Consider the following 125,600-nt stretch of genomic DNA (forward strand, 5'->3'; position numbering starts at 1 on the left):
TGAATATATTATCAACGTAATTTATTGTGACGATTCATTTTCTAATATTTTGATGAAATCAGGCATCCCTGCAAGCAGCTGATCGATGTTGACAAACGAGGGAAAACCAACTAGTAGTAAAACTTGTACATAACACAAGGGGTGTACAGATAGTAAATAGTTCGCGCAGTGCAATATAGGTGGAACTAGTGCATCACGAAAAATTTTTTTTATATGAATTTACTCATACTGTCATGTCTGTTAGTCTGTGCTTCAACCACAGACTAACAGACATGACAGTATGAGTAAATTCTTATAAAAAAAATTTTTCGTTATGCACTAGCTCCACCTATATTGTACTGCGCGAACTATTTACTATTTGTACACCCCTTGTGTTATGTAAAAGTTTTTTTACTAGTTGGTTTCCCCTCGTTTGTCAACACCGATCAGCTGCTTGCAGTGATGCCTGATTTCATCAAAATATTTGAAAATGAATCGTTACAATAAATTACTGGATTACGTTGATAATATATTTAACTTTTTCGCGATGTTGGAAGGTAACCATTTATTTGACTCAACGTTGTTCATCTAGACTATTTTTTATTGTGTTGGTAGTTATCACCAGAAATTAAGTGGCGGCAGACCAGAAGCAAGTAAATATTGTAACAAAACGGGTTCGATTTTGTCTTGCGTTGGAGGATGAGAAGTAGGCACAATTATGTATATAGTTTTGGCAATATGTATTAAATCTGTATCCTGCATGAAATTCGCATGGAGGTATACAAATCAATACATTATAGGTAATTCTGTATGAATGGCAACTCTGTTGATAAATGAAAAAATAAACACAGTCTAGATGACAGACAGGATGTTTTTGATAGGGTAACGTGGCGCCATCATGACACATGTGAGTACTGTCCCAAATAAAGGAATATTCGAAATGACCGTTAAAATGATTGAAGAATCTAATTTGAGTGTCCTGCCTGTTAGTCTGTGCTTCAACTGCAGATTGTCGAAATTCCATTTACGACACCATTGTGGAAACAGAGAACCAACACTTTTACTTATATTCTCGACGTATAAGAGCTTTTAAGTTATCCACGGGTTGAGTCTGTATATCTGTTATTTGTGGGCTCCAGCTTGACGGATTTTCTCTTCGCGCGTCTTTAATTATATTTTTTTTTATTTCGAATCACTCTTCGGAGATTTTGTTTAGAGTGTATATTATGCTCAGCCGAAGGGATGTTTTCAAAAATTGAATAACTGTCAAAACCAAAATTAGTAACTGTTGTTTTCGTTACTTTATATCATTTATTTAGATTAGGTCGTGTGTTTAATGTAATGCAATTATGGATAAACCACTCAACCTTTCTGAGTACAGTAACTGGCTTCAGATGATCTGTGTGGAAAATGTCTCCGTCGATCGTTATGCACTGAAACTTACCGAGAGGGTGGAAAAAATCGTTTCCGTTAGAGGTAAGCATTCTGATTTTACACTTTTAAAGTAAATAATACTTCAAATTTGTGTTTCCAAATAACACTTTTGCTGAACAAGTAGACAATTTTATCAAGCTTTTTGAGATAGCATGCCTATAAACAGTGGTAAATTTTATAAGAACAGAATGACAGACAAATTTCATCTCGAACAGTTGTGATTTGGACCTTCAAGTTACTAACCGCTGATTTAACACATATTTTAGAAACTCTATCACATCGAGTGAACGAAAAACAACAAAAAGTAAAACGATTAGACGAAGAAATAGCCCAGTTATCACGAGACACTCAGTCTGTGCAGGATTGCTTGAAAGATGCGGAAAGCAAATATGTCAAACTTTTAGAAGAGAATCAATCTCTTAAAAAAGAACTGATCACGCAGGAGACTAATTTGCTTCAGTTTTCCAAGAAATTTCCTGACCTAGACGAAAAACGCAAGCTGTTGGAGTCCGAAAGGTGAATGGTCATATAGTAAATCTTATCTAAATAATTAGAAGTAACTCTGTAAATAGATCGAACATTGCCAAGATCAAAGGTTCCGTAGCTGAATCTTTGGATCGCAATAACGTGTGGGATGTTCTACCGATTCTACTGGCTGATCATGACAACCTATGTAAGCTGACGAGTACTAAATGGGATCAACTAATGCAAAACTGAACGAATGGTTATATCCATAAATGTTATTTGATATATACTGTATAAAAAAGTTTTTATCCACACTTTCCTTAACCATTTCTATTTCACATGAGTTGCATTAGCTTCATTTTTTTGTAATTCGACCTTCGTCGTGCCATCAATCAACTTTTCCTCTCCTTTGATGGGCATTCGATTTTCTATTTATTCCGCGTTATTTTCGATGCTAAATTTTCTTATAGATGGCAAATATGTAAAAATAGCTGAGTAGGTTATAAAATTAAAAAAAAGCGTATGATATCTTTAAGTCCAATATTTAGAATATGGTTATCAGTTCAAGGAGAAATATATTTATCAGATAAACAAAATTTTATTGTATCTCATATCATTTCATTGAAACAAATAAAATTGTCTTATAGTGCACCTAAATACTGGCTTTAATAGTAAATGATAAAAGACTATCTTTACGTTCCGGCATACCAGAGACTCGAACTATTTGCACTGACGAGATGCTTAAGCTCAACTCTGCTGGTAGAAGGTAAAAGTTAAGTTGTAGGAAATTTTCAGTTTGCTTAAATAGCTTTATAACGTCTCACCGTTCCGCTCTACATATTCACTGCTGGTGAATCTTTGCAAATAGAGTATGAGTTTTAACACCGGACGATAGAGAAAACTTCTTTTCTGATTGCTGTTACGAGGGCCGGGGATAGCGAATAAGAATAAACATTTTTAAGTAAAAATGGCTATTGTTTTTCAAAGTATTCTCCATGATGATCGACACACTTTTGCATACGTTCGAGCCAATCAGAAAAGTATTTTTGCCACTGTGAAGATGGTACCTCAAAAACATGGTTTTGGAATGTGGCAACAGCATCTTCTGGCACGGCCACGCAATTTTTTCTTGATATGCGTGAATAAAAAGAAATCATTGGGCGCCAAGTCAGGACTGTACCGTGGATGACACATCAATTCGACGTTTTGGGCGGTCAAAAAGGCGCTGGTTTGAGCTGATGTGTGAGAGCTCGCATTGTCATGATGGAGGATGATTCGTCTTCTCTTGTTCATTTTGCGATTTTCTCCAAAGATTTCATTTTTTTACATTTCCTTGCAGCAATCGACACGTTTTGAGTGATTGTCAAATTGCCCGGGATCCAACGGGAACAAACCTTTTTTACGACCAGATGTTCATGCAATATTGAATACACGCGTGTGGAACAACACAAATAGTGCTTGGACATTAAAACGTTCTGAGTAGGTTTATGTTGAAAAATGTCAAACTTTATTTTGGTGTTGCTAGATTTTAGTTATTGACATTAGTGTGGCCAGTTCCCGAAATATAAGTAGCGGCCTACGTACTTTCGGTAGTGTCGATCTTTGAATCACATCTTTCAAAGCAATATAGAACAAAATACTATCACCCTGCCGGAATCTTCTCCGAGGCTCGAGAACATTCCAGATACTCGGACGTAACACAGCTTCTATCCGTTGCTGCTCTTTGACCAGTTGCGTCAATTTATCTGAAAACACGTACTCGTGCAAAATCTGCCATAGCCAATCGATCGATTATGTTGTATGCTGCTTTGAGGTCTCTACACAGATCAGACTGTAGCATACGGTCTATACGTGACCAGTTCAGTTTCGTGTGTCATTTAAGCGGAACAGCTGTTCCATCGCGTCCTTTTTGGTGACAGTACTGTAGAATTCTTCTTCTCGACCAACAAAGCAGTCAACTTTACAATCCAAGTAGTCATTTCAGATTCGATGTCATTGTACCTAGTAGGGTCGCTGAAGTGATACTTATGGCGGACATTATATTCCTCCTACGATTTTCAAGATTCACATACCTTGGCGATCATGTGCTGTGCACTGTTGATAATCTTGAGCACACGCCTACCATCCTATACATTGGACTGTTGGTTCAATGAACGTCCAACGGATAGTCAATTTGAGACTTGTTTTGAATATTGTACCTGGACCATTGAATAACTTCGATCAACAAAGTTGACTGGTAGAGGTCCATTGTTGACCTAGATTTACATGAGGATTCCTAGATTTTCTCATCACGTTATTCAATCAAAACTACATGTCTGTAGAAAACTGGTACTTCGTTTAGAATAACAATGAGTGTCCTTTTAACTTGTTGCAAACACATAATTTTCACTTTAGCTTTACAGCGAACAACCAATAACAATATCTTCGAGTATTCAGCGGGTTTAACAAATACTCGTTGGTAAAGTAGAAACTGATGAATGGAGCATATGCATGAATCACGAGCTGTACTAGGTATACAAACATGCTGAATTTGAAATGCTGATATAGAACTACTAGGCAGATCAGATATCGTCCATAAACCACTGAACCACGTAGACTAAAATTAAGTTCTTTTAATTTATAAAATCAATTTGACCAAAAGTCAAACAAAATTGAAGCTAATTTAAAAACATATTGAAGGGTTCAAATATATTTCAGCAATAAGACATCAAGCCAAATACTTAACCTATTTTGAAAATTTTTGATTTTTTTTTGCATTTTTAATGATTTCTTGCATATAAACCAATTCGCATTTTGCTATAAACGCGTGAAGAGGCACCGTCGTTCTATTGACCAAATGTCGTCATAGACACACGGGGAGTCATAAGATAGGAACTTGTGAGCTTTTGATGACCTCACTACGTTTCCAGTCACAGTTAACTTAAAATGATTTTTGTTAATTTAATAATGAGTTATTAAATATTCATTCATGCGATTAAAAAATTTGGTCCAGTACAATTTCAACCAAATAACAAAATACACCCGAGCGCGCTCCGAAATAGTATCACTTTATATAGAAAATGTTCGATCAATCGTGAATACCGGAATACGGTCAGTCGAATTTACCGGAACAATTGGACGCGTAGAATGGATAATGTATAATTTTCCGAGGCATGGTAAGTTCTTAGCCAATGAGGTGTATTTGTTTGAAAATTCTTACATTCCATTTACAAACAATTGCATTTTTTCAATCTGTCCTTCATTGAGTGAAAGGACTGAACCTGATGACAACTTCACGTAAAAACTAAATAATGGAAAACAAATAAGCTGAAATTCGGGATTATTTTTCTAAAACTTCATAAATAGTTGGAAATCTACGTAGACTTTAGGCCCACCCCTCAGTGAGTCTATGTGGATTATTTATCGTTATTATGATTTATTTATCGAAAAATTGACAGACACAATGTGGTCCTAATGATAGTTCCTAATACTACGCATGATGATGAGTAAGAAACCTAGAAAAGGTTGTTTGCGGTACAATCAATCACAGGACTGACTTTCGATTAACAATTCGATAGTCCCACGACAAAAGGGCCTAACTGCAAATGAGAGCCTCTCTTTGTTTACTTTTTCTTTTGATTATTAAGGAGCCATTATTGCAAATTCTCTAAAGTTTCCAATATAAATCGAAAGCTTGTAGTTTTACTTGAAAGTTTTGCGAAGAATAAAGCGTCAAATACAAAATCAGTTCGGTAAATCGTAAAGTAAAAAGTAAACAAAGAGAAACTGTCATTTTCAGTTAGGCCCTTTTGTCGTATGACGGTCGAATTCTTGGAATACAAAAAATCGTGCGTACTAAATAAATGAAAATACATTCAACTTGTTAGTTAACACCTTTATTCGAGCATAACAAACTACTGAACGCATTTTTTCTTCCTATTTATATGAATTCAAACAGAGATTTGCTACTGTTTATTCAATTACGCTCTAACGGCTAGACTGATGATTCCAGTAAGAATCTACACGATCGCTTAGCTCTGAGGAATTAGCAGAAATTAGCATGGTTACCGATGATTGATTTCTAATTATCCCAAAACTAAGCTGTTACTAATAATGTACTATTTTTACCTAGCTACGCAAAAGTGACGTTGTACTCTTATCCTAGAGTTACGTAGAGCATAAAACGAGTGTATATTGAGTTCAACTGTTGTTCCGAATGGGATAATCGTCTGTTTTTACTTTGATGTCTTTACATACTGAGTTATTTTTCGCAACACATACACACACAAACGCCAACATAATTGATGTTTGACGGTTTACCTTCCTGGATGTCCATTACACACTATCTACTCAAAACTCCGGAGGGTTTAATCTATTACTACCTACATGTGTAAATAGTATGTTATCACATAATCGTAAACTAAGTTATCAAAAAAATGAAAACTAACATCAGCGAACACATAATGAGATACTTTCATCTCTCCTGACTTAGGACTTGAAATATTAACGTTGGGAACAAGTTTTCTAGAACGGTAATTTGCTTATAGTACGTTTTCCAACAGATATTTTCTATGGGCTAGATTTTGTTTCAAAGAAAGGTACGGTAGTATGGAATTTTGTGTGCACACAGAGATGGGCAAAACAGTTCATTTCAAAGAACCGTTCAGTGATGCAGAGTTCTGTTGAAAGAACTAGTTCTCCAGAGCCGTTCTTTCGTTCTATTCATAGTTGGTTTGTTTGTTCAATGACTTAACGAGAACTTACTTTTGTAAGCTTAGGCGAGGAAAAAAAGGTCCCTCGAAGTAGAACTAAGGTTTCGTGACAAAACTTTCTTATTAGTACCGTTCTTGAAACAACCAGCGAGCTCTAAAAACAAAAAAAAAGATCCCTCGACTTTGAACTGAGGAACTACCGTTCTCGAAAAAAGAACTATACCTCGTTCATTCTTTCAAAAGAACTAGTTCTTTTGAACCGTTCGCGAACGAATTGCCCATCTCTAGTGCACAGGAAAGAATGCTGATTTTTTTTTCAAAATAAAACAAACCTGTATTACAATAATTGTACAAAATACATTTGATAATGATAAAAAACGTATCTAGGCAACATAAAATGATCGTAACCATTAGTAAAATGTACTAAATAAATATGTACAAAAATTGAGAAGACACACGATGATTTACTCTAAACATAAGACTTCTGAAAATGATATAAACTCTAAAAGCGGATAGCTGAAGCCCCGTTGCAGTGGCAATTGAGACCAGAGTCAATTGTATGTCTTGCATCGCTTTTTCGGCGTTAGTCTTATTTCAGAGTAATAACAAACAAAAATCTAACTGGAAGTGGAATGAACACAACCAATGTATGGTACATGAGGTCTTGTTTACGAGATTCCATCTAGTGAACCTGAAGCTGATAGTGAGCCAACGTGGAAAAAAGGTTACGCTAAAAACCGCAATATGTGAACGACTGATCGACAACTGCTCTAGGCTTCGTGATTGCTATTGCTAGTGCTACTGTACGAGGAATGCTCCGTGCAGTTGCCTGCGGTTGCGCTGGAATTTTCCGGTGTCGTCGCTGCTATACTGGAAACGGTCGCACTGGGTGTCGTTCCCAGTGCGGTGGAAGTGGAAGCAACCGGTGTATCGGTACTGTTCGAATTTGTTGCCACATCTGTCACTGTTAAATTTGTCGTGGCAGTAGTAGAGGAAGATGAACTTGTCGCAGAACTGCTACTGCTTTCTCCGTTAATTGACCGCGATGCATCTACGGGCATGAGAATTATAGAACATATATATTAGAGCATCGCAACACAGTTCAAATTTTCCACTATACCTTTATTACTGTTTGTGCATTTGGTAGGTGATTCGATGGTTTTAGTCTTGGTTCGGCAAGTATTGTAAGCACCACATTTGGTGCATTTCAGTCCAACAACATGGAATTTTACGGTTGATTCCTGAAATAAGGTACAACTAATTATAGCGAGAAATCATAATCATCGAATTGAACCGACAACAGACCTGATGACAATCTTTGCAAAGAATATCCACGAAATAGTTCTCATATTCCTTTGGCATCGGTGTTGCGGCTACTTCCGAATCAAGATACTCCCATAACTGATTCATGTCCATCATGGAAGTCTGGCATGTTGGGCAAGCATAATGACCCGATGAAAGCTAAAAAACATACAAACAAAATTGTGCATTACTTGTTTGATCTAGATTAGGTCTGGTGGTTTTTACCAATTCTTCAAAACACGTTCGATGTAACAGATGACCACAGTCAGGAATATGGCAGGGAATACGCGAAGTGTGAATATCATCCAGGCAAACGGGGCAGTTGGATCGCGAAACATTCTCTACACACTGAAGTGAACAAAATAATTGGTAATACTTAAGTATATGGTGACTCAATCGAAATACTCACTCTGTGGCCTTCTACCTTCAATTGCACCGGTAGACACATGTTGCATACTTCGCAGTGGAAGAAACGCCCTCGTCCACCAACTCGACAGATTCCGCAGCCATCACAGTGATACTGGTTACGATCTTCATCGTCGAATAGATTGCACACCAGACAGGTGTACTGCAAAGAAAAGCAAACGACTCGCGAAAATAAACTCTTTCCTAACAAGTCCATTACTTACACGTCCAAATCTGACGCCGCACTGCTCACACTCCGCCTGGACCCGCTGTCGCGTATTGCATTCTGTGCAAATAAGCTCCGTCACCGTCTTACGGTTGAAGAAATGATTTTCATTCTCGTCGTGACAGTACCGGCACATGTAAAATTTATTGCAGCAAGGCGTCTAAAAACGAGAAGTATAAACATTACACATTTTCATTGGAAAGAAAAACAAAAAAAGTCAACAATGCGATGAGCTGTTTTTAAATTTGTTCAGCATAGAATTGAACATCACACGTATGTTCCATAATTATTTATTATTTTGGTTTGAGATGTGTGAGCATTGAACATACGATGAGATGATACCAATTTTACCGTTTGTCATATAATTATAACTTTGAAAAGAGGTTCTATAATTTTGATGTGGAACACATCTTTGTTTTTTATACAAATACAAATGTTATGTCGTTTTCGTCGTCGAAATTTGCAACTACCTCAAGGTAAATTTTGAGTACTTAAGATTAATTTCTAATGTATATAAGATGAACTCGATTAATAATGAGAAACAGTATATCGCTCTAACCGAAATCGCAGAATGGTAGTAATGGTAGAGAAACTTAACGCTTTAAAAATAACTGTGTACATACAAAACTTGAACACAAGCTTGGCGAAGAGAAGCTTTAAAAATATCGCAATAGTAGTATGTACAAAGATATTATTGCATACATTTGGGATTGTGACGTGTGACGATTGATTGAACTGTTTGATTGAAAATGTCGATCATTAGAAATTTTGGTTGCCTTGTGGCTCGAACAACCCCATGGGGCTGATTCTTGTGGTTTTTCCGAAAAAAAAATATTCTTTTTGTGCAAAATTAAAGCTACATATACCACGGGTGCCCTGAATAACATTCGAAGAACTTAAAAAAAAGGCGGGTGGGTAATATCAGAGACATAACTGGATGTCGTGAATACGAATTCCCCTTTTTCACATTTTTCGTAAAAACAAAGAAGGATTCATTAAATCTCGATTACTGTAAATTTCACACAGCGAAAAGTGCACAAATCTAATCAAACAGTTCTAGATTTGCACTAAACTGAGGATTTTGACCTTCGATTTGCGAAGAAGAAATCCTAATAGTTCTTTAAAAAACTTTTAGAGCCATTAGAACGGCTGAATTTGTGTGATGCTCTCCACCGTTGTCCTCTTTTCGTTGTTTTTTACCAATGCGAACGACTAGCAGCTGTCACGTAATCGCTCTTGTCGGAGGCGAAACTAGCTTTGCAAACCACACACAATACATCTGCTCGCAGTGGCGATAGAATCCAAACTGATCCAATTTTTGTAAAGAGGATTCTTTTTACGTGACTTCGTTTGTAGTTTTTTCACTAATGGGCGGTCCTAATGGCTATAAAAGTAGCAGCATATAGATATTTAATGTCGATTATCTCATTTCGGATTTTCATTACATTGAAAAAAAAAAAACTATCGGGATGCTGTACGGGATTCATTCCTGCCTTTCAGAAGGACCAAATTGTGGAACTCACTACGATATTAAGCACTGTTCGGAACATTTTTCTCGAACGATTTGTTGTGCAGCAGCAGATATTTTGTTCTTGTTCTGATTGGGTGGTGTTGACATGGGTCAAATGAAACAGGTTTTTCAATAGTGTACTATTGAAATACTTCAATGCTGTTGCTATACATGTTTGAGTTGAAAAATGTCGATTCTATTGGTAGTTAGATTATATAAATCCTTTCACAGATCACTGAGCTATGAGCTTTAAAAATACGAGAAAGGCAAACGCGCCTTATGAATTATCCTCTTTGATACTTGTTTATACCAAACATTTCAGAAAAGTTTAATTTTGAATTATTTGAGATTATGTCACACAACTGAAAATTTTATCATAAAATTGTGATCATATTTCCGATGGCATGTAGCAAAAATTATGTTGATTCGTTAGATACAACAAGAGATATTCACGATCCAAAACTTATCACTCTCTCAGAGGGTACATTTTGAAAAGGCGCCCCATAGTAAAGTAAGTCGTATTCACGACAAAATCGGATTTACGCAATATTTCAAAGTAAAAAGGATTTAGCCAAATTGGTCCCATACCCTGCTATTGAATTTCCTTCGAATCTGACTTCCGGTTCCGGAGTTACATTATAATATGTGAAAATTAGAGGAAAAGTGTGCATTCAATTTTCTCTGAAACAGCTCAACCGATTTTCACAAACTAAGATTCAAATCAAAGGTCTTATAGTTTCCTAAAAAATTATAGAGTATTTTATCCAGATCCGACTTCCGATTCCGGAACTGAAGCGTGATAAGTGAAAAATTACGGCCCTAATGGTCGCGTTTTTCCTATTCCGGAAGCACCGAAAGTGGTGCAGAAAAACATAAAAAATAGATCTCACTTCGATTTCTCTGCGATGCTTGAGCCGATTTTCACATGTCTTGATTTGAATTAAAGTTCATATTATATTTAAAGCTACTGTGAAATTTCATCCGGATCCGACTTCCGGTTCCACAGTTACAGGGTTATGAGTGTCAATGTTTTCAGATCGCCATACAGAATGACAATATGTACCACACCGAAAGAAGAAGAAAACACAAAACAATCGATGTGTGCTTATTCCATTTCGTAGACGCTATGGAGAAATCGAAACGGTTACTGATGTCTGCTACTAGTGTGTAATATCGGTAAAAGATGGATTTTCACAAACTTATAGGTTCAAAAGAAAAGTCTTACAGTTTCATACGGAATTCCTAAATTTGTTGTGGATACTACTTCCGGTTCCGGAAATACAGGGTAAACAGGATTTGTAGAGTTTGTTAGATTAAGTCCGAACAAACTTTCCGATGTCTATTCAATGAACAGTTGTTTTTGCGAATTCCACAGTAATATTTTTGATGTTATGAGTAATATGAGAAAGGCATCATTACACCACCAGGTGGATTAAAACAGGTTTTATTTATGAAGTTTTAGCAACAAAATTTTTGGAGTAGATCTTAAGGTTCAGGTTGGATGGACCAGAAATTCTCGATGGGACGCAACTGGGCGGCGTTGTGCGGGTTCTCTTCCAACGATGCCACAGCAGCTCCTTCTTGGGGAACTTGGTGTGTAAAATGAACATCTCCTCGGAGGAAGTAAAGTACGAAGTGCCCTGCCAATCGTTTCCATCTAGGGTCTCGTAGGGTAGCGATTCGTTGGGAAAATCGAGTTGACCATCACCGTGGTTTGATTAATAAGCCGCTGCCGCTGCGTCATTGCCTGCAGCTCCGAAACCAGTGGACGCGACTTCCGCTCCCTGACATGATCGTCAAGTTTGGCCGGTTGTGCTGCACGATGCCGTTTTTGACGCGCACACTTCTGAACGGACCTGCTTCACTGTTTTTTGCCATCACGGTTAGGGTGCTGTCGGAGTGGAAGCGTCACGCGAAGCGTCTGGACGCGCGTGTGAGGTAGTTACATTTGATCGAAGCAAACCTGTCAGAGTGAATGCGATGCAAAAACAGTACATTGCATTGAGCGTTCCGCGCTTACACTGACATCAATCTTAGAGTTCGTCTGATAAAGTTGTCAAATGTTGTCTTCTAACTCATGGCTTACTAGATTGATGCTGCATGGGTAGTTTCGTCAGTGCGGGTAAAGGAAAACCCATGAAAAATCGGCAATTTTTGTCTATATTTTAAATGCAAATGTAAGGTGCTTGTCAGTTAACAAAACAAGTAGATCATCCAGCGAGGGATTGACTAGATTGTAAAGTATATGCGTTTGCTCGATGAATAGTGTTGGTGCAATTTTCCGTCTGCTGCACACCGTGTTCGTTTGAGTATATTAAATATCAATTAGCTATTGAAGAATCGAATCAGCGTGGTCACCACGAGATAGCGTGATAGTAATTCTTTTGACATATCCCATATATTTAGCAAATTTTTGAAGTTTGAACGGAGTAGTAAAACCTTACTATACCTTACCTTAAAATGTGGATAAAAAAATGATTATTCATGTGTTGTCATCAAACGTATAATTTAACACTGTACTCGGATGAAATTTTGAGTACACATACAGATTTGGTTTAAGTGATAAAACATTTATCAATTAGTTTCTAACTTCAACCTCCGATTAAACACTAAGAATTTCCCAGATTTGAAAACAGTGCTTAACCTAACTTCTTCGAATTTGAACGTTTTTCTTACGATTTCTATACAAATAATCAAACGGAATGTGCGATCGCAAAAGAGTTAACTGGGTTCTTCAATAGGTTTTGATGTTACGGTGAATAACAGGTCAATTTAAAACTTCCGGCGATAGATTTTTTCGGACCTGATTCGGAGCGCTGATTATTTGATGAATTTACATCTAATTTTTTTCGAAAACGTTACTTCGATATTGTGCACTTAAAAATGGATTCATTCGACGACGGGGTCGTGTGCACACTGGAATCTTCATTTACAAGCGAAACGGTGGCTCGTGAATGGGTTCAGTCCAAGGTTATATTACAAAGGTAATCATATATACTTCTTTTTCATAAAATGTGACAAAACACAATTAACTATCTTTTAGCATTAGCCCAAGTAAAGCAAAGTCTTGGCATTACATTCCTTTCGTGGAATTTGGCCTTTCTGTTTCAAAAGACTTCGCAACCGATTCTTAGCGTACAGAATCATTGCATGGCTAGTACTATGGATCCTACTGACACTAAGAATCCTTCCAGGTCGGGGCTCGAACATACGACAGCTGGCTTGTAAGACCAGCGTCCTATGCATTGAACCGCCAACCCGGGACAAAGCATTAGCCCATAACTACTATTATTGAAGGAAACAATAATCATATAATTTATTTAAATGGTTAGAAACTGACATGGTCCGACCAAGCAAAATTTAAACTAAAAGTTAAACTCAAGATGAAGTGATCTGCGATTTTACATGTATCATTTGAACAGGACGCCTAGAAGAGTTCGGTCAGTGCCAGTTTCAATTCATTTATTATTTGTATCAAAACAACATGCGTCTGATCGCTACATGCGTTGCAACTATGTCAACATTCGTTCATGTATTAAAAACATCAAGTAAATTACAATAAGAACCGTTCATCATATGCGAAAGTTTAAAACCTTCGTATGTAATCAAATTTGTTTAAGTGTAATGTAGTTAATGTTTGTATGTTGAATATAACTTGTATCAGTTTCATGTAAAACATGTATAATTTGGATTATATATTATCTGTTGGTACTAAAAGATGAGTAGGTTTTGCGTCTTTTTGAGTAAGTACTAGTAGTTGACCAATTTAAGAGGGTTTTTCCTTGCTCCAATAAACAATAAGTAATACAAATAGAGATAACAAAATAATTTGTGCGATCTGTTTCACGTGTTTTCTTCCTTGTATTGTTACATTAGTATGTACCGACACTTTCCGATGATTATCGACGCTTTTTAGTAAAGGATCAATCAAACTACACTACTTTATAACAGACATTGATGAATCGAAACGAGACAATGACATCTAGGGAGCAGGAAGGAAATTTATGTTTTTTAGAAGTCCAGCTCCCTTGAAATTTTATATCCAAACAATTATTTCACTCAATAATTTTTTGCAAAATCTTTTTACAGAATTTTACAATTCTGTTTCAAAAAACTTCTGGCAGTCGATTTTTCTTATCCTACAGAATCCATTGCATAGCTAATGCTACGATCCAATTGGTACAACACACTTCAACTGGTTTATTCCTTATGATCCTTTCCACGACACTGCCGACTTTCACTATTTACTAGTAGAAGATCAAATTGTGTTTGTTTGTTCCAAGGATATAGGTGGAATATGATAAGAAGTTCATGTGACAACGATGTTAATCGTGATATGAAAATGCCTTTTGCAATGGCACATGTTGTTCTAAATTTTACGCAAGCTTGCAAGCACACATAAAACTTGTACCGCTCAGTTCATTGATACTTCTTGCTGCCCTGTAGGGTCTTTGAGCAATCAGATTATCAAAATGATGCACAGTTTCAGTGATTAGGCGTGGTTGATTTCGGTAACATAGTTGTATAGCGAGACGTGATTGCTTTTCATTATTAAAATTTCCAAAGGACAAGAAGACGAAAGACATTGATGTATGTCGTAAGACAGTATAAATTCAGTCTTTATTTTATGAGTTCATCAGATGCATATCTAGATTGTTTTTGCAAACACTAATAATCACACATCCTACAAGAGTATTGTAACTTCAACAACGTCAAGAATATTAAGAATGATGTTTTCAAACATAATTGATTACGAGCTTACCACGAATTTAGCTCGGCGCTTGTAGTGTGCACAGCCTACACGTTTTTCCTCCTTATCCGCCATTTGGATCGACTTTTACTGGTCCAGTACTGTAATTGCGATCCACGGATATGTCTCCTCACCACGTCGCCACTATTTTACACAATTCGTCACTGTTGGGGCATGACACAGGCAGCGTATAACACGGTTTAGAAACAAACGACAAAAAATCTCTTCTTCAGTCGACCGTCAAAACAGGTTTCTTTACACACCTCGGATTCTTAATACATTCTGGTTATCCGTTTGCATCGTCATCATCATATATTGGCACCAAAGGATTTCACTGATTTGCACAACGTTCCGTAATTCACTTCAACCTGTGGGTTTCACTTCTTTCTGAATGGTATCCCCTCAAATCCACTACTTTCACAAGTGGAAATTTTGTTATACGAGTCCTTAAAAACGTCTTGCACCAGCTATCATAAAGGGACCTGGTCTCAAGCCAGCACCATCACCGAACCCGGCACAAATACCCCGAAACTTCAAATAGTTCACGCAAGTGTGTCATAAAAAATAAAAGTTAAAAAATAGAAAGTGAAATTTTTGCTGCTGCTTCTGTTTTGTTGTCTCTCCTTCCTTTTTGTATTTCGCTATTTCAATCTTCTTTTGCGTTACTTTGCACTTTACTGCTTTACCATGCTATGTTTTCGGACTTTCAGCTGCTGCAATGACTGACGGTGAGCTTTGAGGAGAAAAATGTGTTTGCTGTCTAGCCACTATGCTGCTTCCGTTCGTAACACTACTCCAGACAAATATTTTCGAGCTTATGGAGAGCAGTGTAGACAGATTCATAAACTCAACATACTTTCGAAATTAAGGCTGAAAGATATAAAAATAGTAGATCAACTCTATTAGTTCAAGATAATTAAATCTATATTTTATATTGTATTAAAATAAAAAATATCAATTTATGTTAAATCTGATTCTAAGAAAAGTTCACACCCAAAAAATCAGTATAACCTCATAAATTCAATGTATGACAACACTGTTCAGAAAACTTTGCGCAATGGAAATGTCAATCCAACCAAGGTGGCCTGCTGAGGCAACGGTACGTACAGGAGGGTGCAGGTACGTTATAATGAACTAGTGCAATGGCAAGGTAGATAAACTGCATAATTTAAGCCAATGTACATATGCAACAATCAAAAAATAACAAAAGAATAAGCTACCAACGTATCTTCAACCGTAATTTATTGTCGAACACCAACTGATTAATGATCTTGATTACCGTCAAAATGCGTATACGAAACACATACTTCATCACACAATATTCATACACTAGCAAGAAGCATGAAAGTAAAATTTTCACTTTCGCCAAACGTTATTTTCAGAATTCAAGCTACATTGGGTGGTTTTTATACAATGCTACAGAGAATACTAAGTTATAATCATTGATTGGCAGGTATCTCGGCAATTGGCATAGGTAAATTATATTACCAAATGCAAGAAACTCGCACGGAACACAATACGACACGAACACGATCTTTCACAGACGGTCATCAATCAAAGCACGAATAGTGAACTTATAAGCAGAATGAAAATAATCGCCTCAGCCTCTCCAGTGCCCAGTGGAGAGTGATTGAGTTAAATTGAATGAAATATCACATCAGCGATGCCAGATTTTTTGTTTGAACACTCTTTAGCGGCCCTTACACGAGAATTATTTTTGTCATTTTTAATGATGACTAAGTAATGATGTATTTCAAATTTGCATAGAAAACTCGTCATTACTGCACCATACACGTTCATTAGCGGCCCTTACACGAGCATTAAAAATGTCATTTTAAATGATGACTAACTATGATGATGATGTAATTCAAATTTGTTAGAAATTTCGTCATTAGTGCACCACTACACGTTCATTAAAATGATATTTTTTTACTAATGACATTTTTAATGACTCGTGTAAGGGCCGCTATTAAAATGATATTAGTTTTTAGTAATGACATTTTTAATGACTCGTGTAAGGGCCGCTATAGAAAACTCGCCATTATCGCACCATACACGATCATTAAAATGATATTTTTTTAGTAATGACACTTCTAATGATCGTGTAAGGTCCGCTTGTCTTTAATTTCTTGCGGTTTTTTCTGATAATGATCAATAAGCGATCTGTCAACATTCACTTTGAATATGAGCCAGGTCTATATTCTTTATCCCTCATGGAGACTTCCGTGTATTAAAATTAAAAAACTGTTTTTCCCCTGAAAACCCCGATGTAAGCAAATTTTCAATTTGTGTTTATTATACAAATTATCAACTAATTGTATCAGGAAAATATCCCCCTCATTCTTGTTTTTGGCCGTATTCGATACGTTCGAAAGTATGTCAAATTCGTATTACCGATTACGTTCGAATCAGTCACACTTTATAACAAACAAGTTGTAATGAAAAATGTTCGATATCATTTGTTATTTGACTTGTTCTTCCGTTGATTTTGTATCTTCATGCTTGTTTACATCCGTATTGACTATTCGACGAGCACATACTTTTGAACGAATGCTCGCTAGAAGAAAAAAAACAAACATTTTACCATGCTTTCCTATGCTGTTAATTGAACTAATGAATTTAAACCACTGCATTTCGTCTATTCGTCTGTAAACGAGAACGGGACTTTTCATTTGTACGAGTGATATTCGAATACACGTATCGTGTGAAACTAAACTAGCATGCGGAAATGAATGCGCCAGAACAAATGAAAATGAAATAAAGAACTGAAATTAAAAATTTCGACATACAGCTACTCACAAAATTGATAGTACAATCGTATGATGCTACATTTTATTTCAGTTTCTTACTGTTGCTAGCTAGTTTTTAATTTATTTTGAAGTGATTTTGCAATGAAAATTGTTTTGAAACATAATTGAACGAAAACTTGGATTAAAATTATTTTGTTGTTAGAAATAATCGATTTATAAGGAAATGTATGCCTTTTTTAATCTCACAAAACTGATCGTACACCAATATCGACACAATTTACTATGAACTCGTTTTGTGTGTAATCTGTCAGTGTTAGAGTAAACAACATTAATATTTCGTTTTAGCTTTGGTTTGAGAGTTATAAATTGACTTCCGGTGAAACTCTCAACGGGTGAGCACGTTGCATCGTGTTAGTCCGGGGAAAATTCGAGTATTTCGCAAGAAAGAAAGGATTTTCAGCCGTACTTTGACGATTCGACGCAGCCACACAGCGAGATTTTCGCTTGTAGTCAAGTGAAAAGAAAGTCCACTGGACTATAAACGAAAATTAACTGGCAATATAGCCTTAGTTGCTGTGCCATCAATTCGGCGTCATCTCAAGTGAGGTGACGCCAACCAGAAAGGAAGAAGAAGAAGAAGAAGAAGAGTTATAAATTGAAATACAGAGAAAACCGTTATTTTTTTTGTAATGGAAGGCAAAAGAAAGCAAAAAGACATTTCTATAAGAAAATTGATCATTTTTTTGCGCTGTAAAGGAAAATCCGAAAACGCGAAATAGCAGAAATCGTTAGACGATCACATTCCACCGTACAGAATATCTGTTGAACTCAGTAACCTTTGATTATGTATGAAGTAAATTAAATTCATTCCAATATATTATACCGTTCTAACCAGACGTCTTTTCCATTCTATCAGGTTATGGGCCTGACGTGATGTCATAGAAACGGTTCAAACAGTTGAAGAAAAGTTTTTTTTTCCACCGAAGATTTTCAAATCATTGAAGATAAGTTTTCTCCAGGAGCTTTATGCCGATTGAGCGGTCTCCAGTGAGAAGAAGAGACGAAAGTATTTCAGAAGCGGTGCAAGGTTCGACTGTTTCCGGTATGGCGATTCCAAACGGAGAAGCGCAAGGAGCGACGAGTTCCCGGATGTCGTTGCCAGGCGGAAGTATTAATCTACCTTTGGCGGAGCGACTACGTGGTCAGGAGAACTATAGTTCCTGGGCTTTCGTGATCAAGATGATCATGATTCGGGAAGGTACGTGGACTGCTATTAAGGAAGAAACCCCGTCAGAAGAACTTTCGGAACGGGCGCTGGCTACCATATGTCTGAGCATTGATCCGATGAATTACAGTCTCGTCCAGAATGCGGCAACTGCCAGAGAAGCATGGGACAGTCTAAAGGCGGCATTTCAAGATAGTGGATACATCAGGGAGTTTGGTCTACTCAGACAGTTAACTGGAGTGAAACTAGTGGACTGTTCTTCAGTGGAGGAGTATGTGAACATGTTAATGTCTACGAGGCATAAACTGTCGCAAATTGGCTTTGAAGTGAACGATCGATGGATGTCAAGCATTTTGCTGATGGGACTACCAAAAATCTATGAGCCCATGATCATGGGTTTGGAAGCATCAGGAATACAGTTGCGAGCTGATACCATCAGGGCAAAAATTCTTCAAGATGTCAAGTGGCCGGACGATTCGATGGGAAGCGATTCTAGTAGGGCATTTTATGGGCAGTCGAAAATAAAGAATAAATCGTCTAAGCCGGATAAGACACACATCAAGTGCTACAAGTGCAAACAAGCTGGTCATTACGCATCTGAATGTCAAAAACCGGGAATCCATGTTTCACAAGATCAGAAGCGAACAGATAATCGGCTTTCAAAGAAGCTCGATAGGCACGCGGCGTTCATGGCACATCATAACAAGAGTTGTGCGGATGACTGGATTATTGATTCCGGAACGTCATGACATATGTGCAGAGAAGAACGGATCTTGAAAGATACACAGAAGGTGACTGACAGTGTCTTAGTTGCGAATAGCATGGAAACAGCGGTAGTTGCCAAAGGGAACGTAACAATCGAAGCAGCCGTTGGAAGTGTAACACAGTGTAGTGTTCACCAAAAATAGATGTGAAGTTTTCAATCCACGTGGCGCCTTGGTAGCTGTTGGAAAGCAGCAAGGTGGAATGTATCGACTTTGTCAGAAAAAGCAGAATATTACTTGTTTGACGAAACCAAAGGAAGATATCAAATTGTGGCATCGTCGGTTGGGGCATCTGAATGTGCAAAGTTTAAAGCAACTTAGGAATATGGTAACCGGTCTGCAATTCAGTGATGCAGAGATTCCGTCTTGTGTTTCTTGCTTGAAGGGCAAGCATCATCGTCAACCATTCAATAACAAAGGAACCAGAGCAACAGATGTGTTGGAGTTAGTACACAGTGATCTTTGCGGTCCAATGGAAACGAAATCTCTAGGCGGCAATACGTATTTTCTCACGTTCATCGATGATTATAGCAGAAAATGTTTCATCTACTTCATTCGGTCGAAGAGTGAGGTATTTGAGTGCTTCAAAGATTTTCAAGTCTTTGCTGAAACTCAGACTGGTAAGCGACTGAAGCGACTGAGGAGTGACAATGGTTTGGAGTATGTCAATGAATCCATGAAACGATACTTGCGACAGTGTGGAATACGGCATGAAACAACCGTGCCACATAATCCAGAACAAAATGGCCTCGCGGAACGTATGAACCGGACCATAGTAGAACGTGCCCGATGCATTCTTTCTGATGCAGGATTGGAAAAATCGTTTTGGGCTGAGGCTGTTGGTACAACTTGCTACCTGATTAACCGATCACCAACGAAGGACCATTGTATGACTCCAGAAGAGAGATTCAGCGGAATTAAACCAAACCTGTCCAACTTGCACGTGTTTGGAACTAGAGTAATGACCCATATTCCCAAAGTGAGAAGAAAGAAATGGGACATGAAATCCGAAGAAGGTATCTTTGTCGGCTATGTTCATTCGGAAGGATATCGTATTTATAATCCAACAACCAAAAGATTGTTTGTAAGTCGCGATGTCAAATTCCTGAATGAAGGCGATGACAAGGTGCAATCAGCTGCAGTGAAGTCTGAACCAGAAGTCTTACAGTTCGAGATGCAGACGAGTGAATATAGTGAAGGTGATATTCAAACCGAAACAATAGCAGAGATTGATCCACCTTCGCCAGCAGAAGTAGCGCTCCCACCGCAAATAGAATGCCCACCAAATGTGGTAAAGCGCAGCGGCCGGGAGCGCCAGATTCCAGGCAAGTACCACGATTTTAAGATGAGCTTTAGTACTGTCTCTCAGAGTATTTCCATGTCTCAGGGTAATCCTAACGAGGAACCGCTGTCTTATACGGAGGCGCTACAACGCGACGATAAAGGCCTGTGGCAAGAGGCAATGGAGATAGAGATGAAGTCACTAGAGGATAATCATACGTGGGAAGTAACAGATTTACCACCGGGACGAACAGCGTTTAAATCAAAATGGGTCTATAAGATAAAGACCAATGCGGATGGCTCAGTTGAAAGATACAAAGCACGGCTTGTGATCAAAGGATTTTCGCAGATCAAAGGAATTGATTACGGTGAAACTTATTCGACCGTGGTCAGATATGCTACAGTCCGCTATCTTATGGCAGTAGCAGCGAAGCTTGGTTTGCAGATTCATCAACTTGACGCAGTCACAGCTTTTCTTCAAGGCGATTTGGATAATGAAGAAATTTACATGGAGCCACCAGAGGGATTCAATACTGATGTAGGCAAAGTGTGTCGTCTTAAGAAAGCTCTGTACGGACTGAAGCAAGCAAGTCGAGTTTGGAACACGAAACTTGATGCGGTGCTTAGAAATATTGGTCTACGTAGATCAAAGCTGGATACCTGCGTATATTTTCTAATTGAAGATAGCAAAATACTCATTGTAGCTGTATATGTTGATGATCTTCTAGTGTTTTCAAATGACTTTGAAATTGTAACAGCCCTGAAGCAGCAATTGATGGCCAAATTCCAGATGAAAGACTTAGGCTATGCGGAACAAATCCTTGGAATGCGTTTAACACAAACCAAAGGAATGGTTATGCTAGATCAAGAGCGATACATTGACAAGTTGCTGGAGCGGTTTAGAATGACTGACTGTAACCCTGTTTCAACACCGTTCGACGCTAGCCAGAAATTGTCAAAGGAAATGTGTCCGAAGTCTACCGATGAAATCGCAAAAAAGGAAAAGATACCATTTCGAGAACTTGTAGGTGGATTACAGTTCGTCTCACAATGTACCAGACCGGACATTGCGTTTGCGGTGAATGCAATCAGCAGTTTTTGCAGCAACCCGGTAGAAATACACTGGACCGCAGCTAAACGTGTACTCAGATATCTGAAAGGTACCAAACAAAATAAACTTGTGTACAGCAACAGAGCTGGGATAGAGCAGTTTCTTGGGTATTCCGATACAGACTGGGGAAATGACTCGGAGACACGACGATCTATCACCGGATACGTGTTTACGCATGCTGGTGGTGCTGTCGCCTGGTGTTCTAAAAGGCAACCAACAGTGGCTCTTGTAGTAGAATAAACCTGTAATTATAAAACAATTAAAACATTCTTAATTCATACAAAACTTACCTTGTTTTTCTTCATTGCTTTTTATAACTGACATGCAGTTTTGACATTTCGGGATAACAACTTTCGTTGTATAACAGTTTAGTGTTGGCCCTTCAGAAATGGTATATGAAACTTGACGAATATGATTCTCTCTTTCCTAATCAAAGGGCGAAAGTGAGAACTTGTGTGTAAATGAAAGAGAAAAGATCATTCGCGATTTAAAAAAAAAAATCGATTTTTATTTGGTATGAGTAAGCACTTACAAACTCTTATCCATAGTAACAATAAACAAACTAGGCAACAGAAAATAGCTTTGATCCAAAAGAAAAAGCAAAGCATGCGTCATTCACATGAAGAATTTTGAGGTGAACGGACGTGTTCATCTGTGTGGCGTATTTAAGATGGCAGAAAAAATTCACGACAATGGCGCAATATCTGCTCCCATGGCGTAAGTTAAAACAAATTTGAAATTATTGAAAATCGTTTATTAGGCGAATGTGAGTTAAAAATCCTTACGGTAATTAACCTGATTTTCTTACACTTGAAAAAAAAAAAATTTATAAGTTTGCGACAGGTCAAACTTATTGTTAAAATACTCAAAGAAACATTTGGGTTTCACATAAGCAAAAGTTTTCAAATATTTTGTGCGACAGGTCACAGAAGTTTTCGTGCGACAGGTCACGGAAAATTTATTAGCGATATTTAGTGCGACAGGTCACATAATTTTTCGTGCGGCAGGTCACGGAATTTTTCGTGCGATAGGTCACAAAAAAAAAAAAAAAAAAAAAAAAAAAAAAAAAAAATTATTGACGTTGTACTGACGTGTTTATTGTATATTTTCATGTTACAGAAACGTTATGTCCAAAAAAGCGGAAACAAAAATAACAAAAAGAGGTCTTAGAGCAACTAAAGTAAAAACCCTTGAAAAACAATTGGAAATCGAGAAAGAAGAAAACGTCAAAATGGCAGAACAACTGAGAAAACTGCAAGCTGAAATAGCAGTCATGAACCCCTCCAAGGAGATAAATACAAACAAGATATTTACATCTGAGGATGACGTCGAAGAATATAACGTCGAGTTTGAAGGTGCAGCTAGCGCATCAAGCACTCGTCATGAAAAATCATTTGGAAGCGTGGAGGAATCGCGATTCTTATCTTCTGTAAATCAACTTTCAATATCTTCAATTGCAATACCGGAATGTAAACCGATAGACAGTGATGATGAAATACATCGTCGCACATTCGAGATGTGGAGGGATTTACTCATCGATTGTATGTCTCTAGCTGGAATCGAGGACGAATTAACTAAATTTACGGTATTCAAGATAAAGGCAGGTCCTCGTCTACTCTCTATTTTTAAAAATACAAGGTCTACTGCTGAGACTCCTGATGTGAACACCAGTCCCTTTTCAAATGCTTTATATCGGCTTAAACTATACTTTGGATCCGGCTCGGACGTCATGTTCCAACGACGCAAACTGGCTTTAATGGAACAAAAACCTGAAGAATCCGATTTAGCTTTCATTACCAGAGTTGGTGATACGGCACAGCTCTGTGATTTCGATAAAACCAAAGAATTTGAAGAAATAGTGAAGACGATTGCGGAACATGCTAAATGTAAAGAGGTGAGAGTTGCGGCTCTGAAAATGGTTAGCCGAAACGGAACGTATACAGATCTAGTGAACAAAGTTCGTGAAATCCAGGCCATACGTATGAATGAAGACTTCTTCGCGGTAAAGTATGGACAACGTGAATCAACATCACAATCAGCAATGGTAGCAGCAGTAAGAACCGGACACACGAAGCAGTGGTCGTCTAGATCAAATTTTACTACGAAGACTAGAAATCGATATCTTCCCTACTCTCAAACCAGGTCAAGTAACAATCAGCGATTTGGCCAATCTACGGGATGGCGTGCGAATAACATTGAAACATACGAAAGAAAGGCAAAAGATTTGAACGACCATCATCAATCCAGCAGATGTTGGAGATGCTTCAGCTTCTTTCATTTACCTTCGGATTGTGGAGCAGCAAATCTTGTATGTCGGAAATGCGGTCGATTGGGCCACATTCAGAGAGCCTGTCAAGCGTCAATTCCAGGAAATTCAAAGCGCGTGGCAGTCAAAGAGATTTCGGAAGTTGAACCGAAAATGTCCAAAAACGAGATGACCGAGGAAAAAGAAGAAATTTCAAGATCAGAGGATCAAGTGAGTGATCAATTTGAAAATTAATATTCTGTTACAATATCTGAGTACAGTAGATAATATTTGAAATCGAAATAATCAACTTTTTTGTATGATTCAATAGAATTATGTAGGCCTTGTTTCAAAGGGCGTTTGTATTGTAGAAGTACTTCAATAAAAACAAACACTTATGATCAGCATAAATTTATTTAATAGGTAAAGAAATCCCAATGGCATAAATACAATCAAGATCAATATATCATATGTACTGTCCAACCCAATGCGGAATGCACAATAATCGCTACTGTAGCTGGAATGTCATGCGAATTTCTTGTCGACTCCGGAGCACAGGTGAATACTCTAATTGAAAGTATTTACTGGACACTGAAAAATGATAACAGGTACAGAAATAGTCTGTACAACATCAGAGAAGGCTCAGATATACCCCTTAAAGCGTACGCTTCGAAGGACGAATTGAAAGTACTCGCAACGTTTGAAGCACATCTGTATATCTCTTATGATCGTCCGCAACATCTTGAAAAATTTTATGTTATCAAAAATGCCAATCGTTCTTTATTAGGTAGATCAACAGCCGTAAGGTATAGCGTATTAATGGTAGGAGTCGGCGTCCCCATCCAATTGCGAACTTCTCATTCAAATACGAATAGTATTCAAAGTAAAACTATTTCGTCAATTGAAGTTAGAGAGCCATTCCCGAAGTTCAACATACCACCAGTTAAAATCAGTTACGATACGTCCAAATTTCCATGCAGAAACATATTTTCAAACATTCCTGAAGCAATCAAGCCTTTGGTGAATAAAAGACTCGAAGAGTTGATCAAATCGGATATAATTGAACCCATTCGTGATGGTATGAATTTATCATTTTGCTCATCCATGCTAGCGATTCCAAAAGGGAAACAAGACATTCGTCTCGTTATCGATCTAAGAGGTCCAAATCAGTATGTAAATAGAGCTCCATTTGCTATGCCAACACTCGAATCTATATTGGCAAAGTTAAACGGCACTACATGGTTTTCTACAATTGATCTTACCAACGCATTTTTCCACATTGTGCTAGATGAAGAATCACGGCACCTTACGAATTTTTATACAGAATTTGGAGTATTCAGATGCGTACGATTACCCTTTGGATTGTGTAATGCACCCGATATATTCCAAGAAGTGATGCAGCGAATTATCTTAGGGAATTGCTCTGGAGTAGTCAACTATCTTGATGATATCCTCGTTTTTGGCGAAACTAAGGAAAAACATGATGAAAATCTAGCCGCTGTGTTAAGTTGTCTCAAACAACATAATGTAAAATTGAATAACGATAAATGCATCTTCGGTAGCCAAAAGGTAAAATTTGTCGGTTTCACATTGACCCCAACAGGATGGAGTGTAACTGATGAAAAGAGAAGTGCCATAAGAAGTTTTAGAACACCAACGTCATGCGCAGAAGTAAAGAGTTTTCTGGGTTTAGTTACCTTTGCTGACAGATTCATCCAACACAGAGCAGATTTGACAAAACAACTTCGAGCTCTCGGAAATTCCGATAAGTTCTACTGGACGAATAAGGAACAAAAAGAGTTCAACTTCTTACAAGATAACGCATTAAAGAACATACAAACTCTTGGATATTACAGTCCAACAGATGTGACTGAGTTATATGTTGATGCAAGTCCAATTGGATTGGGTGCTGTTCTTGTGCAGTATAATACTGACAATATGCCACGTTTAATATCATGTGCTTCCAAAGCACTCACTCCCACGGAACAGAAATATCCCCAAACACAGAAAGAAGCTCTGGCTGTCGTATGGGGAATAGAGCGTTTCACTTTTTATCTACTCGGTAGAACCTTCACTGTGCGAACAGACGCTGAAGCAAATAAATTTATTTTCGGTACAACCCACCGGTTCGGCAAACGAGCCGTTACACGAGCGGAATCATGGGCTCTTCGGCTTCAACCATATGATTTTGTCATGAAAGTTGTAAAAGGAAAAGAAAACATAGCAGATATTCTATCACGGTTGATTCACAAATCTCAAAATGCGGAACCATTCGAGGAAGATAACAATGGTAATTTCTTATACTCATTAGATGCCGGTTCCATGAACATTACCTGGGATGAGATCGAAGCAGCCTCAGAACAGGATAAAGATCATAAATCAATAATTGAAGCTTTAGTCTCCAACAAATGGCCACGGAATCTCCGTAAATATGAAACACAGAAAAATACCATCCATACTTTCAATCATTTGTTGTTCAAAGGAGATCGCACCATTTTACCAAACTCACTCCGCATGAAAGCATTGAAAGCTGCGCATGTTGGTCACATAGGCGAAGCTTCAATGAAAAGAATTATGAGAGAATTCTTCTGGTGGCCTGGTATGTCGGTTGATACTGAGAAATTTGTGAAAAGCTGCGAAACTTGTGCACTATTATCTCGTAAAAATCCTCCGCTACCACTCTCATCAAGAGAAATTCCAGATGGTCCATGGCAAATACTGCAAGTCGATTTCCTCTCTGTTCCGGGCTGCGGATCAGGAGAATTTCTTGTTCTGGTGGATACCCATTCGCGATTCCTTTCTGTAGTTGAAATGAAAAGTAAGGATGCCGAAAGCACAAATGAAGCCCTATGCGAAATTTTCAAAATGTGGGGTTGTCCTCTGATTTTGCAAAGTGACAACGGGCCACCATTCCAAGGTAACACCTTTATTGAGTACTGGCAGAATAAAGGCGTTAAGGTTCGTAAGTCATTACCGTTATGGCCTCAGTCAAATGGAGCAGTAGAGAGACAGAATCAGGGAATCATTAAAGCACTAGCGGCTTCCAAACTTGATGGCATAAACTGGAGGCATTCATTGCAGCAATACGTACACCACCACAATAATTTAATTCCCCATTCTCGTCTTGGTATAACACCCTTTGAGCTCATGGTAGGGTGGAAGTTCCGAGGAACTTTTGTCAGTTTATGGAAACCATCATCACCGGATCGTGAAGATGTGCATGAAAAGGATTCCGAAGCAAAACTCATCAGTAAAAAACATTCGGATGAAACTAGAGGAGCTAAAGAATCACTAATTCAAATTGGCGACACTGTTCTTTTAGCTCAGCCAAGGAAAACAAAAATGGATCCAACATTTTCAAAGGAACGTTTTAAAGTACTGGTTAGAAATGGAGCAAAAGTGGTCGTTCTCAGTCGAAGCGGTGTGCAATATACCCGGAATCTTCAAGATGTGAGGTTAGCACCAACAGAATGTCATCTCGATAACCCGGTAATTTCAGATCAAAACATCATTTCAGGTAAAATTGACCAAAACCCCGAATCAAAGTCAACAGTACAAATTTCACCAACTCATAGAAAGCCATCGTCAGAAAGATTACTTCGAGACCATTCACAAGTTAGAAAACCTGCCAGATTTGATAGCAAATTTGTTTACTATATTTATGATTAGAGTAGAGATGTAGGCGAATGTAGTAGAATAAACCTGTAATTATAAAACAATTAAAACATTCTTAATTCATACAAAACTTACCTTGTTTTTCTTCATTGCTTTTTATAACTGACATGCAGTTTTGACATTTCGGGATAACAACTTTCGTTGTATAACAGTTTAGTGTTGGCCCTTCAGAAATGGTATATGAAACTTGACGAATATGATTCTCTCTTTCCTAATCAAAGGGCGAAAGTGAGAACTTGTGTGTAAATGAAAGAGAAAAGATCATTCGCGATTTAAAAAAAAAAAATCGATTTTTATTTGGTATGAGTAAGCACTTACAAACTCTTATCCATAGTAACAATAAACAAACTAGGCAACAGAAAATAGCTTTGATCCAAAAGAAAAAGCAAAGCATGCGTCATTCACATGAAGAATTTTGAGGTGAACGGACGTGTTCATCTGTGTGGCGTATTTAAGATGGCAGAAAAAATTCACGACAGCTCTCTCAACAACAGAAGCAGAGTATATGGCTCTGGCAGCAGTGGGACAAGAAGCATTATGGTGGCGCGCATTTAGGGCAGAACTGAGCGGAGCTGAAACAACACTACCAATTTGCTGTGACAACAGAGGCGCTATTTGTCTTTCGGAGAAGGAAATCGGTTATTCGGCACGAACAAAACACATAGATTTGCGGCATCATTTCATCAAAGAACAAGTGGAAAAGAAATCTGTGAAGCTATGCTATGTTCCTTCGAATCAACAACTTGCCGATATCTTGACGAAACCAGTTCCTTTTTCAAAACTTCAGGATGCTAGAAGGTTCCTTGGAATACTCGAAAATCAAAGTTAAGGGGGGATGTTGAACTCAGTAACCTTTGATTATGTATGAAGTAAATTAAATTCATTCCAATATATTATACCGTTCTAACCAGACATCTTTTCCATTCTATCAATATCATTGACAAACTGGAAATGCGAGGGAACTCTGAAGAAGAAGGCAGAAAGGGGAAGGAAACGGATCCTATCGGAAGTTGACGAACGGTTTATAGTTCGCAAAATACGAATTAACCCGAAAATAGGTGAACCGAAATTGACGGCGGAAGTGTCTCAAGATATCAATCGACCTATTTCAACTGAAGCTGTTCGTCGCATTTTCCAGAAATCTAATCTGCATGGTTATGATGTCCGTAGAAAGCCATTCATATCAGCAGTAAATCAGAAGTAGCGACTTGAGTTTGCCAAAACCCACGTAAACAAACCGCTGGAGTTTTGAAATCAGGTAATATTCACTGATGATGCTTTGGATATGATGGCAGACAAATTGTTTGGAGAGACCGAATACAGAGCTCAAATATAAAAATTTGAGACCAACAGTGAAACATGGTGGTGGCTGTGTTATGTTGTGGGGTTGTATGGCTTTCAGGCACAGGAACACTGAAGTTTATCGACCGGAATATGGACAAAATGCTATATATGGATATCCTAAAACGTAACCTAAAACCAAGTGCACAAAAATTAGGACTATCATCAGGTTATTGTTTCCAACAGGACAATGATCTGAATCACACCGCACATGTTGTTCGGGAATGGCTGTTACATAACGTTCCTAAGCAATTGAAAACACCACCACAGTCAACAGACATGAATCCTATCGAAAACTCGTGGGATAAAATAAATTGCCGGTTCAAGGATACTAACACATCAAACAAAAACACGCTGAAACAGAAAATAAAATAAGTATGGGAAAATATCCGAGCATCTTGCGCAAAGAACTAGTGGACCCAATGCCACGTCGTTTGTAAGCCGTAATCGACGCTAAGGGAGGCCACACTAAGTACTAAATTTTATATTTAAATCCGCATTCACCAGCTACACTTAATAATGCAGATTTTCATAATGAGTGTACGATCAATTTTGTGAGATAGAACTAAGGCGTTTTTTGTTGCAATCGAACCACCAAATGGGAAGAATCTTAATATTTCAATAAAATGTATATTAATCCAATTCATGAATTATATAACATTGAAATTACATATATTTTGTTACTTTAAACTTACTAATTGAACAGCAAAATGTGAAAATGTGATATTTTTTCGTGTGTACGATCAATTTTGTGAGTAACTGTAAATATTCTATTCTAGGGAAATAGTTTCTGGTTATTTGTTTATTCTGCCGGGTGATGCCGTTCTGAAGGATGGTACATTCTGTTATGTCTATTACTTTACTTTCGTGAATGTGATATTTTGTATAATGGTAGTTTCTGGGAAAATCCGTCGTTGCTTTATTTTCTGGGGATGGTTTTCGAGGGAAAGTAAAAAAACTATAAAACTAATAAAATATTGCACTAAGTTAGACACCAAAGGAATTGAAGACCGTAATTATCCACTAGTAAACAAAAATCGATACTTGTATCAGTAAAATTCGTTTCAAATATTCTAAAGAAATAGTGAGTTTTTTTCGGAGTGTGAATTAGAATGTGCGTCATCAAACAAAATTCATTTATTGCTCATATTACCAATATAGAGAGAAAAATAAAATAACACATTACATCATAGATTTTATGATTATTATGCAGATACAGCATCAACTCAAATATAAATTTTTTTTCTACATTAAATCTAATTTATATCATATTATTATTGCAATTAAGTGCTTTATGCTGTGTTGGCGAATTTTGTTAGTTTGCGCACCAGTGTACTGCTCTTCAAAATAGTGTTTTTAAAAAAATATAATTGTCAAAATCTCAGCTTTGGATGGCCATCATCATAAGTACCTCCATACAACGTTTGAAGCATAATTTCACCCGTTCAATTTAATTTGGTAATGATTGTAGCAGCTTACTTAAAAAAATCACTAAATCCAATCAATATGGTAATTACATATGTTTCATAACACAAAATGACTTTGGATGATTTTAGAGTATATAATTCTTAAAACAAGCATCTTCAACCATTTACTTTGCGTCGCCTTGCTCCACTTTCTCCATTCGTTTTGATTTAGATTTCCTGGTTTTAGCAATCAAAACACCCACTACATACAAAGTTGCCCACATGATGTAGGCGAAGTGGTACACCGATCCATAGTAAAACCATATTTTGTCGATAGTCAGAAGTAGAAATGCGATCCCCATATAGGAAAAAGCGAAAAATTTTGAAATCCAGCAAATCACATTCATTACTTTAAGCTTGATTCCGGTGGCTTCCTTTATGAATAACTTTACGAAAAGATCTTCAACAGGTAAATAGAATGGCGCTGCGCAAATGCAGAAATAGTAGCCAGCGTATACTCCATGCCATATTGCGGAAACTGCCAGTGTAGCTAAAGTGCGATACTTTTTACTTGGAAAACGCTTGTACACGTACATCGCCATCCAGTACTGAACGCACATATTCCAGTATTTCATAGCTTCCCGGAATGTCCAACACTTTTCCGTATTGACTACGTCGATATTGCGTACTGTTTCAAAATCACAATCGATGGCATTTGAGTCACTAAAAAAGAATTTGAATACTGTAAATCAATTGCCTGCAAATTATTTGAGCTAATACCTTATCATGCTTAAGCAATCTTTACTAGGGCCATGACCACTCTTGTTCTCGCAGACCTTCGGATAGGCGCCTAATCCAGCCATAGTGCATACACATTCACTTAACAGAATGCCCGTGTAAATACGCATACGGAAAATGAAGAATGTAGGCCACACATACAGTAATCGGTAGATGAACGAACGCTCCTCGTAGAATTCACTAGACATTGCATACTGAAATGGAATAAATAGAAAGCATAACACTTGTATGGAATCTATCTATTGAATTAGTCTTACATCCAGCGGCCAAATGTACGCGATTAACAAAAATAAGCCGGCGTAGACCGGAATAACTTTTAATTTGTCTACTGTGGCACCGATACAATCAGCTTTGGTGCTAAAGGGGAGATATATAGCGTCGCGATATGTCTTGTAAGTGAAATAAGGCCCTGTCAGCACTCCAATATAATTGAAAGAATAATTGAAAATGTCCAGCATATTCAGTTTTAGCAGAGCATGCTCATTTTCACTTAGAGCATCTACTGATGAATCGTCTTTCTTCTTGGAACTTTCTATCTCCTTCGACTTTGTATAAGCAGCATTTACTTCAAACGCCAAACCTACTAATTTCAACGTAAGAATCATCTGAATCATATTTGTATGACCTGGTGGTGCTCGATATCCGAAATATGTTACCGATCGAAAAAAGAACAAATATCCAAACATAAATGCGAAACTCGCTAGATGACATGATCTGGAATAAAAATAAGTACATAATATTGAATGGAATATTGTAATAAACGTATATATTTACTTACTTTCGATTAAAATAGATTATGATGAGACTGCACACCAGATAACAGAACAGCATATGTAGTGTATGAAATCCTGATGCTGTAAGCACTATCAGTAATCCGACTGCGGTACCAATCCATTTCTTTTGCTCAGAATCTTTAATTTTCCGATAAAACTGTCCAAACCCAATGCATAAACCTAACAGCACTATATATATTATGTCGTCTTTCATGCTTATCTATATTTTTTTTAATAATTTTGTGTATATTGACAATTCAGTTATGCTAGACCTCACAGCATTTCTATGACTGTGACATAACACGTCGATGAACCTGAGTAGATTTAGTTCAAGAAATACGAAAACTAATCCTTATCTAGAAGTTGCGATAACTAATAGTAAATAACAACAGTGCTTTCCACCGGACGACAGAAAAATCTTTACAAAGAAGCTTTTGTACTAAAATTTGAGGGGTTAGAACGCAAAAGTCTGGTAGAACAAAAGATAAGGGTTAAATGCGATCCACTTTGAACTAATAAAGTTTTACTTTTATCATTCATTTCTCCGTTATGTTATAATAAACTCTCAGTGAGTTCCGAATTTGTTGAAAAAATATTGTTTCCTCTTTGAAAAAATTAGTTTTATAATTGATTGGATATACGTGCATATCATTAATATTTAATCAAATTGTTGTTGGAATAGCCCAACAACCTGTCTAGTAGGGTAACAGAGGTATTTTGGCCCACTTTAGGATTGATTTTATTTTGGCCCACTTTATAAACATATCCACCAAATATTGTAATATCTTTAAAAACCCCTTCCGTAATAGGTAATATAATGTGATTAGATTCAAATTGATGCAAAATGAGTTACTTAACATCGATAAAATCACGGATTCAATGAAACTAAGTGTCTTTAATATCTCTTCCTGAATCTAGTTCGAAGAGAAATTTGTGATTAACAAAAAGCAGTACAGTACAAGATAAAGCATTTTGATAAATACGCATTTTGGACTCATTAATATTTAACAGTAAAACAGTAGACAAAAGTGAAAAATACACAATACAAATACAAAAAAAATGGTTTATTGGATATTATCCACATGTTCCCGAGGTGGTGAACTGAATTCGTTGGAGTCCTTTATCGCCGTTTTTCGAGTGTGATTCGTCAGAAACGTTATCATTTAAAACTTTCCGTTAAGTTCATGCCAATCACGTACCCAGATGGGGGGCCCGAGGGACGCTGGCCCCTCCCGAAACAAAAACATATAATTGTTTAGAAAGTTTCAGACATGTGTTACAGAAATAACAAGACAGTAAACGTAATAAAATGTAAAACAATATCAGTTCCAATGAAAAAGTTTAAAGTTGTATAATAAAAACAGCCGTTAAAGACACACCGAGAATTAGGTACATAAGGAATCTTCAGTAACATTATGTTTTAATCTATGGGCCCCTCCCGAAATGAAATCCTGGGTACGGGCCTGGTTCATGCTTGTTGTTTTCTTTATTTTATAAGCTTTTTTGATAATCAAAGTTGAATTGAATTTGGTTTTCAAAATTTTCATTATTCATGCAATGTAGTTATAGTATTTCACGACGGTAATATCGACAATTTACCAATTTAGTATGATATTTTACTTTCTCGAAATAAACTATCACCAAAGTCAACAGTGATTAATCATTTAAAAACATGTTCGATAATCGATATAACAATATATGTGTAGATTTTTTTCAAAAAGTTATCGACGAGTGTGAAAATAATTGGTAGTTTGCAAATTTTAGATAATTTAAATTCTATTCCAGATAATGCGCGATACATTATATGTGTTTGGTATCATACGGATGAAAACATTCCAAGTAACCAAAAGTTCCACTATTACTTAACACATTCACTTGTTTGCTACTCAGAAGTACACGCGAAACTTTTGAGAACTTGAACGTACAGAACAAGTCCCGCGTGAACTTTCTTGTTGCTTAAGGAAACACGTAGTAATTCTAGATAGTTGAAATTACAGAATAAGTTCCGCGTGATCTTTCTCGCTCTTAAGCGTGTGGAATTGTTGGCAACTTGAAAGTACAGACCGAGTTCCACGTGAACTTCCTCGCTGCACAGAAGCTGGGCAATGTATTCTGGAAGCTGCTTAGAAGTTAATCATTACTTGAAAAACACACTGCTCAGAATGCTAATCATAAACTTCGTAAGCTCCTTAAGCCAAATCATATATACGAACTTTTGGTTAGTTGGGATTTGATAAAAAGCGAACAAAGTATGCGAAAGCGCAAAACACGAAAATGTGAGAAATACATCAACAGCGTAAATTAACATCAGATAACAATAAAAAAAAGCCTTGGTATTACATTCCTGTAGCGAAATTTGACCTTCTGTTTCAGCAGACTTCGCAGCCGATTCAGAGTGTACAGAACCATTACATGGCTGGTGTTACGATTCTACTGACATTACGAATCCTTCCAGGTCGGGGCTCGAACATACGACAACTGGTTTGTAAGACCAGTGCCCTATGCATTGAACCGCCAACCCGGGACTACTAATAGCATAAGCTGGGTTCAAATTGTAGCACACTCATGTGGCTATCAAGGTGCTCGCATACGCTTCGGTATGGTACAAAGCAAACTAATCACACTACTAGCGCAGTGGTCACTTACTCTTGGAGTGAGTACAAACATAATCTGAAATAAAACGGGCAAACTAGTCACAGTAACCCACTTGCAGTAAGTATTTACTACTACTGACTCTTACTCATCGTACCCAATAGAAAACACCACTAATGATTAAAATGAATCTTTTTGTAGGTGACTCTTGAGCGGGGGAAGGCGAGTATGATAGAATACGTCTCGTATTTTCTCAAAAATATGCTGCGTGTACTGGTTGCTCACACTATTAACACACTATCTGTCAGTACCCTCTTTGATAAGGAAGAGTGGGAGAACTACGACTAGTAGAATATAAATTTTAATACGAAGCAGATTTTTTTCCTCTTCTTTACTGTTTTGATTAACTCTTAGCAATCAGTAAGAGCTTCTCTTATGAGCCGAGGTTGATAATAATTACCCGTTACACGAGATTTGATAATTGCCGACAATTTAGCACAGTAGTTTAGTTAACGACAAAATTGGTTCAGAACATTTTTTTTCGATTATAGAGACTTTAACCTTAAGAATGTTTGCCCCTTCAAACCAGAAAACCATTCTGACTAACCAGAAAACTAGTTCTATTGTTTAAGAACTTCCTGAAATTTCTCTTTGTACTATTTGTTGCTAAGGTGGTAAATTTTTCTTTCTTTCCATAAGGGAGGGAAAATTGGAAAGAAATCACCGTGATTGACTCTATTTTTGGTGTCGCATTGACATCACGACACTATTTTGGGTGCTACGTGCACTTCAAGCTATACGTTTTTGTGTTGCTGTTGAATATAATCACTGTTTTTTAGTTTTGTTTCGTCAAAATTCCCATGGGACTTAAACGACTTGGAAATCGTGTGAGAAGTATTACCAAATACAAATTATAATACGGAATACTTCGACAAATTTTCAAGGACACATTTTGCATCGTGCGGTACACTGTCATGATACACTGTCAGAGTGACAATGTACTTTAACGAGTTTTCTATGAAACTAGCAGCACTGAAGGGTAAGAACAAGTTTACCATAGTCACTATTTATTATAGTGAAAAATAAATAAACAAACAGTTAGTGTCTGATAATCAAGATCACAAGCGAAATGTAAGTTAAACAATAATCTAGAATGGTTAAGCCACCATGAATATACTACTAGCTGTATTGATATTTGTAGATTCGTGGGTGTTTGTGTTCATTTTTCATCTTTTGTGCTAGTGCCGGTGATATTTAGACTGATTGTTGCAGTTTAATACAGCAACGATAAACATAAACATACAAGTTTGTTTTGCACCGTAGCAACTAGCATAAAGCGTTGCCAGAAACGATCTCTTTCCACATTTTCAAACTATCGCAATGAAAGGGAGTAATTTGCTAGGCTTACTTGTTCAGACTGTGAATCAAACATTGGCGATTTGTTTGTATGGGACTTATTATTTGTATTTGGTATTACATCCGAATTGGAGCGAGTACAATTGTTGAAAAACTACAATAGCGCAGCACTAAAAACAAAAACAGCATCATACAAGAAGCTAGCCATTCTGTACTTTTCTCCGTGTATCGAGTGGGGTAGGATACTAAACTCCTTCATGAAGTTTGTACTAAAATCAAAAGCTCACCGCTAATGTCAAATTATTGAAGCATTTACCCACACAGCCAAAGATAACTGTTTAGATCGTAACAATTTAACTTACACTCGCAAACATATCAATCCTCATACACTGGAAGCTTTATACAAGCTGCTACGGTTACATTCCTTTTATTCATGAAACGGAAAGCTACGGTGCCACACACGCGCGGAGCGTTACAATGATGTGTTGTACATCGCCCTAATCTTTCACACGAATCAGTTGGTTGGTTTAAATCGCGTCAAAAGTGCTGCATATTGAAATAATTCTATGTCGTGTTATGTGTTGTTTAATCATTAATAATCATTGTTTAGGTAGGTAGTCCTTGCGTCCCGAGAAATACTATTTCGGGTGAGAAATTTGGATTAAGTTTTTATGCCATTAGTTTAGTGCTAAGTGAATGGAATGGATTGTTACGACGAAGACTTTTGCGGAATCCCATCCGTCGTTGTAGTAGTAATGTGTGCACACATAAAGCTATCTCAGTCATTCAAGTCGTAAGCGGAGCATAAATTCAGGAAGAAGAATGAGTGGTAGCATACAACAGCAACTAATCATACACAAAAATAAATACACAGTGAGCAGTGTTGGCAGTAGATAATCGTTCAAACTTCCATGTTCTATTCAAATTACGCTCACTCTGTATCGCTAAATAGTAATTGTTTTTATTGTCACATACAAGGCATTCATATGGAATTGCATCAGTGGAATTTATGTTCGTTTTCGTCTCAATAGTTTAATAATGTAAGTATACTCAGTTTAAGTGATTTTATCTGTACCATTTGAATTAGAAAGTTCCTGGTTCTAGATGTAAACAGATATAAAATTGTCTAAAGATTCGCCGCTATTTAAAATATTTTTGAAACTTCCTTTTTGTAATAGTCAACAAAAACACGATATCTGTTACCACTGGGGACAGCAGACGAAGATTGAATAAAAACGTAACTGCAGTTCATCGTCATCGTCAACGTTGTCGTTGTCGTTTGCCGACTATCTGCGGCTTTATGCGTGGTTGTGTGTATACTTCGGCCTAGTAATCCGTTCGATTTCACCTAATAGACAGTGTTGTGGAAATCAAATTCCACGAAGCTTCGATTGGAATGAGTAGTGACTTAAATTGATTATGTTAGATGCAATAAAAGTGAAGAGAAGTTAGAATTTTTTGGAAAAGTGTAATCCCTTTGACTACGGAAAATATCTCACCGCCACCTCGTTAATGTAGAACTACTAGAGCAGATGTGAAACAGCAATGGAGCAACTGGTTGAATTGGCTGGTTACGGACATTGTACCACCTAACTATGGTTAATGCGAAAAGAGAGTTTGGCATGAAAATGTGAAAAAATAATACCTGTGTGCTTTTCACCGTGGTAAATGATACCACCTCATGAGCAGTTCCTACAACTCTTCGAAGGGGTGGTATGCTTTGTTCCAGCACATCGAGAGCTGCCTCCAACGGAATACAAATAGGTGATACGACATGAGTAAACCACAAAGTTGCTTTTACACATTTCCTACCAACGCTAATTACGACTTGATGAATAGGTACATACATGCGAACCTGACCGCTTCAAGTCTTCGATTGGATAGTAACGTAGTGCAATTTTCAAATTATTTGTACTGACAGGAAATGCAATCAAATTTTTTCTTGAAAACAGTTTATGTGATATTTTTTTTGTCTGAATGATTTGAATCTGAATACAAGATATAAGGCAATTGTACCTATCTGAAACCAAAGGACTATATGTTTAGATAAGCTTTTAGAGACCACCATAAGGAAAAGCCATGACAAGACACACCTCTCCAAATAACTTGGGGAACGTGTCATTCAAGCCCAATTATTCTGATCCCGACATGAAATCGGAGCTTGCATGAAAAATATGCAATAATTCCGCTGAATCGATGCGGAGGTTCGAATTGAATAAAAATATCTTTTGAAAGCACTAGAGACAAAAGATCGGGCACCACATCCGTCTATGTGCATGCATTTGCTTGGGGTAAACTGCTAAGAGCTGTCCAACAGTTGCATCCAGTTGCAAATTAATACTCCATGAATTTAAGAGATAATCGATTCTTCATTTTCCCGGTATTCCTCTTCATGGATGGGATAGTTTCCTGTAGTATGAACCTCACTGATTGTAACGTTTTCGTGATTTGCTTTTACCTCCGGATTCGAATTCTAGATGTTTCCAATTTGTAATGCTTTCTTGGCACCATCCAGCGAAAGGTTTGTTCTACAGGAAGCTTCACATGCCAATTCTAATTCCGACTCATTCCAAATCGCTTCAGTTCGTCTACTGTGGTGATCTCGTCCGTATCTTCTCACTGCAGGGGCGATTGATTCAGGGCGCATTGGTTAAACTGTCCTTTTTCACCAGTACTTTTCTTAAATCTTAGGAAGATGAACTAATGTTCTTCGAATCAGTTCATAGTTCATGATAAGACTGATTTTTCGCATATCCTCGCACATCCTCTTGAACTCCGGATTATAAAAACTTGTTTTCGCAATAAACCTTTGACCGTTATGCATCTTATTATTCGTCTTATTTTTATATTGTTTGTTGTGTCATGAAGTGTCGATATTTACTGCGACGTCGTTCTCCGCCATTGTGTTTGTGTCACAAGGACATTCCTGTGTTTTTCGGATGCAGTTCTTTCTTAGGAAAGAGGTGACTACTTCTGTATGAACAATAGTAGAAAAATAGCTTCTATCAACTCATCTAAAACTGTTTTCTGTGTAGGACTACCATGATTCTCAGTCTCGCGTCTTCGTTTTCTGGTTTCATGTCTGCGCACTTTCTTCTACTTTTTGAATACTATCCTCACGTCTCCGAGAGAAGATCTGTTCGGATTTTTAACACGGACTCCTTGGTGTCTTGGTGCATATTGTGATTCTAAAACATTTCCCCGAAACCATTTCCCAGAAACCTTTTCGTCGGAAAATTTCTTGCAGAATGAACCAGAAAGGCACTTTCCAGAGTGTACATTATTCCAGAATACTGTTTCCCAGAAAAGCATTCTCCAGAATATAAAAAGTCAAAGCTCTTTCCCCAGAAATTAATTGCCCAGAAACGGGGCGTCCACGTTTGACATAATACCGTTTGGCATAACGCCATTCGGTATAATGGTTATTTGGCATAACAGTAATTTGGCATAATAGATCAACATGCTGCTTAATAGAATTTGTTCTAATTTACTGTGATTTTGAAAGGTCTAATGCGGCTACGCCTCATCGTTTTTAATGACCTGCTGTCCGACCTCACTGCCGCCGGTTGGGGTAAATGCCCAATCTTATCACTTCTTTTCAAACTTGTTTCTGCCACTAACAGTTTCCGAGTTGCAAGGATTTCAAAAAATTTTCATGCAAAAACACATTCGCCTTCTTTAAAAATTAGTGTTCGATCCTGATTTTGAAACCCTGTCTGCTATTGATTTCTGGAATTGCTCACGTGTAAATGAGTCACCGACATAACTGGAGGACGTGAATACGAATAAAACTGACTTGCTTCTTACAAACTTCCGAATATAGAATATAGAATTACTTCGTTCGTATTAGTAGATAGGGTGAATTTTGCAACTTTTATTGCGTCGCTTCCAGAATTGTAACAGATTCATACTAAAGAATGACTTATTGACGGCAAACATTTTACTTTCGTACAAATAAATAACACAAAACAAATAGTTTTGCTTTTGTAGATTTAGATAGTAGAGGTTAACGTAGCATAATCATTTGAGAATATTTTATTGTTTCTAAAATGAGCCGATTTGCGGAATTTATCCAATGTTTATAACTGTTGAGTCTTTGTTGTCATAATTTAATTTAATTTTATTTTTGTGATCTAAATCTGGATCCAACAACTGTTTTCAAAATCTGGGACAAATTTAGAGTTAAGTTAAACAATTCAGGTTCAGAATCCAGATCAAGAAATTTAGTTCTAGAATTATGGAACTGTACTTATTTTCAGTTCCGAATTCTAGAACTATAGAACTGAACTCATTCTCAGAATTCAGGTTCCAAATTTAGTTCTGAAACAGAATTCTGAACTTGAATTCAGAACCGTAATGAAGGAATTAAATTCAGTTCCCAAATCTAGCTCCAAAATGCATGTTCCGAATTTATCTCTACCAAGCAGGTTTTGAATTCTGAAACTGAATTTAGGAATAAATTCTGAAATTTCTGATCATGCAGTTAATTCTAAAATTCAGGTTTGTAGTTCCACAATCCAGATCGAAAATTCATATCCTGAACAATGTTAAAGAATTCTGAGGTTGAAATCCTTAATCAGAATTCTGGATTCAAGCCCGAAAATTAAGGAACTAAAATCAGATCCGAAATCTAGTCAAGAAACCAGTTCCAGAATTAAGAAACAAGATTTAGTTCCAGAGTTTGAGTTTTTAAGTTAAACAATAATGTAAGTTTTTTGCTGGTTGCAGGCGACTGCTCACCACGACGTCCGAAAAGCGAATAAGAGATGTGATTTGAGTGTATGAAGCTTTATACCTCGCAAAAGGTCTGTCTTCGATGATGTTTGTGGAAGGTCCTCACCATGACGTTCAGTTCCGTTTAACACACTGGAAGAAATGAACGATTTTTGATCAAAGTTAAACTTTTATACTCCAGTCCAGAAGAACATCGGAACTGATATGTGTCGGACTACTTTAAAACCGTCGGTTCGGGTATGAAAAAGGCAAACAATCGTAATGAGTCTTCCGTATTGTTTCTAAAAGTTTTGAGTTCATGGTCATATTTATGATAGCATAAAGAAATAATTATGCTGCTGCGTTTAGTACAACTCGAGATATTCTCGATTAAGTTCTATCCATTCTTCCACAGAGCGAATTTTGAAAAGACACCCCGTAGTAAAATAAGACGTTCGGATTCCCGAAGATACGCGTTTTTTACGCGGTACGTATCCCCCATGTGAAAAAGACCTCAGTGTATTAAGAACCAACATCGAACACGCGAACCCAGACTATGTTTGCCTTGTTTCGTATTTGTCTTGTAACCGACGAAATTATATCAATAGCCCAAATATATCCAATTATACCTATGTGCATACTAGCGTAATAGATTCCGAAACTTAACCTTCTCTTCGCCAAGCTTGTATTCAAGTTTTGCATGCATGCAGCTATTTTTATAGCGTTAAGTTCTTTACCATTAATTCCATTCTGTGATTTCGATAATTAATTAATTAATTTAATTAATCTTAAGCACTTAAAATTTACCCTTGGATACTTACAGATTTCTCAGATGAGAATGACAAAGCAAACAAAGCATTTCATCCAAACTCGCATTACACAAGATAAAGAAACCTAATTAAATCTTCAAATAGTTTTATAGCGCTTTGTGTCTTGTTGTTGACACTGCTCGAAATTAATCAAAATTTGAATCATATTTAATTGAAAATACATGTCTTGATACATTCAAATCGAAACTTAGATATATTTCTAATCGAATCGTGAAATAATATCAATAATTGATACAAAATTGACTGAGCTATAAGTGTTCAAAAGCTGATCACATTTCTAATTGTGCACCATTATATGAAAAACAAAGATGAGTTCCACATCAACATTGTTTTGGGTGTAACCTCTTCAATTTCCAATTCACACCAACTAAATTAATATGAAATGGGAATTTTTTAGTGTTTATTTATGATATTTTCTAAATTCAACGAGACTATTTTTCAATTTGATTGATTTTTTTCGGGTAATATTTTTATCTCTTGGAAAAGCATTTGACTTTTTTTCAGTGTATACATATATTTGACTGCCCAATTGATTTCCGGCAAAAAACAGTTTCTGAACTACAACGATACGAAAAAAGTTCCTACAAAAATTGATTTGCCCCTTCTATAAAAAAATTTTCACTTTTGTGAATCATTTGTTCGAAAAACAAGATCTTTGCAAATTTTTGACGTTTGTGAGTTTTATGAAACCCCAGAAAATTAAAGATTGGCGAACGTTTCAGCAATTGGTCTTGATAAAGCCAAAATTTATGAGGAGACGGCTCTAGCAAATGTTTTCTTCAGTGCACCAAACTTCGATTTTATGCTCTCCGATCTCGAGTTGTACAAATTGCTAAGGAGTGTATCCATAAGTAGTTAGCAACATTCAAACAGTTATTACTCTGAAATGGCTTAATTTTTTGCAGCGTGTTTTGCGGTGACATGTTTGTTTACATGTCAATAACAGCTGCGCAATCGATTGGTTTCGGTACGATTTATCGTTTCAATGATGGGTCGAATTGATCCGAAAACGCGAAAAAAAATTCTGCACTCTTGGTGCTCAGAAAGTGGTGTCACGTACAACGAAATTGCAAAACGGGTGAAAGTGCACCACACCAGTGTCAAAAATATTATCGAGAAGTTCGGTGAGACCCTTTCAATGAAGCATTTGAACCGATCCGGTAGGAAAACGGGTCCCAGCCAGCCCGGCCGGGACTTGAAAGTGGTTGAGTACAACAGGAAAACCCCATCGGCGTCGACGCGGGATTTGGCCAAGCAGTTTAACACCAGCATCGGGATGATTCAACGGATCAAAGTTCGGAACTCCCTGAAAACGTACAAGAAACAGAAGGTGCCGAAAAAGTTCCTGGTACAGCAAGTTCAGGCCAAAACAAGAGCGCAAAAACTGTATAACCGAATTCTACAGAATAAAGACGGATACATCCTGATCGACGACGAAACCTACGCCAAGGAAGACTTCCGAGCGTTGCCCGGACCGCAATATTATAGGAAATCGGTGTACCAGGACCTGGACGACGCTGACACCACGGTGGCGATGGAAAAGTTAGGGCAGAAGGTGTTGGTCTGGCAAGCAATTTGTACCTGTGGTTTGCGGTCGTAGATTTTCTTCACGAAGAGCACAATTAACGCCAAAGTGTACGAGGAAGAATGTTTGAAGAAGAGAATGCTGCCACTGTACAGAAAGCATAAGGCTCCTCCTCTCTTCTGGCCGGATTTGGCTTCGGCCCACTACGCCAACTCCGTTCAACAGTGGTTGTCAAAAAATAATGTACAATTCGTGGAAAAGGACATCAACACACCGAACTGCCCGGATCTTCGGCCAATTGAAAGGTATTGGGCAATTGTCAAGCGGCACTTTCGGAAGGAAGGTACAGTGTCACAAAACATGCAGGAGTTAAAAAAAACTGGACAGCTGCCACCAGGAAAGTCACAAAAGTAACTGTGCAGAATTTAATGAAGAATGTCAAGTGCAAAGTGCGAGCGTTTCACAGAAACTAGGATTTTCTTGAATATAATCAGTGAAATGCATAAAAATGTAATTTTTCTACAATATATCGAAAACTGATGTCAAAATATGTTTTTTTTTCGCTTTTTTATTCAATAATCAATGTTGCTAACTACTTTTCGATACACTCCTTATTTCAGCAGTGCTGTTACCTGGAACTAACTTTTCGATGTATGTGTTTGCGTTTTCTTTTTCTGATGCGGAAATCGAAAGAAAAACTAAACAGGATGTGATAAATAATTTAAACTGAAATTGAAAAGATTAAATCATACCATCCTGAAGCGGTCTACATTGAAATTCTGCTTACCGAGAAGGAAAAGCATGCCGAGCAAGAAGATTTTAAAGCAAAAAAATTGTCTTCGCTGAAATCTGTTTAACTTGTTTCAAAATCACAAAATTGCAATTTTATTTCACTTACATTTTCCGTATATCCGAGAGTATATATTTACCAAGGACATCGAAAAAGATGGAGAATTAAAATATAACCGTTTTCATGCGGTTTCTCAAAGTGACGTATTGTATGCGGACTTATTTATTGTGTCAAACTTATTTAGATTTTTAATTTATATTCAAGTGGATTTTCAAGTTCTGCGGCAAGTATCACCTGCATAAAAATAGTAAAATAATGCTTCACTCGAATATCGCGCGTTTTAGTCTCGTCTTTGAAAATTACTTGTTGATTGACTCTCTTCGAATCCATTGGTTCTTCGTGCCGTGGTATGTTCGTGCCTCGACTTGGAAGAATTTTTTGTGTCATTAACATCGTGCAGTAGTCAAGCAATTGTTCTGTACTGTACGAATCGGTTGCGAAGATGAAGTGTTGAATCAGAATGTTATGTCAAGACTTTTCAAGGTTAACCAACCAGATTTAAGTTTTAATTTGTAAATAATTTCTGTGCGTCTTCTATAAAATGAGCAAATGCAAATTTTTTAAAGCACCTCGGAGTGAAATGTTTTGTAACTAACAAAAAAATGAAGTGAGTTTTTCATCGACATATTTCTCGGAAATTTGAGATGGGTACAAGAAATTTTTGTCTGCAGAATTAGTTTGTTTTTCTTAGTTGGATTTAGGTTTTCAAAATGTGACTTATGTTGGAAATAGAACAATCGGTCTAATATATAATACTTAATACCCTGGAGCCTCGAGGCATGTTGATAGAAACGCTTGAAATAGATTGACTTTTTATTATGATTCTAAACCTATGTTTGTGTCGAGAGCGAACGGTTCGATGTGTTTACTACAAGTACAATATTTGCAAAAAAGAAAATTACAAATTATCTCCAGATTGTTACTGGATCCCAAGTTACATAAATTACATTATCAAACTTTGCAAGAGCATTCGCATCTCTTTCAGCTCATTAAACATGCAATTTATGTTGTTACCACCACGCCAGTTGCTGATTGCCGGAAGGTAAATGAAATCTTTCATACACTAGTGGCCAATCAATATCCGTTGCAATGGGAGCCTCGCACGAAGTCAACAAACTTGGCTGCCACCCCTGATCGTCATCATTTCATATGCACATACATATTGCTTTTCCGTCGCACATCAAACGAGAGAAATTTATGGCTAAATAAGTAATTTTTTCCGAAATTAACAGTCTATTTCTCTTTCCACCTACGTGCTGACGCTTAGGTTGAGTAAACCTGAGTCCGATGGAGGCTGTCGATGGCACACCACTATATCGATGTGGACGGCGATAGATTCGACGAATGACGAACATCCACCCGCAGATGAGGTATAGTTAGTCGCAGAGAGGCGCTCAGTAAAGAGTCCTATAATAAAATCGAGAATTTGCTAAATTATTTCCCTCGACTGACTTCCTACTTACCGCTTGCTTCCAACTCCCCCACTAGTATTGGGTGGTACAAACCACCACATTGAGGTACCGAACGACCTGTCGGTTCAACCAGTGTGGCTACTTTTCCTCTTCAAACACACTTCTACAAGGGAAATATTAATACACTTCGCGTCGAAGGTGGTACCAACAACCGCCAACAGAGACCCGAAACGATAACAAGTACCGGTTGAACATCGTCGTTGTCAGTTGGATGGAACAACGGAATCGCGTATCGTGCTTGACTTGTGCCGATGTAATTTTGGTAGTTATCAGATACTACGATTAGATACTTTGCTAAAATGAACTAAAAGCTAAAATCACTGTACTATCGTTAACGCATGCCCGGGGCTTTGTACTCAGCACTACAGTCCGTTTCATGGTGGGCAATTTAAATCCATTTGATCCAATTTGTATCCCGGAATTGAACTGCACCGGCGGTCGGACGCTATCGAATGTTTTGAATTGTGTTTGTGTGTGTGTGTGTGTGTGTGTGTGTGTGTGTGTGTGTGTGTGTGTGTGTGTGTGTGTGTGTGTGTGTGTGTGTGTGTGTGTGTGTGTGTGTGTGTGTGTGTGTGTGTGGTTGTGAAAAATATTGCTTTAAAATATCGTTTGAAGAGTCGAAGAATTTCGTTTTGTAATCCTGTAAAAGAACTCCAATGCCGAAACGTGCCCGACAGAACTTCTGTACCATCCGGGATCCGAGTCAATACGGTAGAACATTTTGTCGTGGAATTATCAACTGTTGCGTGTACTTTACTCCCCCTTTGTCCAACTGGTGAATTGGCAACGTTTTCAATCCTAGCGAAGCTGAGAAAATCTTGGTGATAAATCACGCAGGGAATGGTTTCGACGTTTCAAGAATGGAGGTTTCAGCTGTTGAAGACAGGCCTCGCTCTGGACAACCAATACAGTTCGAAGACAAACATTTGGAGGCATTACTCTATGAAAATCCTAATCAAACGCACGAGACGCTTGCAGAATCATTGGAAGTGACTGAAACCGAGAGACACTGAAAGGTCTTTTTGCACTTGCGAACAGCTGATTCAACAAAGAAAGGATTTTTTTACATCGAATTTTTACTGGGGATGAAAACGAAACGCTTAGAAACGCTCAAGTGAAACATTTTACCGCACCCGCCATACACTCCTGACATTGCTCCTTATGATTACTGGTTGTTTCAACGGATGCAGTACGATATGTTTACTTTTTTCGCAGAAATCGAATTCCAACTTTGATCATCTCAATAGATGTGACATTTTGATGTAGGACTACGTCTTTCTTAACTGTGCTCACCTGGGTGCATTTTTTAAATTTCACAAAATTTTTGATTTCCTAATAACTTTTTCCCTATTTGAGTATTTTCGCTAATTCTTTCATAAAACGAAAGGAAGAAAGTGTAGGATTGTTGTTAATAGCCATAAATTTCTCTCGTTACTTCGCTGGATTGAGTCATACCGAAGCGATCGACGTCTTGCCGTAAGAATCGGTGATTGTGTATCTGATGAGTTTTGCGCTTCTTCCGGAATTCCACAAGGCAGTCATCTAGGACCACTGATATTCTTGCTGTACTTTAACGATGTGAATTTTGTCCTGGAAGGTCCGCGGCTTTCATTTGCTGATGATAAAATGTATAACATAATCCGGAAAATAGATGATGCTGTATTTCTGCAACGCCAACTGTTAACTGGTGTGAGATCAATTGAAAGATTCTAAATCCCCAGAAATGTTTTTCCTCGATGAGCAACTGACATTTTAGCAACATGTTAGCTACATAGTTGCAAAAGCTTCCCGATGCTTGGGATTTGTAAAACGGATAACCAAAAATTTCAATGATATTTACTGCCTGAAAACTGTTTACTGTTCGCTGGTTCGCTCTATTCTTGAATATTACTCAGTGGTATGGAACCCTTACTACCTCAACGGTGTCAATCAAATCGAATCGATACAGCGCAGATTTATTCGCTTTGCACTGCACCGGTTGCCTTGGAATAATCCACAACAGCTCCCGAGTTATGAAAGTCGAGCAATGTTTATTGGAATTGACACACTGCATGTTCGAGGTGATTTATCACGGGCAATGACAATATCTGATATTTTAACTGATAGGATCGATTGCCCCGCACTTTTTAGCGAAATCAACTTAAACGTTCGATCACGTGTTCTTCGTAACAGATTGTTCCTTCGCTTACCATTTCGTCGCACTAATTATGGTGCTATTACAGGAATGCAGCGGTTCTTCAACAGAGTTTCATCGGGATTTGATTTCCATCTGCCACGCCGTGCCATACGATCTAATTTTTTATACTAAGAAAAATCATTATGTCTGTTGATTAAAAAAAATCACGTTTATTATGTACGCGCTGTTTAAATAATTAAAAATAGACCCAAACACGTTTTCTAGCTATGGTAATCCATGAACGGAGACACATCGAGTGCGCAGATCGCCATCTAAATCAAGACAGTCAAACTACACCCGGCATTATTCAACTGGTGAGGCTCCGTTTCTCAAGCCCAAACGCAGAAAAACACTAGTTCTTCTGTTAGCATATCAGCTGTTGGACGTTCGCCGAGCCAGTTTCGCTTCAAACAAAAGCGATTGCGTCATGGATCTGCTGGTCTTTCTCATTGGAGAAAAAACGAGAAGAACGGCCGGAATACAAGCAAAGATATGATAAAGTTATTCTCCTGCATGGCAACGTTCGGCCTCATGTCGCAAAAGTCATGAAAAAATATTTGGAAACGCTCAAGTGGAACATTTTGCCACACCCGTCTTATTCTTCTGACGTTACTCCTTCTGATTACTGGCTGCTCCGACGGATGCAGGACGATCTGGCAGTTCATCGGTTTACTTTCTGCTGCAAAAGCGATTGCGTCATGGTTATGCTGGTCTTTCTCATTAGAGAAAAAGACAACGATGGGGAACATTATATGTACAAAATGAGCCCTTCTAATGGCTCTAAATGTTATCTAAAGAACTATTAAGATTATTTTTTTGCTTATCGGACCCATTTGAAAGACAGAAATGAATCCCGTACAGCATTTTGACAGTTTATTTTACTGACAAACAAAAGCACGTAAAAAGAAAGCTCTAAACCGAAATTGGTTCAGTTTGGAATCAATCGGCACTGTGAGCAGATGTGTTGTGTGTCGTTTGCAAAACCATTCAAACAAGAGCGATTTCGTCATCATAATGTTGTTGGTTGTTTGCATTGGAGAAAAGGACAACGAAAGTTGGACAACGATGGCGAACATCAAACAAAATCAGCCGTTCAAATGGCTCTAAATGTTATCTGAAAAACTATTGAAATTACTTTTTTGCAAATCGGAGGTAAAAATCATCAGTTTAGTGCTAATCTAGAATAGTTTGATTAGTTTTGTGTACTTTTCTCAATACTAAATTAGCACCAAACGAGCGTAAATGCAGCTTGCATCTGGCTGCATCGCGTTCGAGTAAAAAATTGATATTTTATGACAGCCTTACGAATGCGGTCTACTTCTTGGAATACAAACGTAATCATCCGTAACAAAAGTCCAAGCCACTAACGGTTCTTTTCAGGACCCCTAAAGTGACGCGAGGTAGTTATTTAGAAAACTGTCTTAAACTGCCGCTTTAATTCCTAGAAAACCAGGATTACAAAATTTTAAACGGTCTAACGGTATCAAATCAGTGCCTGAGAGGTGGGAAAAAGTAGTAACGGGTGATGGACGATACTTTGATTAATCTTTAAATTCTTTTTATTTTGAAATAAACGAATTTTTGACTCCGAATTCATTTGTACTCCCAATAGTTGGAATCGATGTTAGTTTTTGCTGGTTTGACTTGTTTTTACTGTGATTGCAATTGTTGGTTTGGAGTGTAGTTCGATAGTCAGCAACATAAAATGTTTTTTCCGGTTGCACCCTGTAACATTATACGAAACGTTCTTTTTGGTAAAATGTTCTCCTGCCAAGCGCAATTTGGTTAAGTACACTGAAGTTTTTTTACGCACGGGGATACGAACCGCACAAAAAACGGTGAACAAACCGCGTAACTTCGGAAATAAAACTGCATAAAAATATCTCAGTGTAATTTTTTACGATACTATCCGGATCTAATTGATAAAACTCGATTTACCTTAGATATTCGGGGTTCGACAAATCGATTTCGTAAAGTAGAAATGATAGAGCCAGTTAACTTCTCTCGAGGATGTAGAACCAACTTCGAATGAATGCTTAAATTAAAAAGAGTTGTAAAATGGGTAACAAGTTTTGGAAACCGGATAAGACAATTTTTTATACCATTCAAACTATTTGTATCGATTCAACATTGGCTACGACACTTTTCGGTGATGTTTTTGAAAGTAAATTCTATCAGCTGTAAGTTTGTTCACTTTTGGTTTTGATGACCATGTAATACTCCATTTATTTCAAGCCAAATCGAGTCAGCTTAGTTAAGTCTTTTATGTTTGTTTATCATGTTAGCGATCTGAGCCTATTTGTACCATGCTACCTAACTCAAATGATCTAGAATCAACATCTGGAGATGTACTTCGTAATAATGTGGATGTTCAATTTGATGATTTTTTCCTCTCAAGTAGGTTCTTGAGAGTATAACACCAGTATAACACCAATTTTCAAACATATCAAATGAATTGATGTGAATTACTGGGTTCAGAATAGACAAGTTACTCTTAATGCGGTGACAATACACGGACGTAGCGGTCGGATGATATAAAATATTTAAAAGTTCGGCTTCAATGTAGCACCACGAGAAAAACAGAAGGCATTTGCTCTGGAGTATTGCCAAGGATAAAATTTTATTTATCGTCAGAGCTGACCTTGAAAGTTGCAAGGTTTTGTAATTTACTCCTGGTCGTAAAGGAAGTGTGAGTTATGTGTCGCAGTAAAATATCGATAATCTTTCCTTGCTAACAAATCTAATTTCAATTTATTATAAAAACTGCCAACAGAATCAAAACTGAGAGGAAATTATAATTATAAAGTACGACTTCTATCGATTAATTTGCGGTTCTGATGTTTTAGAATAAAATAGGTATCATAATTACCTGGAAAAATATGCCTCTGAATTCTTCTGTTGGTAGCATTATCGGAGGTGACCAGTGAGTCCAAATACACGAATTCGCTAACCACTTCGATATCGTCGCCATCCATCATTCGAATATATCAATATTCGTCTATCCGTCAAACATAGCAATATTCGTGGAGAGATGCGTTTCTTCCTTAAAACAATTTCTTTTTATGTATTTTGTTTTCGACGCATAGCCCGTTTGATTCGCCAAGTGTCAGCTCTTAGTCCGATGCATGTTTCCATCATCATCTCAAAGTTATGTGTCACCCTATAGTCGGAACGGCCTTATGCGGGGCAACATTAAACAAGAGACAGCAGAGTCCATCACCTTTGTGCGTGGTTGGGAATCGAACCCAGGTGGACTGTGTGAAAGGCATCGATATGTCCCTAGTCTACAACATTGCCATAGCTCTTGAGCTTTGCATGATAAAATTTCGCTGAGTTAAAAAAATACAGATATTTTGGTAAAGTGCATCTATTTTCCAGACATGCCACTTTGCTGAACTTGTCAGTAATTAAAAAACATATCGAAATGAGCAACTGCAAACAAATGCTTTGGTAGAAGTGTTGTTTTGTGCATTTGTTTCTCACTAATTTCATATATTTAGAAATAAAACAAATATTATTATAACAACACTTCCTACCAGGGCTGTTTGGATCATTTTCATCTGAAAATAATGAAGCAAAATCTTTTTTACACTCAATTACTATTCGCACAGACGGAGTTCAGCACAGTTTTGTGGATGCCTTCGGAGTAGAGATGGCCGGGTTTGGTGTATTTGTACGTACGGGTATAGATTTTTATTTTCTATCGGATACGAGTCGGGTTCGGGTTTGGAAGAAAATGTATTCTCGGGTTCGGGTACGGGTTTGGTTCGAGTTTAAGAAATTGCTTACCCGACTATCTCTACTCTGGACTTTGCAGTTTTGCCCATACATTCATGCTAGTTTTCGGATATAGCCGCATGAAACTCCAACGCATATTTGGAATAGTGACATAAAGCCAAATCGGATAAATATCACCGTTTATAGTAACATTAGGTTTATTCCGTCTGCCACAAGAGCATATGGCCTGTCAAATCATGTACTTCGAAACGAATTTCGACAGTTTCTTCCGTCTAAAACGAGAATCGCCTTTAAATGTAAAATATTCCTGTTCCGGAAAATCCTTTACATCCGCTTTGATGTAGATGTAGAGAATATTTGTTTTTCATAACCTATTTTTGTATATTTTGCATACATAGAAAAAAATCTATTTGTGCATTTTCAATATTCCTTACTATTAGTCTTGCAAGCTTTGTACTTATGAAAAATCACTATTATTCATGCATCTCACAACGGTACCCAATTTACAACATTTTTGATGAATGCAAAAATAATATAACGAAGTGATCTTATTGACGGATGTCCAAGTTTTCAATATGACACGAAATCTAGTGAAGGTGTCATCTTTTTGTAAAACACAGGAATTAATACAGTCCAATTTATTCCTAATTGGTAATTGCTTTTCTTCATGTCCAAGGTAGCTTAATGGTAGAGCAGTTTCATGGAGTGTTCATAGTGAGTTTGTTGAATAAAATTATACTCCTGGAGGGTAATTTCTCGCGAATTCCATTTACGTCTTTTCATTCACCTAGCTTCGATATAGCTTTACATGAAACACCTAAATACGAATTGCATATGGGAGATCGATGTAATTTACATTTACAGTTTTTTTACCACTATCACCGGTGCTTCTGAAACCGGAAATGAAGAATGCATATTAATAAAACAAAACGAACCTTTCATTTGAATCTTATATAGTTTATTTCAATCACTTCAGCCAAGAGTGAGAGATAAACAAAAGTTCAATTTCAAAGTAATTCGATCATTATTTCCGGTACATCAAGAACCGGAAATCGAACACCTGATCATTGTTTGACTAAGTTGATTGATCATCAACTTGCAAGTGCTGCAAACCAGGAAAATTTACTAGCCAATTTAAAAGAATATTAATATTGAGAGGTTTGCTAAATTGTGCAGCATATATCCGGCTCATCAATGCTTAAAGCAGCTCACGTTGAACTACCATCTCCACCTAACAGTTCAATGAAAATCGGTTTAAATTGAACTGTTACGTGGAAAAGACAGTTCAATTTAAACTTAAAGTAGTTTAAATTGTCAACTGTCATTTCCACTTAACAGCTGAAAACGAAAACAAATAATTGCATTCAATTTTCTCGGAGATGACTGAATCGAATTTTACTAACTTTAGTCTTTCATTTGGTCTGGTTTAGGGCATTTCACCGAAAGTCGATAAATTGAACTTAAAACTTTTCCACGAGGCACGAGTTTATCGAATCGAAGAAATTACTAGTTTGACGGCGAATGCCAGATGTTGGTCGAAGAGAAGAATGCAGCGAAGGTGATTCAGAAAGGCGCGGAACAGAGAGAACTCGGACTTCCGGAGAAAAAAAAGTGCCACTAGGAAGATCGTAATCGCGAAGCGATGGAACAGTTTTACCGCGTAAATGATAAGCGGAAGTTCTATGAGAAGGTTAACCAACCGGAAGGTCGAAATGGGCAGAGATGTGGTAACCTTCTAACGAACGAATATGAGATGATGGACAGGTGGAAATAGTACTACGCCGAACATCTGAATGGCAAAACACACGATACAGAGAACGACACAGGAATCAATCTGGATGCACACTCAGCCGACGACAAATTCCCACCACCTGATGTATCGGAGAGAAGTGAGGAGATCGGTAAGCTGAGAAACAACAAAGCCGCGGGTCATGACCAATTTTCAGGTGAGCTACTCAAACACGGAGCAGAGGCACTGGTTAGAGCGCTACACTGGATGATTTCTAAGATTTGGGAGGAGAAGATTCTACCACAGAAATGGATGGAAGGAGTGGTATGTCCCATCTACAAAAAGGGTGATAAGCTAGATTGTTGCAACTACCGCTAAATCACACTGCTGAACGCCGCCTACAAGGTACTCTCTCATATCTTTGGCCGTCGTCTATCACCAATAGCTGAGGAATTTGTAGAGCCGTACCAAGCGGGGATTACTGGGGCCCGTGTCGCTATGGATCACATATTCGCGATAAGACTCTAGAAGTGTCGTGAATATAACGTATTCATTGACTTCAAAACGGCACACGACACAGTCGATCGAGAACAACTTTGGCAGATTATGCATGAATACGTTATTCCGGATGAACTAAGTGCAGTTCAAAGAGCAAGGATCGACAAGAGTGGTACAACCTCTATGAACGTCCGTACAGTTTTTCGGCTTCGCTGACGACGTTGATTTTGTGACACGTAACCTTGAGAAGATGACGGAAACATACATCGGACTGAAACCTGAAGCTAGGCGTATCGGACTGGCCATAAATGCGCCAAAAACAAAATACATGAGAGGAAGAGGCTCTAGAGAAGAAACACTACGCCTCCCACCACGAATATTGATAGACGGTGACGATATCGAGGTGGTTGACGAGTTCATATTTGGGCTCACTGGTGATCGCCGACAATGACACCAGCAGAGAAATACAGAGACGTATTTTGGCAGGGAACCGTGCGTACTTTGGACTCAGAAAAACCCTCCGATCGAGAAAAGTACGCCACCGCACGAAATTGACCATCTACAAAACGTTCATTAGACCGGCTGTTCTCTATGGCCACGAGACCTGGACTATGTTGGCAGAGGACCAACGCGCCCTCAGTGTTTTCGAAAGAAAGGTACTGAGGACCATCTATGGCGGAGTGCAGATGGAAGACGGAACGTGGAGACGGTGTAGGAACCACGAATTACAATAGCTGCTAAGAGAATCATCAATCGTACGGACAACTAAAATCGGACGTCTACGATGGGCTGGGCATGTCATAAGGATGTCGGACGACAGCCCAGTGAAAATAGTTCTTGAATCTAATCCGACTGGTACAAGAAGAAGAGGAGCGCAGCGAGCAAGGTGGATCGATCAAGTGGAGGGTGATCTCAGAAGCATCCGTGCCTTGAGTGGCTGGCGACGAGCAGCCATGGACCGAGTTATGTGGAGACGTATGCTTGATACAGCAAAGGACACCCCAGGCCTATAGCTGTTAGGTAAGGTAAGTAAGATTCTACCGCAGAAATGGATGGAAGGAGTGGTATGTCCCATCTACAAAAAGGGTGACAAGCAACTACCGAGCAATCACATTACTGAACGCCACCTACAAGGTACTCTTCAAAATTCTGTCATCGTCTATCACCAATAGCTAAGGAATTGGTAGGTCCGTACCAAGAAGGGTTTACCGCGGCTCGTGCTACTGCGGATCAGATATTCGCGATAAGACAAGTACTCCAGAAGTGTCGTGAGTATAGCGTACTACATTGACCTGAAAGCGGCATATGACATTATCGATCAAGAACAACTATGGCAGATTATGCAGAATACGGGTTTCCCAAAAACTGACGCGATTGGTCAAACAATGCGATGGTTAGTGTGATGTGCTACGTCCGAGTACATGTGACGCTCTCGCTGGACTTCGGAAAAGTGATGAACTCTCTTGTCTCCTGTTTAGTATTGCTTCGGAGGTGTAATTCAAATAACGAGGATCGAGTACGATTTTCCGAAAGTCCGTACAGCTTTTTGGCTTCGCTGACGACGTTGATATTGTAACACGTGATTTCGAGAAAATAATGGACACATCCATCGGACTGAAAGCCGAAGCTAGGCGTGTCGGATTGGCTTTAAACACGTCGAAAACCGAACACAAGAAGCAGAGGCTCTAAAATGAAACGCTACGCCTCCACGAATATTGATAGACGGTGACGATATCGAGGTGATTGACGAAATCGACCATCTAGAAAACACTCATTAGATCGGTTGTTCTCTAGAAAACACTCATTAGATCGGTTGTTCTCTATGGCCACGAGACCTGGACTATCTTGGTAGAGGACCGACACGCCCTTAGTGTATTTCGCAGGTGCTGGCTGAGGACCATCTATGGCGGAGTGCAGATGGAAGACGGAACGTGGAGACGATGTATGGAGCCACGAATGGCAACAGCTGTTAGGAGAACCATCAATACGGACAGCTAAAATTGGACGGCTACAATGGGCTGGGCTGATCCGGCTAGGACAATAAAAAGAGGAGCTAAGCGAGCAAGGTTGAGCGATCAAGGCGAAGGACAAAGTATCCATGCCTTGAGTGACAGGCAAAAACACGTATGCTATGGACACGTACACAAACCGTTTCCGGCAAAGCTGATTTCCGGTTCCAGAACAACCACAAATAGTGATCGAAAAATTGAACTCGCTTCGAAATCTTAAGATCTTTCCACGAACTTAGATTCTGACGCAAGGTTTTTGTTCTTTGTGAATGCTGAATTTTGTTTTGATCCAAATTGCCGGTGTCGGAATAACAGGGTATTTCAAATTGTTTTTTGGAGCAAAAAAATATTTGAATTCGATTTAAAATTATTTAAATTTGTAGTTTGTACTAGTTGTTACTATTTCCTCATAGAAGGGGCTGGGGTCCACTAGGAGATCGATAGTACCTATTAGCTCTCTGCGGACAGTACCAGCCTAGATGCCGCGTGGAATTCGGCGGGAAAAAATGAACCAAGAATAGATCCACTGGGTTCCTGCTTCCATGTCGTAAAAGGCGACAACAAATATCCTTCTCCCGTGACACTTGTGGAGTGCGCAGTAGTATATACGGCCTCTAGTAACAACAAGTGTTGGACTAATAACATCCCTTCCCATTCCTTAGACGATCTACGTTCGCGCCTGGCCGGCGCCGGTACTGATCAATGAGTTTTGGGCCTACCAGAAGATGTACATCAAAGGATGATTTACCAGTCCCAGGTCGGATCAACTAGAAACTCCCTGTACAATTTCAGCATATCCCGATCAGTAACGAAGTAGCAACCAGGGGTGGTCGCTCAAGCTCAAGCTGTATTAGTTGTAACTATTTCCTTATAGATGACCAAACTGATTTTCTCAAACTTAGATACAAATGAAAGAAAAATATCTTATGCGAAACGAGATCTTCCAATCTTATAGCAACATATTATACTTCCATTTGTTTTGAACTCAGAACATATCACATCTATTCATTTTTGTACTCTGCAACACGTTTCAAGACATCAATTTTGCAAATTCTTTCGATGATTTTTTGTAACTTTTTATTGATAATGCTAATGCTGGTGGTTTTAAAGGTACGCATCTTTAACTATAAAAACATGATCACAAAAAGTAAAACTCCCCCATAAGTGCATATCATCCTAGATCTATCAGGGAAAGACTCGATACTAAACAGTTGAACTTGTTCCCTTTTCGCAGGAAATTCCACTTTGGATAGCAACGAGGCAGACACATGCTGAAGTCGAACTAGCCCCCTACTATCAACGGCCGCTGCCGCAGTGAATCTATGCTAATGACGAGTGATCATGAAAACTGCAATGATGTAGAACGTGAGTCCGCAAAATGTGCATATCCAAAGTGCAACCACAGCTTCGATAGTGGCAACAGCAAGTGGTATCGATGCACCCGGGCCGTGTTTGTGTGAATTCAGAAAAATTATACGCGAGCCAGCAGCGAAAGGCAGAACCAGTTTTTCTCCGCTGCATTATCAATTTTCTTCTCGCGCTCGCCCGTGTGTAGCAGAAATTCATATACACAACAAAGTTCTCTCCAAACACACGTCCTCGGTGTGTTTGTTCCGCGTATGTATTTTATCCGAATAGTTCGGAGTGTATGTGTGGCAGTGTACGTGTCTGTTCGGTATCGTAACGCGTAACATCTTTCGGAGTGGTTTCTAAGTAATTGCGAGAAACTAACGATAAATGACTGATCGAAAATTGCCAATTAGTCTGTCGGACCACAGCGAGTTCGGAATCAATCACGGATCTGGCACTATCATCGGCGGTGGCATTGGAAGCGGTAGTAGCATTGGCCTGGCAGTAGGAGTAGGCTCAATTGGACTGCCGGGTGGTGCAGTGGGGGTTGGCGGCCTCGGCGGGTCTTCGGTGGCGTCAGTGACCGGAGGAGGCAGCAGCGGGAATGTCAGCAACAAGCATGCCATCGCACGTCTGAAGCACACCAATTCCGTAAGTGGATTTTCTTTTCTTTAGGTTTATATTCGGCACCACCCGCTTCTGGAGCATGTAGTGCACGTATACAACTTGTGTGTGGTGTGGGTATATGCAGTCGAGTGCAACAATCTTGGCCCCTTTCATACGACAGGAAAACGATGGTATAATAGTGGAAATTCAATAACGTGCCTGTTTTGTGATCGTTTGAGACTTTGCGACACTTACGAATGGAAGTAAAGGGCCTTGCCACACAATCATATCTCAATGGAATGTTTGTTTTTAATCATCGGTCTGGTTTTCATCTTTAGAATTACGGCTGACCGTTACTTCAACAATGATTCCGAACTAAGATTTAGTTCTTATAAAGAAAAACATTCACATTTCAAGTTATTAATTGTGGAAAATGTCACAATCAGACTCTCCGTGCAGAAACGATTGTCAACTGTCTAAACTGCTCTGTTTCAAATCACGAGGGCGTCCTTGCCTTGCTTTGTTGTAACCGTAAGTTGTATAGTTGCATCTGAAGGGCTCTCGTGCCGACATGGTCACAGTCACAACGATCCAAAAAAGCGGCATAGAATTCCAGAAATGCCTTTCCCGTGCCACGGATAAGCGTGACCTTTGCATTCTTCGTACCAGTTTTATTGCATTACATGCATACGATGGGCTCAGTGTGCGCACACAGAGCTGGTGACATAAACATAATAATACTCCACGCAAGTGGCTGCTTGTTGTAACTTTCTTTCCCACTGCGTTGTGACAATGTTTAGGACAGTTGAAATGATGTTTTTTTTCTCTTCATTCGGATGAAGGGTGTGCAACTGTGCATTCATGTAAACCTTGATTTTTCCACTGAAAGCGATATCAGTTATATGCGCATGTTAACAACGTACAAACGCCAATCGGAACAGCATAGAAATATAATTCAATATTATCATTCAATCTTGATGCTTTTTTTTTGCCTATAACTCATTGAGTTGTAAATAAGATGCGATATGCAAGGTCGAAGATATCGATGGTTACTAAACATAATGGCAAACCGTTAATTTATATTGAAAGAGTGATTTCAGGTGCATTTCAGTATTTACACTACCTTTCTCAAACTATTTCAGACCCCTTTCCAGTTATGAAAAGTTTCAATATTTGTATACTTCGTATTCAAAAAATACTACAATTCTATGCCGATCCACGACAGAAGCTCGACAAAGTACTTTTAGCTACGTTTTTCAAATAACTCGATCCATGGTCGTTCGTCATCAGTCATGCAGGGCTGCAAGACTTATTGAATCACTCTATACTTGATCGATCGGTCTTGCTGGGATCAGCTTCAAGCACCGTTTTAACTTAGCTGGTGGTCGGGCTTCTAATGATATGTCCAGTTTGCCGTATGTACTCCGACGATGATAATTAGCAGGCCCCTTTCATGAAACTACATTCATTACAATTACATAGAAGCTCTGGTCACTACTGGAGGGTTGCAAGTGACCGGGAAAAAGTCGGGAATTCGGTTTCGCCTGGAAAAAGTCAGGAATATTAATGCAGAACCGAGACAATAATACTAGTCCAAATATGAGTAACGATTTTCAGCATGAAGATTGTTTCTATTCAACAAGTGAAAAGTAGGAGGCAATATCCAATTTCTTGTTTGAAAGAGAAGTTCAGTAAAAGTATTGATACAACTTGTCCCATACATGTTCTATGTTCAACAATCCATTGGAAATTGAACCAAAACTACATGTCTCGTCCAACCAATTCTAAGGGACCAGCAACAGTTTTAAATCAATCAGGAAAAATCAGAGCTTTCTTTGTTGTTATCAAGAACAGCACAATGAAAGCTCAAAATGAAAAATAAGGATGCTTCTGCTGGATTTTTATTAAGTTTGAGAATAAATACACAAATTGATGTTGGGAATGTCTCATGGTAACATCGGCAAAATTTTTAGTTATATTATTAACAATTTTTAGGAGCCTTAATGTTTTTTTAAGTTCTAGGCCCTAATTTGATCATAATTTGTCTCAGTATTGTCATGCTATACAATGCTTGGGTTATGCTCATATTTGAGTGAGATTTTAATAGGATTCACAAAAATGAAAAAGTTATCGTCTTCGACCTTATTCTCCGTTTCCAGGAAGTATTTAAGTTCCTTCTTCGAGAGCTGAAACTGGTTTCTGAGGACAAGTATAGAATAGAAAGATGTAAAATATGAATCGATTTGTTCAGTGAATCTATGTATAATTTTGAATGTCCTCAACTATGGATTTCTTAGTAGGATCACATAAATGTTCAGTTTTGCAATGACTGAGCGGAAACATATATTGGAGTAGCCAAATGAATGAAAAACTACAAGAAAAGATGATTTATTGGAAAAAGATCACTCAGAGACTGTTTTAGTCACTCTAAAACGCCAGTCAGACACAGTAGAACGTACATCGAACATGGTCTACATCCTGGCCGTCACCCGACCGATACCTTACATCCAAACATCTTCTCTGTCCATCAAACATTAGTCTTCTCGCTTTATACCTATTTCTCCGATCAAGCATTGAGTAGGAGAGTGTATTTATAATCGCTTGTCACCTTCTTTAATGGTGCCAGTCGATGGCTGGACGACATTGAATGATTCATTGCTCTTTTTGAAATCCTGAATGTTATTGGTAGGTTATCTAAATCAAATACTGTTCGAGTAATTAGCACACTACAAATGTTAAATTGATTTGCTAGAACCAGATCAATTGTAGAAGGATTTCTCATAGAAGATAAAATGATTGGGTTATTTAGAAATAAAACTGTTCATTATGAAGAGCTCTGATTATTCCACGAGAGATGTTTAGCATTTAGAACCTTATTAAGAGAAAGGCGGGTGTGTAATGTAATACCGTTTTCGTTTTTGAACCTAGACGCGGGCTACTCTGACTCCGACTAAAACGAACACGTGGTACGCGCCCTAAACAACAACTCATGAAAAAAAGAAAAAATAAACAAACTCGGCTGGATGCGTGGTGCGACCCGAGAAAATTTTCAGAGCGAAACTACGCGATTGGAGTCCGATCTAGAGCGACCTCAGGTTGCTAAAACAAACATATCAAACGTTGTTTGGGCGACTCTGGGTCAGCTTTCGGGCTGCTCTGATCAATAAACGAAAACGGCATAAGAAACATAACCGGATGACGTGAATACGAAAAAATGGATGGTTCAGTATTAAAGAATCTCAGTTCTGGAACTGAAAGCTAGAACTGAATTCTTGAATTCTGAAACTCAATTTTGATGCTAGATTCTGGAACTGAATTCTGAACCTGAACTCGAGAACTGAATTCTGAAACTGAGTTCTAGAACTGAATTCTAGATCTAGATTGTTGAACTGATCACTGAACCTGTGTTCTGGAACTGAATTTCGAAACTGTATTCGAGGCCAGGACTCTAGTTCGACATTGATCATTTTCATATATAGAGTTTCAATACAGAATTTTTATCCCCCGAAACAGATTTACAGATTTTTTTCCTGGAAAATATAGTATGATGGTTTGAAAGTTTTGATATTCATCGCCATATAGTTTCGAAACCGGAAATCGGATCTGGATGAAATTGCACAGTATCTTTTAAGAAGACGATAGCTTTAATTTGAATCATGATTTGTGTGATTCATTTTTAACTGTTACTGAGTAATCGAAGTGAGTCCCGTTTTTGGAGCTTTTCTTCACTATTATCGGTGCTTTTAGAAGCGGAAAACCGGGTACTAGTAGTCCCAAAGTAGGTTTATATATCCACCAACCAACAATATCGGCTAACAAGATGAGTTTACCTGTTTTACTTATGGAAAAATACTCATAAAATTTGAAAAATTGTCACTTATCGCGCTGTAATACCGGAACCGAAAGTTGGATCTGGATCAACTTTTTGGGGACTTTTTAAAGAATTTCAAGGCCCTTATTTTGCATCCTAGTTTGTGAAAATCGGTTGAGAAAACTCCGAGAAAATTGAGTGCGCATTTTCTCATAGATTTACACATGTTACCTTGTAATTCCTGGAACCGGAAGTCGGATATAGAGAAAATTCAATAGCTACTATGAGACTATGAGACCTCCGGGCCTCCGTTCAGAAGTCGGCTTTCACAGTGATTGCATAGAATTTCTATTTGAAAAAGACAAAAGCATTCTAAACATTCTCTTTTTTATTTTAATGCTCAAATTAATGAAGGAATATGGCTCTATTATAAGCTACTACGGCGCCTTATAGTTTTTCGTGGTATCTAATGTGTTTTTATGGGACTTGGTAGTTTTACCATATGGCTTCAAAAATGAATCGCTTCAATAGTTTGTCCGGATGATCTTATAAGAATTGAATCCTGAATTATCTTTTCAGAATTGAATCCTTTTATACTTCGACTCTCGATCTATTTCCCATTACTCCTGCCAATATATTAATCATCTTCAAATCACCTGGAAGTAAATCTTTGAATTTAAACCGGTTACAATGGCCTGTATTCGATGAAGTTGCAACTGATTGGTCCATATCTCTTGTATGTCCTCAAAACTTTCATGGATACCGGGAGCCAATGCAATTATAAATGCACGTCGAGCTCTCCTAGATTTTACTCTTTTTTGTGTAATAATTCACATGGCTTTCTCTCCGCAACAGGAACTCGGATCCGCATGAAATCCGGCTATTGAATCATTATACAATTTTTCACCGATAGAATATTTTGAGGTTATGTTTTTGTGAAAGCCTAGATCATAAATTAAAACTTGACGAAAAGCTTATTTAGGATTACCAGAGTTTCATAGTAATGTGGTTCCTGGTATACGTATGCTATTTAAATTTATTTAAAATCATTCTTAAAAACTTTTAAATATATGAACTTTACCAATACACACATTGATGTAATCCACTTTCCAAGCATTTCAAATAAATGGCCGCCTAAATCTACACTCAGACTGACATACTAAAACCATACTGAAATAAACTGTCCTCAGTTGCACTTCTTGATTGATTGATTGATTCCCTCTAATTAAAATAATATTCACGTCCAATCAACTAATGTTTTGGTTTAGGTATTTAAACACCTTCAAACCCGTCATGTTTTAAAATTCGAAATCATTAAAAAATCTGCGATCTGAAAGAATGTAATAATGTCTGTTTATTATTAATTTTTTTGAGCTTTTTCAATACAAAATATTTATTCAATGTTTGTATTCCCGTTTCAAGCGCACCGAGCAAAAGGGAATCATTCTATTGATAGCGAGCTTCAAAGCTTTTCCAATATTAGCTCGCTTTCGCTCGTCACTGGAATTTATCGTATTCAGAAGACACTGACACTTGATATTTGTAACGGGGTTGGAAGTAGCTGTTGACCTTTTTTATCTTCGAAAAGTTATGACACAACACACATAACATGAATATGACATGTTTTTCAATAACGTATTTAAATCTATTTATTCAAATATAATGAATAGCAGTATAGAAAAGTGTAAATATTATTTAGCTTCACAGGCCCCAAAAATTTTTAAAACTTTGTGGTTGCATTCGTTTTAGGTTGACACAGTTCACACCTTTGAACATATTGAAATAATAAACCTATTGATTAAACAATCCAAAAAGTTTGAATAATTTTTGGTGTATTCAAACCGTTGGAAAAAAATTGGCATTGTTTCACATTATTTGATAGGCTGACAAATTTCGCACACTGCAAAATCGACCGACAGAACAAGTTCTCATCATGACACACAAATTTCACCCTAATCGATAGGTATGTACAGAAATGCATTCAACCCTAAAAATCTCCTAATCATATAAGCCCGTATAATATGCCATACTTATCTATATACATACTGTCCTTTTACAATCATCCCTTCCTACAATTTTGACGAGGCATGCATTTCCTACGGTACAGTTATTGATTCCCATATTTCATTAACCCGAAACACATTGTTAAACCTCTGGCTAAAAAAAATGCTTGTCTGGAGGAAACACAACTTAGTAAATTCCAATTCATTTCACTAATTGTTTTTTTTTAATCCTTATCCTTATAGTTTCCTTATATTACATTTTGGTGGGGAAAGGGTTCCAATCAGCTTTTTACAGCCCTGTCCAAAATGTATTGCCCTCCCCGTTAATTTGTATCAGGCCGAATTAGCGCATGCGCGCCATATAAACGCCTCTTTCAATATGAGGAAATTATATTATTACCCAACAGTTTCTATTATTTATTCATGTTGGCTTTCTTACCTTTGGTCATAGTTCATATTCTGTTTTACCTTAATTCCAGTGTTCTATTCAATTGTGTTTCGTAAGTGTCTTTTGTTGTCCTTCTATTTTATTTTCATTCCGTACTTTTGCTGATGTTATTTTATTCCCCGAAATGTAAAAGTTAGTTGTATGCAATGGTCTTTTTATTCTTACCGATGTTCCATTTTGTATCTAAGATTTCCTAAGAGTGTTAATTAAATTATTTTCCAATTTTTCAGCTTCACATTTATCACATTTGTTCCTGCTTTTCTTGAGTATCTTATTCTTTATTCCGAATTTCTTGGTTATGCTCAGTCATCCATTTCCGAAAAAAAAAGAGAGACAAAAAAGGATTAGTGTTTTTTAATGACCTCTTTGTACGGCCGGTCATGATGGTTTGACGGGAAAAAAACTGAGAACATGCATTTTTATTTAAATTATATTGACCCTTGGGTCCCATAAGTATTGCTACAGCATGTTCACATTTAGTTGTCTTCAGTTGATCCTTGACAGTGGCAAGGCACAAATCTCCAAATATCAAGGGGAACGTGCCATTTAAGCCAATTTGTTCTGATTCCTGATTCCTGACCCACAATCGAAATGCATCACTACCAGTTTGGTACAACGCATTCAAAGGCACGGTAAAATGTATATTGTATATACACACAAAAACACATACATACACACACAGTCACACACATACACACATGCATACATACCCACATGTATTCCACACGCAAGCATTACAACATTGAGTTACTATTTCTACTCTGATAGATCCTAACTAAAACTAGTGTGCCAATAGTCATCTCATTAGTAGAGTCACCATGTTATTTTAGCGATCACTCGACTTTTAATAAATGAATTGTGATAAATACAGTCTTTGCCTTGTCTCTAAGAAGCAATAACGCATAGCAGTAGTTCGGAAGTGGTTCAATACTGCTGTTTTAGCGAAGCAAAATGCTCCAAAATTCATGTTACTTCTGAAATTAATCTATCAAACAGAGATAACAGAGCTCACTATAACTAATGGTTCTCGTATATGAAATGACTAATGGATTTGAGATGAATGGAGGTGCCGTTACCCAATTTCTATCTCTTCTAATGATCGATCGTTAGTCCTGAGCTGAAACGGTGGCCTTTATTACCATTCTTGCATGCACTTACTCTTACATTTCACTCACACATCATCTCACCCATCAGGTCCCAAACGATACATCCTCACAATACAAACTGGATGAACATCGTTTGACAGCAATCAGTGGTTTGCCCATTGGTTAAGTCATTATTATTCCGTTCTATTTTACAATATTCTATCTCATACCACAGTAATCCATTGTACACAAACCACCAATAAACGTCAAATATGGATTCGATTCACCGTTCACCTGTTGTCATCGTGTGAAACCCAATTGGGATACGTTCACTCCACTTAACTTCTACTATAACACTGGTTATAGGAACCGGTAGTATGAAAATAAAACATAAAAAGAGCTCAGTTAAGCCCTACCGGCCTCTCCAACCCCGGATGTTGGTGCGTAATGCAATCAACATTTCACTCACAATCGAAAGGTTTCATAATATACGGTTTGATACAACGCATACATACATACATGTATAAATATATACAGGCACCAAGGCATACTGACGTACACACATATATACATACATATACACACATGTGTACATACATATACATATTTACAAATATGTATTTCACACGCAAATATTGTAACATTGATTAAATAGTAAATTCTAATAGATAATAATTCTAATAGATAAATTCGAATAGATTTTAACTAAATTCATTGTGCCAATAGTCATTTCATTAATAGAGTCACCATATTATTCTACCGATTACTCGACTTTCAATAAATGAATTGTGATGAAATCAAATACAAAATCTTTGCTTCATCTCTGATAAGCAATACCGCACCTCATCTCACTCTCGAAGTCAATCTATCGAACAGACACAACAGATCTCGCTCTAACCAATGGTTTTCATATATGAAATGACTAATGGATTTGAGATGAATAGGGGTGCCGTCACCCATTTTCTATCTCTTTTATTGGTCGATCGTTAGTCCTGAGCTGAAACGGTGGCCTTTATTACCGTTCTTGCATTCCACTTCACTTATACTTCACTCACATATCACCTCATCCATCAGATCCCACACGAGCACGACACAACCTCACAGAATAAACGTCAAAGATGAACTTAAATCACCATTCAACTATTCCGTTATCGTGTGAAACCTGAGTGGGGTACGTTCATTTCGCTTAATTTCCACTTCACATCGGTAATAAGGGCCGGTAGTATGAAAATGAAACATAAAAAAGAGCTCAGTTAAGCCCTACCGGCCTCTCCAACCCCGGATGTTGGAGCGTATTGCAATCAACATCTTATTCAAATCGTTTCATGCCTCACTCAATAAACTCAATAATTAAACTAAAAGTTATAACACATATTTATATTAAATTGTAACAATAATTAATCGTATCTGATGATGTTTGCAATACCGTCAAGCCCGTCAACCATGGAGGGTAATTGTTTTTTTTAAATAGGGACAATAATATTTCTGGTTCGCTTCCAGTACTGTTCATCTGAAACATTCACAGCTTGTTCGTGAGTAATTTGTCAAAACAGCCAATTTGACCAAACAACATAAGAGCTCGCATTTCTCCCAGTCTACTAAAATCTCCTTTTGAAGAATTGATCAACTAGTCACAGCAATAAAATGTATCAGTCGGACGCATTTTCACTGTCTCTACCCAAAGCGAGACATGCTACGGTTATTTCAGAGATTCACAAATTTTCAATCACTTTGGTGTTTTTATCATTTTAATGGACACCTTAAAAATAAAACTATAGAAAAAAACATCTATTTGTTATAGAACAGTGCATCACTGGTTTATTGTGCTCTTATATAAAATTATAGCATAGCTTAGCGCTTTAATCATTAAAATAGCAAAAATGCATTTTCTTTGTTGCCGCATTCTATTAGGTACTGTAATAGAGTTAGATATATTCATACTACTTCGTCTCAGTAGAGACTAGTTTTTTTCATAATCCTTAAGAATTCTTCTTGGTTCACTTCTCCGTCTCCGTCGCGATCCGCTTCATCAATCATTTCCTGAAGCTCTTCGTCGGTAAGATTTTCACCCAGTTCTTTGGCCACCCGTTTGAGATTCTTAAAGGAAATTGTGCCAGTTTCGTCATCGTCGAACAATCGGAATGCTTTCAGAATCTCCTCCTTGGAATCTTTCTCGGCCATTTTAACTGTCATTAGCGATAGGAAGTCTTCGAACGAAATCTTTCCGGTACTATCCTTATCGATTTCGGCGATCATTTTTTTAATTTCTTCCTTTTTAGGCTCAAATCCTAGAGCTCGAATAGCTACCTTCAACTCCTTAGTGTCTATCATGCCTGTTCCTTCGGAATCGAACAAATCGAAGGCTTCCTTAATATCTTGCCGCTGCTCATCGGTTAGTTCGAACTTAGGGCCTGATTTTTTTCTACCTGTAGCCGCTGTTTGTCCCGTTGCTGTCGTTGAAGATTTTTTAGTTCCCGTTGACACCGAACCGATGCTGGATGCCTGAAATGTATAGTTTTGCATTTTTTGTTACTTTAGGATTATGTAAAATTATGAAAATGCGTCACAAATCGAAATTAATGTTGCTAGACAAACGATCGATATTCACTCACCATATTGTAATTTTTCAAATCTCAAATGATTTAGCACTGTGAATCACAAGCGTTCCCAGTTGCTGTAACAACGGTAGCAATACGGAAACAGCTTTTATATTGTTTGTTTGATCACTAGTTTCCTAGTTCAAACATGCGAGAAGACTTGTTCGAGTTGGTTGCTGCATCCAAACTGCTATCACGTTTTGTACGTGCACTGTTTTGACCAGTCAGTCGGTAGACCTTTAAAGGCAAACAATGCGGTTTTTTTAGTTAGGCCTTTTCTTCACCTTTCGTGGCCAGCGTTGTTGAAACAGTACCTTGTGAAACAATATGAAAACAAAAATGTTCCTAGCGACAGCTTGTACAAACAATCTATCTCTACGAAAAGATTTGACAACTGCATGTGAAATGCGAAAACGACGATCTGTAGTACAACTACTTCAATAGAAATATGTTGCTCGTACACAACCACAGGCTAGGTGTAGAATTGAGCTTTTTAGTACAAACATCGCTGTTTGATGTGCTGTGAGCTTTTCATTCTTCTTTTGAAAGATGTATGAATAGCGTTTTCGATTGTGCTTTTTATGTTGGCATGTTGCAACTATTGATAGGTGTTCTTGTAAACAATGAATTTTACGGGGGGTTTTAGCGAGAAGAAACGTCCATACGAAAACACTTTTATTTGCCTGAATTACTTTTGCCAACAAACTCGAAAGCACATGCTCAGAATGACCAGTTATTCTGAATATTCCAATTGAATATGTTCTTCAATAATCGACATATTGAATTCAAATGTTAATTGTCTTTGATGTTTTGTAGTGCGGCGCTGCTTTTTCAAAACGTGAACAATTTAATTATATTGAAAAAATATGACTACAATAAAAAACGTACATAGGAATAACACCTTCGCGATATGTTATACATATGTTATCTCGAAAAAAAACCGACTCAGGTCTCTGAGACTAGACCTGTGCACCGTCGCCAGAAGTTTTGTTACGCCTTCGATTTTAAGAAAAAGCGGTCAGCGGCGTGCTACTTTGTTTTGAACGTTTCGGCGCGAGTACTTTATTTCTTGAACGAGCCGATGTAAAATATTACAATCATAGTTACAGTCGCATCCTTTGCGATTCGTCTCAATCGCAAGAGACATCTTTCCCGTCAACTGTTCTTGAATCATGTTTCAATTATATACGTCTGTCATCATTTCTAAGAGCATGTCCTTTACTAATGCAACAGTGCACTCAGTTTTTGACTTCCGTAAAAGAACTCAGGTCCCGCAATGTGCAAACAAACGATGCTGTCTAGAATAATCAAGCCGCCAAGTTTTTCATCATCATAGGCATATACATGAGTGCTTATATATATTTTACAACCAGTCTCTTATACACTACAGTTACAAATGAAAAGCATTCAGAAAATGTCTTTCGATAATTGAATATTCTATATGTAAAATTTATGTGAGAGCTATACATTAAAATGGGATAAATATTTTTACTACTTAACCCGAAAAAAATTTTGTGTACACAAATTGCGCATGGATGTTTAATAGTTTAAAAATCTAGTTTTTACGTTTCGTCTTCGACTCATCAGTGCATCAGCATCAACATAATCCGCTGAGCAGACGTAAAGTTAATGCATTTTGCAAAACACTTATTTGCGCCGAGGCGCTATGTCTAACCTGACGTGCCGAAAGAACGAAACAAATTCGACGGCATACTGACCGCTAACAGATTTTCGTCATTTGGGGGTTTGGTACCTCGTGGTGGAGTATATGCTGCTGATTTCAGTTATGACTATTCCAATAACTAGAGCTAAGAAGTGGTGATTTTCTATTTTGCAACTCATCTATCAAATATCGAATAGTATTTAATGGTTTTGAGTGAATTAACGACTGTTGTAAACATAATGTTTGCTCATAACTCTTAATTTGCATTTTTTTTCATTTCTGCATACACGGTACAATGCAAAGGGCGCTGGTCTGACAATCCAGTAATGTCGTATTTTCGAGCATTTTAAATATAAACTGCAAACGCACTGTTGAATCGAAAACAAAACATGAAAACGTATAGAAAAATGGTTAAGTGCACTTAGCACTAGCACTTTTAATTCTCTAAATTCTCTATCAATTAATTATCGGTCAAGAATGTCGATGTCTGATGCCATGTTGTCTGGTCAAATTTGTATGTTACAAAATTAACTAGACAACTTAGCGCCAAATATCGACATTTTGAGTATAAGACTTGCTCGCGATAAAAGCCGGACATATAATCTTTGGAAATGGAACAAATTTGTTTTTAGTTCAATCCAAGATGCATTTTTTCATTTATTTGTGCATTGTTAGTCATCTTAAAAAAACTACAGTTATTTAATTAGGCTGCATAAAAAACTACAAACTTTTGGGTTTACTCCAGCAATACGGTTGCAGGCTTCTCTGCAACCGATAAAGCTCCTTTTGCCCAAGATATTCAAAATTTTTCCATAGTCGTAGCATGTTGTTTATATTAAGAGCGTTTTCCCTTCTCGAGAGTTCAATACCGCTCGAAGGGTCGCAGTTAAGTGGATTCCCCTCTTTCGGTACAACTTGGACTCCATTCGCTTTATGTCATATACTATACATATTTAGCGTAGTGACAAAATGTCAAACAGACTAGAATAGCGAGGAAGAGCCATAGCTGCGTCGGAAGGGTGATACGGTAGTGATGAATCTTTGGCTTGCTTGATCACAGTTGAATATTACCTGCCAAATCAAATATTTTCTGGGAAACTTGCCTTTTTTCGTCCTGAAATGCTCCTCTACGCCGTTCCAGAACTGGAATAGTTTTGGCATCAAGCGAAAACGTCATAAGTGAATTCATGCCAAATGACGTTTTACCAAACAATTCAATGCCACGTTAATTACCCAAAAATTCTAAAATAATTAAAACTATGATAAAACATATCTTGATTCTATTATATCATTTTTGTGCTGGAAAGCACCACGTATTCATTTTTTATGAACTGCTCTTCTATTGCGATATTACTTACGGATCACAATAATCGATACTGATATTTGTCTTCAAATTGAAAATGTTTTATGCAAAATACACGATTACCATCCTAACTATCTTCCTATTTTCAGCTTACTGCCGGCATTCCACCGGAGCTGTACGACAAAGGGAACCGGCTGTCGCATTCCAGCGACACCAGCCAGACGGATACGATGACGTCCGTTACGAGCTCATCGCTTGATTCGGACGAGGTTGATCTGTCCGGTCTGGTGGAGTCAGTGGTCGATTCCGATGAGGATGATATTGCCGAAAGTATAGACGTAAGTATTGCTCTGGTTTTCTTCGGTTATCGAAGAATAATCCGTTTCGTTCTTGTATTTCCGCAGAGCATGAGCGTTCGAGATACCGTACGAGAGTGTTTGGAGAAAGATCCGAGTGATCGTACGGTGGATGATATTGAGATACTATTGGAGTTCACTCAAAAACTGAAGGCATTCACAAACATGACGTTTGCGGTGAGGCGGGCACTCTGTTCGGTGATGGTGTTCGCTGTTGTTGAAAAAGCCGGGACGATTGTCATGAATGATGGTGAGGAGTTGGACTCGTGGAGTGTGTTGATTAATGGGCATGTGGATATTGAGCATGCCAACGGAGAAATAGAATATCTGCATATAGGAGATAGTTTTGGAATCATGCCCACAATGGATAAGCTCTATCATCGGGGGATTATGCGTACCAAGTGCGATGACTGTCAGTTTGTGTGTATAACGCAAACGGATTACTATCGGATACAACATCAAGGAGAGGATAATATCAGAAAAATTGAAGATGATGGTCAAGTAGTGATGGTAACGGAGTTAAGAAATAGCACTGGAGAAAATGGATCCAGGAAAGGATATGTTGTCATCCGGGGTACAGTGGAAAGGTTAACACAACAGCTAGTAGAAGATACAACTCAAACGGATCCCAATTATGTGGAAGATTTTCTTCTGACGTTCCGGACGTTCATCAACGATCCGATCGACGTATCCAAGCAGTTATTAAAGTGGTTCAACGTAGATGGTTTGGACGATGGCAGTGAGCTGGTAGACGCAATACATCAGGCTTCGGCGAATGATATTTGCGATCGTGTAACAAGAGTAGTACTGCTGTGGGTTAATAATCATTTTACTGATTTCGATACCGATCCACAAATGATGGAATTTCTGGAGATTTTCGAGTCTGCTCTAGAGAAGAAAAATATGTTGGAACAGTTGAGGCTACTGCATGTTTACGCCCAGCACAACGCTAGAGAAAGAAACGTTACCTTAGCTAGAAGCTCGCGAGACGAGGATTTAAATTTTCAAATTTCGGGAGGAATTGGTGGAATTTTTGTCACCAGGGTCGAGCCAAAGACGAAAGCCTACGATGTGGGTCTGAAAAGAGGAGATCAAATACTGGAAGTTAATGGGCAGAACTTTGAACACATCACTTGTGCGCGAGCATTGGAGCTTCTAATGGGAACCACTCATCTGAGCATAACGGTTAAGAGTAATCTTTGGGCGTTCAAAGGGATGCTTTCGAGCGCCGACGGAGATTCCAGTAAGCTGAAGATAGACCTAAAGAAAGGCTTACGGGCGGATTTACTACAATCGCAAAAATCGTTAGATTTAGTTGATAAAGCAGGTTTGCTGCATACACCCCAGTTCCTTATGCCACTACCGGTGCGAGATGACTATGGAAGGAAGGATTCGGGCGCATCGACGCCATCTTCTTCTCACATGAATAACAACAAAGGGAGTTTTATGACCCTAGGCGGCAAGAAGCGGCTACAGAAGGCTCTGATTAAAATGAATCTGCTTCCGAAGAACATAGTCTTCCAGGACGATAACATCAACAACAACAGCAACAGTAACAATAATAGCAATTACGATAGCAGCGATCGATCTTCCGGAATCAGTGTGAATTTCTCCTCGCAAGCCTCATCTATATCGACTTCGTCAATAACGACCGCTGATTCGGACGAGACACCACCAACATCCACGTATCAAAGCAATCCCGATCTAAGGGAACATCCACAAACTCCCGCCAAGGCTCTATCAATAGAAGCAATCATTCCAAAAAGTGGCACCCTCTACTACGAGGAACTACGTGCCAGCGATTACCCTGAACACATTCTCAAAGTATATAAGTCGGATCAGACATGCAAGTACCTGCTAATTCACAAGGAGACTACCGCGCATGAAGTGGTAATGTTGGCCTTGCAAGAGTTTGGAATCCACGATCCTAGCTCGAATTTTTCACTTTGTGAAGTGAGCGTTGGCGAAGGTGGTATGATTAAGCAGAGGCGGCTGCCGGATCAGCTGCAAAACCTGGCCGAACGAATTGGATTAAGCTCGCGATATTATCTCAAAACTAATGGAATAACAGAAACATTAGTTCCCGATGACGTTGCACCGGAATTGATTCGGGAAAGTGTTGTTCACTTTCTACAATTGAATGCGAATGAATTGGCCATTCAGCTGACGTTGCAAGATTTCGCTATCTTTCGGCAAATTGAGTCTACTGAATACATTGATGATTTATTTACATTGAAGAGTCGTTACGGCAGGCCAATGCTGATGAAATTTTCCGAACTAGTCAATAGGGAAATGTTTTGGGTAGTCACGGAAGTGTGCAGTGAGCATAATATGATGCGCCGATGTAAAATTATCAAACAATTCATAAAAATCGCTCGACACTGCAAGGAGTGTAAAAATTTCAATAGCTTATTTGCGATCATCAGCGGTTTGGGTCATGCAGCGGTGTCGCGATTGCGACAAACCTGGGAAAAGCTGCCATCCAAATATCAAAAACTCTTCAATGACCTCCAGGAACTGATGGATCCCTCACGAAACATGTCGAAGTACCGACAGTTAATACAGACTGAACTCAATGCTCAGCATCCCGTCATTCCGTTTTACCCGGTTGTGAAAAAAGATCTCACATTCATTCACTTGGGTAATGATTCCAAAATCAATAATCTCATTAATTTTGAAAAATTGCGGATGATTTCTAAGGAAGTACGTACATTGCTCCAAATGTGCAACTCTCCCTATGATATCCTTACAATGCTGGAGTTGAAATGCCAACCGCCCAGTTCAGCTATGGTCGCGTTAAATCAAATGTCGGTACCTTCCAGCGGAAATTTAATGATGCCTCCACCTCCTGCTGTTCATAGTCAAACGGTTAAACGAAGGAAAAAATCCACAGCAGCTCCCAATCCCAAGAAAATGTTTGAAGAAGCTCAGATGGTTCGAAGAGTGAAGGCATATCTAAATAACATGAAAGTGACAACCGACGAAGACGAGCTTCATAAACTTTCACTTGAATGTGAACAGCAAGGAGGAACCACTCCGAATAACGTGCAGGTGAGAAAGAGATATCCATCTCCTACGTTATCCACAACTTCTAGTACTAGTTCGACTAGCGAGGGCAAGAAAGGCGCCCTTGGTCTTGGGATGAGTAGTCTTTCGATAGGCAGCTCTGGCAGCGGCAACAGTGGAGCACCAAAATTTGGTGCCGCATCCCCACAGGCAGTAAAAAAGTTACTTTCGCTTTCGGAACAAACCAAAACTCGACCACATCAACCACGACATCCATCGGTAGGCGCGGCACTGCCGTCCTCGCTGAACAATATTCACCACCATAATCAACTTGCTCTGCATAATAATTTGTCCCATTATCATCACGCTCATCATACACCGTATCATCATCACGCCGGAATCTCGATAAGTCCTTCGCACGTGTCCAGCGGCAGCCAGTGTTGTGTTGGTACTGGCACTGGCGGAGGACCTGGCTCAAGCATTGGAATGTCCCATCCGTATCCCAGTACTCATCCAAGCTATGCGGTTTCCAGTGGATTACATCTATCCAACATGCATCCCAATCCACCAAATTATAACACCACCATGTCGATGTATCCCAACGGACGGCCGGCGGTTATGTCCAGCCGACTGCTGGAGAGTTCCGTGGATTCCACTAGTCAACTTCCGCCGCCGATGGAACTACCACCGGAAAGTAGCTCATTTCGTAGTCCGCCGAACTATGGTAAGTTTTTATAGTTTGTATAGGTAAAAAACATCCTAAGTCTGAATCGTTTATACCCACAGCACAAGCAGCTCATCGACGTATCACTGGCAACAGCACAGTTTTATCGTCCTTTCCCACACCTCACCAAAATTTTGGGTCATCATCTCGCATAATCGCTGCCGTGGGCATATCTCCTATCACACCAAACTACGCTCCACCGGTAGCGAACTCATTATCACCAATGTACACCGCCAATCCCGGTCCTGGCGGTGGTGCAACCATCACCGGAGCCAACAGTAACCTTCCACCGGCCATTCCCGCTCGAATGCATGAATCGAGCGCAGTATCTCATGCGATTGAATCAGTTCAGTCTCCACCGGCACTGCCACCGAGCTTAGACTTATCAGTTGAAAGCAGCTCGGTGACGGTGATCAGCAATGCCGCCCCTGGTGAGTGGTTTTAGTTTTTTTTTTCTAAAGATGTAGACATTTTTTGGTTTAGTGTTAGCAAATGCATGATTGTCTAGCTCATAGAAATCCGATGCTTTTACCGAGATTCTCATTTAGTGTTGTGTTAATCTTTTGTGACTGACTGTCGATTGCCTGCTGCATTGTCGGATATGTTATACATATTCTAATTTCTTCGTTTTGTCACTCGTTATTAGCTATTAAGTCGTACACTTTGCTACATATTGTTATTACAATCGGTTGTTTAAAAATGCTCACAAAAATTTTATTATTTTTCAAAAATTGGGAAACTCATCAAAAGATTTCTCAGCAATATATTCTACGGTTTGAATAAAATTTGTTACCAAATGCATGGTCTTTATGTTAGCATGCTGAATGCCATCGGTATTACCATGAAGTTGACCAACGTTTCCAATGTGGTCTATTTTTTCCAGAGCTGGAAACCTCCGTGGATGATGACTGCGATTCAGTGGAGTGCGATGTCACTGAAACATTGTCCACCGACGTATAAATGCCAAATATCTTCGCGTAAGAAGCAAGTGATAATGCCAAAACTACTTGTTAACATTAATCCGTTGATGTATTGACAGTTCGAGTTAATTGTTGTCAGTTCCAATATGGGTGTTATCATGTGTTAACATATTAAGATTCACGCACCACATCTCTCACAATGCACTTATTTTCGAATCCAATACAAATCTATAAACAAGCAATGAAATTTCTAACATTTGAATCTGTTTCCAAAGACTGGCGATTAAGAAGTGCCCTTTCATACGAATGCATGCCAAGACTGATGACTAAACTAGATGGCAGTCGTCTAGGTACAATGATATCAAACATGAGATTTGAAATTTCTTTCATCACTTTGCTTTCTTGAATAGAGTTTTGTTAGGATTTTGGGACAATATTTTGTATTCTCACGAATTTTCTCTTCAGTAACATTGCTTACATTATTTTAAATATTTGTAAATAATTTTTAATTTGTTTTTATTTCTCTCCAAAATTTTTACTGGACTCATCAACTTGGAATCATGATTAATTTATTTATTTATCTTTTACCCTGACTGATTTGATTTTCACATTTTAGAATCCGAGTTTCCATTTTAATTTATTTTAAAACCCATCGCTCGATTTTGTTTGCCTTGGTTGCTGTTATTGACCGAACCAACTATCAATACAAATAATGATAATTCGTGACTTTAAGCGTGAAAGCAAAAATCGAATTGACATACACAATTGGATAAGTAAAGATTTTTTTTCCTACGTAACTGTATCAACATTCTTTCGAACAGTAGATTATATGATTCAGGATTTTTATGATTTGTATCGTATCAGGTATAGCTGTCAACTTAAAATAACAGAATTTTAGAGTTTTCCTAAACCAATCAATCGATCACCTTATACTACATCTTACCGAGCATGTTTCAAATCTACTCTTCTCAATGGGTTATTATTGTTGCCACAACACTGCAAAGTACTGTTTTTTCAAAATTCTACTTAGCTAGAAAATTCAAATAAACATTCTCACGTGCACTGAAACGGAATATTTCAAACTTTCACCCAATTCGGAGCAGAATAGCGAAAGAATAATTTATTATCATATTACAGTTGTCTATGTGAGTGTAAAAAAAAGAGCATGCCCATCATGCAAAATTAGATATTTGATGGACTCATAACATAAAACTTCGTTTGCGTTATGAAGTAAATTTGAAAAATTATTTTAATTTAAACTCAATGCCATGCTAATATACATACTGAAACATTCTCAAGGTTCTACATTTACACTGGGGTCTTTGTTTACGCGGTTTTTTATGCGGTTTCTTTTTACACGGATTTCCGAAGTTACGCGTTTTTTTACGCGGATTTTCGAAGTAACGCGGTTTTTACGCGAATTTCCGAAGTTACGCGGTTTTTTACGCGTATTTTGCGCGGTTTTCTTGTTTTGTCTTAGAAATGCATGAAACTTCGAAATCTGGTGTTATCCCAAATTTTTTTTAAGTCAACTCATTTCGATGCTTTTCAAAAAAAAATGTTCAGATTACACCTGGACGTTTCATGCATTTCTAAGATATTTGGCATAAAAAAAAGTTCTTTCATTTTGTTTTTTTTTCTACGCGAATTTCCGATGTTACGCTGTTTCAAATTCTCTCAATCCCAAAGTCAATTCTTACAAAACTTTTTTGGAGATTATTGATTTTTTCTTCAGTTTTGAGGTTTTTTTTACGCGGATTTCCGAACTTACGTGTTTTTCTACGCGGATTTCCGAGACTTCAGTGTACATCAGTTATTTATTGTGTTAATGGAAAGTTTGTCATCATAATAGTGAATCTAAGATACATTTTAAGTTTGATTTTTGACAAATTTGATAAGGTTGAAACGAAGAAACATTCAGTTGCATGAATTGCCGTAGTATGCAAGTGCTCAAGAGCGTCTACTAGGATGGCAAATTACTATCTCAAAATGACTTTCTTGAAGGTCATTGTTGTTATCTGTGGTTTTAGTGAACCAGATCCTGTCAGCTTAGAAAGAAATCAATCTTCAGTTCAGCTACGCCCTCGCACGGCATCACATTAAACATAAAATGTTAATTGTATGGGCTCGCAGTAGAGATGGTCGGGTAAGCATTTTTTCAAACCGGAACCCGACCCGCACCCGTTCGTAAAATAAAAAACTTTTACCCGTACCTGACTCGAACCCAAGATAAATTTTTTCTTCCAAACCCGAACCTGTCCCATATCCGAGAAAAAAAATAAAAATTTTCACCCGTTACCGACCCGAACCCGAAAAAAGTCCCGAAACCCGAAAAAAATGAAATCCGACTAAATCTTTTAACCCGAACCCGACCTGTACCCGTTGAAAATCGGCACCCGAACCCGAGAAACATATTTTTTTCTGTACCCGAAGCCGGGTACCCGGGTTTCGTGTAAAAATACCCGAAAACTGACCATCTCTAGTGCGCTCTCTCTTTCCCCTCTTCTTATGTACGAGATTCGATGCGGACTGACCTGAGAGCGCCATGTTCGCATAAAAGTATTTCGCTTACGATTTGTTCGTGAAATGTGAAAGCTGGATATCTTTACAATATGATGTCTTTGAGTGAACCCAATATTGCTCTCAGACAGGAAGCAGTATTCATGAAACCTGAGCAAAAACCACGCTATAACGATCTATCATACACACCTCATCAATTTTCACGTTTACTTCCTAATTAAATGAAAGCGAAAATAAACAAAGAGAACCTGTCATTGGCTTTTAGGCCCATTCAACAGGTTGACGTCGAATTGATTTAACATGTGTTTTATGTATGCTGTCAAAATTTGATATCGGCAAATAAAATTGTATGCAACGTTGCCAGGTGTACCGATTTCTTGGTATTTATACCGTTTTTTACCTCTATACCGCAATACACATATCAGCTGTTTTTCAAAGAACGACGAATCTTACAAAAGTGAACAAATCGAGTTTCTCTCTCCTACCAATAAATGCTTCAAAATCCTACAATTTTGTCTAAAAACTTGTATTCTACAAAAATCTCAATCTTCGTAATACAAAGAACTATAAAGGGCGAAACTGTCATTCCATTTGTTTACGCAAGTTTCGCCCTCCGTGTTCCATGCCAACAAATAGGGCGATATTTCAATTGCTTGAAAGGAAGGGCAAAACTGTTTGTTTTTGTTATTTTAAGTGGTTTCCGAACTGTTTACTACTGGAAATAGTACATGAAACGAGAAATTTGCCCGCAGATTCATCGTAGTCGTTGAAACCGGCCAATTTCACGAAATACGCGCAAGGGCGTATCTTTATAATTCACACAGGAAGCATAAAAGTAAACAAATCGAAAAAAGGCGAAACTCTTTTTATGTTGATTTATTCGGTAGATATAGAAGAAAAGTAAAATCGGCATGTCTTTTGAAAATTAACTAACAATTCATCGGCTAATCATAAATCGATCTGAGAATATACGATAATTTATAAATACGATTTGAAACCAAAGCCGAAAAATTCGTCGTTGTTTTTCTCCATTTGCTGTCAATGTTAGATTCGCCGTTCTATGAAAAACAGCTGATATGTTCTCTTAAAATACCGATTATTCATTATTGATACAGATAACTATCGATTTTCGGTTTGGGCTTGGATAAGATAAGCATGAGAAAAAGTTGTCGTAAGACATTTTTATTTTTGCTCACTATACTGAGCTCCGGTGACATTTTCCTAGTACTTATGTAGCAGATATTCTGATACAGATTGGTGCAGATAGATTTTTTCGCCGGATACAGATTTTTTAAAAATGATCTGACAACGCTGATTGTACATTCCATCATCATTCGATATTCATTCAGTTTATATCCTTAGGTTATCTTATGTTCGTGTAAAACAAACCGGGGAACAACTTGAATATTCTCTGAGTTCCGGGTAACCTCATAGGAATTAAAGGTGTAGCATGTGAAACTCTTGTTTATTCTACAAATGGATCATTAATTAAAAATGCAATTTGTAATTCTATTAAGAATCGTGCATTCGTTTCGTGTTTTCATGGAAACAAAGGAACATAAATTTAATCATTGGCGAATCATGTAAGATGACATTCACAGCTCGTGTAAAAAAGTTCATAGCTTTTGTAAAAAGTGCGGTATTGGATACTTTGTTTTACATTCATTTTCACTATAAATGAATTTTCTATCTTAAACTTTTTCTTGTCCATTACTGTTTTTTTGGACAACTTGTTGTATGTTCGAGCCCCGACCTGGATTATTCTGCACGCTATGAATAGGCTGCGAAGTCTGTTGAACCAGAAGGTTCAATTCCACAGGAAGGAATGTAATACCAAAACTTTGCTTTGGATTCACGGATGAACTTAGTCACTTTTTACTTTAAATTAGGTCGGTGGACGGAACTCCGAAATTGGATGAAAAATGTACTCAACCTTGGGTAATGTTCCGGTTTCGTGTACTTCTTTCTTCTACATATTGGATGCAACTGTCTGTTCCTTCCGAAACTGAAGTATTGAAGATAAAATTTCTAAAACTACTATAAATGACTGCATCCTCAAACTTACTCTCATATCATGTATAGAAACGCATGTTACCCTAAAATCCTAAAACATAAATTAATGAAGATTTTTATACACAAAAACATGCTGTCATCGAAATGCCAACAATGCCATCTTTAATAGTTACAGTAGAATAAAACGACAGAAGCTGAAACTCGAATTTTTTTGATTAAGCGGGACGTCATGAATGAACTTTCTCGTCCAATTTTGGATAAATGTCATGATATATGGTTACGAAAGATATTTGTTTAGATCATTCAATAACATTCAACGGTTGAGGCATCTGCCAATGAAAAATGGAACTAAGAAAAGTATTTATTTAAGGGTTTGGTACCACGTGGGTACCAGATTTGTGCTAAGTACACATAACTATTTTCATATATTACTTTTCGCTTTCAGCTCATCAGTGCGTCAGCAGTTTATGTTGAACTGCTAACGCCATCTAACGGTTCAACATAAACCGCTGAGCAGACGTAAAGTTAATGCTATTTACATATACACTTATCACACCGAAGTGCTATGTCTTTACTGACGTGCCGAAAGAAACGAAACTAAGTGACGACGTTCTGGCCGTCAACAGATAGTAGTTATTTAAGGGTTTGGTACTACGTAGGTACCGAATTTGTGCTAAGCACACATAACTATTTTCATTATTTACGTTTCGCTTTCAGCTCAGCGGCTTATGTTGAACCGTTAGGTAAAACTGCTGACGCACTGATAAGCTGAAAGCGCAAGCGAAACGTAAAAAATGAAACCAGTGTAATGTTGAAATCGAGTACCATTTATTTGAGATACTTTACTTGTTATGTCCGGGCATTCGAAAAACGGAATTGAACCAAGTATAATGCTTCATTCTAAATCAACTTTAGTTTTCCAATAATGAATTAAGGTTGACAGGAGCAAAAACGTTTTTCTTTCACTTCTGCGATTATTATTCAAATGAATTTATCTGTTTTTATCCGAAATAAAAACATGAAAGGATTGGAAATTCTCGTACCGATTTAACAGCTTTTGTTGAAAGTATCATTTCCAAACTAGCAGCGCTTCTGCATTTCATTTCAATGTCAATGTGCAAATTGTAGTTAGAAAATGGTTGGAAATTCATCTCTGCTAATAAAAGTCATTTTCATTGACTCAAAATAGACGAAAATGACAAGAAACTAATGTCACTCTCAGTTTCGCTTGCAAACTGTGAGAACGAAATTCACGTCCAGTCAGTGACATAAGCGGAACAGTAGTTTCAAAATTGTGTTCTTTCTTTCATTTGCCCTTTCAGTCATTTGCTGTTTTCAGTGAAAATTCCATTGTATGCAGTGTCGGTATTCAACCGAAGCTTTGAGAATCGAAAATGACAGAAAAAGTTTTCTCAATAACTTTTACCTGTTTATGTACGAATTTGTAGTAGTATTAGTTTCCAAAGAGGTTCTGGGATGTAATTACTTCGATTTGTTATATTTTAGGCATTCTATATAGCCAAGCGTCACAGATTTTCAATACATCGACACTTTTTGTCCCTCCAAAAGATTTATTGAAGTGGCCATGGTCTCCCAATATTTTGGCGACTGGAATAGATATTTGAAAATTTTCTAGAAATATCTTATGATATAACACTTTTTTTCTGTTATCCCCGTAGTTCGTCTTCGTGTTCGTTCATATTTCTTAACTAAGTTACTTGGTTGCTTTTTATTTACTCTAACCTCTCAGTTCCTTTTATGAAAAGGTGTTATATATTGCAAAGTTTAATGATCTGTAGTAATAATTTTTTGTGCCCCCTCAATATTTCATGGAACTTGCGCCCCTGCCAGTAATTATTAGAAAACGACGCTTCTTTATTTGTAGTCACACAATATTTTTTCGACAGCAAACAGTTTGTGTTTCCATACACTCGTTACGTAATTCAGCGCGATTTTGAAAAGTTTTACTCAAAACCAACTGAAAGACAGCATTATTCGTGTGTTCCAATTGTTTTTTTTTTTCAATTAGTTTGAATCCAATACATTTATGCAATCAATGTAACTGTTTTGTGACATACAAATAGTAACAGTATGTTAAATAGGAACGTGTCCAACATTCTGAGGTAAAGCGCTTTAAATTTAACAGTGAGTTCAATCACAATCACCAGCATAAATTATTGCTTGGCATCTGCGAGGCATTCTTTCCATTAAATTTTCAACTGAGTTTCTGCTTGATGTAGGTCAGAAGTTTTTGATAGGATTTGCCTCAGGCGATTGCGAAGGCCAATCAAGTGTCACAATGCATTTTTCCCGTTCCCATTCAATACAGAGCCGGATCGGGTGTTTCGGATCATTATCTTCCTGCAAGATCCACAGATGTTCCCGAATTGCAGTGTGTGATAACCCGAGAACTTTTTGTTTCAATTTCGCTTGTCAGGATTATGCGAAAATAGAGCCACGATTCGTTCATGTTTGGTCTTTAGGGCCTGTGCAAAAGAACACCACCTCAAAGCGCTTTGCATAAATGGCACTCATCACGATTTAAGTGTTTTCCCGACGGAAGATTGACTTTGACTGATTTTTTCTCAAACGCCAAAGACTCTATCCTTAAAAAAAACTCAGTCGATATCACCTACCGATCGTTGGCTATGATGGACACGCTCTTACTTAACTCTAAATAAATCGTCGCAGGAATACACAGATCTAAAAAGCACAGAGATATATTCGTGATAGCATCCTAGAGCGTAATAATGCCTATAGTGGACCCTCGAAACATAAGTAAAACTCTCACGATGTTTTGTGTGCATCAGATAAAAAATGTACAATGCTGAAAAACTTGCTAAATATCGAGTTTTTTCATCGTCACAGCTAATCTTATTTTCTTGACAATTCAGTGGTACTGTAACAACTTGGTTCAACATAAGATAAAATCTATGAAAACAATACTACTCAACTGTCAAGGATAAACTCGAGCTTATTTTGAAATTCACGAGAAAACTCCTAATAATAATGTCTAAGTACAAGAATGCATCTGAAATAACTAGTTCTATTATGTGTTGCCAACAATTTTATTTCAAACTGTCCAATTAATCTATGAACAGCATTCCGGTGACATACCAAACATCCACAAAGCAGACTCACGCCTGAATTTAACAATATATTCTACTAGGATCTCCGAACAAGTTAGTGTAACTCAAATTAATATCAAATACAATGCACTAATGGCAACTATAACTGAAATATTTGTGTCTGACACATCTCAATGGACCATATAGTAGATGAAGCTATGTAATCAAAATAGTTAAACGATCCTAATCAAAGTGTACCAAATAAAATGTAACGCAGGAATTCTCAACAGAAAAAAAACAAAAGAACAGAAAGAAGTAAAAATAATGAAAATAGATGTTTTAAAGCATATGCGGCCATTCAGATGATCATATTTACATGTTTCGCACATCAAATTTATAAAAGACACTCATTTCATATATGATGAAAAAATTCGAGCTATATATATTTAAATACACTGAACAAACCAATATAAATGAGCTATACTGTTGTTAAGAGGTCTTTATGTCTGTGAGATAAAACTGAAATAAAACAAAATATATCTATTTATGACATATTTATCGCAATGTTGCTCTTAGTCTCTTTTTTTCAATGAAACATTATTATGTCAACTTTCCCTATTATGTTTAATATGGCGAAATCACCCAGCAATGAGACATCAATCTAATAATTTACTATTAAATCTAAGGTTATACGCATGCTTCGATAATATGCATTTCATTTTTGAATGAATGAAACTATTTTCTCAACCGTAGATTCATGTCAAGGGTCGTATGGTCTCATAGTCTGCTGATGAATTTTACCCCGATCCGACTGAAGATTAGTAATGGATCAACATCATTTGAGTCAATTTCGGATTTAGATTGACGGATTTGAAACCGGTTTTCACTCAACTGAGGACAAACCTTTATTTTAGAGAAATATGCTATTCGAATTATTTGACATGGTTTCAAAAGAATTTTCCCCTATAACTACTCATCAAGCGGCGCATTGTGAAATTCAATTGTTTTTAATAAAATCAAAAACAATTGAATTTCACAAAAAAAAATGTTGGAAATTTTATTCTGAGAAAATTTGTCCAAGAGATTACTTTTCTAGTTCTTCAAACGATCGAGTTTCACTAATTTTGCGGAGTAAAAGTAGAGTGATTCTTAAAAAAAAAATTTTCTGTTCTAGCTTTTTTGTGTGCAGTTCCACGAGAAAGATATCTTCGGGGAAGTTGTCATGCTAACTACTGCATTCAATTTATGGAATTTTTTTTGTTTTCGATTATAGAGGTTTTAACCTTAAGGTCATTCACCTCTTCGGGCCAGAAAAGCTTTGCGGGGCTGGGGATCGAACCCAAGTGGGCTGCGTGAAAGGCATCGACTAACCAATCACGCTATACCCGTCCGCCCGGAAATTTTATTCTCTCAGTAATAAAATGCTGATGTGAATTGTTCTGCTTTTTTATTTTTGATTTAAGCTGTTTTGTCAAAATTTTTCACTCATGATATGAAAAGATGAAATATTTCGAACAATCTGTTTTATAGGACATTATGGCAAGCAACCGACAGTCAACATAAAGGATTTAATCTAACCAACTTCTATTAGCGATACTTACCATAGTTACCACTGTTAAACCTCGAAAAACATACCAACTAACACGATACTTTGATTGTAGTTCTGTAGTGTGGAGTAAGTGAGAGTAAAACAACCTTCCGAAAATACGCATCCTGAGGTGCTGGTAAACTACCAAGACTGCTACTACCATCGTTTCTACTACAACTACTACCGCTATGTACTACTATTCACTATCGCCTTGTGGCTACTGGATCCATCAGCGTCGAACCCACCGAACCGACTGAGACTCCGTTCGCGGTTACCCATCATAGCTAGCTTAGTAGTAAACAGTTGCCAAAAAGTGCCTTCTCAAAAATAATCGACCAAACTTCGACGCCAAATTGCAGCTAATCAGAGCGTAGTGTAACCGCAGTTAGTGCGTAGCAAAATCTTATTGTAGTCGTCTGTAATCTTTTCCATTCCCAAGAAAATCGTCGTCCTGGGACACGACTAAGCGGTGATAGAAGAGTGTAACTGATGTTATTGTATGCTTATTTCGAACATTTTTTTACAGCGAGACCACCTTCCTATACTCAGTACGTTCCGCAGTCGTTTCACAATCATATGTCTAGACCACGAGGACCGAGATTTTAGTGCAGCGGGTATCAGAGTATGTTGTCCTGTTTGTATTTCTGTGCATATATTTTAACAAATTTCTATGTGTGAGCCAAGTTTAGACAATTTAGGGTATTGTTCGATCGTTTTAGTAATGGTAAGTGTAAAAAGTGTTATAAATAGTATGTATGCAAAAAATAAAGCAACCTCACGTTTTCGGAAACTAAGCAAGGGTCGTCCACACCTTACAGGATAAAGGTGGAATGCTGCAAACCAATAGTCGTATATGTAATGTGTAAAACATACTCATTACTTAGTGATACAAGCATATCGTAGGGAGGTGTATATTCTGGACAATCGATGAATCTGTAGTTGGGTTATGTTTTTCTATGGAGAACGAATAATCAAATAAATATACCGGTATTTACATTAGAAACGCTAGAACTTTCATGTATATATTTGAAAGAGTAAATTGCTGCAGTTGTACTGGATGTGTGTTTTTTTACCATCACATTTACTGTTCTTGTATTCGACATGTTTATGTATCATATATACTGATTTTTTAAGTTCTTCTTGTACCTTATGTTTCCCAAATTGATAGATCTATTATAAAGTGATTATCAGAACCGTGCATTGTGCCGTCTTTTCAAGAAACGGATTCCTCCAACAGTTTCCTTTTAAATTACATCCTTGTAAACGTTTGCAATCGAAATTAAATAAAAAAGACAAATCATTTTTGTCTTACGCTTCATTTCAGCGAATGACATGTTGCCGAAAATGTCATTTAGTTGAATAATATAATTGTCGTTATATAGTATTGCAATTGATTTAAAACAAAGAAATATGAATGATTTTCATTCTCATTTTGTCAAATTGAACATCTTTTCTGTTTTTTTCACAGGAAAATATACTCTTTCGATTGAACTTTCAATATTAATTCTAACTGATTGACCTCATTAACTACAAACCATTTATTCGCATTTATCGCAAATTTTTGCGATACTTTTCCGTAAATTGAGTTTAAGTGGGAAAATCACTAATATGGATTCGAGACATCGTTTTTGTTTGTATCCTGTCCGACCTAGTTGCTGCTCGTTCGAACTTAACTAAGACAATGAAACCTAGCTTTGAAAATACCGAGCAAACAAGCTGATAACAGGTTTGAATGCAAGAGACCGCCGTTTCAAACTTTTACGATTTCAGACGGGGAACATTAAGATATAAAATCCGTTTATGAAGACCAAAGCCAATAGTCAAAATGTCGGGAAAAAACTGTCGTTCTTATTAAAGACACCGGTAGAGTCGAATATAACATTCGGCTCTAAGAAGCAATACCACAGAAAACATAGTTGGAAAATTTTTAAGTTAGTCGTTAATTAAGATTAGGAAATACCCTTGGCATCTTAGAGCTTAAGCAGTGTGCCTAAAAATATATATTATACTATTGAATAAAAAAAAATAGTTGGAAAATTGTTCAATACTGCTGTTATAGCCACGTGAAAACTCCAAGCGAATACACCTATTTTCATCTTACCCTTAAGGTCGTATATGAAGTCGTCATTGTAGAAACTTGAAAAAATATAGGTGTTAATATCGTAATTGGTATTGATTCAAGATAATGACAAATGAAAGATGATACTGTTTACACCCATTTGGTAGTGTTCAATAAAAAAAACCTAAATATGTTTTTTTTAGGTCGGTTCATGGTTTTCAGAAATTCACAAGAAAACTTATTCACTTTATTAACTACTAAGCATCAATGAATTTTCTTCGGTGTATGATTGCGGTATTTCTCGTTAAACGATCTAACTAAAGCAAAGAAGCCTAGCTTTCAACAGACTTCGTAGCTGATTCATTACGTTCAGAATCATTGCATGAATAGTACTACAATCCTACTGACACTAAGGATCCTTCTAGGCCAAGGCTCAAACATACGAAAATTGGCTTGTAAGACCAGCGCCTTATGCATATTAATATGTATTTATTTTACGTATCGCCTTCAGTTCATCAGTGCGTTAGCAGATTATGTTGAGCTGCTAATACCACCTCTTGGATCAACATAATCCACTAAGGAGACGTAAAGTATCTGCTATTTACAAATCTTTTAATTGCACTGGAATGCAATGCCCATCAAAGTAACAATATGACTCGTGACAGGATCTCACTCGATCACCATCAATCGAACAACAACATCTAAACAATACTACAATAATCGAAGAAGATGGTACTCAAAGGAAAATTCTTATTTCTCGGTTGATTTTTCTAAAAGGCCGTAAGAGTAAGTGACAGTTTATATTTATTTACTTACTCTTCTATTAATTACCGAGCGGTTTCCGCGTTTATCACTCAACTTTTTGTATAAAATGGTACCGGGAACCTTCGATATTCAAACAGAATTGTAAAATCCAAGAAAACCTTTATAATCAAAGATAAACTCTCACTTGCTCATACAACCATTTGAAAAATCAACCGAGATTTTCTCTTAGACCCTCAACTGGCAATCGACTATTAGAATATTCCTTCCTTTTATTCTTCTTTTTCCTTCTGATTGGCGTCACCTCACTTGAGATGACGCCGATTGATGGCACAGCAACTTAGGCTATACTGCTAGTTAATTTTCGTTTATAGTCCAATAGACTTTCTTTTCACTGGACTACAAGCGAAAATCTCGCTGTATGGTTATGTCGAGTCGTCGAAGTACGGATAAAAATTCTTTCTTTCTCGCGAAATACTTGAATTTTCCCCGCACTAACACATGATTCAACGTGCTCACCCTGCTCGGCCATCCATGGAAGTTGATCATCAATGTCAACTTTCCCTCTCTGAGCAGCCTAGATAGCCGTGTAGTGTCGGTAGCGGTTTCCCAACTGGCTAAGAATAACGCTACGGTCCACCTGTACCGATGGTATAAGTCCACCAAACAGGTAAGCCGTGTGGCATCCGGCGGAATTATTTTTTACCAAGAATTGATCCACTGGTTTCCTGTTCCATGTCGTAAAAGGCCACAAAAATAGGAACTCCTAAGTCAAGGTGTATTTCCGTACCGATGGCTGCAGGAGGTTAAACATTGCAGTCGTGAACGGAATATCTTGGGTTTTTCCCTTACTGGATACACGCAATGCTTAGCAATCAACTTCTTTGATCATCGCTTCGGCAGGCCAGAGATTAGAAAGCTGAGTGTCTGTGGGTGTCCTCAAGGTGGTGTACTATCCCCACTTTTATGGAACCTAGTCGCTGATAGTTTGTTAAGGAAACTTAATAACCTTGGATTTCCGACTTATGGTTTTGCCGACGATTATCATATATTGATGACCGGTATAAGCATTAACACTCTCTTTGATTTAATGCAGCAAGCCCTGCGATCTGTTGAACAATGGTGTTGTCAGGTTGGATTATCTGTAAATCCGGGCAAAACATCAATGGTGCTTTTCACTCATCGTAGGATAATTACAGGAGCTCGTCCGTTGCAGTTCTTTGGTTCAGAGGTCACTGTGGTCGATCAAGTTAAATACGTCGGGGTTATTCTTGACTCAAAACTGAATTGGTCTGCTCACATTGACTTCAGGATTGAAGGAGCTTGCATGGCTTTCGGCCAATGCAGACGAGCTTTTAGAAAATCATGGGGACTCAAACCCAGATATATTCATTGGATCTACACAACTATCGTTAGACCAATTTTAGCATATGGTTGTCTTGTATGGTGGCAGAAAGGAGAAGTCGCGACAGTTCAGTCGAAGCTAAATCATCTCCAAAGGATGGTCCAAATGGCGATGACAGGAGCATTCACGACAACTCCTAATGCTGCTCTAGAGGCGCTACTGTGTATTAAACCACTACATGTGTTCCTAAAACAAGAAGCATTATCTTGTGCATACCGTCTTACTGGCGCAGCTTGCAAACTTGCGCTCAGACAAAAGCATTTCTACCAGATTTAAATCTGAAAATGTCAAAGTGTCTACTGCATTTCTCCAAGTATCATTGCAGTATTCTGGTCAGAGCTCTGACTGGACAATGCAAACTCAATTATCACATGGCTACTATTCAACGTGCTGAGTATTATTCGTGTGATTTGTGTGAATGCGATTATGGTACTTCATTATCATCTGATATGTAACTGTCCCGCATTGACGCAGCTACGTATCCGGGTTTTTGGTTCTCCATACATGGTTGAGTCTGTGTATGCGGAGCTAAAATTGAAGGATATTCTCTCGTTTCTCACCCAATGTGATAAGGAGCTATAGTCAGAAGGGTTCATCGTTCTTCCTGGAGTGAATGAATCCCTTCTGTATTCACCTTAAATAGGGTTTAGCAGATTGTTTGGCATCCTTTGGGGGGTACCGAATTTTCTTCTGCTCGTACATACTGCGAGTCGTTCTGCATTCTTCCGAGAATGGTGTCGCTTTTGTAAGATCTCTAAATTCTCTCGGGGGTTGGAGGTTTTATTAACAGCAGACTGTTCGGGACCTCGTAGAGGTTCAGAATTTCCTTCTGCTTCCACTAAATGTGATCCTCAGCAGATTGTTCAGCATCCCTTAGGGGTGCAGAATTTACTTCTGCTTTTATGTGTTTTTGTGTCGTCAATTTTTCCCATCCTCCTAGTCCAACCCTTACCATTTCCTTTCAATCCTTCCCTCTTATATATCGGGAAAATGATGCTAAAAACAAATTGATGGCAAGGCACAAATCTCCAAATATCAAGGGGAACGTGCCATTTGAGCCAATTTGTTCTGATTCCTGATTCCTGATAGGCTATACTGCTAGTTAATTTTCGTTTATAGTCCAATAGACTTTCTTTTCACTGGACTACAAGCGAAAATCTCGCTGTATGGTTATGTCGAGTCGTCGAAGTACGGATAAAAATTCTTTCTTTCTCGCGAAATACTCGAATTTTCCCCGCACTAACACATGATTCAACGTGCTCACCCGCTGAGAGATTCACCGTAAGTGACTCATTCCTCATGGTCACAAATAGAGTAAAATGAGTACGCACAGCTCACTACGATTTACGCTCGTGTCAACTTTCTCGTGCTCGCAATGAAACAGAAGGCTTATTGGTTACCAATCAGAAATTGAAACCAACTCCTATTGAAATAGCTATGAATGTGTTTATTGACATTCTACAAATACTGAAAATTAGTAGAGTAAAAGATTCGAGCTGTAGTATAACAGTTTATTTTATATTCACAATACAGAGTTGCAACAATGTGTAACAATTATCTTTAAAGGAATGTAAAATGGATGATATTTACATATGACTTGGTGAAGCTTCCATTACATTTATTTGGATCTCCATTACATTTATTTCCATTCGGAAATTAAATAAAAATTCTCAAGAATAGTTCAATTATTGTACCGATAGTCAAGGTATTAGTCGGCCTACAATCTGGCCTACAACAACAACTAGAATAAAATGAAAACTTGAACCATGAAAGTTTTCATTGAACTATTTGAAACATTCAGATCCCACGAATTGTTATGAGTCAAAACGTCCACTGTGTTAAAGACTCCCCATAACATAGCAAGGATAAAAGTAATGAAGATTCGTTCACGACTGTATTTTCTAAACTACTGTTGCCATTCAGTCATCGGCAAGTTTCTTTTTTTGTGGTCATGGGATAGCAAATCATTGAATCAATTCTTGATTCAAATAATTCCGCCAGATGCCACACGACTTACCTGTTAAATGAAATTATTGCATCAAGACAAATTGACCGTAGTATTTTCCTCAGTCAACTACCGACACTGAACGGCTATGTTGACTGCTGATTTTGAAGATCAACTTCCGTGGATGAACGATCAGCCCGAGAACTTCTACTAATGGTTCCAATTGATGCGATAAATGGCGGAGCTAAGATGTGTCGGTGTATCCCTGAATCTCTTAGCACTGGTAGCTTGATAAAAAGTTCAATGACTCAATACCCTAGGAAATCAAGGTAGTCAATGTAATTTAATTTGTATCAATTAAAATGTTGGGATGAGTGAGTTTGTCATTTATAATCGTTTGTTTGTAACTTATCTAGAAAACACGACCACCTTCTTTGACTTCTTTTCAGTTGACGGCTAAGCTCATGATTTGGAACGTGTCCCAGAAATTCCAATGTCGACTAGTTTATTATTTTCTACTATTAACACTCTACTAGTAAGATGCATTGACTCAAGCCGGCTGATAATTACACCATTTTTGAACAGCCCCACGGTCGAGGCGTTTAACAAGGCAAGGTACACACAGTTCTGTTCCGTGCACCACGTTTGACATTATTATCGATGAACCGCAGGGGCGAAGAGTTTAATTCAATTAGAGCCCGTGCAGTTAAACACAGAAAAAGACGCGTTCGACGTGCACGTAATTGCTTCTCGATTCACTTAAGAACCAACCAGCCCAGTCACGGTGCGATGATGCTTTGGCTAGTTTGGCATACCTCTCGGATTGCCGATCTTGTCAGTTGATTGCTGACCGCAGTGATGCAACGGTCGCCGGGTAATAATTATTTATTTGATGGTAAAATTTCACACATGATCTCAGCACAGCAAGTGTACAGAAGTATAGTGTTCTGATATGCGTGGTAAAGTGAATTCTAGTTTTGCAGCGTAGTTCCGCGATAACATGAAATGTGAAAAGTATTGTAGAACAAGTGATCGGAAAATCAGAAACATTAGAACGTTGAGCTTGAATTAATCTATAAGTGTGTAGTTTGTACAGAGTTAGACCATAAATCTCACAATGCGAACGATTCTCCTCAAAAGCCACCTTTATGTGATAGTGATCTTTACGATGCCACTATTAATATCAAAACGTTATGGGTGGAATTGGAACTCGGTTGTGGCGGAGGAACAGCAGAATGCAATAGAAGAATTCGCTGACGACGATAACCGATTTTGTAGAAATGTAGATATTCGAAATAATCTTCACCGTTTGAATCATATAAGAAATTGTACCGTTATTACCGGGTTTCTGCAGTTAGTGCTGCTCGAACGGATCCAATCGCACGAGTTTGCTGAGTTTCAGTTTCCAAATTTGAGGTAATCACAAATAATTTTTCCGATTGAAACAATAATTCACACCTGCGACTCTTTCCTGTATGAAAACTCCCTAGGCATGATTTCGTTAGAGTATTAATCAATGACGCAAACTTTCCATACCGCAAGACGACTGACAGAGCAAACAAAGAAATAGACTTTCAATATTTAGGAATATCAAATTTTTGTGTAAAATATCTAGAAGAGAACACATGATGAGATCTGAGTTAACCCTCAAAAATAAAACCAATACTACTCTTCTTTTGTATCAAACATTACATTCTTCATCTTTTCAAATTATGTTTAAGTATAAATGTGATACTTGATACTACAGACATGCACTAATGACTACTTTTAAATAGAGTACCTAGTAACAGTTTTTACTTTTCAAAAGAGTACACACTGTTTAGAACAGCCTGTCTGATCGAAACGTGAATATCAATATAAATTATTAAACGAATGTATTTTACCATGTTCGCTGAGCTCTACTTGTGTTTATATGTAATATTGAAAGAATAGGCATAGATTATTATGTACGTTGTGTATAGAAAGACTCATGACAGAACCGACTGCGTTCCATTTAGATCATAGAAATCAATCGTTGCACAGAGAAAAAATATATCCATTAACAATAGTAATGCCCCAAGAGTCAAACTTATTACCGTGAGAAATTTCCGTTTTTGTTTTTATTACAATAGAGAGGTAACCGGATTCGTGCTTTTCTTTCGTGTATTCAATCTCGTCTCTTTGCGGGATCTGTTCCCGAATCTAATGGTTATTCGCGGTCAGGAGCTAATCGGGAATTACGCTTTGATTTTCTATGATTTACCCCAGCTGCAGGAGGTAAGTGCAACCGTCATTTTCAAGTTCAACTATGTCTATAACCCAGATGTCTATAATACACCATTTCACTACAGATAGGTCTGAAAAGTTTGATTGCCATACAGCGTGGTTTCGTTTATACGCAGTACTGCCCATTGCTGTGCCATACAGATACGGTAGTTTTTTTTTAAATGTTCTAAGGATGGCCGGGTTGTAATTCTAGATTCGAAATTGTGTTCATTTCAGATAGATTGGCCCAGTATAACACATATGACAAACAAGACACGTGACCAGAACCGTTTCGATAAGCCGGCTGCAGTGTGCAACAAAGCCGAAGTGTGCCGGGGTTGTCCACGAAAGTTTTGCTGGGGCAGTCAAAGTTGCCAAAAGTTCCACACGGGTTATGATTTCACAGGTATCTGGCACGTGATGGATCGCTTGAATGTTGCACATGGCCGCGACAGCACACCATGCATGAGATTTGGCACTGCACTAAGGTTGCATGAGTTCATCGTACCCTCAATAAGTAGGATTAATTGAATGATGATTTAACCGATTATTCAGGAACCATCAAATGTGACCAACAATGCATTGGAGGGTGCACTAGTAAAAAGGATACTGGTTGTCGAGTGTGTCGCGGTCCGAAAGATGGAAAGCGATGTGTGGAAAAATGTCCTTATGGAAAGTAAGTATAGTAACATAAAATATGAGTCTGGCATATAAGCAGTACATTTTAGAAGAATATCCGGAGGACCTCTGAGAAGAACGACCTCAGAGGCATCGTAAATGCAATAAATATTGATTCCTGTGAAGTTTTTGATCTTCCCAAAGAAACACTTTAAAAACTGTCACTTCGATGTTGATGAAATCGATTCATGAACAACGTTTGTTTATTACCAGATGCGCCAGTTCAAAATGTCGTTTTTTTTTATCAAAACTATTTAGTATTTAAGTACGAGGACGAAATATTTTGTATTCACAGTATTGGCTCTCGTTTGAACACATTTTGTCCATCTCTTTGGCTATTTACCATCCCAAAAAAAACCTGCCAGCTTTCGTTAACATCCAATCATCGAGATATTTTCGTATATACTCGAATTTTTGAAGGTGTTGGCAGTGCGATAAAAAAGAATGGTGAATACAAGTGAGTACGGTAGATGTTCCCCACCAAGCGAAGAAATTGTTTTTAGACAATTTTGGATTCATGTGGAGGAGCGTTGCCATGCTGCAGAATGACTCGACCGTGTCTTCGAACCAGGCCCGTACCCATGATTTGGTTTCGGGAGGGGCCCAGAATGAAAAAAATAATTTTAATGAAGATTGATTAAGAAGATAATTTCCGGTGCATCATTTGCCGGTGTTTTTAACAGACACCTTAAACTTTTACACTAGAACTATCATCATAAGGTATTTAAATAAAATTTGTGACTATGGCCGAGAGAAGGTTACTGTATTACATTTCTTAACGTTTACTGTCATGTCATTTCTGTCACACATGTTTAAGACCTTCTAAATGTCCATTTCTAGAGCACAAAAATCCACAAGACTTGTGATGGATTAAGAGAAGAGGTCCGAGATAGATCCCTTACTTCGATTCGTGGAGAACGGTAAGCATCTTCTCAATATGTGGGTCATATTAGTTGATGGCCATACAAACTTTCTTTAGTTATACAGGTTTCGGTATCAGGTTCCGGAAGTAGCAGTCTAGAATTCCAAAACGAAACTCACATCGATTTCTCAGAGATGACTTTAGGTTTGGGAATAGATAACAGTTCAAGGAGGTCAAATCAGTCGAACAAGGTGGATGGGCAAGTAATTGGAGTACTAAACCGTTGATTTTAACTATGGTAGCGATGCCCATGTGCTTCATGTAAGGCTCTTTCACAGCGATTTCGGTCTTTAATCAATTTAGTACTCCCAAAGTATACTATGACAATCCCATAAAACCGGCATCACGATCTTTCCAACCCATTGAGCCTCCTTCCAGGCATTTGTACCGCGACGACTTTGGTCCATTCTCGGTTAATCATTTATTTCTCTGGCGTATAATCCAGCCAAACATGTACTCGAAGTGCACTTGCGCTCGTCTTTTTAGTCCTAAATAAGTAGGTGCGAGATCCAGCGGCTGGATATTTTTCTAATTTGCAGAATCGTGCTCAACTATGGTAAGCTCGCGCACTTTCTCATTCCAATCATCCAGAACAATTAGGTGTCTTATTATTATTGTAGTTTTTTTGCCTCGTATTTAATTTAGTTTTGACATTGTTAGATTCGTATCAAATATTTTTAGTTTGTTTCTGTTTCTGATTCCGGGAGGGGCCAGGGTCCCTCACCCCCTAAGCGACAAGAAGCCCCAAAGGAAGTTGGAGAGGAAAACCGAGGGAGAAGTGTCATCATACATCGTTGCATGCGCTTGGGCGGTGCAACCGGCCAAACAGTGAAAAAGTCCCGGCGAACATGAATATACATGTCAGGAAGCGGAAGTCGCGTCCATTGGTTTCGGAGCTGTTGGCAAAGATGCAATGGCAGTGGCTAAACAAGATGGTAAACATGATTTTCCCGGCGAATCGTGACGTAGCAGTGGTAACGGACGACAAAACCATCTCACCCTGGATGGCGAGGGCACTTCGTATTTTACTTCCCCCACGAAGGAAGTAAGCTCCGAGGTTGTTCATAAAGAATACAACACCCCGATTCTGTATTTCGTTCGATTCGAATTGTTTCGATCGAATACAAAATTTTGCATCCTGTAGCTCGATCGAGTTCGAGTTTGCAAATTTTTATATTCGTTCGAAAAAATCCGATTCGATCGAGATACCGAATAGGGGTGAATATGGGCGAAGACACTGTGTTCTGGCCGGATCTGGCGTCGGCCCACTACTCGAAGAGATCGTTACAGGAGATGGAGTGGCTGAATATCGATGTGCTTCCCAAGTTGGTGAACCCACCCAACGTCCCCCAGCTGCATCCCATCGAGAATTTCTTTGCCAGCCCGAAGCGTACGATCTACTCCAACATTTTTGTCACAAAAACTGAGGAGGAATTGATATATAAAATTGACAAAGAAAGAACTCAAAAACAATATCTACACGCATGAATGTTCCGGTTAACTGCGGGAAGGCCGCTTGTAAGGGAGCAGAATTTTTTTTCAAGCTTAAATAATTACCTTCCATGGGAAATTTATCAAAAGCGATTATATGTCTTAGCTTTTTTTTATCATATTCCGAAAAAAGTTACACTGGCAAAAGGTGGAATCTTCAATTTTTTACAAGAATTAGAACATAAATTGAAAAAATTAAAAGATAAGATACAGATGATTAATACTAATTTAATTTTATTACTTATAATACATACATAAAGGTTATGCAATCCTTGTGGAAACTGACTTTTGAATTGAGGCCCAGAAAACCGAGTGTGCACTGCTTCTGACATAGATTTTAAATACAAAGTCTTAGAGCAAATTCAGCAGCTGGAAGTTTTATATGCGAGATGTATAATAGAACTGAAACTAGAACAAACCGTTTTAGTTTTATTTATTCGAACAGTTCTGTCAAATTTAAAACTGGCATACGTTGCCGTTCTATATTTTTTTGTATTTTTGAAATATGAGTAAAACGTTGCTGGGGCTGCCAGTTTTTGTTGTTATAATTTACAGATTTAAATTTTATAAACAGCAAGCCGTTTTAGTTTTATTTATTCGAACATTTCAGACAAATTTAAAACTGGCATACGTTGCCGTTCTATATTTTTTTGTATTTTTGAAATATGAGTAAAACGCTGCTGGGGCTGCCATTTTTTGTTGTTATAATTTACAGATTTAAATTTTATAGCTGACAGCAAGCCGTTTTAGTTTTATTTATTCGAGAGTTCTGAACAATTTAAAACTGGCATACGTTGCCGTTCTATATTTTTTTGTGTTTTTGAAATATGAGTAAAACGCTGCTAGGGCTGCCAGTTTTTGTTGTTGGAGCAAATTCAGCAGCTAGAAGTTCTATATGGAAGATCTAAAATAGAACAGAAACTGGAACAAACGTATCCCCAGCAAGCCGTTCTAGTTTTATTTATTCGACCAGTTCTTCTGTCAAATTTAAAACTGGTCTACGATGCCGTTCTAGTTTTTTGTATATTTGAAACACGAGTAAAACACTGCTGAGGCTGCCAGTTTTTCTTGTTATAAAATCCAGATTTAAATTTTGTAATTGGCATAAATTATGCATCTAGAACTGGAACATTCCTGAACATGCCCTTACGGTCACATAGGTTCCAATTGAGCTTTATCGAATCCGACCTCCAGTTCCGGCAATATAGGGTGATAAATGTTGTAAAGTGACCACAAATCTCAAAAGTAGGCTCCGGTTTGGGAGCCAACTTTTGAGATTCGTAAACCGGGGCGAATGAGGTGGATGAGAAAATGATTGAGAGTCCGAAACAATTGATATAAGTTATTGTTTCATTGCTCTTGCCTGGCAGTGCATTGTCTACAAATAACAATTTTCTTGACTTCAAAGGCCGCTGCACAGCGGTTTCGGTCTTTAATCGTTCCAATAATGCGCGGCAATACTCGCTGTTGATATTTTTTCCTTGTTTTTCCTAATTTTTCCTTGCTTCTGCCCATTATCGGACTCATTTTGTTCTCTGACGTGTAAAAATGGATCCAGCTACAAATCGACACCTAATATTTTTTAATTCCTCAGCAATATGGCCAAAAACGCTTTCGAAGTGCGCTTGCGTTCGTTTTTGTTTTGTCCCGGAGTGATCATACGCGGCAGGGTATTTTTTTATTCAAATCCAAATCTCGCTCAAAATATGACGTGCGCGCTCAGCACTAATCCTTGTGGCCTCTACTAGATCGCACACCTTCCGGTCGACCAATACCATTTCATGTCACATTCAGTAATAGCCGTTCAACCGAGAAGGTTGTGTATAGAAGCGTACAGTTTAACAACGCTGGTTAGTTTACACGCGTTAAATACGACAACGGTTGAACTACAGGTAGAGACCTGTTGGCAGCAGCCGTTAAAACGTATAATCGTGCTGCATAAGAGAGCCCTAGTGCTGGGCCAAGCTGGTGAAGGAAACAACAAAGGGCGTTTCCCAAGCTCTACCCAGGCCACAATACACAGCCACAAGTGCTGAGCAAGAGAGTGCAAAGGCACATCGAAGAAGGAGAGTGCAAAGGCACATAGAAGCAGGAGAGTGCAAAGGCACACCGGTGCGAAGGCACTTCGGTGCAGAAGCATATCGGTGCGGAGCACAAGGAAGAAGGAGACAAGACAACTCGGTCTTTCCACTGCCATACAACACGCAGGTATACACCGGTGACCTGCGCTGGTTGGAGCTGGCGAAGACAAAAGTAAATCGGAAATCGAGTGGTGCTTGATGTCAGGTAGCAGTAGCATCACATCCAACAATCAGCATCCAACAAGAACATCTAGAGCAACGAGAATCTACACGGCAGTGGAACGGAGATAGACAACAATTTCAAGGTAGAAGTTTTTTCTTTTCCTTTTGATTGAGTACTGTGTAGTGTTGGTTTCATTTTTTATTTAAAGTTTGATTAAAAATTTTAATGTGATGGATGAATCCATGGACGTAAATCCTAGCATGAATCCGATACCCCCACGAACGAAAAAATATCAGGAGAGCTCTTCTGGGCCTTGGATAGTCTTTTTTAGACGTATATCAAAGCCATTAAACATTTTACAAATTTCTAAAGGTTTGACATCACGATACTCTTCAATCAAAGAGATCATAAAAGTAAATAACGATAAAATTCGTGTTGTGGTAAATAGTTTGAAACACGCGAATGATATTGTCTCTTCGGAACATTTCATTAAAGAGTATAAAGTTTACATACCCTCCAAAGATGTCGAAATTGACGGTGTTGTTACCGAAGCGAGTCTTTCGGTAGATGATTTACTCAAGCATGGTGTTGGTCGTTTCAAGAACTCTATGCTTGAGGGTGTGAAAATACTAGAGTGCAAACAACTGTACTCAGTAGTTCATGAAGAGGGAAAGAAAGTTTATCGCCCATCGTTTATCACTACCCAAGGGTCAGTTAAGAGAAAGAAGTCTTCTTCCAAATTACCAAAAAAGACACCTAAAATTTCATCTTCAAAAAAAGATCCCCGTGTTAAACAAAAAAAGTCAAAACCAAAGACTGTGCCTCCTGGTTTGTCAAATTCACAAACCAATCCAGGATCTAGCACAGAAAAAGGTAATAATCCTGTGGGCTCTATTTCACAGCCACCAACAGGATTACTGAAGTTTTCGGAAATTGTTGAATGGATTTTCTCAGCATTCAATATATCTGAACCCTTAAAGACCCTCATAATGGCATTCCTTCCAATAGCTAGAAATTTTTTGAAGCAGTTATCAGCTCAATGGCCAATTGTCTCAGGTTTTGTATCTTTTGATGGATAATTTATCACCCGCCGCAAATGATACAATCACTGTCCTGCAGTGGAATTGTCGAAGTATCATGCCAAAACTTGATTCATTTAAAATTTTATTGCATAGCCAAAAATGTGATGTATTTGCTTTATGCGAAACATGGCTTACTTCAAACATAGCTTTAAATTTTAATGATTTTAACATTATACGTCTCGATAGAGACTCTCCGTATGGTGGAGTGCTTTTGGGAATTAAGAAATGCTATTCCTTTTATAGATTAAACATCCCTTCAACTTCTAGTATAGAAGTTGTTGCTTGCCAAATAAACATTAAAGGCAAAGATATTTGCATAGCTTCGGTTTATATTCCTCCAAAAGCACAAGTTGGACAGCGACAGCTTAATGAAATGGTTGAAGCCCTTCCTGCTCCACGATTGATTCTGGGGGATTTAAATTCGCACGGAATGATGTGGGGTTCCGTTTACAATGATAGCAGATCATCTTTAATACAAAACATTTGTGACAATTTTAGCATGACGGTATTAAATATGGGTAGCATGACACGGATCCCAAGACCTCCTGCACGCCCAAGTGCATTAGATCTATCTCTTTGCTCAACATCAATTCGACTAGATTGCACCTGGAAAATATTGCCTGATTTACACGGTAGCGATCATTTACCAATCATCATCTCAATTAGCAATAGCAATTGCATTGCTACTTCAGCTAGTATTCCATATGATTTGACAAAAAATATCGACTGGATTAAATACCAAAGTAGTATCTCTAGTATTTTGAATTCAATGGAAGAGCTCCCTCCACTTGAAGAATATGACTTCCTCATTTGTTCGATTCTGGAGGCAGCAGAACAATCCCAAACTAAACGCTTTCCTGGGCCAACGACTAACAGAAGGCCTCCCAACCCCTGGTGGGACAAAGAGTGCTCAGAGGCTAAACTCGCAAAACAAAATGCTTGCAAGACGTTTCTAAAACGGGGAGGAGGAACTCCTCAGAATTTTGAAAAACTTATGGCTTTAGAAACCAAGTACAAGAGCATACTTCGAGCCAAAAAATGTAGCTATTGGAGACATTTTGTCGAAGGTTTGTCAAAGGAAACCTCAATGAGCACTCTTTGGAACACGGCCAGACGAATGAGGAATCGTAACGTAGGAAATGAGAGTGATGAATACTCGAACCGATGGATATTTGACTTTGCTAGGAAAGTTTGCCCAGATTCTGTTCCTACGCAGAGCATTATAAGGGAATCTCCTCCAAATAATGGTTTTATTAATAACCCATTTTCAATGATGGAATTTTCTATAGCACTCTTGTCTTGTAACAATAACGCTCCTGGGTTGGACAGAATTAAATTCAACTTGGTGAAGAATCTGCCCGACCTCGCAAAAAGACGTTTGTTGGAATTGTTCAACAAGTTTCTTGAGCAAAATATTGTTCCACCTGACTGGAGGCAAGTGAAAGTTATCGCCATTCAAAAGCCGGGGAAACCAGCTTCCAATCACAACTCATATAGACCCATTGCGATGTTGTCCTGCATCAGAAAATTGTTCGAAAAAATTATTCTACGACGTCTCGACACTTGGGTCGAGACGAACGGTTTGTTGTCAGATACTCAGTTTGGCTTCCGTAGAAATAAAGGGACGAATGATTGCCTTGCATTACTTTCGTCTGACATCCAAATTGCCTTCGCTCAAAAGCAACAAATGGCATCTGTATTTTTAGACATTAAAGGAGCATTTGATTCAGTTTCCATTGATGTTCTTTCAGACAAGCTCCACCAACATGGACTCCCAGCGGTTATAAATAATTATTTGCACAACCTTTTGTCAGAGAAACGCATGCATTTTTCATATGGCGATTTGACAACATTCAGAATTAGCTACATGGGTCTACCGCAAGGCTCATGCCTCAGTCCGCTCCTTTATAATTTTTACGTGAATGACATTGACAGCTGTCTAGTAACCCCATGTACACTAAGGCAATTGGCAGATGATGGCGTGGTTTCAGTTACTGGGCCCAAAGCTATTGATCTGCATAAACCATTGCAAGATACCTTAGATAACTTGTCCGTTTGGGCTGTTCATCTTGGTATCGAATTCTCTGCGGAGAAAACAGAGTTAGTCGTCTTCTCAAGAAAGCATGATCCCGCGCAGCTTCAGCTCCATATGATGGGAAGAATGATCCAACAGGTTTTAACTTTTAAATACCTCGGGGTGTGGTTCGATTCCAAATGCACGTGGGGAGGACACATTAGGTATCTGATAACGAAATGCCAACAAAGAGTAAATTTTCTTCGAACAATAACAGGATCTTGGTGGGGTTCTCATCCGGAAGATCTAATAAAATTGTATCAAACAACGATACTTTCAGTGATGGAATATGGATGCGTTTGTTTTCGTTCCGCTGCAAACTCTCATATTATCAAACTTGAGCGAATTCAGTACCGTTGTTTGCGAATTGCCTTAGGCTGCATGCATTCAACACATACAATGAGTCTTGAAGTTCTGGCGGGAGTTCTTCCATTAAAAGATCGATTTTGGGAGCTTTCATCACGCCTGCTAATAAGATGTGAGGTGCTGAATCCCATGGTAATTAATAATTTCGAACGACTAGTCGAGCTTCGATCTCAAACAAAATTCATGACAGTATATTTTAACCATATGTCACAGGAAATCAACCCTTCAAGATATATTCCTATTCATGTCAGCCTCCTAAATGTCCCTGACTCAACTTTATTTTTCGACACATCCATGCAGCGCGAAGTGCGTGGAATCCCGGATCACCTACGCTCGACGGAAATCCCTAAAATATTTTCAAGTAAGTTCAGGCATATTGACTCTGAGAAAATGTTTTACACGGACGGATCGCGAATTGAAGAAGCGACAGGGTTTGGTATGTTCAACAATAATGTTTCGGCCTCATTTAGGCTTCAAGAACCTGCATCTGTTTATATAGCAGAGCTAGCAGCAGTTCATTATAGTTTGAGTGTAATCGTCACATTATCTCCAAACCATTATTTCCTCTTCACAGATAGTCTGAGTGCAATTGAAGCCATTCGCTCTAACATGACTGGCAAGACTGAACCGTTTTTCCTGGGCAAAATAAAACAGTGCCTGAACGACATATTGAACAATAATTATCTAATCACTATAGTCTGGGTCCCGGCTCATTGCTCCATTCCTGGCAATGAAAGAGCCGATATTTTAGCCAAACGTGGTGCTATTGAGGGTGAAATTTATGAGCGACCGATTGCTTTCAACGAATTCTATAGCTCGTCTCGCCAAAGAACACTTGCCAGCTGGCAAGCATCTTGGGATAGAGATGATCTGGGTCGTTGGATGCACTCAATTATTCCGAAAACATCGACAAAGGCATGGTTCAGGGGACTGGATGTGAGTAGGGATTTCATTCGTGTGATGTCCAGACTCATGTCCAATCACTACACGTTAGATGCACATCTCCTTCGAATTGGGCTCTCCGAGACTAATCATTGTGCTTGCGGAGAAGGCTATCGGGATATTGATCATGTCGTTTGGACATGCGTGGAGTATCGTGATGTCAGATCTCAACTAATAAATTCTTTGCGTACCCAAGGTAAACTATCCAATATCCCAGTTCGAGACATTCTTGCTTGTCGTGACCTTTCATACATGAAACTTATTTATCATTTCATAAAGAAAATTGGAGTTTCAATTTAATAAAGGCCCCTTTTAAGACTTAGCTCTGATCCCAGCTGCGTCCATGAGTTCAACCAATAGCTAAATTAGAATAAAAATTATGTAATGATACAAACAAACTCGAAACAGTTTATGAAATTATCAACAAAATGTCAAAAAAAACAGCTTATTTTATAATTTATAGAAGGTAATCGTTTGGTTCAAATAATATTTCCGAGTAGATTTCATAATTAATGACGAGTTACCTAAGATGATATTTAAGCTATAAGAGAATATGTTTTAATAAATTCAAAACGTTGTGACTATGTTAGAATTAAATTAGGATAAGAATATTATGTAAAAGTGATGCTACGGCGAAGAAAAACTTATGTAAACTGCCTTAAGAAATAAACGTATTTATGAAAAAAAAAAAAAAAATACCATTTCATGTGTTTTTACATTGTCCAGTGTGACCGCATCGGAGGGTTTACCGCTGCTTTACCATTGCCAGTCCATTAAAACGATTTCTGAATCATAACAAAATCTCATTCCAGAGTACTCTTCCACGAAACACAACGTTGCATCACCAAGCTGAAATGCGTTGATCGCGGTGGGCTGGAGTACAACGGAGAATGTGTAGCCGAGTGTCCGGCCGGATATAGTGCAACCAACGTGGATCAGGCGGAAGCAGATTTTTCGAACCACACGTGCTATCCCTGTCGGGATCGTTGTCCCAAGATTTGCGAAGGTATGCAAGTAATGTATCTATCGGATGCCGAACGACTTGAGGGATGTACGATCATCAACGGGACACTGCAGATTCGCATGGTCGAAGATCATCCGAATCTGATGGGTGAACTAAGGACAATGCTGGGCAGTATAGAGGAAATTATCGGTTATTTAAAGGTGTACCGTTCCAATGCCCTGCCGTCGTTGGAATTTTTAGAAAATCTTGCAACTATCCACGGCCAGTTGGAACTGGGACATGGCAATTATTCGTTGATGGTTTACGAAAATTCGAATCTACAACGATTATGGAACTATGAATACAAAACATCGTTGAAGTTGTTGAGCGGTAGTATGTATTTCGTATACAATCCTTTGTTATGTGTCGCACAAATAGAGTTGTTGCAGAAAATTACATCATACAACAAGACAAACGATTTGATTAATGTCGATTCGAATGGCTTCATGCAATCTTGTAATGTAGTTAGTATCACAGTAAAGTCAGAAGTGCTATCCAGTAGAAACGCAACTATCTATTGGACAAAATATAACACAGCTCCACAACAACAGCTGGTGGGATATGTAATTTATTTTACTCCTTCGGAGAAGGAACGATCACCGTACGATGGCAGGGATGTTTGTTCTGAGTATAGTTGGCAGTCAAAACTGGTCAGATTAAGAGAAACCAAATACGAAGCTAACATGCTTTCATATAATTTAACCGGACTAAAGCCGCTTACAAGATACGCTTATTACATCAAAACGTACGTAGCGGATAACAGTCACAATATTACTGAAAGACGAATTGGAAAATCCGATGTTCATTATTTCACCACCAAAATCGCAAAACCTACTCCTCCATTGAAGGTGTACACCGTTAGAAAAACAGATAATTCGATAACATTCTCGTGGAGAATTTTAAAAGCAGAGATCAATCTTGTTCAGCGACTACATGTGGATGTTTTCATCCAGCCCGATGAACATCATGTGCTGGATCAACGCGATTATTGCGTCTATCCAAGAAATGTAGAAGAGAACATCGAATATAGTGAAACGTGTAGTGCTGAAATTTGTTGCTCGGAAGACGGAGTCCTGTCAGATGTTCCCGATATTTCTGATTTGGAAAGTGACATATACGAACGTCGTAAACGTTCCTTGGCTGATACTCCGAAGGAAAATGTTATTCAAGAGCATTACGATAATAATTTTCAAGCAAAAATGTACAGTTTTCTGAATGAACCCACACCCGTCAGTCAAACTATTTCCAAAAGACGTCAAAAACGTGAGATTGAGGATTTAAGAAATCGCATCTATTTTCACAATTTTCATGCTGATAGCAAAGAATTCACCGTGCCTAACTTATTACCGTACACTTACTACACATTTCAACTGTTCGCGTGCAGCGCCAAAGATTTTCGCTATTGTAGTCCGTACAGTATCTATTCCGACCGAACAGAACCTTCGGTGACTGCTGGTCAACTGAACGTTGTTGTTAGCAAACAATCAAACAATTCCACCTTGGTCGATCCAAATTCAATCACAATCAGTTTCCAGGAACCGGAAATAGTGAACGGAGCAACGGTAGCTTTTAACATCGAGATCAAATCATTAAGCATACCGATCCCCATGTTCCGCTACGCATGCATCACAAGATTACAACATAAAAAGGCCGGTAATTGTTACGTTTTTCGCAACCTAACTGTGGGCGAATATGCCGTAAGGGCACAAGTGGTTTCTTTGGCTGGCCCTGGACCATTCAGTGATTGGTACTTCGCACAGGTTGTACCGATGGAGGAACGTAGCGAGGATAACTCGCTGCGGAACGGATTTGTCATCTTTGCACTGCTGCTGAGTGTCACTGCAATTGCAATCGGCGCGTATATTCTGTATCACAAACTCAAGACCCATCACGACGATAAAATACCGCTGGTAGAGAACGATGCAAATGCATTGGAAGCAGAGGATGGCTTCGTTGATTGTGCTCTTCGGTAAAATTGATCTATGTATTAGAAATATTTAGGAAATAGTTATGAATACTTCATCGGTTTGTAAGTTCCTATATACGCTGCAATAAATATATATTTTATTGCTTACTATTTAAGTACGGTATGATCGTTAACAATGAGTCAGTATAAGACTGGATAGTGCACGAATCTTTTTACCTGCAAGTGTATGAAAGAAAATTTACGAAACTATTCGCACAAAATAACATTTTGTGTGAATGAATGAGTTCATCAGAAGTCAAACATTTCAATCACAAATTTTTGTTCGTTTTTGCATGCGTTATTTTTTTTCAAAGAAACATTTTCAAGCTGGACGATATAAAAACTCGCACAAATTCTACAGATCGATTTGAAAATATAAATGTGTATATATTTTTTTTAGTTTCACTTCGTAGTTTTTTTTACTGAGTTGAACTTTTTAATTAACAATTTGATGACAATTTACAATGTGAACCTTTTTAAAATGGGATAAAAATGATGTATATGTGAAATTCTTTGGACGTCTGCGTTTGTCTCTGGACGTAGACATCTTCAAACAACAACAAATAATACTAACTAACTTGCAGATTTTATTATTCACTATTTAGTTTCTGTTAAATGGAATCTATAATCTATTTATTGTGCTGAAACTAAGACAGCATATGCTTATTACTCTAGCACTCTTCTGTGAGGTCATTTCGATTCAATTTTGGACTAATCTCTTTCAAACACTGCAGTCAACATTAATTTTTGGTAACTATTAGAAAATCGTAGACCATCAACGAGACTCACTGTAAACGATCATTCCTTTCATATTTTAGTTTTAGCTGAGAGCTTTGTATATCACTGCCTTTTGAGAAAGAAATTCAACTGTGATAGTTCGGATATTTAAACTAAAATAAGGATTTAATAAATATATTGAATATAAATTCATACAATTATTTGCTCGTGACGAGCGAAACATTAGCCGGAAACATGCATTCAATCAGACACTGAGAGGATCATTGAAGTACACCCAAAACGGTAAGAATTTGGAATACGTTGTATCAATGCAGATTTAAACTTGTAAGAGTTCCGAATAGCATTCTAATCAGTAGTAGTGCATGTGATAAGCATAGTATTCAAACATAACTCAATTCTCTGTATCAGTATATTTTCAAAGTGGAAAATATAGCAATTTGAAAACGGTAAACAAAGCGGGCTCGATCTAAAAGTACTAAGAATTAAAGCGAGTTGTTGGTTCAATGCATAGTGCACTGGTCTTACAAGCAGTGCGGTAAAATTTCATTTTCAATCGAATAATATAAGATGAAAATGAAATTTATGGCCGCTGACCGTCAGCATATCCCTACTAATTCATTTGACTTTTGCTGTAATTTTCAAGTGAAGCTCCTGGGATTCATCGTCAGTTGATTAATCGTACCTAGTCATTTGAAGTTTTGCTTGCTCAGTTTCGAATGCCAAGTAGCGTAGCTCCTTCATTGCCTTCGCTCTTGGTAGTAAGCAAATTCGAACGAACAGAATTATAAATGGACTAGCTGACCCGTCGAACTTCGTCTCTTCTTCTTCTTCCTTTCTGGTTGGCGTCACCTCATCTGAGATGACGCCGAATTGATGGCACAGCAACTAAGGCTATATTGCCAGTTAATTTTCGTTTATAGTCCAGTGGACTTTCTTTTCACTTGACTACAAGCGAAAATCTCGCTGTGTGGCTGCGTCGAATCGTCAAAGTACGGCTGAAAATCCTTTCTTTCTTGCGAAATACTCGAATTTTCCCCGGACTAACACGATGCAACGTGCTCACCCGTTGAGAGTTTCACCGGAAGTGGATCTTCGTCTCGCCCGTTTTTTTTTAATTTATGTTTTCGGACAGTAGAATTGTCAAACGTTATGCTGTGAATGTATCTTTCCATTATTTTACTGATTACTTGGCTGCGAAGAATTCATAAAAAAATTGTGAATATGTTAAAAGCTTTTGTTACGCAAAAATAAAGCGAATGCACCGCGAATCATCTTTTGAGTCAGTGCATCGAATAGCGATTGTTGATCTCTCTCAGACTATGGTTTCGACATATGGAATAAAAAGTGAGGCAAAAATAACTGAGATGACTACTTTAAATTGATTAGAACAAATTTACAAAAGCTGCCCTCGCGACTTGTAGTTCGTCACTTCTCGCTAGTCTGGTGATATTATTTAATCGTGTTTGATGAATGTTCGTAGCGTGACAATCACAGGAAAAAAATTCCATTAACAATTTAGCGATAAAACTTTATTTTTACTTTTAATGTATGACTTCTGGTCAGTCAGTAACTATTTAGTAAATTTTTTGGTGTGGGGGAGTGTGGTGGGCAAAAAAAAATTTAACATATCAGAGACTCGGATGTTTCGCATCGCTAAGTTCGACTCCTCTGGTAGACGGTAAAAGTTCAGATGCAAGAAATCTTCTTCTTACTTAAATGAACCTTGTTACGTCGAATTTTCCGCACTTTATCTTCAAATCCTTAGTCCTTCTTGAGTACTATGGTTAGTTTGATATTGTTAAAAAATCGAATGATAAAATGAGTAATTCTTGGACATTCGAAAGTTCAAGTTACCATTCTTTTAAATATTGTATCCATTAACTTTTACATGAACACTGCATTCGTTTAATAGTTTTATCAATAGTCATCTCATTAGTCAACACCACATAATTTTGTTTAGTACCCCACCTACAATTAATGAATGGTGGAGTTCGGCATTGAGAATCTATATCAGAAAGTTTTATATGAAAATAATGTGCAGTTTTTCTGTTATAGAGGAGTTAAGATGAGGAGTGATTGTACCAGTATGCAGCTTATCGTTCGAGTCAATGCATAAAATCTCACAACTAATGGTTTTCAATCCACCAGAATTTACCCGACGCGAACGTACTTCAGCATGCTAAATTCAAAGCAAACCTCTATGATTGATCTCATTATTTAAACTGCAGCATCTTATCATTAATTCGTACAAAAGTCGTTCTATTTATAAGGTGATTTGTTCAACTCACGCCTACGATGGCCAACAATAAACAACTAACCGATTACATTGCTCACAATGCATCTTCTGGTAAACAGTATCAGAACTTTTGATCATGTTTACGGTATAGCTAGAACACTCATATGCGTTCCATCATTGAATCCTTTGGCTATCAATAATGTTGATACCCAATTAAACACGTGGCTCGAAATAACGAACCACATGAATTCACACAAAACAACTCGTTGCGCGCCAAATGATTCTTTCAACGATCTAGTATTCCTTTCTTCGATGGCCAAACACTTATACAACTCGTTATGCGCCAAACACCTATCGATGATCTAGCAATCATTGGCGACTTTTGCAGTGGAAAATTCCATTGTCCATACAAAATAACTTTATTGGTTTTTTTCCGAGGGGGACGACAGATCTGGTTTTTTTCAAATAAAATACAAAAAGTCAATGGAAAGCGAATAAAACTACATCTATCCAAACATCTAGATCGATCCGTTTGAAAGCGTTTCTAACCGTGTAAAATAAAGTCAAAGAACATATGATCTCTTAAAAAGTTTCTGTTACTGGTCTTGACATTCACTGAGTGTTAACATGGATTCGTCAGCTGATTGGAAAAATGAAATTAGGGTTTAACAACATTGAAAATTTGATTTCTTAGTAGCTTAGTAGGAGCATGAAGATGGAATATATTTCAATTTATTGTAGCCTTTTGAAGGTTTACCCGAAGATATCTCTGTATGTGATATAAAACTGGTTTTATATTTTGTCAGATGCTAAGACTTACCATTTTTATGTTTAAAATCGTTTTTCATTAATACTGAAGCAAATCCGAATAAAGCTGTTTTTATGGAATATGTTAGTTAAAATCTTATAGAAATGGTAACAATTCTTTTTTTTATATTAATACATATTAACAGCAAACTATACATTTCACATAACGAAATTATTGAAGAAAACTACTATATAGTAGGATTATTTTTCACCTATTGTGCTATTTCATGAACAATTTTTACATAAAAAAACTGCTTTTTATTGTGTATAGGAGAGTAATTCATTGAATAATTATATTTAGACGAATCAATAATCATACAACAAAATCTATATAAAGTTTTCTTGAAGTTTTCGATGTACGCTATATTTTTTCTCCATATGAGAAACATAACAGCTTATGTTCAATGATCCATAGTTCTCGATCAACTCTAAAACGTTTTGTTTGAATTTTGTTCAACCTATATTCGAATCCTTGAATTGTAAAATTTACAATCGTTGATTCGGTCGAAGTGAAAGAGCGAGCATCTCTAAAAATGGCTTCACATGTTTGGCTGTTCCTGAAAACTAATGATTTAGAAAATATCATCATTTTATTTAAATTTAATACCATTGTTCCTTGAAAAATAAAAAAACTGCAGTCTTTGAAATTATATTTTTCTTCGTGTGACATTTGCAACTTTCAGGTTACTTTGTTTATTACGATATATCATATCTCCATGGTTTTGATTTTAACATGCAAAAACCCAAGAAAAGACGATCGATCCATATTCAACCGTTACTATGTGTATCAAAGAGAAGGAAAGTGTGCATGATCGTATGCAGCGTAAAAAGCCTAATCGAAGCGAAGTGCAGTTTTTTAGTGTCGTCCCCCTCGGTTTTTTCCACTTTTCCGGTAAGTTTTCCTAATTTTTTTGATGTACGAAACCGGTGGGGGTAAAAACTAATCAAACAAAAAAAAAGCATCTCAATCCGTCCATCCGTTCTTACGTGATGCGATTACAAAGAATGATCTCTGCATTTTTATATACAGGGTGATTTTTTAAGAGCTTGAGAACTTTTTTAAACAATAAAACGCATAAAATTTGCAAAATCTCATCGGTTCTTTATTTTAAACGTTAGATTGGTACATGACATTTACTTTTTGAAGATAATTTCATTTAAATGTTGACCGCGGCTGCGTCTTAGGTGGTCCATTCGGAAAATCCGCTTTTTTATCGACAAATTTTGTTCAGCGATGAGGCTCATTTCTGGTTGAATGGCTACGTAAATAAGCAAAATTGCCGCATTTGGAGTGAAGAGCAACCAGAAGCCGTTCAAGAACTGCCCATGCATCCCGAAAAATGCACTGTTTGGTGTGGTTTGTACGCTGGTGGAATCATTGGACCGTATTTTTTCAAAGATGCTGTTGGACGCAACGTTACAGTGAATGGCGATCGCTATCGTTCGATGCTAACAAACTTTTTGTTGCCAAAAATGGAAGAACTGAACTTGGTTGACATGTGGTTTCAACAAGATGGCGCTACATGCCACACAGCTCGCGATTCTATGGCCATTTTGAGGGAAAACTTCGGAGAACAATTCATCTCAAGAAATGGACCGGTAAGTTGGCCACCAAGATCATGCGATTTGACGCCTTTAGACTATTTTTTGTGGGGCTACGTCAAGTCTAAAGTCTACAGAAATAAGCCAGTAACTATTCCAGCTTTGGAAGACAACATTTCCGAAGAAATTCGGGCTATTCCGGCCGAAATGCTCGAAAAAGTTGCCCAAAATTGGACTTTCCGAATGGACCACCTAAGACGCAGCCGCGGTCAACATTTAAATGAAATTATCTTCAAAAAGTAAATGTCATGTACCAATCTAACGTTTAAAATAAAGAACCGATGAGATTTTGCAAATTTTATGCGTTTTATTGTTTAAAAAAGTTCTCAAGCTCTTAAAAAATCACCCGTTATATAGATTAAAGTACTAAAAATGAAAACGGAAGGAGGAAACAATTAATTTGTGTGTATTTTGCGATTAATATTTCAGTTATCTGTTTTGTCTTTCATCTATTATCTTGAACCAATTTAAATGTTTACATGAACCTCATTTGAAGGCCGCTCTCACACTATTGAAATAGATATTTAGTTACTTCAGGAGATCAACTGACGGTGGTTAAACTGAGCCTCGATTGAAGAGAAACGAGTGATGAACTGAATGCTGCCCGTTCGTGCCGTCAGCAAACATTGTGTGTGTCAGAGAGTGAAGTTTACTGCATTAGAGAGATCGTCAATGTGTTCCACATTCAGTTTCAATTGAATTGAATGAAGTTTTACAGCACTGCTTACAAGCCAACTGTCATATGTTTGGGTCCCGTACGAAGCAAACCTGGAAGGATTCTTAGTGTCTGTAAGTTATGAATCAGCTGCGAAGTCTGTTGAAACAGAAAGTCAAATTCCACGAAAGGAATGTAATTCCAAGGTTTTGCTTTTTGAAATTGATGCGCTACTTTTGAGCGATTATCTGGTAAATTTCGGAATTATGAAGTGATCGTCCGGTTTCGGAATTATATTAGCCGTCATTAAAAACAACGATGCACCAAACGTAAAAACTCTTCGGAACTGTACTAAAACATATTCCAATTTGTAGGTCTGAATTTATTTGTTGTCAATAAATGCTACGGTAGAACATCAAAATGGCGTTCATGAAATTTTTCCTAATGCAAATTACGCTTAAGCTGAAATGTAATGTAAATCCTATAACAAACAACAAATGTACTTCAAAACCATCAAATTTCCTCTGAGAGAAAACGGTCACACATACACAAAACTTGTTTTGTAGCAAAGCCTTGGTATTACATTCCTGTAGTGGAATTTGACCTTCTGTTTCAACAGACTTCGCAGCCGATTCAGAGTGTACAGAACTATTGCATGGCTGGTGCTACGATCCTACTGTTTGTTTTGTGAAAGAATTGAATTGACAACAATGTTTTAAAGAAGGTAGTTTGAAAGCAATATTGAGAGTGTATGTATAGTTTAATTCCAGCACAAGATCGTTTATTTTTGGTGAGTTGCAGGCGCGTATCCAGAAAAAAAATTCGGGGGGTGTTTTCATAATATAGGGGAGACCGGGGCTAAATCGGATACTTTTTAGAAATTGAAAAAAAAATCCATTAAAACTAGGTTTTTACTCAAGTCATCTCTACCGCGTCATCTCGAAACGCGTTTTTGTCAATTAATGAATCGTAATAATTGCACGTTTATATGATATTCAAGCTATCCGGTTTGATCACGCGTCTGGTCTAGCCCTTGTCTCTTCTAATCATTTCTTGAGTTCCGTGGTTGGTTTGAACCCCCCCTCCAGACCCGTACCCAGGATTTCGTTTCGGGAGGGGCCCAAAGATAAAAAAATAATGTTACTGAAGATTGCTTATGTATCTTATTTTCGGAGTGCCTTTTACCGGTGTTTTTAACAGACACTTTAAACTTTTCCACTGAAACTGTTATTGTATTACATTTCTTTACGTTAACTGTCTTGTTATTTCTGTAACAAATGTCAGAGATTTTCTAAATAATTATAAATCTGTTTTTGATTTCGGAAGGGGCCAGGGCCCCTCTAGGTACGTGACTGCCCCCTTCCTCCCATGTATACGCGCCTGGTGAGTTGCAATGCAATTAAACACCAATAATAGGGCCAAAATGTTGTTAAATTGTTAGTCCGTGCAAAACTGCCGTAAAACTTAAGACCGTAATAAGACATACAAAATTGATTTAGAAAAGGTCCGATTCTCATTAAACTTCTTCTTCATATCCGAATTTACTCTTGTTGTATAAGTAGAATAATTGCATCAACTTGCTTCAACAGTTTCAAACCACTCTTTCCTCAAATCTTTGTTTGTTTTGTTTTGTAAGAGTTTAATGATTTGAGCAATTCTGTCTTCATTGTGACAGAGGGCACCGGCAGGTTAGTAGAAATAATGTTCCTGCGGTCTGTTGGACTTCAAATACTTAATAAATGTTTAATACTGATACAACAATCTAGCCTCAAATAATCTTGCAGTATAATGACCAATCAGGAAAAAATATGGAATAAGTTATTGGTATTATACGTTTAAAGAGCCCGTGCAATAAGTACAACAATGTTTTGTTTTACATTAAATTACCTATGCTTCGATTTTCCCCACTTAACTCTAAATAGAAAGAAGCCATGATCTCAATTATTATCAAACTGTAACCATCGCAACTCGACTGATGATATAACTCGGAAACACAGCATTTTATTGTAACATTAATTTCTCCAATATACACAACTTATCACTTTAAACTGGCATATCCGATTCCACCTGTCCGGGAATCGCGTGTTCAGACAAAGGTCGTCGGCGTGTTCGCATCAATCCACTGAGCATAGTGCGCAATCGAGGTGTACACGCTAGGCATATTTAGTGCACCGCACGTTTCTGCTCCAAATGACATGATACCGATCTGCCCATAGCGGGAGCGCTCTCTGATGATCAGAGGGGCACCCCCAAACCCGAGACAAGCATCGCGTCCTTCACCGCCCGCGCACATCCACTCTCCATCAATAGATTTGGTCGATTGAAGGGCCCCAGTCGAACTGTAGGCTCGAACGCATTGATCCCATGATGTCAGGGGAACTTCGAGCGATTGCAGTTCTGGTGATTTGGTCCCACTGGTTGACAGTTTACCCCAGCCAATGATCTGAACTCTCCGTCCGACGGTCAGATCTTGGCGCCGACGATGCAAACAGATGGGCTGCGCAGCCACTGTTGGGGAAAACGAAACACGGAAAAGGGGAAAATGAAACATTATTTATGTGTCAGCATATAATTAGCATTGTATGTAATTATCGGCGAAGGTATGCTGACAAAATATGTTTCCACGGTCAATGTCATTGTCACTGGAAAGTTTATCTTCCGCTTTTTTTGTTTGTTGTGAAATACTGCTACATACAATAGTACTATTTTGTATTGAAAACATTTGGAATCTCTCGATTAAGTAATTACATGACCATTTACTGACTCAGTACATTTCATATCTGTTTCAAGATGACAAATTTTGACTTCTTATTAGGGGTGCTTGTTTTGCCATACCATTGATTTTCCTATTTTCATTACTTCTCATACTTACCCGTGTAATTGATTGGCGTTCTTAGCACTAACAGTGCAATGTCATGGTGATACTGGCCATCTACGTAGTCTGGATGGACAATAATTTGGCTTACTGCGTGGTTGATGGCTGCTGGTGCGCAAAATCCGGTACTTCCGCAATCCGGGTCGGTACGAGTATCGTAGTCGCCAATTCTAACAGACGATCTGGAAACAATGATGTCGATTATCTGCTAGTAATTTGTATAATCGTTTGCTTGGGACAATCATAGAGAGATCGAATTCACCAGATGACACATTACTATATAGTATATACGTAAATTCTAAAGTCAAATCAAACAATAATAATCAACCTTGAAATTGTTACATTAGTCGCGAATTTTCCGAATGGCTAAATAGCAATGGTTATCATCTCGTGCCTGTTTTATCCTCTGTTGCGCAAGTTTGTAATTGCAATATAATTGTGAAGGTGTATTTACTCACAATCGATGACTCTCAGCTTTGGCCAGTGCGCAGTGAGCAGATGTCAACACTATGTGGCGCGCGATGATTGAACCAGAACATGGGTAAATGAAGGATCCGGATTTTATGTCTGGAATAAGCATGTGCGATTAAAAATGATTTTATTTGATCTACATGAAATAGTTAACATTTTTGGTGCTATTGATGGCTTGGAACTGTCCGCGGGAAACACCCCCGGGTCATGAGAACACGGCGGTGGTCCGCATGCTCTAGTCCATTTAGGAATGTTTCAAGAATCCGTTGAGAATTTCAAGTTGAAAATTATGTGTCCGATTTAGCCCCACATTTTTTGTCCGGTTTAGCCCAGCACTGACAATTCATTTTTGAGACGCAACAATAATTTAATTTTCCACGTAATCGAAAGCACTCAATCATCACTGGAATCAGCACGAAATGAACATTTGAGAGCGCTAACCAGACCATCATTACAATGCACAGAAATCAAATATATCCGAAAAATACAAAAAAAATCAGTAAAAAATGTACACGTTTTGACACAAATACGAATGACACCAAACTGAATCGATTTAGCGTCATCCAGCTAACTGATGCCCCGACCTCGCCTACTTTCACTACGAAAAAGGCAAAAGTAGAGATTTTCGTATCTTTATCCGTAGATCGAAATTATTGGACTTTTTTATGTTTTCTGTCAAGAATTAGAGAAAATTAATTTGAAAAATACCACAGTTTCTTTATAAGAATATGATTTATATGAGACAGGTATCATGCGTAATCAAGAAATTCGATCCTAAAAATTTACCTGAAAAGTATAACATTTTTAAATTACTCGGGGCGGTGAATAGGTGTGATACCATTTGCCAAACTATTCGGCGTCGGCTTTGTTCGCTATAGCAGATTTCCTAACTTAGGGCTATTGTACCAATCATCATTCAAGCCACTGATTGCTCAGTCTATAATAAACGAATTTTGATATATTTGGTACAAAAATTTTCGCTAGGGAGCAATATCAAATTGTAAATGCACTTTAGGTGTAATTAATCATGAACACATTTAACATTAACCCATCATAACCCAAGGGTTCCCAAATTTGAACCAAATGAGCAGATATCATCAATACCATCATATTTTGTATTGAAGATGTTGGGAAATGCCAAATCACTATTAAAAATCTTTTCCAAACGAAATTATCCTATGTATGATATATCATACGCTGGGACAATACAGTAGCAACAAAATTATAAGAGATAAGCCTATATTTTGAGAGTGGTATTTATATATACGATTAAATTTTTTTCAAATAGTACCGGTAGAATTACGATCGGAGATGAAAGCACGATATAAATAGAAATACTTAGTGCATTTCGTCCAAAATATACCTTAGTTTCAGTTTTTAGGGGATTTTTTTTTTCCATAAATACGTTTATTTCTTGAGGCAGTTTACATAAATTTTTCTTCGCCGTAGCATCACTTTTACATAATATTCTTATCCTAATTTAATTCTAACATAGTCACAACGTTTTGAATTTATTAAAACATATTCTCTTATAGCTTAAATATCATCTTAGGTAACTCGTCATTAATTATGAAATCTACTCGGAAATATTATTTGAACCAAACGATTAACTTCTATAAATTATAAAATAAGCTGTTATTTTCAGACATTTTGTTGATAATTTCATAAACTGTTTCGAGTTTGTTTGTATCATTACATAATTTTTATTCTAATTTAGCTATTGGTTGAACTCATGGACGCAGCTGGGATAAGTTTCATGTATGAAAGGTCACGACAAGCAAGAATGTCTCGAACTGGGATATTGGATAGTTTACCTTGGGTACGCAAAGAATTTATAAGTTGAGATCTGACATCACGATACTCCACGCATGTCCAAACGACATGATCAATATCCCGATAACCTTCTCCGCAAGCACAATGATTAGTCTCGGAGAGCCCAATTCGAAGGAGATGTGCATCTAACGTGTAGTGATTGGACATGAGTCTGGACATCACACGAATGAAATCCCTACTCACATCCAGTCCCCTGAACCATGCCTTTGTCGATATTTTCGGAATAATTGAGTGCATCCACCGACCCAGATCATCTCTATCCCAAGATGCTTGCCAGCTGGCAAGTGTTCTTTGGCGAGACGAGCTATAGAATTCGTTGAAAGCAATCGGTCGCTCATAAATTTCACCCTCAATAGCACCACGTTTGGCTAAATTATCGGCTCTTTCATTGCCTGGAATGGAGCAATGAGCCGGGACCCAGACTATAGTGATTAGATAATTATTATTCAATATGTCGTTCAGACACTGTTTTATTTTACCCAAGAAAAACGGTTCATTTTTGCCAGCAGCGATTGAGCGAATGGCTTCAATTGCACTCAGACTATCTGTGAAGAGGAAATAATGGTTTGGAGATAATGTGACGATTACACTCAAACTATAATGAACTGCTGCTAGCTCTGCTATATAAACAGATGCAGGTTCTTGAAGCCTAAATGAGGCCGAAACATTATTGTTGAACATACCAAACCCTGTCGCTTCTTCAATTCGCGATCCGTCCGTGTAAAACATTTTCTCAGAGTCAATATGCCTGAACTTACTTGAAAATATTTTTGGGATTTCCGTCGAGCGTAGATGATCCGGGATTCCACGCACTTCACGCTGCATGGATGTATCGAAAAATAAAGTTGAGTCAGGGGCACTTAGGATGCTGACACGGATAGGAATATATCTTGAAGGGTTGATTTCCTGTGACATATGGTTAAAATATACTGTCATAAATTTTGTTTGAGATCGAAGCTCGACTAGTCGTTCGAAATTATCAATTACCATGGGATTCAGCACCTCACATCTTATTAGCAGGCGTGATGAAAGCTCCCAAAATCGATCTTTTAATGGAAGAACTCCCGCCAGAACTTCAAGACTCATTGTATGTGTCGAGTGCATGCAGCCTAAGGCAATTCGCAAACAACGGTACTGAATTCGCTCAAGTTTGATAAAATGAGAGTTTGCAGCGGAACGAAAACAAACGCATCCATATTCCATCACTGAAAGTATCGTTGTTTGATACAATTTTATTAGATCTTGCGGATGAGAACCCCACCAAGATCCTGTTATTGTTCGAAGAAAATTTACTCTTTGTTGGCATTTTGTTATCAGATACCTAATGTGTCCTCCCCACGTGCATTTGGAATCGAACCACACCCCGAGGTATTTAAAAGTTAAAACCTGTTGGATCATTCTTCCCATCATATGGAGCTGAAGCTGCGCGGGATCATGCTTTCTTGAAAAGACGACTAACTCTGTTTTCTCCGCAGAGAATTCGATACCAAGATGAACAGCCCAAACGGACAAGTTATCTAAGGTATCTTGCAATGGTTTATGCAGATCAATAGCTTTGGGCCCAGTAACTGAAACCACGCCATCATCTGCCAATTGCCTTAGTGTACATGGGGTTAGTTTTTAGGGGATTGTTATTGGTAATATAATTATTTGTATACACAGATAAAAATATTTTGTGAATTTACATTTATTTTCATGTACATATTTGAAGCAGGTAATTGAATGGAAAGTTACATTACAAAACTAAGCGATTTGTAAATTTACAGCCTTGTTCAATGAAAAAGTAAATGCATTTCAATGTAATTTTACATCAATCATGGTTTTAAATCAGATTTACGTTTCAACTGACGTCTGTTTAATAGTACTATTGGTTTACATGTCGTGTAAGTTTCATTTTTTCTTTCTGTGTATATTGTATTATGGGCTGCAATAAACAGCTTCATTTGTCGATGCCTTTCTTTCAGCCTACCTGGATTCGATTCCCAACCCCGCACACAATGTCAAAAGATTTTCCTGGCCCGAAGTGGTGAAGGACTTTAAGATTAAAATCTGTCTAATCGAAGATAAAAAAATAACTTCATTTGTTTCCATTTCTTCGTTTTTCAAAAAATGGATTACCTGTTTGTATTTGTTCTACTCCATATTCACGTGTTCGTCAAATCTTTAAGGGTCCCTAGTTTTATTACTATTTTTTGCAGCCATGTTTTTTCGAAGATATAACAAAATGAATTTGATTTGCTGATGGCAAGAAATTTTCGAAAGACCTCAACTATGTAGTAGTTCGTAATATGTAAATAGCACTTTTTCAGTCGGCTTAAATGATACGGTAAAAAGATATAAACCTCGAATGAGTTGCCAGATTTCAGTCGCTATAAAAGCACTCGACTTAATTGAATAAACCCTCTTTGTAAAACGTCAGTCATCGACTCAACAGTCAGTTCTCTGCTAAGTGTTGAGAAAGCCATCACGTAGATTTCAGTGGCGACGAGAAAAAGTAATTTTTTAATAAAATCCGGGGGGAGTTTTTACCCGGTAGTGAGTAAGCGAAAAAGATATATAAAATCCGGGGGTATAATTTTGCCCGGTAGTGCGCTGGTGATAAAATAGTGTTTAAAACGCTTGGTGTGCTGGACATTTTGTTTGCAGGTGAGTCGGTGGCGTCGGTTTTATTTGCCTTTTTTGTAAGCCATTTTGGATTCCATTATACCAGTTGGCAAATTATATTGGAAATCAATTTTTTTATTTAAAATTTTCAATACAAAGAGGTAGATTTTCTTTGTTCTGTTGAATTTTATAATATCGCTAAATTTGTTTGTGATATCTGTAAACGTATTTTATTCACAATTGTATCAAATTCAAAGAACTTATTGTTTGTTCTTTTGTCATCAGGCAGAGCGCGGAAATTTGGCCGCTGCGTTGCGGATTTGTCTGCGTGACCGGTATAGGAGGATTTTGAGCGCAAATTGCTCTGAAAATATTCTGTGTTTTTTGGATACCGGGAAAAAGCCGTTCCCAAAGCCAGATTTTGGATACATGACAATCTGCTTGTTTTTGCTGCTGCTGTGGTGCCGTTTTCGCTGCTACCCCGAGCTGAGATATTTTTTTCGAGGAAAATTTTTTTTTAGATTGCGCAAAATTTTGTTTAAGATCTCGCTCGGTGGTCGTTTGGTGTCAGCTCACAGGCATCAACTCCGTTTGGCGGAAGGAAAGCATCGGTCGAGAGCGTCAGTTATTTTTGACGATTTTCCGCCAGTCCGTCTGAGCAAGCGAAGACGTGAGGATGACGATATCAACCAACACAACGCAAAACAGCGCAACAAGCAAACTGATGAAGATTTTTATGGATTCGTTTCGGATTCGTTCATTTTCGATGGATTTGATTCGTCGGAGGAAATCATCGAAACTCGGAAATCACAAGTTCCAGTTGAGGTCGAACAGGGCCAGCAGAAGAATTGCTTATCCAGTGATCAAAAATCATTGCCTAACATTAGGCGTTCGAGTAGATTAAGAAAAAAGATAAAAATTTTGTTTACCAATGATTTCATATTATCAAATTTTGTATAAAAATGAATTGTTTCATTATACAATGTACATAATGTATTAAAAGTTTAGGATTGTATTAATTAACTGAAGAGGGAAGAATTGTAGTAGTTCGTAATATGTAAATAGCACTTTTTCAGTCGGCTTAAATGATACGGTAAAAAGATATAAACCTCGAATGAGTTGCCAGATTTCAGTCGCTATAAAAGCACTCGACTTAATTGAATAAACCCTCTTTGTAAAACGTCAGTCATCGACTCAACAGTCAGTTCTCTGCTAAGTGTTGAGAAAGCCATCACGTAGATTTCAAACTAATCATCAAATTTTGATGCTCGAGTTTATCGGTTAACGATATGATTTGGGAAAAAATACTACTGTATTATCCCACCGTATGATATATCATACGTTCGAATGTTCACAACATTTTTTCTACTGTTTAACATATATTTTTGGAATTTCACGTCTGAAATAACTAATTTGAGTCTTTGGCAATGGTTTGTCAAAAGATAGAAGTATTATCTATGGTTTCGAACATAAGATTCACACGAATATTTTGCTTACTTTTCTTTGGTGATTTGTGTGAACTTTGCAAGGTTTTAATACAAATAAAACGTTGACACTTGAAAACAATTTTAATATACAAAGAAAGGATAGGATAAAATCATTCAAAATTCAATCTTCAACACTCATTCGATGAGATATTTCAACCTACTTTTCATGTTCGCATCATTTTATGAGAGCAGCTGCACAATCGTAAGAATGATTTCAAAATATGCATTATGAAAATAACAAAAAAATATTAGAGCTTTTCAGTTATTTACTTTCTCAATCGTTTCTTATTCGTCAGGCTTTCAAAATTCCTATCAAAATTGATAGTAATCTTTGGAAGGTGTTAGGATAATATTACGTCAACATCTCTTCAAAAGCGATGTCAACATCTCTAGATAAACTTGACGCATGGTGGAACAATTTATTTGAAGGCTCAAAAACCAGTGCAATATCGGTTTTGTATTTGCAGGACTAGTTAATAACATTAACTGCGCTGAGTTCTAACGAGTATTCAATTATTGCGTTTGCGTACAATTGGTGAAAATGAAAAAAAAATGTTTTTGCACGGAAAAAATCTATTGCCGGTACCATGATTAAGAAATCATGAAATATCACTCCTCATGAGACCATGCCTATTACTGATGATTTTGTGAGCAAATCCCATAAAAATTTTCATGATTTATATAATTTTGCTCATAATATCTTTTTAGAGGATGGCCTTTATTGAGAAGGAATTCTTCACAGGTACAATCATAACAGTCATTTTATAAATGAGCTAAAATCGATATACTCATTCATTTGATACTAACAATTCGATTCATTATGGAGCATTCTGAAAGAACAACATTTTAAATCTGTGTTTCATTGAAGCACATATAACAGATGTACAGGCATAACAAAAAAAATGTCTACTATCTGTGTAAGTTTTAAATTGGGTATGCGACGGAAATAAGGAGCTCACTACTGCCACCTATTCGACTGTTCGCCTGGATCTTTCAAAATGTTCGTACACGATTCCACAAGTGTAAAGCACATATTTTATTCCCATGTCGTCGTGTTGTGAATGTAGCACCTAAAATAATGACTTGATGTGAAAGCAGTAACCAAAGAAGTGTCGATCGAGCTGTTCATTCAAAATTATACACACAGTTCAAATGCGAGCCTGTATATCTGTTATGTGTGATTAGAGACCGCCAATATTGCTGCTAATTGAGCACTGCATTGATATTGTACTCATGTAAATTCATCGAATGAGGATCAGTTACTTCTAAACATTGGCCCGTGCTTATTGAAAGCCGAATATTTTCATCCGATATAAACTAAGAACAAATAGCTAACTGTCAATAAGCATTCTGACAAAGTACTTATTAGATTCATAACGGTAAACTACATATAATGAGTACCTTAATCGCTACCATATATCGAGGTGTATACAAGAAGTTAAGATAAAATCATTTGTATAAGAAGCATTATCTGTAATAAAAATTCTGCAAATCAAAATTACTGTACCAAACAAAACACAATAGGACTCTCAATGATTTTCCTAGTTCACAGTTACAATGGAGTGAAAAACGGTGGAATAATAATTAAATACCATACAAAGAAATAATTTACATACGCATGTCAACTTCCCCGATGATGACCATTAATGGTCCAATAAACCTTCAACCAGTTTTATGACTGAATAAATCTAGCAGTGCCTTATATTTCGGTTATTATTAAGCGCAATCTAATTGTACTCACTTTTGAATCCTATTCGTGCCACAAAGGGGTACGCTCCCAAGCCACTGTAGAAGTCTCCTTGAACGATACTTTTACCGCAACCCGTATCGGCTTGATCGTCGTATTTGTTCTGCGTCGGACAGCACACGTGGGGCTCAAGTTCGTTGACCCCACAGGAAAGTGAAAAATCTCCACGATAGCATTGGCGTGCAGTTTCTAGCAACAGTTCGGGACATTCTGCCAGCGGAACGCATTCACTCCGTCCGGGACAACTGATGCGATACAACGATCTGGATTCCTGGCCGAACACTGGAGATCCTGCGCGGTACACTGAAGCACTGCCACTAGTTTCGCTTTCGACGATGGAATGTGCTTGATGAAATAGGTATGTTAAAGTGAAGAGTTGGTTAGATCTTTGGAAAACATGTTTTATAGATATCGTTTAGTTTTTTTTCCTTCTATATTGAATTGAATAGCTAAATGCCAAAATCGGATAAGTGCAAATTAGTGTAAGCATTTTTGAATGCAAAAACCGGATAAAAACATTGAATGCAAAAACTGAACACGTATTATGAAATCGATTAAAAACATCTTTTTTGCAAGAGCTGGACAAAAAAGCAAAAACCGATGCTTTCACTTTGATGGAACAGAAAACAGCCTGAAATTGATTATTCAACCGTATCCCATGTCCCATGAATTGAATCTATTCAAAGAGCATCAGCTATATCAGACGAATAAGATGAAGGATGGTTTTCGTAGAAAACACCTTACAGCAGATCCGGCGGGAATTAGAAAAAAAAATCAAGTTATCAAATCTGCTAACATATTCGGGATGTTTTTTCAAATTCTTTCAGAAATATCTGACTTTTTACTATTTCGTGCGTATTTTTATCAAAGTTATGAAAAAGAGATTTCATATAGTAATGATTTTGCAACATAAACGAAATATTATAATCAAGCAAACATGGCATTAAGACCAATTTGTTCAGAATCAGAGTTTAAAATTGTCACGCATTCTCAATGATAGTACTCAATTCAACAAACTCATTTTCGTATTTTTACTATCTGATTCGTAAATGATCGCATCCAAAACAGATGAACAGAGACAAAACTTTTTCGTCTCTCATTGAAACAAAAGAGAGTATCATGCCAACGTTACTCGTTCTCCTACTACAAGACGAAACCAAAATAACGTTTGCAGGGAGAATAAATCGAATTTCAATTCTCATTCTTTCATTAATGTAATGAAAATCTGTGACGTTCGGCTATAAAGAGTGTCGGAATCGAAGTGATTACACCCCAGAACCTATTTGGAAATCAAAACTACTATAGATTCGAGCACCAACCGGTAAAAATCATTGTGAATCATTTTCTGTCACTGGATATGGATCTCGTTCTCATAATTTGCAAGTGGAGCTGAGAGTGACCTTTCTTTCTCGTCATTTTCGTCTATTTTGAGTCAGTAAAGATAACTTCTATTAGCTCAGATTCAGATTGCAGAATCACGATTGGTTGATGCCATAGTTGTTGTTTACCATTCATTTATTTATTTATTACTCTATACTGTTCAAAGGTTATTTATTTCTTAAATTTATTGCTGGCTGAGAGCAAACAGAAGATTTTATGTTAATTAGGAGGGGAAAAATGCTAATTGTTCACCCCAAAATTTATACCCATTTTACTATGGTTTTACGTTTCGTCTTAGACTCCTCAGTGCGTAGCAGTCTGGAAAGGAGAAATGCCGAGACAAAATGTAAAATGATAGTAAAAATGGGTATAAATTTGGGGGTGAAAAATTAGATATTTTACCATTCAAATGACCACAATTGTACGGCTAGCAAACCGAAACTTATTTCGTCCGAAACGTCAGTTTAGACATTACTCTTCGGTGTAATTACAAAAAGTGCAAAAGCAAGTAGCATTAACTTTACGTCTGCCTAGCGTTTCATGCTGAACCGTCAGGTCGCGATAGCAGTTCAACACAAACTGCTACGCACAGATGAGTAAGGGTGAAGCCAGAGAGAAAGCCGCACGCGAAGCGATATGAAACTTGACAGATCGCATGGAGTCGCGCGGCAGAGCTCCGTCCATTCAAGTTCAACAGAAATATGACAAGTATGTCAGAGTGAGTGCGATGCGATCGGTTAGTAGTCATATAAAATGTAAGGTAGTAGGAAGCGATTTTAGTTGCGTATTGAATTTGCAATGTTGATCAAACTAGTAGCAAAAGAATGGAATTCGCGTCAGCCAGAGCGCTATTGAAAGTTTACGAGATCTGATGTATACTTCAGTGAAAATCATAAATTTTTGAAGGACGTCCAGAAACTTTTTGTCCACACTTGGCGAGTGAATATCAATAATTTATACATTTAATTAGTATCTAACGAGGAAGGCAGATTGAAAAAGTGACATGCGAATACAACTATGTGATGAAAACCGAAAAAAAACTACCGCCGAGAAAAGACTCGAACCCGTAGTTAGCTCCTATCTCGGGAAATATTCGGCAGCGAAAGAAAAACAATTATATTCGCATGTTATTTTCCAATCTCTTTTCCTGGTTAGATCCTGATCAAATTTAAAAACTAGCTAAAAGCGGCTTTTCATCTTAACTTTTCTTGATTTAGTTTAGCAATTTATAGTTTTAAAATTCTTAAAATCCTAGAAGGCATCTTCGTTCTGCTGATATTCTTTCAAATCGCTATATAATTT

At 37.8% G+C, this 125,600-nt stretch overlaps 7 protein-coding genes across 17 annotated transcripts; 3 read left to right on the plus strand and 4 right to left on the minus strand.

The window, feature by feature from the left end:
* Positions 1–1,249: 1,249 nt before the first annotated feature.
* On the plus strand, positions 1,250–2,480 carry LOC131432818 (uncharacterized). The gene is made up of 3 exons (XM_058599352.1): positions 1,250–1,455; positions 1,680–1,929; positions 1,986–2,480. Exons 1-3 carry the CDS (start codon positions 1,329–1,331, stop codon positions 2,128–2,130), a joined length of 522 nt encoding a protein of 173 aa, XP_058455335.1. The 5' UTR covers positions 1,250–1,328; the 3' UTR covers positions 2,131–2,480.
* Positions 2,481–5,737: 3,257 nt separating this feature from the next.
* LOC131428545 (RING finger and CHY zinc finger domain-containing protein 1) lies at positions 5,738–16,386 on the minus strand. Of its 2 annotated transcripts, XM_058592572.1 has the most exons (9): positions 16,042–16,386; positions 15,026–15,632; positions 14,775–14,926; positions 8,501–8,662; positions 8,281–8,439; positions 8,097–8,219; positions 7,875–8,030; positions 7,690–7,810; positions 5,738–7,620 (listed from the first exon to the last, which is right to left on the minus strand). In XM_058592572.1, exons 3-9 carry the CDS (start codon positions 14,835–14,837, stop codon positions 7,340–7,342), a joined length of 1,065 nt encoding a protein of 354 aa, XP_058448555.1. In that variant the 5' UTR covers positions 14,838–14,926; positions 15,026–15,632; positions 16,042–16,386; the 3' UTR covers positions 5,738–7,339. The 2 variants fall into 2 exon arrangements, with proteins under 2 accessions (XP_058448555.1, XP_058448554.1); XM_058592571.1 differs by having other exon boundaries at positions 14,775–15,632; positions 16,251–16,386.
* Positions 16,387–30,273: 13,887 nt separating this feature from the next.
* Positions 30,274–32,529, minus strand: LOC131428547 (lysophospholipid acyltransferase 7). The gene is made up of 4 exons (XM_058592574.1): positions 32,137–32,529; positions 31,616–32,072; positions 31,341–31,552; positions 30,274–31,283 (listed from the first exon to the last, which is right to left on the minus strand). The coding sequence occupies exons 1-4, from the start codon at positions 32,343–32,345 to the stop codon at positions 30,746–30,748; spliced, it is 1,416 nt and encodes a 471-aa protein (XP_058448557.1). The 5' UTR covers positions 32,346–32,529; the 3' UTR covers positions 30,274–30,745.
* A 3,995-nt stretch (positions 32,530–36,524) lies between these two features.
* Positions 36,525–88,489, plus strand: LOC131428548 (rap guanine nucleotide exchange factor 2). 8 transcript variants are annotated; one of them, XR_009229394.1, is made up of 8 exons: positions 36,554–36,600; positions 36,690–37,119; positions 56,854–57,620; positions 70,635–70,823; positions 70,890–74,571; positions 74,634–75,002; positions 75,455–79,383; positions 79,446–83,395. XR_009229394.1 is itself a non-coding variant. In XM_058592576.1 (7 exons), exons 3-7 carry the CDS (start codon positions 57,357–57,359, stop codon positions 85,284–85,286), a joined length of 4,584 nt encoding a protein of 1,527 aa, XP_058448559.1. In that variant the 5' UTR covers positions 36,525–36,689; positions 37,058–37,119; positions 56,854–57,356; the 3' UTR covers positions 85,287–88,489. The 8 variants fall into 8 exon arrangements, 7 of the variants coding, with proteins under 7 accessions (XP_058448559.1, XP_058448560.1, XP_058448558.1 ...); XM_058592576.1 differs by lacking the exons at positions 75,455–79,383; positions 79,446–83,395 and adding an exon at positions 85,207–88,489 and having other exon boundaries at positions 36,525–36,689; positions 37,058–37,119; XM_058592575.1 differs by lacking the exons at positions 75,455–79,383; positions 79,446–83,395 and adding an exon at positions 85,207–88,489.
* Positions 66,714–67,960, minus strand: LOC131428550 (uncharacterized). The gene is made up of 3 exons (XM_058592585.1): positions 67,834–67,960; positions 67,535–67,756; positions 66,714–67,424 (listed from the first exon to the last, which is right to left on the minus strand). Exons 2-3 carry the CDS (start codon positions 67,535–67,537, stop codon positions 66,873–66,875), a joined length of 555 nt encoding a protein of 184 aa, XP_058448568.1. The 5' UTR covers positions 67,538–67,756; positions 67,834–67,960; the 3' UTR covers positions 66,714–66,872.
* A 30-nt stretch (positions 88,490–88,519) lies between the features above and the next one.
* Positions 88,520–105,971, plus strand: LOC131428549 (insulin-like growth factor 1 receptor). 3 transcript variants are annotated; one of them, XM_058592582.1, is made up of 6 exons: positions 88,520–92,267; positions 92,963–93,107; positions 93,182–93,262; positions 93,333–93,501; positions 93,651–93,771; positions 103,707–105,971. In XM_058592582.1, exons 1-6 carry the CDS (start codon positions 91,969–91,971, stop codon positions 105,868–105,870), a joined length of 2,979 nt encoding a protein of 992 aa, XP_058448565.1. In that variant the 5' UTR covers positions 88,520–91,968; the 3' UTR covers positions 105,871–105,971. The 3 variants fall into 3 exon arrangements, with proteins under 3 accessions (XP_058448565.1, XP_058448566.1, XP_058448567.1); XM_058592583.1 differs by lacking the exon at positions 93,182–93,262 and having other exon boundaries at positions 88,521–92,267; XM_058592584.1 differs by lacking the exon at positions 88,520–92,267 and having other exon boundaries at positions 93,075–93,107; positions 93,337–93,501.
* Positions 105,972–113,699: 7,728 nt separating this feature from the next.
* On the minus strand, positions 113,700–124,568 carry LOC131429171 (venom protease). Its single transcript, XM_058593218.1, has 5 exons — positions 124,565–124,568; positions 122,913–123,263; positions 115,235–115,343; positions 114,774–114,958; positions 113,700–114,409 (listed from the first exon to the last, which is right to left on the minus strand). Exons 1-5 carry the CDS (start codon positions 124,566–124,568, stop codon positions 113,988–113,990), a joined length of 1,071 nt encoding a protein of 356 aa, XP_058449201.1. The 3' UTR covers positions 113,700–113,987.
* Positions 124,569–125,600: the final 1,032 nt, after the last annotated feature.

This window comes from Malaya genurostris, chromosome 2 (assembly GCF_030247185.1).
Source record: "Malaya genurostris strain Urasoe2022 chromosome 2, Malgen_1.1, whole genome shotgun sequence".
Classification (NCBI taxonomy): Eukaryota; Metazoa; Arthropoda; class Insecta; order Diptera; family Culicidae; genus Malaya; species Malaya genurostris.

Bases quoted from the DNA above. Each gene is read 5' to 3' on its own strand.
- LOC131428548 (XM_058592576.1), top strand. From the start codon at position 57,357: ATGACTGATCGAAAATTGCCAATTAGTCTGTCGGACCACAGCGAGTTC. The intron at 70,824-70,889 runs GTAAGTATTGCT...GTATTTCCGCAG, and splicing joins ATATTGCCGAAAGTATAGAC to AGCATGAGCGTTCGAGATAC. The intron at 74,572-74,633 runs GTAAGTTTTTAT...TTATACCCACAG, and splicing joins TCGTAGTCCGCCGAACTATG to CACAAGCAGCTCATCGACGT.
- LOC131428549 (XM_058592582.1), top strand. From the start codon at position 91,969: ATGCGAACGATTCTCCTCAAAAGCCACCTTTATGTGATAGTGATCTTT. The intron at 93,263-93,332 runs GTAGTTTTTTTT...TGTTCATTTCAG, and splicing joins TGCTGTGCCATACAGATACG to ATAGATTGGCCCAGTATAAC. The intron at 93,772-103,706 runs GTAAGTATAGTA...ATCTCATTCCAG, and splicing joins GAAAAATGTCCTTATGGAAA to AGTACTCTTCCACGAAACAC.
- LOC131429171 (XM_058593218.1), bottom strand. The intron at 114,959-115,234 runs GTGAGTAAATAC...CATTGTTTCCAG, and splicing joins AAAGCTGAGAGTCATCGATT to ATCGTCTGTTAGAATTGGCG. The intron at 114,410-114,773 runs GTAAGTATGAGA...TTTCCCCAACAG, and splicing joins AACGCCAATCAATTACACGG to TGGCTGCGCAGCCCATCTGT.
- LOC131432818 (XM_058599352.1), top strand. From the start codon at position 1,329: ATGGATAAACCACTCAACCTTTCTGAGTACAGTAACTGGCTTCAGATG. The intron at 1,456-1,679 runs GTAAGCATTCTG...CACATATTTTAG, and splicing joins AAAAATCGTTTCCGTTAGAG to AAACTCTATCACATCGAGTG. The intron at 1,930-1,985 runs GTGAATGGTCAT...CTCTGTAAATAG, and splicing joins AAGCTGTTGGAGTCCGAAAG to ATCGAACATTGCCAAGATCA.
- LOC131428547 (XM_058592574.1), bottom strand. From the start codon at position 32,345: ATGAAAGACGACATAATATATATAGTGCTGTTAGGTTTATGCATTGGG. The intron at 31,553-31,615 runs GTAAGACTAATT...ATTCCATTTCAG, and splicing joins CGTACATTTGGCCGCTGGAT to TATGCAATGTCTAGTGAATT. The intron at 31,284-31,340 runs GTATTAGCTCAA...ATTCTTTTTTAG, and splicing joins GATTGCTTAAGCATGATAAG to TGACTCAAATGCCATCGATT.
- LOC131428545 (XM_058592571.1), bottom strand. From the start codon at position 14,837: ATGGCGGATAAGGAGGAAAAACGTGTAGGCTGTGCACACTACAAGCGC. The intron at 8,663-14,774 runs GTAAGCTCGTAA...TCTCGTTTTTAG, and splicing joins AGCGCCGAGCTAAATTCGTG to ACGCCTTGCTGCAATAAATT. The intron at 7,811-7,874 runs GTCTGTTGTCGG...ACCTTATTTCAG, and splicing joins TTTGCAAAGATTGTCATCAG to GAATCAACCGTAAAATTCCA.